General features: G+C 36.6%; 1 protein-coding gene across 3 annotated transcripts; it reads left to right on the top strand.

The window, feature by feature from the left end:
• Positions 1-42,982: 42,982 nt before the first annotated feature.
• On the top strand, positions 42,983-120,103 carry Map3k1 (mitogen-activated protein kinase kinase kinase 1). Of its 3 annotated transcripts, none has more exons than XM_078016350.1 (20): positions 42,983-43,230; positions 84,571-84,721; positions 87,756-87,956; positions 91,356-91,556; positions 91,928-92,044; positions 92,415-92,563; positions 100,127-100,248; positions 100,832-100,913; positions 101,026-101,209; positions 103,165-103,443; positions 105,381-105,502; positions 107,456-107,547; positions 107,832-108,021; positions 108,331-109,615; positions 109,976-110,128; positions 110,900-111,062; positions 112,464-112,595; positions 114,388-114,530; positions 115,183-115,314; positions 117,475-120,103. In XM_078016350.1, exons 2-20 carry the CDS (start codon positions 84,578-84,580, stop codon positions 117,622-117,624), a joined length of 4,041 nt encoding a protein of 1,346 aa, XP_077872476.1. In that variant the 5' UTR covers positions 42,983-43,230; positions 84,571-84,577; the 3' UTR covers positions 117,625-120,103. The 3 variants fall into 3 exon arrangements, 2 of the variants coding, with proteins under 2 accessions (XP_077872476.1, XP_021578133.3); XM_021722458.3 differs by lacking the exon at positions 42,983-43,230 and adding an exon at positions 44,080-44,617; XR_013423538.1 differs by lacking the exons at positions 42,983-43,230; positions 114,388-114,530 and adding an exon at positions 44,016-44,617 and having other exon boundaries at positions 117,475-117,610.
• The last annotated feature ends 24,076 nt before the right edge of the window (positions 120,104-144,179 follow it).

Genomic DNA, 144,179 nt, shown 5'->3' with positions numbered 1-144,179 from the left:
ATCCTTGTTACTTTAGTTCAGTCACCATAGAGAAGTAATCTCTTGGTCATGTGACTTAGACAATCACTTGCATGAAGAAAAGCAATCAAATAATATTTGATTATACATGATGCTATGGGCTCTGCTGGGAAGAGTTCTATTTTTGTTTTTAGATGTTCATGACAGTAGAGTATATTTTGACATGTTATATATGAAGTATGACTTATTCTAATTAGGATCTCATTCTTGTGGTTCTGCCCAGAACAATTCTTCTCTTCCCAGTGTTTATCTCGTCTCTTTCCGACTCCCCTCCCTTAAACTCCAGTCTGGTTCTATTCTGCTTCCTGCACTTACCTAAACACCATTCTCCCACTCGTTCTCCAGAACATTGTGAGAACTGCTGCATTCAGCCTGTACTCACTTCCTACTTCCCTGGATGGCTACTTGCCACTCATACTCATGTCCTTGGAGAAGTGGTCCCAAATCACAAAAGCATGCCTCCCCAGAATGCATGTCATGGTAGTAGAAATCAATTTTCCTATGGAGTTTAAGTCTGAGGATGAGGCTCTGACATTCTCCTCTTTCCCACATCTCAGCACTTAGTGTTAAGCACTCTTTCTTATTTTTAGGAGTCGTCTGTACTTGCTAATTAAGCATATCTTGAGCATCCATCCTGGATTCTCCATTGTTAAGACATGATGCTAAGAATATACACAAATCCAAATCAGCAATGAAATCAAATCCACTTCCCTGTAGTTGTACATAACTCCAGCTTACCATTCTAAAATCTCAAGTCTGAAGACTCACTAGCATTCAGTAACATCTAACACAGAAGGAAAAACTACTCGGAGGATCTTTCCAAAGACTAAGTGCAAGCACAGAAGTCACTAGACTCTGGGTTAGTCTTTAGTGTTGAACAAAGAAACAATGCTCTGAATATACATGGACTAATGGATAAAATGATCCCAATTAAAACTCCTCTCAAACAGATATCACCTTGACCTAAAGAGGAAAAAAAGAGGAAACTTTTCATATCTTTCTCTTTCATTAAATATAAATCTATATCCTATTCAAGGGTGAGATTATCATATTGCTTTTCTCTACAAATTACTCTCTAAACCTTATATAAACACAAATTCATGTTTATAAAACTCAGCCTTATTCTAGAATCAGCCATGGAAAAGGTAGACATGAGAACCCAGGGGAAAGACAATTTAGTGTACAGAGCACATCCTCTCAGAATCCTAGTATACATTAAAATGACAGAATAACCTTGATATGGAAATTAACAAAGACAGTGGATTCAAATAGAATACTACCAGAAAATATTCACTTATAAAGGGGTTCAACATGTAATAAAAGTAGTACTCAAATCAATGGAGAAAGTATGAATTAGTCAATAAAAGATCAGAATAGCTGGATATTTAGGAAAAACTATACCTTTATCAGATAAGAATGTATTTGACAGCAAGTAATAAAAAAACTAATAGTGGCATAAATAAATCGGGATATAATTGCTTATGTAATCATAAAAAGCAGTAGCTAGCTGTGGCTAGCTTGCTTAATGGAACCCTCAGGCATAGGTTGGCAAACCATGGTCCATGGGCCAATCACAATTTTGCACAACTTGCAAACTAGTCTTTATTTCAAATGGCTGAAAAAGAGCAAAGAATATTTTGGGACAAGTGAAAATTATATTAAATTCAAATGTCATTGCCCATGAATAAAGTTTTTTGGGATGTAACCATGTTCATTTGTTTACACTTCCTCAAAAGCTGGGGTTTTTTGCTATGATGCTAGAGTAGCAGTGACAGAGATCGTATAGGCTAGAGTCTAACACTTATTCTCTGATCCTTTACAGAAAAACTTGCCAACTTCTGCCCTAAGGTACACAAAGTCTTTCCAGATCTCCTCTTTGATATCTGAATTACATTGACTTAATAATGTAAAAAATTATTTCTACACGAGGAAACCCTCAGCTCCAAACCTTCCTGGAGACTAGGCAGAAGTCCACTCACTCATCTGGCCATGCCCAGATGCAAGACTCCATCTCACCACACCCAGAAATGAACCTCTAAAAGAAGAAATGTGTGAATAAGACCATGCATACAAAAGCTAGAAGATACAGAATATGTTTGATCTTTTTTATAGGAAAGATTAAGTGAATTAGAAACCCATAATCAACAAAAGCAATGATTAGCTAATTTATATACATCAAACCTTCATGTAGAAGAGATAAAGTTTAAGACAAAATGTGGCAAAGGTAATTTAGTATATTAAGAATTTTTATAAAACCAGAAAAAATATTTAATACAAAAAACTCAAGGAATTCAGATGGCCAATAAAAAATATTCATATTCTTATTTTGAAGATTCAAATTAAAACAATGAAATGATGTATTCCAATCAGAATTCTTTTCTCTGGGTAGGGAAAATGAAGACTGAAAGTTGAGGGAAATATAAATTGACAGTCCTTAGAAGTTCAGAAGTGTATCAGGACCAAGTCGCATCTCTGTCTACCAGTTTCCCCTTTAGAAATTATCCTTGTACATGAAGATATATATTCAGAGATAATTACAGCACCATAGTAGAATGTGACTTCACCCCTTGAGTGTCTACCATTAGGTAATCAGTTACGGAACTATTTAAACCCTATATAATACTGGTGTCTCTGAATATTTAATTCTGAAATGTACCAAATCCTTGCTAAGTAGCTACAGTATTGTTTTAAAGTTGTGTTTGAATGCAAAGCAAGTAGTTTTGAAGGGCACATGTCAGACCTCACAGTCATTATCCCAGGGTAGGACTGAATGTATACAGAAGACATTTCTTGTATACTTTACTATTTTTTTAAAATTTAAACCAAGTTTGCAAGGTGCAGTGGTTTCCACCTGTAATCCCAGCAGCTCAAGAGGCTGAAGCAGAAGCATCACAAGTTCAAAGCCAACCTCAGCAACTTAGTTAGATCCTGTCTCAAAAGGTATGAGGATGTGGTTCAGTAGTTAAGTACCGTGGGGTTCAATTCCTGGTATTAAAAAAAAAATTAAACTACTTCCATAAATTTGTCAGAACTTCAACTGCAATGTACTAAGAAAATTAGTAATCAACAAAAGTTAGTGGATCCTTACTTCAAAAAATCCACCACCCAACTGAGACAAAGCTCAGAATGGACAGGAAAGACCACACCTTCTCTGGTTCCAGACCTCTCTGCCTAAACACCAATTTACATGGATGAGTAGTAAGACAAGCTAACAATAAACATACCATTCTGTGTCTGAGTGTCTTAGTGTAAGACCATTGATGTGCTTCTCCTTTGTTTCTAAGGAGTGAAGACAGATCAAGTCATGTGACTAAGATGCAACGTGTCATCATGAACTTTCAGTTTCTCTTCTGCACCAATAGCTAGCAAGTAATTTGGGCACTGACATCCACATTGGAGTACTTCCCTGTGTCTCATTTTGTAGCTAGGTTTTAGAATCAAAAAACCAGAAGTCATGTGAGTACATGTTAAAATGGACAAGCATTTCTTTTAAAGAGCTTTCAAGTTCCTTCTCTTTTCCATGATCCTCGACAAGAAGGCTTGAAACTCAATGTACATTCACCTATTCTCCTTCAGAGGTGCTAAGACATTGATGGAGATCAAAAATAAAAGGTAACTCCGGCTGCTGCAGGGTAGGAAGAGAGCAACTATGCTGTGGCCCCATCCACCAATGTGTGGGGTGGCTTTCCGCGTTGGCTTCCACCTAGTGACAACAGCCAGAACCTACAAGACCATCATCCAGGTTCCTGCAGACAAGGTATTGGTAACCTACAGGGACACTACACGAGGTACCTCTAATCCACACTGTCCAAGAGGAAGACACACAGACAACATGAACAAGGGAAGAAAGTACCCAAAACAAACCAAGCTGATACAATAATAGATTCCATTGACAGCACAGTAAATGAAACATCAGAAAAGGAGTTCAGAATGCACATAATTAAAATGATCTGCAAAGCAAAGAACGAATCAAGAGAGTAAATACAATTGACTGATTCAACAAAGATACAAGAGAAAATACAGGTAATAAAAGATTATTTCAAGAAAGAGACTCTGGGGGAAAGAAACAAATCATTAAAATAAAGGAAACAATAAACCAAATAAAAAATTCAATAGAAAGCATCAACAACAGACTAGATCATTTGGGAGACAGAACCTCAGGCAATGAAGACAAAATATATAATCTTGAAAATAAAGTTGACCACACAGTGAAGACGGTGAGAAACCATGAACAGAGCCTTCAAGATTATGGGATAGCATGTAAAGACCAAATCTAAGAATTATCAGGATAGAGGAAGGCACAGAGATACAAATCAAAGGAATGCACAATCTCCTCAGTGAAATAATATCAGAAAATTTTCCAAAGAATGAATTGGAAAATCAAATACAAGAGGCTTATAGGACACAAATGTACAAAATTACAACAGATCTTCACCAAGGCACATTATAATGAAAATGCCTAGCATACAGAATAAGGATAGATTCTTAAAGCCCACAAGAGAGAGGAATCAGTTCACATAGGAGGAGACCAATTTGTATCTCAGATTTTTCAACTAAGACCTTCAAAGTCAGGAGATCATGAAACAACATATACCAAGCTCAGAGAGAAAATGGATGCCTAATCAAGAATCTTATATCCAGTAAAATTAAGCTTCAGATTTGATGACGAAATAAAAACATTCCATGGAAAAACAAAACTTTAGAGAATTTACAATGAGAAATCCTGCACTACAAAATCTTCTCAGCAAAATATACCATGAGGAGGAAATGAAAATCAGCAAAGGGAGGAACTACACTAAAGAAAAATCCAATCAAAGTAGAAACCAAGTCAAGTTAAAAAACAAAAATAAAGCAAAATGACCAGGAATACAAACCATGTCTCAATAATAACCCTGAATGTAAATGTCTTAAACTCATCAATTAAAAGATAGACTGACACATTGGATTTTTAAAAAAGACCCAACAATATGTTGCCTTCAAGAGACTCATCTCATAGGAAAAGACATCCACAGAGTGAAAGGATGGGGGGAAAAACATATCACTCACATGGGTCACATAAACAGGGGTTTCCATCCTAATATCAGTTAAAATGGACTTCAAACCAAAGTTAATCAGAAGAGATAAAGAAGGACATTTCATACTGCTTAAGGGAACCATACATCAAAAAGACATAACAATTGTAAATATCTATGCCCCAAACAATGGAGCATCTATGTATATCAAACATACCCTTCTCAACTTCAAGAAGCAAATTGATCACAACACAATAATTTGGGGTCACTTTAACACACCTCTCTCACAACAGGGTAGATCTTCCAAACAAAAACTAAAAGAAACTACAGAATTCAATAATACAATCAATGATTTAGACTTGACATATAAAGAGTATTTCATCCATCATCAAGCAAATACACCACCTTCTCAGCAGCACATGTATCCTTCTCTAAAACAGACCATATAATATGCCACAAAGCAACTTTCAGAAAATACAAAAAAAAATAGAGATACCACCCTGTATTCCTGTATTCTATCAGATCATAATGGAATAAAACTAAAAATCAATGATAGAATAAAAAATAGAAGCTCCTCCAACACCTGGAGACTAAATAATATGATATTGAAGCAATAGGCAAAAGACATCAGGAAGTAGACAAAAAAATTCTTAGAGGTAAATGATAACAGCGAAACAACATGTCAAAATTTCTGGGACACCATGAAGGCAATACTAATAGGAAAGTTCTTTGCATTGAGCCGATTCATTAAAAGAATAAAAAGTCAACAAATAAATGACCTAACATTACATCTCAAATCCCTAGAAAAAAAGAATAAATCAACACCAATAGTAGTAGAAGACAGGAAATAATTAAAATCAGAGCAGAAATCAATGAAATTGAAACAATTCAAAAAATTGACAAAAAAGTTGGTTCTTTGAAAAAATAAATAAAATTGGTAAACCCTTAGCCATGCTAACGAAGAGAAAAAACTCAAATAAAATTTGTGATGAAAAAGGAAAAATCATGACAGACACTATAGAATTACGGAAGATAGTTAGAAACTATTTTGAAAATTTATACTCCAATAAAATCGAAAATGTCAATACACTGACAAATTTCTAGAAACATATCAGGAGGACATATACAATTTAAACAGATCAATTTCAAGCAAGGAAATAGAAGACTCCATCAAAAACCTACCAACCAAGAAAAGACCAAGACCAGATGGATTCTCAGCCAAGTTCTGCAAGATCTTCAAAAAAGAATATCAACATTCCTCAAATTATTCATTGAAATAGAAAAGAAGGGTACCATTCCAAACTCATTCTATGAGGCTATCATCACCCTGATACCAAAACCAGACAGACAGATCAAGGAAAGAAAACTTTAGACCAATATCCCTAATAAACATAGATGTAAAAATTCAATAAAATCCTGGCCAATCTCATACAAAAACATTAAAAAGACAATGCACCATGATCAAGTGGGGTTCATCCCAGAACTGCAAGGTTGTTTCAACATATGGAAATGAATAAATGTAACACATCACATCAATAGACTTATTATAGATGCTGAAAAAGCATTTGATAAAATACAGTACATCTTCATGTTCAAAAACTAAAAAAACTAAGAACAGAATAGGGGGAAAGAGCATGAGAAGATGATCACCATTAAACAGGGACGAGAGGGGGGAGGGAAAGAGAGAGAAGGGAAATTTTATGGTAAAGGAAGGAGACCCTCATTGTTATACAAAATTACATATAAGAGGAAGTGAGGGGAAAGGGAAAAAAATAAGAGAAATGAATTACAGTAGATGGGGTAGAGAGAAGATGGGAGGGGATGGGAGGGGAGGGGAAGGGAGGGGAAGGGGGATAGTAGAGGATAGGAAAGGCAGCAGAATAAACAGACACTAGTATGGCAGTATGTAAAAAAGTGGATGTGTAACCAATGTGATTCTGCAATATGTATACGGGGTAAAAATGGGAGTTAATAATCTGCTGAATCAAATGTATGAAATATGATATGTCAAGAGCTTTGTAATGTTTTGAACAACTAATAATTAAACTAAAAAAACTAGGAATAGTAGGATCATACCTCAACATTGTAAAAGCTATCTATATTACACCCAAGGACAACATCATTCTAAATGTAGAAAAATTGGAAGCATTTCCTCTAAAAACTGGAAAAAGACAGGGATGCCCTCTTTCACCACTTCTATTTAATATAGTCCTTGAAATTCTAGCCAGAGCAATCAGACAAAAGAAATTAAAGGGATATGCACAGGAAAAGAATTCAGACTATCACTATTTGCGAGGACGTGATTCTATATTTAGAAGATCCAAGAAATTCCACCAGAAAACTTCTAGAATAAATGAATCAGCAAAATAGCAGGATATAAAATCAATGCCCATAAATTATTTCTATACATAAGTGATGAATCCTCTGAAAGAGAAATTAGGAAAACTTCCCCATTCAAAATAGCTTCAAAAAAAAAAAATACTTGGGAATCAATCTAACAAGAGATGAAAAACTTCTACAATAAAAACTACAGAACACTAAAAAAGGAAATTGAAAAAGACCTTAGAAGATGGAAAGAGCTCCCATGCTCTTGGATAGGTACCACCATTTCACCCATCAATCCCACTCCTCAGTCTATACCCAGAGGACTTAAAATCAGCATCCTATAGTGACATAGTCACACCAATGTTTATAGCAGCTGAGTTTACAATAGCTACACTGTGGAACCAACCTAGATGCCCATCAATAGATGAATGGATAAAGAAACCGTGGTATATATACACGATGGAATATTACTCAGCATTAAGAGAATAAAATTTTGGTATTTGCAGGTAAATGGATGGAGTTAGGGAATGTCATGCTAAGAGAAATAAGCCAATCCCAAAAAACTAAAGGCCAAATGTTTTCTCTGATTAGTGGGTGCTGATCTATGATGGGGGGGCATGGGAAAAATGGAGGAACTTTGGACTGGGAAAGGGGAGGGTGAAGAAGGATTATGGGGTGGGGGGTAGGAAAGATGGTAGAACGAGATGGACATCATTACCCTAGGTACATGGATGATTGCAGAATGTCGAAGAATGTGCATCTCTACACTGTGTACAACCAGAGAATTGAAATGTTGCACTCTGTATGATGAATTGAAATGCATTCTGCTGTCATGTACAACCAAGTAGAACAAATAAAAATAAAAAAGACCAACAATGATGTTAGTGGAGTTTTATTGAAGAGAGTAAATAAAGCTAATATCATTGAAGTCATCAGGCAGGAAGTGCCTTAAATAATGAAGGACTTAATCCTCCCATGAGTCCAAAGACCCCCCTCCACCAAAGATCAGTCTCAAGTGACATTCTCCACCCCCAGCAACATCCAGGCTCTGATCCGACTCTCACCAGGTAGTTGTGAAGGCCTTGGTGCCCTGAATCCATGCATAGCCTGTGACAGGACACTCCCTGGGACACAGCCTTCACTCACTGAAGAAGCCAGGCAAGCTAGGTCGGGAGGAAGGCCTAGGCCAGCTGTGGGCCAGCTCCAGGCCTGTGGTACAGAGCAGGACAATGGCAGAAGAGCCCAGAAGGATCTGAAACAGCCCCCTTTAACCAATACTGTTTTAGCTCCAACCCAAGAACACACCCACCTATTTTGGTTCCTCTTTTCCCACTTAAGTGTCCTCCATGATGCATGGCTCACTGAGGTAATCCAGGACAGAGCAATATTCAGATGTCTGGACAACTAATGGGCCCAGCGCTAGGAATAGGAATGTCTGAGAATAGCAGTACAAGGTTTCTGCCCATGTCAAAGAAAAGTGGCCAAGGCAGGGCGACTCCCATAATGCCATCCTTCTTCCTGGGCTTTGAAAAATAAAGAAGTCGAATCCCCTCACCCTCCGAAGAACTCTAGTTACTTCCAGTGTCAACCCCAGTCCCTCACTAGAGTCCTGAGATTTGAGTGGGTATGGGACCCACAAGAGCCTCCAGGGTATCTCAGGAGCAGCCACACTTTTCTATCAGGGATGTGTTCAGGAAGTGCACGCTCATCTTGTATTCATCATCCTGGACCATCAAGGAGAAAAGCCTCATCTTGATGGGACCACAGACTTGGAAGAGCCAGGAACAGGTAGGTGCCTCCTTCTGTGGAGGAAAAAAAAAAAAAAAAGAACAGGCGATGAGCATTATTAGAGCCAGAGCCTCATCCTTAGGAACATCAGTAGCTTTGACAGGGATAAATGGGAAAGGAGAAGGAGGGCATGGGAAGTCTCTAGATTAGGGCTACTTAAAAACGGTTGTTAGGAAATTGATGTCGTTTCTTATGGACAATGAGGATAGGGCATGAGGTCACCATGGGAGACAAAATTACATGAGTACTGGATTACGTGAGAGCCACTTTCATTGACTTCTTTGACACAAAAGGAGACAGGCCTAGAGAGTTGAGCATTTGTCCTTTCCCAAAATATCCCCAGAAGAGAACAAAGTTTCACATTTTACCTTGTAGCACTCAGAGCTGGGGTGATGGGGCTCACTGGTCAGAGCCAGGCAGGTCCCCTGACAGCGAGGGAAGCTGAAAGTCTTGGGTGCAACAATGCACTCACCCCAGAGAGCTCTGTGAAGGTTCACTTTGTGATCCTGCAGGTGACAGAGCTTTTCTGCTGGGAACTGAGCCTGGCCATGGTCTACCTGCCTGTGATGCTGGCCCAGAATCAGCTGTTCCCCATTAGGGATAAAGGGCTCCTGGATATGAGGCAGGTGAAACAGAGGTGGTTGTGCATGGAACAAGGATATGAACAGCAACACCACATCTCGCTTTTCTTGGGTTCTGGAACACTCATTCAGGCTGGCGTCTGCAATATCCGTGGATGAGGTCTTTCCCTCTGCCATGAGAGCAGGCACCACCTCCATCCAATACGTTAGTAAACAGTAGATCTCCAGTAACGATCCTCTCTCTGACCGATAGGATGGTAAGATAATGGGGAAAGAGCCCAGAAGGACTCTTTGAGGACTCCTTTGATGGTCCTTGAACTCTAGAATAAGGTCAGTGCCATGGGGAGCAATTGGCACCCAGGCCCATAGCTGTATTGAGGAAATCCCCAAGAAGTGAGCTGCCTCAAAATGGAGAAGCCAGTAACTGTGCAGGAACTGGATGCCTGTGGGGAAAGAAAAGGGGAAGCTTCAGGAGGCTGCTACTACAGATTCCCACAGAGAAAGCTTACTAAAAGCCTCTCTACCCATTTCTTGCTCCCTATCGACCAACCTTGCAGGACAGGGCAGTTACTTAGCAGATTCAGCTGTGTCCACCCATCTATAAAGCCAGCTCTTGATTCCACAGCAACTAGGAGTTAGTTTCCTCTACACGCATCACCCCACCACTGGAATTAAGTCTGAGAATGACAGCCCTAGGGCTGACGGCCATCCCGGTCACTATGACCCAAGACAAGGCACCTGCCCTCTCGTGCCTCCTAGTCCACTGTGGTTGCCCTGGTTACCAGTTGTGCATTCCATGCTTTAGAACATCCTTCTACTTAGAACATTAAATTCAAGGACAGACCTACCTATGAAAACTGCCAAGATGAGACGGAAACAGATTCCTCCCCTGCTAGACCAGTTGAGTATTCCTGCCCCTTGCTCTACCCCCAGGAGGCCCAAATGTCTGATAATTTACACTCAGATTCCTATTTGCCCTACAAAATGCTGGCAGGCAGCTCCTGAAACAATCTCTTGCCATTAGAGGACAAAGCTTCTTGTACTTACTTTTAGATGTAAGGGTAAAGCCACGTTGCCTGGCAGAAAAAATCTCTTTCACATGGGAAGGCAGAATCCTGTGGCAATCCAACGATTCCACCCAGCTAAAATGCATGCACCAAAGACCCAGAGTCAAAAGCCCAGTAACAAGCCACGAGCTACCCCTCCTGCTGCTACCACCCTCCATGGCGCCACCCTCAGATGCTGGTCTGCCCGCTTCATTGTCTTTAAATAACCAACTGCCCTTGTGTGGGCCCTATACTAATCCCTGCAGCCTAGGACTGATTATGCACCCATTTAACTCAGGTGAGAGAATCTGACACTCCTGAAACAACTTCATTACCTACTGGGCTTACAGTGTGAAGGTGCAAGCAGTGATAATGTAGAGGGTTTCTCTAATTAAACTTGTAAGCACAAAGACATAATTAGTAGATGGATAGATTTATGCAGAAGATGTGCACTAACAGAATATGTCAGTCCAAATGCTGGCCACAAAAACAGGTATGGATGTTTAAAAGTTACAAACACTCTAACCCAATTTTGTATCCTCCAGAGTAGCAATCTTAGCCAACATTAGAATCACCTCGCGTGTTCGTTAAAACAGAGATTGCTGGGCCCTGTTGCCAGAACTTCTGATGAGTCAGGGGGGTCTGAGAATTCACCTATCTAGCAGGTTCCCAGATGCTGCTGCCATTGATGCTGGTTCTGAGATCACACTTTGAGAACCACTGGCCCCATTATTTATATCATGGCCAGGATATAGAAAATGCTCAGTAAGTATATGTGGTTTCATTAATAAGAAATGAGCTGTTCCTGGTGTGCTTTGCAGCTCTAGAATTTTTTTTAAAAAAAATCATTCACATTAAAATAATGAAAGTCTGAAAATATCAACACAAGTACTCATAAGGAAAGTAGTATTCTGAATTCATGCTCCCAGCATTCTTTGGGTTTCATTTAAGGAGAGTAAATACAAAATCTTCAAAAAATTAAAAATGTCAAAGACATGAGAATTCTCTTCACATTTCACAACACTTACAAGTTATTATGAGTATATTACTTATATGTGCACATGAAGGTATAATATTTCAATTAAATAGATGCTATAAGGCATACTTCATTAACAATTTAGACTGTATTTAACAGTATTTGCTTTTTATTTATTTATTTATTTATTTATTTATTTATTTTGGTACTGGGGATTGAATCCAGGAGCACTTAACCATTGATCCATATCCACAGCCTGCTTTTTTTCCAGATTTTATTTTGAGATAGGGTCTTGCTAAGTTGCTTAAAGTGTCACCAAGTTGCTGAGGCTGGCTTTGAACTTGCAATCCTCCTGCCTCAGCCTCCTGAGTCTCTGGGATTACAGGGTGAACTACCACACCCGGCAATATTTGCTTTTCTTAAAAGACCAAATCACATTGTCTCACACACACAATCAAAAGAAGAGATATTTGAGGTTTATTTATTTTCAATTAAAATTCAGTGCATGTGTCCTAAATTATGTAAATAAGTTTATCACAAGTAATAATAATCAGTACATTCCATCTTCAGAAATGCTTCATCAACATGAGCTAATAAACTTACACAGCAAGCTCATGAGGTTGGCATAATTATGCTTCTTTTGTGGTTGGAGAAACTGAAGAAGAAGTTAATGAGTTCCAGACAGAACTCAGTCAGTTCCCAATGCGAGGTAGACTGTTGAGAAAATATCCTTGGATTTTTGTCTCTTAAAAATCAGAAGATGCCAAACCAAACCAAAGGTGAAAATAACTCAAATAAGAGAAATTATCTTTGGTAAAAGAAAGGGTACTTTTAAAGCTAAGGACAGAATTTTGAAAGTTAATAATTTGTAGGCACCCAGGGTCCCTGCTAATTACCACCAACTCCTCTGTATCATTTTTCTCGTGATTGAGAAGTCGATGATAACTCTCTCTTTTGAGCTATATTCTTTTCTTTTTGATGAGCAGGTTCTTATGGAACCCCAATTAAATTCGTAGTCAGCTTATGCAATTTCTAGCAAACATGCCTTTCCTCGTTGTTTACATAAATTAATCTTCATATTCTCAGCAAAGGGAAAAGAAGCAGCTTCCATCTGATCCCCCAGCCTTCTCTAAATTGCTTCAAAAGCTGTATCAAGTATGAATGTGTTAAGTAAAATCCTTCACCAGTTTGTAACTTGCTTTAAATAAAAACCTTCAATAATAATCTGGCATGAGGAGCTTGTTTTACTAATTTATAGCTAAGCAGCTGTTGTTTTGTTACCATCTTCAGCTTCTTTTACACAAAAAAAATCTTAAAATGAACCTGCAGACAGGAAAGTCCAGATTGCTTTCAATAGTAAATATTTCTATATATTTCTCTCAAAGGGCTTTGCAAGTTTCAGAAAAGTAAACACACACACACACATACACACACACACATACACACACACACAAATCATTTTGGAAAAAGATTACTGGGGAAAATGTTGGCTAATGATATGGTCAACTTATATAATTTATATTCTAAGGATTTTATATCTCATGTGTCACTGCCATGCTATAGGTGAGTGTGTGTGAAGAGAATATACTAGTAAAATACCAATTCCGTGAAGCCTATCACATGCCTCAAGAGGGAAAGGTAAGAGTGACTTCTTGATTCATTGACTCCAGAATACCTATATTCACACCATTCAATTCTGTCCATTGGATGTGGTAAGAATCAGAAGCAGATGAAAATATATCATTACTAATGTGTTCAGTGTCTTCCTGACACTTGGGATAATATATGTAAGGGTGATTTACAAAGATAAATTATAAATTGGAGTCCTTTCTGTGAACAGGGGTGTGATGTCCTTCTGTAATATAGGCATCTTTAAGTTGTTTTTTTTTTTTTTTGAGTGCCTTACCAATAAAAAACTTAGCTGCTCATTCACTAACAAACTATGTATGTATACTTCTCTAATAATATTAGATACATTATAAGACATACAAAAATAGAAATTGAAAAATTATTAAAAAAATAGTTTCTTGTATTTCTAGTATTTTCTTCCAGTTTCTAATGGATTATCTTTGAAGATCATTGTTCTACTGTAATATTAAGTTCATTATGAAAATAAAGGGTGATAATTATAATTAACATTTACATAGCATATGTAAACACTGCTAAATATTACTAATTCCAGTGCTTTACATATATTAAGTTGTTTAGTCTTGGTATCAGCCTTATGCAAGAGGTCTAATTATTATCCCCATTTCACAGATGATGAAATCAAGGCACAGACTGGTCACTTAATTTATTCATGGCCACACAATTACCAAGCAGTGAGGAAAGGATTTAAGCCCAGGTAGCCTGGGGCTAGACTCCAGCTAATCTGAAATTTGAACTTACACTAACTGGTAACATAGAGAGAAGGCCTCATACACATCAGCTTCCGTAACACAGCATGATGGCCTGTGTCTTACCATCTTATAATTATTGCTTTGAATATTTATCTCCCCTACTAATCTAAAAAGTCCTTGAGTACAAGGACTGGAGTATTTTTTTATTTACATTGCAGCATTGAGTATACTGCCTGTTGTCTAAATTGTTATTTAGGCATTTGTATTGTAATTGTTGTTATAGGCATTTGTTGAATGGATGGCTGGATGAAAGAAAAAGAGATTTCTTTTTAAAAGATAGATGGATGGATTTTATCCAAATTACTAGATATCCACTGAAATTTAAATGTACTTGATATAGGGATGGAAAGATTTTCCACTAATAAAAATATTCACAGACTTTCCTCTTTCTTCAGGTAAGAATACCATTCTATTTGTAAACCTTCTATTACCTAACCTTAGAAAAACCAAGAAAGGGGAAAGACAATAAGAATGTTGTTTATGGAAAGAATGTTTTTCAGGAGTTTCATTCATGTTTTCTTTCATGAAAAGAACCAAACAAGAAAAGAATCTGCCCTTGTGCTCTATAGAGTCAATAGGAAATTTATCATTACAAACTTAGCCTGGGTACCTGCAGGTTAAAATATACATATATGTATGTGTGCACGTGTGAATGAATGAATGATGAGCTTGCCTCTGTGAAGTGGAATCAGGTTTAATCCAGTCTTAATCCAACATATGTGGTTACATTTTCATTAGCAATATGCTTTGTCACAGAACAAACCACCAAACTGCAAGACTATTTGACATTCATGCTCAAACCAGGGAAGTCAATTTGTTTTCTTCCTTTTGAGTGACACAAGTCAGCACTGAGATACGATAGCCAATTTTGAAAAGTTTTCTATTTGAAGGTGGAAAATCTTCAAGGCACTTTAGAACACACAGTTTAAATGAAATATGTATATCCTTCACACTAACAACTTCTGTATATAGCTTAAGATACCAAAGCCTCTGAATCAAAACAGTGACTGTGGAATTGCTTTAATTCATCAAATTATGTACTTAATGTAATGTGATGAGTTCCATCTAAATACTATATAATTTTGTATGCTTTCATTGCTTTATATTCTTTCAAATTAAGATAGCATTATTGAACTCTCGACTTCTTTTGGTATAATTATATCTAGCTGTTTTTAATTAGAATGATTAGTATTGTTCTTTAGGGCTTTCTTTTAGCAATCAGTTCCCATTGTTCTATAACATTGCCTGCCAAATTCATTTCATCTGAGAGCGGTGCCTGTCTTGTCTTTATTTTCCTCTCTTCAGGATCATTGCCACCATGGGGTCCATTAATCATTACTGAATGTAAGTACAATTGAACTACTTAGCAAAGTTAGCATTTTCCAGGATGTTATTCATTTTGATAAGGAGAGAAGGGAGCAGAGCTCTGCTTCTTAAACTGTGGTTAAGCAGATCCTCTATGCAGCATCAACATCACTTGAGAGCATCTCAAAAATGCAGAATCTGGGAACTCTGGGACTTAAATGTGCATGTGAACCAACCATGAATGAAGATTCTGCTTCAGTAGGTCTGGATGGGACCGAAGATTCTGTAGTTCAGGGAGCTCCCAGGTTACACCTATTCAAATAGTCCTGAGACCACTCTGAACAGCAAGGACAAGGAAAAGAGCCCATGTGATGATGCATCTGCAAGGTCTCTTCTGCCTACAACTGAGATTTACTGGGAAAAGTCAGTAGTTGATGCAGAAGGGTTTGCCTAGCATATCATCTGTGACTAGACCTTGGCATTTCTGCTTAGTATCACTACTAAGTGAAGGTAGTGCTTCAATTATTTTCTGATAATGTTTACATTTGACCCTTGCAATGATTTTTGCATTCCATTGGTTAATATTATTAAAACCAGATAACTCTCATTTGAAATAGTTATTTTTAGGAGAGAGAGAAAAACAAAAACCGACAGAAGTAATTCTCAAGTAAAAAACAAACAGCTGGAGGCTGGGGTTGTGGTACAGTAGTAGAATGCTCACCTACCACGTGCGTAGGCCCTGGGTTCGATCCTCAGCACCACATCAAAAATAAAATAAAGGTATTGTGTCCAACTACAACTTAAAAAATAATATAAAAAGCAGACTTGTCTGTTAAAATGTTAAATTTTGCAATGTTTTAATATTAGTTAGATGTTTCACAAAATGAAGTATATCCCAGTCATCTCCAATTTTGTTAGCGCAAACTTTGGAAAATCATCTGATCTATAAATTAAGCTTAAAACTGAGTTTGTTCAAAACATGGATGCCAAAAGGTGCTAAAAAATATATTGCTTCCTCTATATAAATTGTTCTTAGAGTATAGTCCCCCGGGATAACGGCATCCCCTGGGAACTTGTTGGAGAAACAAATTCTCAGACCCCACTCAAGACATACAGAATCAAAAACTCAGGGCAGGTCCCAGAAATCTGTTTTCAAGAAGCCTTCAGGTGATTCTGATACAAACTAAAATGTGAAAAAAAAAACAGCTCTTTCTACAAAGTGAAATTATGATAATTCTCAGTCTTATTGCCCCAAATTTTTAAGGACTTTTCTATTCTGTTACATTAGTTCCATAAAGTTGTGTAGCACAAACAATTTTTCTTTCTATTTTGTTTTATTTTTTGAGACACAGTCTTACTAGATTGCTTACAGCCTCACTAAGTTGCTGAGCCTACGTTTGAACTTGTGCTCCTCCTGCCTCAGATCTCCTGAGCCACTGAGATTACAGATGTGCACTACCACAGCCAACACAAAAAAATTTCTAATAATATAAAAGCAACGTAAACTAATTCCTAGAATATAAAGGACTGAAATACTGAGGAATCTCATATTACAATACATAGACATGCTTAAAACAAAACTAAACTCCAAATAAATAATAGGAAATCTCAAGATGCAAGAAATGATATGGGAAATCACAGGCAAAACGTAAGCAAGAGTAGATGCTTGCTCCAGGGGTTGGGTTCTAATGCTCATATTGGATAAGAGATGTAGACTGGGCTCACATAAGGTGGAGAAATAAAACTACTATTTTATAAACCTGGGTCCCTCTCAGTAAAAAGAGCATTAGATAAATTCTTCCCTCTGCCCAAGAAAGGTGGTCTTTTCCTCAAGCTCTGAGTAGAAAGAAAGGATTCTCTGGCAGATTTCAATCCCTGATTGGATCGTGCATGAATGCAGAATCTAATTTAACACATTGCAGAATGCAGAGATCCCAAAGTGACATCCTGAAACTCCTGGGACCAGCAAAAGCAAACGTGAAACCTCTCTGCAGGGATATTTCCAACCCAATGTGTAGAAAACAGCACTGGGAAAACAGAAAAAAGAAGTGTGAAAAAATGTTTTTCAAACAAAGAAAAGTCTTCTTCAAAAGACCTTGTCTAATGAAATGACTAAAGAGTGTTCCTCAGAGCTTGGTGTGTGGTAGCTCACGTCTGTAATCCCAGTGACTCGGGGAGGCTGAGGCTGGAGAATCACAGGTTCAAAGCCAGCCTCAACAACTTAATGAAGTCCTAAGCAATTTAGTAAGACCCTGCTACTAAAATAAAAAATAAATCAAAAGAGCTGGGAATGTGTCTCAGTTTTTAAGTACCCCTGGGTTCAATCCCCAGTACCCCCACTCCCCAAAAAAGTCATTCCTCAGTGCAAAAGAAACAAAATAAATTGAATCCAGAAAGAATTTCTTACAACTTAATAACTGCACTGTAGTTCAGTGGTAGAGCCCTTGCCTACCACATGTGAGGCACTGGGTTCGATGCTCAGCACCATATAAAAATAATTAAATAAAATAAAGGTCTTGTGTCCATCTACAACTAAAAATATAAGAAATAAAATGAGTAAAATTAAAATAACCTGATTTATAAACGAACAAAAGATTGGAATAGACTTTTCTCCAAGGAAGACAAACCAGTGGCCAAAAACCACATAAAATGCTTAAATTAACATCATTAGTCATTAGAGAAATATAAGCCAAAATCAAAACATCCACTGGCTGCTATAATCAAAAAGACTGATAGCAATAAGTGTTGGTGAGGATGTGAAGAAATTGGAACCCTCATGCATTGCCTTTGGAATGTAAAATGATGCAGCTGTTTTGGAAAATACTTTGGCAATTCCTCAAAATGTTAAGCATAGAGTTACCACGTGACTCGGCAGTTTTTCTTCTAAATATATGTTTATGAGAGTTGAAAACACATTCACAAAAGAACTTTTCACAAATATTCATAGGAGCATAATAGTCCAAGGTGGTAACAACTCAATTGTCCAACTGATGAATGGATAAAACAAAATATGATAAATCCATACAATGAAATATTATTTGGCCATAAAATGCATTACTGATTCATGCTATAACATGGATGAACCTTAAAAACATGCTCAGTGAAAGACATAAGTCACTAGAATCACATATTATATGGTCATACTTATTTGAAATGTCCAGAAAAACTGAATCCATACAGAGATAAAGAAGGTCATTGCTTGTAGTAGAAAACAAGACTGTTAACATGTATAGGATTTTATATGGGATAATAAAAATAACTTAAAAGCAGACAGTGATATTGGCTGCACAACTCTGTGAACATACTAAAAAGCATTGAATTTGAATCTTAAATGGTGAATTTGGGTTGTGGTGTAGCTCAGTGATAGAGCACATACTTAGCATGCATGAAGCCATGTTGAATTCCCACCGAGAGAGAGAGAGAGAGAGAGAGAGAGAGAGAGAGAGAGAGAGAGAAGTTTATAATATATGAATTATATCTTTAAAAAGTTGTGATAAAATAAAACAAGAAAAAATAGAGAATACAGATAAGTAGAGCTTAGAGGGAAATGCATAAATTCAAATGTATATATTTGAAAATGAATGAATTTGTTTTCAACTCAAGAAACTAGAAAAAGGGTGGCAGAATAAACTCAAAGTTGAAGGAAGTAAATAATTTAGGAAGAACAAAATTAACAACAGAAACAAAAAGAGCTTATCAATAAAACCAAATTCTAGGTCTTTGAAAGTTCTTCGAAAAGACTAATAAAATAGACAAATCTGTTGTGATCAACTGAAAAAAAGCCCAAATCAAAAAAATGGGAATGTGAAAAAAGAACATTAGCTACAAATATCATAGAGATGTTTTAAATTTTAAGAGAAGTGTATGGTTTCCTTTAAGATAATAAATTTAACCATAATTCACAATAGATAAACTGTGGAACCAACCTAGATGCCCTTCAATAGATGAATGGATTTTAAAAATGTGGCATATATACACAATGGAATATTACTCAGCAAAAAAAGAGAATAAAATCATGGCATTTGCAGGTAAATGGATAGAGTTGGAGAATATCATGCTAAGTGAAGTTAGCCAATCCCAAAAAGCCAAATGCCAAATGTTTTCTCTGATAAAAGGAGTCTGATTCATAGTGAGGTAAGGAGGGGGAGCATGGGAGGGGTAGATGAATTCTAGATAGGGAAGGGGGTGGGAGGAAAGGGAGGGGGAAGGGAGTTATTAATGATGGTGGAATGTGATGGACATTATTATCCAAAGTACATGTATGAAGGCATGAATTGGTGTAAATATACTTTGTATACAACCAGAGATATGAAAAATTGTGCTGTATATGTATAATAAGAATTATAATGAATTCTGCTGTCATATATAAATAAAAAGTTAATTAAAAGATAATAAATTTAAACTCCTAACCACATAACAATTTCATAAGAAATAATATTTACTTTATGGAGGAAATTAAGCATATTCATATAAGACAAAAGTTAATATTTAAATATTTGGAGAAAATCTCTCTGTATATTTTCCTTTAGTAACTTTCCCTGTGGTAACCCTGAAAGTCTCCCTTCCTGCTCCTTAAAAGTGGGGTTTCTTGGTAGAGAGGATAGATATCTGAACTCCATGGGTCTCCTGTTCTCTGCAGGGTGGAGGTAACCTATCCAATTGCTCTAGCTGACATGAAGTAGCAAGGCTGAATGGCATGTCTGTTTCACCAGCCTAAACTCTCTCTAAATCTCAATGTCCTTCAAACTGAATAGGAACGAGTAAAATCAGCAAATCATGGTTTTGTAGAGCTAAATAAACATTCCCTAACCAATTTTATTAATAATAAAAGTGGTAGTTTAATCATCATTTATCCATCTCCTATATAGTAATTTGGGAGGGAAAAGGGAGATTATTTTATGTTCCCTTAAAGACCCAACACTACATAATAAATAATCTTGAATGATTACTATGTGCTATGCAGAATTCTAAATTCACTTTGTGAGTGAATTCTTCATTCTTCATTCCCCCTCAAAAAAAAAGTATTATTTTAGTCTCCATTGTACATGAGAAGATGAGGCATGCTAAGTAAATAAAGGTGTCCCCCATGTCATTAATGGAAAGACCCAATAAAATAAGGAGGTAAATTAATCTATAAATTCAACACAAACTCCAAATTATACATATTGATACATGGAGAAACAAGAGGAAAAAGTAAGCTATTGATAGAAAAATGAAGACACATTTCATTTGTCCTATTAGATATTAAACTTATTAAGATCAATCAGTGTGACAGATATATAGACCCACTGGAGAGATTAACAAATCTAAAAATAGAACCAGGATCTATGTGAACTTGGTGTGTTAGTCAGACAAATCAGTGGAAGAAAGGGTGTACTATTCTAATTAGCTATCCATAGGGAACAGTAAATAAGCCTTATTAAATTAGGAACAATAAATTAGGCTTCACCTCACAACATAACATATTTAAAGCTCTGCTGAGTATATATTAAAGTATAACAAATAAAAATCTAAAAATTTGACTGCATTAAAATGAAATGTCTAGGCAATGAGAGACAGCACACACAAAATTAAAAGATAAATCATTACTAAGAGAAGACGCATGCTGTGGAAAGTTCTTAGGATCTGTATCCCTAGGGTAGGTTTCTTAGACTCAACAACTTGAAGTCATATATGTTTCAGACAGGCAAAGCCTAAGAACAGGTAATTCACACAATAAACATGTGAAAAGGTTCTCATCAGTAATTAGGGAATTGCAAATGAAAACAACATGAAAGACCATTTCATATTTACAAGACGGTCAAAAAGTAAAAGTCTAAGAATATAAACAATTGAGGAGTATAGCTGAAGTCAGCATTCTTAGTGTAAATTGTCAAATTTGGCAATATCCAGTAAAACTGAAAATGTCTATGCCCTATAAACCAGCCATTCCTCTTCTAGGCAATGACCTAAGTCCCCTCCTCAACTTCATTGGAAAGGTATAAGAGAATCTTTCAACATGGAGAAACAATAGGAAAAAGTATCTTTGGGAAAAAAAAAGAGGTAATCACAATGTTTATTCATAAGTCAATGAATATATAAATTGATGTATATTTACACAGTGAAATGCTATAGAGCTTAAAGCATATGAGGTAGTTCTGCTTACATCAATATGATTACATCTCAAAATCAGTGTTTTAAAATAGATTTATACATACCACAAAACAATATTTAATTTTGTTAATCCCAATGGCATTCCTAATAGAAATAGAAAAAGCAGTCATGAAACTCATCTGGAAAAATAAGAGACCCAGAATAGCTAAAGCAATCCTTATCAGAAAGATAGAAGCAGGTGGCATCACTATACCAGATCTTAAACTATGCTACGGAGCAATAGTAACAAAAACAGAATGGTATTGGCACCAAAACAGACTTGTGGACCAATGGTACAGGATAAAGGATACAAAATCACAATTATCATATATTAGACAAAGGTGCCAAAAGCATGCATTGGAGAAAACATAGCCTCTTCAACAAATGGGGCTGGAAAAACTAGAAATCCATATGCAACAAAATGAAATTAAACCCCTATCTCTCACCATGCAGAAAACTCAACTCAAAATGGATCAAAGACTTCACAATAAAATCAGATACCCTGCGTCTAGTAGAAGAAAAAATAGGCCCTGATCTCCATCATGTGGGATTAGGCCCCAAGTTCCTTAATAAGACTCTTGTGGTGCATTAAAATCAAGAATCAATAAATGGGATGGACTCAAACTAAAAAGTTTCTTCTCAGCAAAAGAAACCATCTGTGAGGTAAATAGAGAGCCTACTTCTTCAGAGAAAATCTTTACCCCTCACATATCAGATAGAACACTAATCTCGAGGGTATATAAAGATCTCAAAAAGCTAAGCACCAAAAAAACAAATAACCCAATCAACAAATGGGCCAAGGACCTGAACAGACACTTCTCAGAAGATGATATGCAATCAATCAACAAATATATGAAAAAAAATGTTCATCATCATTAGCAATTAGAGAAATGCAAATCAAAACTACTCTAAGATTTCATCTCACTCCAGTCAGAATGGCAGCTATTAAGGAAACAAACAACAATAAATGTTGGCAAGGATGTGAGGAGAAAGGCACATTCATACATTGCTGGTGGGACTGCAAATTGGTGCAGCCAATCTAGAAAGCAGTATGGAAAATCCTTGGAAAACTGGGAATGGAACCACCTTTTGACCCAGCTATCCCAGTCCTTGGTCTATACTCAAAGCACTTTAAAACAGCATAATACAGGGGCAAAGTCACATCAATGTTTATAGCAGCACAATTCACTATAGCTAAACTATAGAGCCAAACTAGATGCCCTTCAGTAGATGAATGGATAACAAAAATGTGGTATATATACACAATGTAATATTACTCAGTAATAAAAGAGAATAAAATCATGGCATTTGCAGATAAATGGATGGAATTGGAGAATATCATGCTAAAGTGAAGTTATCCAATCCTCAAAAGCCAAATGCCAAATGTTTTCTCTGACATAAGGAGACTGATTCATAGTGGGGTTAGGAGGGGGAGCATGGGAGGATTAGATGAAGGGAAGGGAGGGAAAGGAGGAGGCATGGGGGTAGAAAAGATGGTGAAATTGTATGGACATCATTACCCTAAGTACATGTATGAAAACACGAATGGTGTGACTCTACATTGTGTACAACCAGAGATATGAAAAATTGTGCTCTATATGTGTAATATGAATTGTAATGCATCCTGCTGTCATATATAACAAGTAAGAATTTTTTAAAAATTTTAAATTACATTTTGTTTATGGATATCAATATGTGTAGTCAGAGCAAACAATGGGGACAAGAAGGATATACACCAGCCTCAGGATGGTAATGATCTTTGGAGATTAGGAAAGAGAGGTCTTCCTATCAGTTACATTTTATTTCTTCAAAAAAGTATTTGAAGTTAAGAGTGCAAAATATTACCACGTATTAAAAGTGGTTGGTATCTAACTATCTTAACCACTACCACCACTTTTTGTAATTTTATATGATTTAATAATTTAAAAAGCAAAACAAGTTTCACTTATTTCTGTGTTTCTACAATTTTTGATCCAAGTAAAATCATCAGTTAATTTACGTTTCCTTATGTACATACAAGAAGAGTATTCTTTAAAAACTAATAAAAATAGAAACCTTTCTCAACTTTCATTATGATACATAATGTCTATGAAATAATGAAGATGCTGTTAAACAGACAAAAAATGTACAAACAGAATTTTAGTTGATTACAGAGTAGGGTGAACATGAAAAATTTGTGTATCTTTTTCTGGAATAAAAAATAGTCTTAAAGACCCTAAGGAAAAAGTATAACAACAAAAAGACCTTAATTCCCATCTGTTTTCAGGTATAATAAACCACCTGAATAAAAACAAATGAGCCTGTTCAGTGCTTTGGTACTTTTTTAAGAGGACTTGTGTGACTTACTTAGATATTTCAAACGAGAAAACCAGCTTTGAGGACACATTATCGTTAGACCATGACTTGCCTGTCTTGTTTTGATTTGGCCCCCTTCCTTCACAGAGAGCCATTACACGGGCCATGGTCAAAGTGTATGGTGATGTTTCCAAATGCACATCATTGCTTTGGTTGAGTGTATTTTCTGCATCTTCTTGATTTGAGTCACGCCAAAAAGAAACTGGACCCATTAATGAGTCACTGCTGGTTTCCTTCTCTTTAAACTCTGGTAACCACTGATCAGCTTTCTATGTCTACAGATTTGCCTTTCCTGAACATTTCATATAAATGAAGTCATACAATACATAGTCTTTAGTGTCTGGTTTCTTTCACTTAGCTAAATGTGCTCAAGGTTCATCCACGTTATGTTATCAATCAGTATTCACTCCTTTTTATGGCCGAATGACACTTCATTGTAGGGATTTGCCATATTTTGCTTTATCCATTCATTCATTAGTTGGTATACATTTTGCCTTTAATCTGTTATGAGCAATGCTGCTATGAGCACTCATGTACGAGTTTTTGTGCAGACATGTGCTTTCAGTTCTTTTGGATCCATACCTAGAAGTAGAATTCCTGGGTCTTTAAACATTTTAAGGAATTACCAAACCATTTTTTCAAAGTGACTGCATGATTCATATTTCTCACCAGTAGATTCTCCATAATATTTCCAACACTATTATTATTTCTAACATTATTATCTCTTGTAAACTATTATAACCATCATAGTGGGTATTATAGTTTAGAAATGAGATGTCCCCCCAAAGCTCTTGGGTGACACAATGCAAGAAAGTTTAGAGGTGAATTGATTGGGTTATGAGAACTTTGACCTAATCAGAGTGTTAATTCATGAATAGGGATTAACTTTGTTGTAACTCTAGGCAGGTAGAGTGTGGCTGGAGGAGGTGAATCACTGGGGGCATGCCTTTTGGGTATATATTTTCCCCCTGGTCTGGAGTCAGTGTCTGTGTCTCTCTCTCTCTCTCTCTCTCTCTCTCTCTCTCTCTCTCTCTCTCCACCACCACCCCCCCCCCCCCCCCCGCCGACTGCCATGCCCCTGCACCATGCCCCTTTGCCTTGATGTTCTGCCTCAACTCAGGCACAGGGTAAAGGAGTCGGCCATTTATGAACCTTTGAAAACTGTGAGCACAAATAAACTTTTCCTCCTCTGAAGTTGTTCTTGTCAGGTCTTTTGATCACTGAGGGGGAAAAAGTCAATAGAACAGTGGGTATGCAGTGCTGTGTCCTTGTTCCTTCATCTGCATTTCCTTGGTGGTGAATGATGTTGGGCATCTTCTCATGAGCTCACTGCCCACTTCTTGTGCATGTTCTTTGGAGAAATGTCTACTTTAATACTCTGCCCATTTTAAAATTGAATATTTGTCTTTTCATTCTTGAGTTATAGGAATTTTTTATATATTCTAGATACTCTTCCTTTTTCAGGGTTGTGTTTCCAATTCCCTAATAGTACCTTTAAAACCCAAGAGTTTTTAATTTTAATGTAGTCTAATTAAGCATTTTTTTCTTTTGTTCCCCGTTCTTCTGGTGTCATATCCAGGAAATCATTGCCAAATCCAGCATCACACCATTTTTCCTCTGTGTTTTCTTCTAAGTTTTGCAGTTTTAGCTCCTACACTTAGGTCTTTGATCCATTTGGAGTTAATTTTTGTGTGTTTATGAAGGAGGGCTCCCACTTCATTCTTTTACATGGAGCTGACTAGTCATCCTAGAACCATCTGTGGAAAAAAAAAAAAATGCTATCCTCCTTCATTGCACTTTGGCACCCTTGTCAAAAGTCAATTGATTCTAAACATGAAAGTTTATTTCTGGATTCTAGATTCTGTCCTTGTGCCGCAACACACTGTCTTGATTACTGTTGCTTTGTCGTGAGATTTAAACGAGGACGTACAAAGCTTTCAGCTTTGCTCTTTCTCAAGGTTGTCTGGTGCATTTATTTTTTTATTTGTAACATGTTTCATTTTTTACAGATCCCAAGTGTTTTCTTCTCTGGTTGACATCATCACCAAGACCTCCTTCCTGGAGCTGATTGAGGCAACCCCCAGGAACAAAGGCCTGACTGTGACAGGGGAGGTTCTTCCTTCTTCCTCAAAGGCTACTCTTAGACCAGGTCTCTTGTCTCTGCCTTGTTTTGTTTTTTTAATTAATTTTTTTTCTTTTTGTGAGTTTTACTATTTTTATTAGTTCTTTTCAGTTATACATCAGAATATAGAAGCATGGAATATAATTTGCTCTCATTCAGTTCCCAGTACTTCTCCTTACCCTCCCCTGCACCCTCCCCCTGTTCTCTTCCCTCTACTCTACTGATCTTTCTGTTTTAGTTATAGGATTTTTTTTTTACGAATATACACGATGGTGAGATTCACTGTGGTATGTTCATACATGTTCATAGGAAAGTTAGGTCAGACTCATTCCACTGTCTTTCCCTATCCCATCCTTTCTCCCTTCCCTTTGTCTTCTCCACTGATCTTTCTTCTATTTTTTTTTTAATGCTTTCCCATCCCCCATTTTTGGTTAGCTTTCATGTATCAGAGAAAACATTCGCCCTTTACTTTTAGAACAATTGCTCTATCTCTGATTATTCCAGTTGAATTATTTAAACTGAAACGGAGTGAATGATTAATAATAAACTTTAAAAAATATTCTTAGGAAATATTTTTAAATTATGTGTATAAAAATATGTACATAGAGAGAAGCACAAATCTTAATGGTGCAGCTATGTACATATGTATATAGCAAATGATATTGTGAGAGATATATAAATGTATGCGTGTGTGTGTGTGTGTGTGTGCACATTTTTACTTTTCTCCACATTTCCACTCGTGACTCCTTTCCTAGCTGGCAAAAAGCAAAGTTGATTTCAGTCCCCCAGAGAGTGTAAATTTGAATTCAAACAAACAAAACAACATCCCTCCTCAGTCACTAGGCTCTCTCTGTCAACTATTTTAGTGTTCTGAGGAACACAGCTTCCCTAGTGCTACCACTCTGTGCCAACAACCCCGAGACTAGTGGCCAGCTGTCACCTGACACCATCTATGACTGTCAGTAAAAATTATGAAAGCAAGTCATGCATGGTGAGGGATTTTCCCTGGCATGAGAGGCTGAAATATTTTCCAAATGTTTAAATCGTCTAATATATATCGCAAGAAACTGTTTTGAAAAATTAGGAGGGAAAAAGACTTTCCAAAACACCAACAAGAGGCTGAAAAAAGTCATAAAAATAAAAATCACGATGTGTCCAAATAAGATAATATGCTATTTATGTTCATAATAAATACTCTGCTTTCTATCATTTTTGAATACCCTCTTAGTGTTTTGAAAATAAATCAAGGTACTCCGTTTTTACTTGTACCACATTGCTTTTTCTACATGCACACAATATAAACACTGACCAGATATTTAAATACCATGTATTAGAAAGGTGCTCATTACTAGCCTACCAGGGGAAACACCAGATCTCAGCACCATGCAACATTCAGCATTTCCAACTAGAGAAATTGGCAAAGAGTCTAAAGAAAGGTTTGATGGAGAGCTGGGGAGAACAGGAGCAGAGACTGTCCGAAGAAACTGGCTCTTCATGGAATAGCAATTTGCTACAGTTTGCAAGTTGAATGTCCCCAGTAGGCCCATGTGTTGAAAGCTTGGGGCTCCATGGTGGATGCCATTGGAAAGTGGCACAACCTAGTGAGAGGCCCTTAGGTCATTAAGGGTCCTTCAGTCAAGGGGAATGGTGGGACCCTCACTCTTTCCTCTTCTTCTTTTGCTTCCTGGCCATGAGGTGAGCAGTTTGTTCCACCATGCACTTTCCACCATTGCCATCTGGAAACCCCATCGGAGGTCTAAAAGCAATGGATCTGCCAAAATAAACCTTTTCTTTTTGTAATTTAACTACCTCAGGTATTTTGTTATAGTGATGAGAAACTGACATCGAAAATTGTTACTAGCAGAGAAGTAGTTTATAGAACAGACTAACACAAGTATATTCCATGTGGTCTCTGACAGCAGGTTCATTGTGGAACTTGAATTACAAAGCACCCCCTGATCTTCACATATGGACAATGAAGGGCAGGTACAGACATAGCCCACCTGGGAACTGTGAATGTGCACATGCACAGATGAAGTTGCTTCCTTGCTTGAGTCTTTGAAAGAGTCTTTGGAAGAAGACATTAATATCTGAAAGAAAATGTTATAATACAAAGATAATCTTGATGAATATATACTTCTGGGAACAAAGATGCTGCTATATATAGGGGCTAGAATAAACACTGAGCTTCTAAATGGTGACTTAGTCACCATTCCAAGGAGCACAACTACCTTAAGACATAGAAACCTAAAACAGAAACAACAATAACAGCAGCTAACCATAACTTCAGGGAAAACATTGATTGATTTTCATGGATTAACTATAAGTGGGAGTCACAATCAAAGAAACACTGTTTTTGCATTATCCAAACTACCCCTTAACTCTGGGAGTGGATGGGGATGGTGAGGATGGAGGGAGGAAAGGGGACTAAATCCTCTCCTGCTCTACTAGAAAGACAGTAGAGAATTCCTAGAAGGACATAATCAGGAAGTGACAGCACAACATGTTAAAAGATACTTACAGATAAGCATAAAAATAAGCAGATACAAGAGGTGACCTGGTTGCCTCCAAGGTCTGGAAATGTGAGAAGGGAAGCAGAGAACCACTGCTTTCCATGACAGCACTTGATGAAAGGTCCAGTGCTCAAACTATTTTTAATGGATAAAACTTTTTTAAAAAAGAAAAGGAAGAGGAAGAGAATATGGATCTGAAACATGAACTAGTAAGCTCTCACAATAACCCCAGAGCAACTGGACTGGGCCTGAAAAGAAGGGAAGGGAGAGAAATAGGAGGAAACAATTTCTTAATAAATATGGAAAAGACTCAGTGTGTGAATTGGAGGAAGACAGAGAGCTGAAATTCAAACCAGTTTCCTGGGAGAAGAAGATGTCATCAGAGAAAAATAAACTCACACTATGTCATTCATACTGTCCACCTCGTACAATTGGCATATTTCATATACCATGTTGTTTTTCTAATTGCGCAACTCAGGACTGTCATTTTCATTAAATGCTTCTTGCCTACCTCACTCATTTACCTATACCATAGATGCCTTTGTTTGAGGCCACTTTTGAACGTCCTCTTGGTTTTATGCAGCGAGGGATACAGTAGATTCTCTATAGACAGTCCATGCTTAATCGATAACTTCGTAGAAAACACAGGTGTGAATGTTGATAGCTAGAAAGTAAAGAGGAATTTGACTCACTTCTTAACCAAGATAAATTTATTTCTTCCTTTCTTTTCCATATATGTTTTACTTCATCTTCTTTTCTTATTGCACTGGGTGGGAAATTAGAAAATAGAATTGTAAGTAACAGTGAGGAGAGGGCGACATCCTTTTTTCTCCCAATCTTAGAGGTAAAATATCCAGTTTTTCACCATTAAGTTTATAGTTGGCTTTAGTTTTTCTGTAGATGTTGTTTATCAAGTTGAGGTAATTCCCCTTAATTCCTAGAGAGCTTAATTTCTGAGAGCTTTTATCATCTGTATCAATATGTGTTGCGTTTCATGGAATTCTGCTTTTTGCACCTATTGACATTATCATGATATGTTATTATTCAGAGTTTTGATATTCTAAATTACATTAATAAACCTTCCAACATTGAATCAAAAATAAATAATAAGTAAAATAAAATAAATAAATAAATTCAAACCTATAATTCCTAAAGTTACCTTATAAGTACTTTACGTGTGTTACTTTATGTTTTAGTCAGCTTTCTTGCTGCTGTGACTAAAGGATCTGAACAGAACAACTGTAGAGAAGGAAAAGTTTATTTGAGGGCTCATGGTTTTGGAGGTCTTGTTCCACAGAAGGCTGGCTCCATTCCTCTGGGCCCCAGGTGAGGCTGAACATCATGGTGGGAGAGGGTTGCAGAAGGAGGCAACTCACATCACAATGATCAGAAAGCAGAGAGAGAAGCTCCACTCTCTGATACAAATATATACCCAAAGCCATGCCCTAATTCCTACCTCCTCCAGCCACACCCTGTGACTTCAATTAATCCCATCAGAGATTAACTCACCGATTAGGCTAAGGCCATATAACCCAATCATTTCTCCTCCAAACCTTCTTGCATTGTCTCAAGTGAGCTTTCAGGGGACACCTCACATCCAAACCATGACATTTTATAGAGAAGTATTATAACTAACGCTTTTGTAATACTTTCTGGATTCCAGATTTGTTTTACATAATTTAAGTCATTCATTCTTCACACTGAATCCATAAAGTAGATACTGAGGAAACCAGTGCACAGAGAGAATAAGTGAGGTTTTCAAGGTTGCACAGCCAGTAAGTTGCAGAGTCATGATTCAAATACGGCAGTTTGACTCCAAAGTTTGTACTCACATATACACTATCTGCTCATACAAACATGGGTTGATACCATTATGTAGACTGGGAATTAAAGAATAGCAGAGCATGTCATAAAGTACAGTGTGATTCACAGAGACAATAAGAAAGGATTAGAGAAGAGAGAGGTGATTATGAATGAAATGGCTGGGAAAGAATTTCTTAAGTAGAAGGGATATGAGTATCCCAGAGATCAGTTTGTTGCGACTCAATTTATCAAATGGTCAATTTACCAAATGAAATATTTACTGAAATTTGCTAGAAAATTTATCTGCAGTCCTGTCACTGTAAGAGATAATCACATGGCTAGGAGCAGAAAGGAGCAGAGCTATCTAAACTGTGAGATTGGTAGCCAAAATTTATTGACACTTGACAAGCCTAACACATCTCTAGCTATAGGACTATACAGCAAAGCTTAAATGTGGGGAAAGTATCCATAAATGATTCTGCAAGTGGATTATTTATGAGCTTGATTTTTGGTAAAATGGTTTGTGGCAAATTCACCATCAATGAATTGACACTTGTTGTGTGGCCCTGCTTCAATATCTAGAACTGGAACGTACAAACATTTGGTTTAGTCATACAGTCCTCAACCCATAGATCTTGAGTCTTTTTTCACCATAATATGCAGTAAGGAATATACTTTATCACATAATACACACACACACACACACACACACACACAAAATTCACATTGTCCCTACTTCAGGCATTTCATTCTGATATTTCCTACTTTATTTCTTTTCCCCTTATTTTAAAATAATGGTTACAACACACTAACACCATTTCTTTTGTTTTGTTTTCTTTCTTTTTTTTTTTTCCTCAGCACTGAATATTGAATCCAGGGCCTTATAAATGTCAGGCAAGTGCTCTGCCACTAAACCACATCCCCAATCCAACACCATTTCCTAATCATTCATTGGTTCTGACCTGCAATTTGGAAAACCTTGTAACAAATGAATATGCCAATTCCCCTGATCTGATCATTACATATTATATACATGTACTAAAATATCACACTGTACCCCCATAGATAAGTACAATTATGTACCAATTAAAAATTATAAAAATATATTTAAAAAAACTAAACCTTATAACAAAACATGTTCAAGCTTGATTATATAGTAGAAGGTTAACATTTCTGAACTGAACTGAACAAATACAGTAAATGCCATTTGGATGAAAATACTGGTTGCAATTCTACTATGACGTTCAGGGATACAGTTCTCCACTGCAGTGAACCAGTGCTGTCCCAGATCCAGCCATGGGGAAATTGTCCAGCTCCAAATCTGGGGCAACCACTGTGGCCTGGTGAGGTGCTGAGGATGCAGCTAAGGAGCTGGAGGAATGTGCCTCCATCACAAGACAGCCCCCTAACTGTCCCCTTCCCTTTCTTCTGCTGAACCTGCCTGTCTCACTTTCCATGGTAGGCCTTGCTATCTGCTCCTAGGAATTGCTCTTTTCCTTGTTCCACTAATAAACCTGAGGCCATCTTTTATATATATACACATTATATATATTTATGTTGATGGACCTTTATTTTGTTTATTTATTTATATGTGGTACTGAGAATCAAACCCAGTACTTCACTCCTGCCAGGAAAGCTCTCTACCACTGAGCCACAACTCCAGCCCACCTAATGCCATCTTAAGCTTTCCATTGCCTATGCTGTTCTAGAATTGAGTCACCAATCCTTCAAGGCCCCTCAATGGGATGTCATACTGACGGGAAGGTGGTAAAACAGGGTAAAAACTTACTGCTGAATTTGCCTGATTCCTTCTTTCCCCTTACGGCTGAAGGGAAAGACAGAATTGCGCTCAGATTCTGTGATAGTGTTTCAAATGCAGTAAAGCTGATTCATCACTGTCTCAAGAAAAACCAGACTTGGGGTATACTGACAGGACTTTCAGATCATCTGGCTAAAGCCATTATTTTATGTTATTTCTAATTCAGTGACATGGAAGTATCAACGGAGAAATGATAAAAATCCATGCCAAGTGCTACTGTGGAAAGTCTCCCCATTTTACCATGCATTTAAACAAATTGGATACAGATGATACTTCAAGTACAAAACATTGCAGGCCTATTCTGCCCTTTTGAGTTCAGGTAAATTTATAATTACCTGGTAAAAGGAAGCACACCAGAGGAGCAATGACTTTCATCACGGATTTCTTTAAAGTTAAGAGCTGAGAAACAAAGAGATTTTAGTCTGCACTTGTTCTCCAATGACAAGACGCTGTTTTTTCTTCCCCCCTAGATACCAGGGATTGAACCCAAGGGCACTCAACTATTGAGCCATATCCCCAGCCCTTTTTGGTATTTTATTTAGAGACAGGTTCTCACTAAGTTGCTGAGGGTCTCGATAAGTTGCTGAGGCTAGTTTTTGTACTCACAATCCTCCAGCTTCAGCATCCAGAGCCACTGGTATTATGGGTGTGCGCTACTACGCCCCGCTAAGATACTGATTATTTTATGATCTTTTCCCCCCTTATTTGTCAGTTTTGATCCTCTTCATGTGTCCCTCTCCAATGGACTTGTACTGGCCCCACTGGATGCAAGTAGCAAAAATTAGCATCAAAGATGAAGACTTAGTAAAGCCCCACCTGTTTTCAGGTATTCTTCTGACATTCCATCCTTTGCAGCCAGAGATTTCCACATTGGAGTCAGCCCAACACGTAATTTAAAAAGAAAGTTTGATTAACATTCCTTAGGTTACAAGGACTTTATAAAGCAAAGTGCTTTCTTGGCATCTTTGTTAGTATTTTTTTTTTCCTTCTGAAGGCATACAAGTGTCTTTAAAGAAGGAAAAAGGGCAGAACTTTGGAACTGACTAAATGAAAAGGTGAATGTGAAGTACTCCACTTGCAAAGCTGGGAAAATGTAAAAGTGAAAATATTACATCAGTGTTTGTGTGTCCTGAATACTTGCCACACATATTCGTTAATCCTGGTGAAATGGGTACAAACCTATATTGAAAGTCCAGCCCCACATTAGGCATGATGCTAATGAGGAGATGGCAGGCAAGGTCCCCATTTGAGTAACTCAGCGTCATTCAAAGAAATCTTGTAACTTTTGGCACCTATTAAACTTCTAGCCCCAGTAAAATGCTGGGAAATTGTGTGCTGCTGCTCACCAGAAGTCCGACTGAGGAAATATGAATGATTACTACACTATCACTACTCAAAAAAAAAAAAAAAGAACTTTAACTGCATGGTACCCGATAAACATTTGATAAATATTTGCTGACTGATTAAGAGGTGCCTGATTATTATGCAAAGGATACATTTATTTTTTTCCTGAAAGCAGCAATGTACAGTGGCAAGAATTTGAATTAGAAGCTTTTTTTTTTTTTTTTTTTTTTTTGACTCAGGGGCATTTGGCCACTGAGCCACATCCCCAGCCCTATTTTGTATTTTATTTAGAGACAGGGTCTGAATTCCTTAGTGCCTTGCTTTTGCTGAGGCTGGCTTTGAAATCATGATCCTCCTGTCTCAGCTTCCCAAGCCTCTGGGATTATAGGTGTGAGCCACTGCTCCTGGCCCCCTGAGTGTTTTGAGACAAGATGTAATACAATCCTCTTTATGACTCCATTTCCAAGTTTGTAAAATGGAAAGAACTTTGTCTACCCCAAAGAGGAGCTGTAGGGGAATTCAATGGACTGGCGATCTGTAAAAGGCCCAACACATGGAAGACCTTTAGCAAATGTTAGTTGAATCAAATGCTTAATGAGCCCGGCGGGGTGAGGCACTTCTGTAATCTCAGTGGCTTGGGAGGCTGATGCAGGAGGATCCCAAATTCAAAGCCAGCCTCAGCAAAAGCGAGGCACTAAGAAATTCACTGAGACCCTGTCTCTAAATAAAATAACAAAATAGGGCTGGGATGTGGCTCAGTGGTTGAGCCCCCCTGAGTTCAATCCCTAGTACCCTCCCCGCCAAAATCCTTAATTATTCATTTTCAGGAAAGAGTTTGTCCCTAATACTCATCTTTCTACCAATAATTGTGATATACATTTATTTTTGTTCTCTGGATTATCTAGTTGTCCTTCTCCCTTAAAAACAATCAACTTGTTTGGCAAAATACAAAAGCAAACAAAAATAAAAGGAACATTAAATATTTCAGTGACAACAAAAATGATTAAAATCTTCTTGGAAAAGTTAATACACTCACAGAGCAATCCATGCTCTGTCAGGGGGGCATTGAATCAAAAGCGACTTCCCTGTCACCTACCCTAACAGTATTATCATTGTTGATTACATTAATATGAAAAGTTATGACAGATGCTGAGTTACTTCCCTTCAAATAAAATGAAAATAGCATCCAGGGAAAAAGGAAGAGATACTAGAGAAGGGGCCAGGAATCTGCTGAATTAAAGGGGCCACTCTAAACAGATGCTCAGCCACTCAAGAGACTGACAGCTCCAGAATGTGACAGGCCAGACAGTCTGGGAGCTGCCTCTTCCCTTCTGCCAGAGCAGATGATGATCAGCAACTGACACATGAATAGAAGAGTTGGGCCTGTACCTGGTACTGCAGCGATGAGCTCTTGTTCCAGCCAAAAAGCCTGCAGAGCAGTTGGAGAATAGAAAAATGCAAATGTCCTGGAACTTCTCAGCCGTTCATTTGGAACCTAAGAACCAGGAGATAATTGACCGTTTCAGGAAGATCAGGAATTACCCTTAGGAAAAGATGGCAATGTAAAAATTATTTCAGGAGGTTTAGATTTCTAAAGGTATTCAAATGAAATTTTTGCCCCTGAACATTTTAATATTTGAAAATAAAATTTTTAAACTTCCTCAAATTAGTTTCAGCTTATTTTTGGCAATACCCTATTTCTAAAGAAGGAAGTGAATCTTTAAAACAAAATTTTCAGAAGCTCTGAGATACCAAAAGTGATTTAAAACAACCCGAAACAATAATTTCCATGATCTTACTCTGTACCCACCAATGTCCATTTTACCTTGAGGTGAGTTGGCATTGCAATGTTTTCACATGTTAATGAAGAATGACATCACTTGAGGATTTTATGTCACTGTATTTGGTAATAAAGAAGATAGTGGTAATTTTCCAAGGATTTTGAGTCCTTCTCACAGAAAAGTTATCCTTAATTTACTTTTCCCCCCTCTCAGACTGGGATAGGTTAGGACTTGACTTATAGTTCACAAAATTGAGAAAAACAAATACTTCCGTGTACACTTCCACACATTGCCATGTGGTGCTGCAGTGTGACCCCGCAGATTCTATCCACTAAATCACCTGAAGCCACAAGTGCATCCCACAATTGAACTCTATGCGAGGGGGTGGGCTCTCTGCCAAGTGCACCTATGTGTTAGTCATTGAAGCAATGTTGTATTTAGTTTTGCATCTTTTTTGTTGTTGTTGTTGTAATTTAATTAGGGATGAAAGTCAATGATAGGCATCTCCTCAGGAAATGCAGACTGGTACTAAAAACTCAGTCTAAAAATCAAGATAATTTTCTCATCTCATAAATTGGATTTTTCCCCCCCAATATGGTTTTTGGATTTAGCACCTCCCATCTTCTCAACCTATCTGTACTTCCCCTCTGGCTATGGCCTCATGCTATCTGTGGCCTGAGAGTGCTTCAATCCAGTGCTCTATCTTTATCTCTCACTTCTGCCCCAGGAAAAGGATGCCTGTGGTCACCTGATCAGCTTTTGCACAGGTGCAAACCTGGAAATGTGGAAGATTAACATCTCCTGGCACAGTGTTTGTCCAATGAGGGTTGTTGCTGGTGGGAGTGTTATTCTACCTTGCCCATTCCTCAGGTAAACAATTGCCAGGCACAATCAACACAGCCCTTTGAAGGTTCCCAAGGGATCAAGCCCTGTCCATCCTCAACAGAGGAAACCAGTGAGAGAGGACTCCCCTGGACTGGCTTCCCCCTCCCTAGTCCTGTTCTTCTGTCTCAGGCTCTGCTTTTTACAGGAATATAGTGAACTCCTACCAATGGTGGCTGTTTCTTCTTGACCTCAGCAACCTCCAACATTCTCTGCCTTTTTAACTGTTGTCAATCCGATAATAAATAAATCAATCTCACTGTTTTAAGGTACATGCGTATGAGTCAGTAAAACATTCAATCCACCTTTAAAAAACACAATCAAGCATCAGTAATTTCTCCTAAAAATCAAAATCATAGAAAAACACTTTGTTGCTTCTTTTGCCTCCCCAGATAAAGCATTATTTTTTTCTTGTTACCTAGCAAGGATGAAGGCAAGGATATAGGCTGACCAGAAGTCTTTTCTACTGTCTGATAGCCCTCAAAATGTTAAAGCAAGATAAACAAATAACGGCTATATCATGTGAATTTTTGCCTTTGTCTGTATGTTATAGGCTTTCATAAAACTAGAAAGCTGGAACGGGTATTAAATGCCATCTAGTTCACTTTCCTCACTTTGAAAATGAAACATGGGGGCCAGTAAAGGGAAGTAACTGATGATTCACTCGACATGACTCCAACAGTGGTGGCCCCAAAGGGGGACTCTCAACTTTTTGGTGCTTTTCCTACTAAATACTTTTGCCCTTTCTTTATAAATGATCATTTGGTTTTCTAAAGCATCCTCATTCACAGTGCCTGGTGAAAACCCAGTATCAGTCACCTTTCTGTTGCTGTGACCAAAAAACTGAGATAATAAGTTTAATAAAGAAAACTTTTGTTGGCTCACAACTTCAGAGATTTTAGTCCTTGGTCACTTGGCTCCGTTAGTTTGGGCCTGTGGAGACCCAGTGCATCACGGCAGGAGCATGTGGAGAGAAGGCCAGTTTACCTCATGGCGGCAAGGATGCAAAGAGACAGGAAGAGGAAAGGTCCAGGGACCCAATATTCCTTTCACAGGCACCCTCCCAATGATCTAACTTCCTTCCAGAATGCCACATTTCCTAAAGCTTCCATCACCTCCCAATAGTGCCACAGACTAGTGACAAAGCCTCAACACATAGGACTTTAGGAGACATTCAAGATCCAAATAATTGCAAACTCCATTTACCATTGAAATAAAGTTTTTAAAAAAGTTATAATTTAGCTGGGCATGATGGCAAACATCTAAAATCTAGCTAGTTGGGAGGCTGAGGCAAGAGTTTTAGGCCAACGTGAGAAACGCAGCAAGAACATTATCTAAATAAATGTTTTCATTTCACCACAAAAGCACCATAAAGGACTACTTTTAAAGAAAAAATAAACAGAGAAGTTACATCTTTTTAAGCGACTTTGTAACGGTGAGCTCCTGAGAGTTTTGTGCAGTTTGTTATTAGAAGACTGGGATCCTTAGCATATATGGCTCTTCCATGGGGACATAAAACATGAGATCAACACGTGTCTAAATATTTAACAAAACAGAATGAACGGCTGCTAATGCAAAATCAAAACCAATAAACAAAGAGTGTCAGATATCTTAAGATTTTGAAAAGCCTATATTTACAAGGAAAAGGGGGCCTGAAAATCTGTAGCTTACAAGACTACGTTCCAGGATTAAATGTGTCTCTTTGGAAATATTAGGGAGTCCCTTAAATCTTCACATGTATACTTTTTATTGATGACAAAATTCTACCTAGTGAAAATTAAATGTCATTGGAGGTGATTCATGTATTTGAAGCAAGTGAGTTTTAAATGCATAATTTTAACTCCTACTACAGTTAATTAACCTGTAAGTATTCCTTAAGCATAAGGAGGAGATAGTATTTTAAAGTTCCTACTAACTGTTCTGTACCTTCAATAATTTCAACCTTCTTTATTGTCATCCCCTGTCTTTCTTTCAGTTCCCACAAATGTAGAGCTTGGAACAGGATTCTAGTTGATTTGGGAGGTGATAGAAATATTGACAAGGGAATAAGGAAGTAAGACAGGGAAACCAGCCAATAAAGTTGTGTTTTCAAACTGGCTTTCACTATGAGAAAAAGTTTAATCCTGTTGGAAAAAAAAAAAATCTAGAAACCACTGTAGAACACACCCCTGAATTATCTCACCCAAAGGGCAAGAGAGCTGGCATGTTCATCAATGTTTAACAACCAGCTCTGGTAGAGGGTAGAACTCTGATTTGTAGCATTTGTTTCTATGGTGTAAAAACTCTCCTTGTTGCCAATTTCTTTTTTTCTTAATTTCTTTTTTTGAATTTATTTATTTACTCTAATTTGTTATACATAACAGAAGAATGCATTTCAATTCATAGTACAAATATAGAGCACAATTTTTCATGTCTGGTTATTCACAAAATAGAGTCACACCATTCATGTCTTCATACATGTACTTAGGGTAATGATGTCCATTTCATAACACCATCTTTCCTATCCCCAAGCCCCCTCCATTTTCCTCATTCCCCTTTGTCCTATCTAAAATTTCTCCAATCCTCCCATGCTCCCCACCCCATCCCCATCATGGATGTGTATTAAGAATTGTAATGCAAATAATAATAATAAATAATAATAATAATAATACCTTTGATTAAGTAGAGGGAAGTGAAAAGAGAGGAAGGCAGGGGATGGGGATAAGAAAAATAGTAGAATGAAACAGACATTATTACTGTATATATGTATGTGACTGTATGACCAATGTGATTCTACAATATGTATACTCAGAAAAATGAGAAATTATATCCCATCTATGTATGATGCATCGAAGTATATAAGTGTATCCCGGGTTGCCAATTTCAAGCTACTAGTGTGACATCGCTGAAGTTGGAGTTAGGAAGAAGCATGAACTCTGGGTTCCCATACTTCCATGCAAATCATGTCTAGTTGCTGTTCCTGTCAAGTCACTCCATCACTGCCTCAGGCTGCACAGGATCCGATGGTGGGAGCACCCAGTTTCACCCTGTCATTTAGTAAACAAAGTAAGCATCAATAGCTAGAAAGATATGGGTGCTTCCATATCCGGTATGTGTATAACAAACTAGTGGTGAAGACAAGGGAAAGGGTAAGGCTTCACAGGTGACTACCACATCCATATGTTAATGACAACTAAAGTATATACAGCCAAAGGTCACATCACTAATCACGAAAGAGCCGAGATTCAAACACTAGGCCAGGCTGATACCAAAACCCTCCTGTCTTTATGTCATACTGCTTTTCCTATAGAAAGCTTTAAGTTTCACAATGCATTAGAGAACAAAGAAAATTATATTGTATTATTTAGAGTAGATTAAACTGCTATACCAAATAGATCTAAACATGCTCAAGACAATAGAATTTTACTCCTGGGAAGAAACTGATGTTGTCTGGGGGGCTGGGGGTTGGGGTGGGGGGCTGTCCTCCATCCACACCTTCCAGGGACCCTTTTATTCCCTTGCCCTGCAATCCCCTGGGCCATTGTAGTCACTTGTATCCAGCTGTGCCATTTCTTTTAAATTGGCAGCTCTCATACCTAGCTGCAAGGCATGCTGGAACACATAGTTCCTAGCTAGGCAGAGGCTCCCCAGTACATTTGCATGGTAATGGATGGAGAGAGGAGGGAATTTTATGGGCAGCTGTCTCTACATTTTTCTACTATTTTTTGTATAATTGATCTTAAGACCTATAGTAATTCAAAGGTAAATTTTTCTGCTTGGTCTACAAAAACAATTTTTTTTTCAAATAGAAAAGTTAGTGCAACTTAGAACTTTTATTTCAAAACAAACAAACAAACAAAAAAAACAAAGTGTAGTATTCCTCTCCCTTTCTCCATTCAAGGGGGTATACTGGTGAAGACCCTCATGGTATAATTTTCACTTCAGATGTTTAAGGCTTTAGGGAATAAAAGCTGCATTGAGACAAGAACTCTGAAAGATTTGGTGAATATTTTTATGTTCACTAAGAAAGTAAGAACTAACTATAGAAAAACAACAAAGATTCTAAATTTGTTAGTAATAATAAACATATATTGCAGCTTTGAAGTTATAAGAACAGAATAGAACCCATTCTAAGTTGAAATCTTGTCGCTGCTGCTCCCCAACTGCATACTCTTGGTTCAGTTATTTAACCTCCCTGGGCTTCAGTTTCTTTGTCTGTAAAATGGAGATGATGATAGTGTCTACTGCATAGGGTTATTATGTAGATCAAATAATTCAATATTCATGAAGTGGTTATCACTGTCCTGGCACATAATCAAGATTCAATACAGTTTTATAATTATTTTAATAGTAATTTTTAGCAGCCTATTCAGTCTAGAGACTTCGAGGATTCTCTTCTTACAACCTTTCAGATTTGTTTTATATGCTGCATGTGGTATACACCTAGAGACATTTTTTTTTCTTTTTTTCTATGGGCTTCCATTCCAAATGTTCAATGCCATTTGGTTTTATCAACCTTAACACCACCTTGACCCAAATCCACTTCTCAAGTTTCCACCTCCTGCCTTCCTCCAACAATAATCTTCACAGAGGCCTTTGAAGCATGGTGAAGTGGAGGCTAGTTGAGAGACTTGCTACTATAATATCACCTACAGTGCCCTTATAGGAGGCCAATTACCACACAGATGACAAGATTTCCTGATTTAAAACATCTGGGAACACTGGGAAGTGTGGTATCTAGGAAAAGGATAGAGAAATCAAGTTCTAGTCCCCATCTCTCCTGCACGTGTTACACAATAAATATCTACAAGTCCGAGAGGACAGCTTTTGGCCTATTCTCAAGGTTATACTCTTTTTGAGAGAGAGAAAGAGAATTTTAATATTTATTTTTTAGTTTTTGGCGGACACAACATCTTTGTGGTGCTGAGGATCGAACCCGGAGGGGCCAGGCCAGCGCGCTACCGCTTGAGCCACATCCCCAGCCCTCAAGATTATACTCTTAAGTTTCTATGTCCACCTAAGGCAAATCTCACAAACATAGCTATGATATGAATATATTCACATACTGATGGATCTGAAATTCTGTGAGTCAGCCCAATAAATAACCACTATTAAAATTGTAGATGAGAATGTTTTGAATAAATGAAGAAAAACAAAAAAAATAGCTCCCAGGAGGAAAAAAATTTCTTGCACATACATAGTAGGTGCTGATAAATATATAATGAATGAGGTACAAGTTGAAATAATTCTGCCAGTGCATACATTTTTTTTTCATTTTAATGCCTGTGATATTTATGTACAGCCAAAAAATTGTCAAATGTTTAACTGGATACTCCAAATGAACTTGACTTAGGAACTGAAGTGTGACTTAGGTGATTCCCAGAAGCACTGTGAGGGAGCAGTCATCTGTAAAGCACGGTGTAAATTTACTGAAATTGTCATAGTGTATGGGAAATCACTGCAAAGTTTATATCTGGGTGAGAATAAAGAGCTTGGAAATGGTAATTGGAATTTTTGGTCTAGTGGCAACCTTGTAAGAAAGATGTGTCCTTTATGTCATTAAAAAAATCAAATTAAGGCTTAAGAGTCAACAGTAGCTTGGTATTTGACATATGCGTCTGTGCAGTGATATAAAGCAGGATTCAAGCAGCACCAAAACCATAGCAAGTGGTTTAATCATGCTTAAGACTCAGAAAGTTGGGCAGGAATCCATGCAGTCAAATACTCTTCAAAAAAAGACTTTCTAAGAATGGTGGAAGGAGATGGACTTCATTACCCTATGTACATGTATGATTACATGAACAATGTGACTCTGCATCGTGTACAGCCAGAGAAATGGAAAGTTGTGCTCCATTTGTGTACAATGAGTTGAAATGTATTCTGCTGTCATGTATAACTAATTAGAACAAATAAAAAAAATTTAAGAAGTTTCAATCATCCTACAGATAGAGGTAACCTCTTGCTGGAATCCCATTTTTACTCTGCTCCTTTGCTTAAACAAAATTGGTCAGAAGTTAGAACCATTTTCAAAGGTTAAATCTTACTTTTCTCACTTAATTATCTAAGTGAGAAAAAATGTAAATAATTTTTGGATCTAAATAAAAAATGAGGAAAGTTTATCCATTTCAGTTCAGGACTTGGTGGGTGGGGCAATCAGGGAAGACCTAGGAAATAGCTTCTGTTTGGTATGGGTGATATGCTTGACTATCTTTAAAAAGCATATAATTATAATCTAAACATAGAGCTAAAAAAATTAACAGATTTATCTAAACTTTCAAAATTTGTATCCTTGGATGTAATGATCTAAAACTATCTTATGGCAGATGTCAGAGCAATATTCAAAACATTTAACTAATATGAAATCAGGACCCTTTTAAGAATCCCTCTATGTCACCTTCCTTTTCAGTTAACGTTATGTCTGAGAAGGGGGCTTTCATTTAATCTATTTTCGAGAAGTCAAAATAATTATTTTGTAGATTGCTCAAGCTTTTGTCTAGATACATCATGATTGACAAAGATAGCTCTCCCCTTTCTCTACGTAGAAACGCCTCCTGCCCCCTGTCTTAATTAATGTTTCATAAAATAAATCTAGAGACATTGCTCCCAGGTTCTGGGAGATTTCCCAACTTAGACCAAAAGTGTAGAGGAAAAGAAGAGACGGGGAAATAAACGCGATACAGAAGGTCTACTCGGTTGAAAAAAAAGTCAAAAATCATTAACATGTAAATGTTGCTTTCACTTCCCAAAGCACCTTCTCGCAGAGTCTCTCCTGGTCTGCAAAGGTTTCCAACGCCACGTTCCACAACCCGGGCATTGCAGGGGTGGGGACTGGGGAACCCAGCCCGTCACCTGACTGCCGGAAAGAAGGACGTGCAGCCAGAAGCATCGGATTCGGGGAGGGCCAAGACCTGACCGAAGATGACATGAAAGCTCTTCCTGGCACAGCGTTGGTTCTTACCCCAAACGTGCGCTCTGTGGTTCTGTATATGCCTGCCGAAGACAAAAATAAAGATCTGCAGGGACCCCCGCTCCTCCCTGTCTCTCTAGCCGGTGGGTGTTTGTGCGGTGGCGGTGGTGCGCGCGGGGGTGGGGGTGGGGGTGCTGTCCCAAATCACAGTTTCAGGATGTGAAGTAAGAATGAGAAACCTTAAAGTTTTGCGATTTGTAGCACGAGGGGGTGGGGATGGGACAAAAGAGCTGGAATGCTTTCTTCAAAACAACACAACTTTATTTACTTTTGGTCCGCAACAGCACGTCTGGTAAACGCTGGCTTCTGCTTTGCAGCAAGCTACAATCCTGGGCGCCACCTGCGCGTCGGGCGCGGGCGGGCTAGGGGTGGAAGGCTGGTCGGCGCCCGGACCCCAGACATCCACTGCAAAGAGCAGTGCGAATGACAGACTGCAAACCCTCCGGCCTGCGTCCCCTTCAAGCACCATAAATCCAAGTTCGAACTAAGTATTTCGTTCAGAACCTGCAACTCCCGTTGGGCGCGCTTCATCGAACCCCCCCCACGCCCCCAAGCTGGGCCGAGATTGCAGCAAAGGGGAAGAGGTGCAAAGCTACCACCAAGCCCCAGCCTCTCGCCCGTGTGGCCAGGACTACCTGGCGGCTCAGCGGTTGCAGTGCGCCCATCCTATCCCAGAGCGCCGAGCGCGGGCTCTCGGAGCCCACCGTGCTCGCCCTTGCGGAATCGGGCGCACTGACCACTCCCTCCCTTCCACCTGCGGCCACCGCCTCCCCGGGCGCACTCTCCGCCTCCGCCTCGTCGCTGGCCCGCAACCGCGCGCCCGCCCGCGGGTCCTCCAGGCCGGCGCTGGCGGGCCGCGCTCACGCAGATAGCGCAGGCGGTCCTACGCCGGCGGCGCAGCGCCCGCCCGTCCGCCCGCCCCCTGCGCTCTCCCCGCCCCCTCCCTCCCTCGCAGGGGCCGAGCGAATGTAGCCCGCGAGAGAAAATGGCGGCGGCGGCGGGGAATCGCGCCTCGTCGTCTGGATTCCCGGGCGCCGGGGCGACGAGCCCCGAGTCAGGCGGCGGCGGAGGGGCTCTCAAGGCGAGCAGCGCTCCCGTGGCAGCCGCAGGGCTGCTGCGGGAGACCGGCAGCGGGGGCCGCGAGCGGGCTGACTGGCGGCGGCGGCAGCTGCGCAAAGTGCGGAGTGTGGAGCTGGACCAGCTGCCCGAGTCACCACTCTTCCTCACCGCCTCTCCGCCGTCCTCCTCCACTTCCCCGTCGCCGGAGCCCGCGGACGCGGCTGCGGGTGGAAGCAGTTTCCAGCCTGTGGCGGTGCCGCAGCCCCACGGACCCACGAGCCGCGGCGGCGGCGCCCACCCTCTGGAACCAGCGGCCGCGCCGGACAGCGGCGCCCCGAACCCCGTGGGGGCCGAGCCCGGGGAGAAACCGGCGCCTGCCGCCGAGCCGCCTCCTGCAGCGGCCCCCGCCGGGTAAGCCAGCGCGGCCGAGGTGCGGCGGGTCCTGGGCGGGCGGAGGGCAATGAATGAATCCCGGGCATCGCGCACGGAGTCCCGGGGCTCGGCGTTGCGGGACTCGGCACCACTCGCCGGGACCTGCGCCCACAGGCACCTCGGAGCCCTCCAGGGTCGGCTGGCGTCCGGGTCCCAGCCGGGGGACTGGACGAGGACGTGCCGGAGAGTTTGTTATTGTTTGCAGACATGTGACAGGCGTGCGAGCCGCGCTGCGGGGACCCGTTGGGGAAAGGTGTGGGGCCCCAGCTGGCTTTGTGGGTTTCCGGGGATCGGGGCTCCCCGAGCTGAACCAAGGGTGGGTACCAGCCCAGCGGCGGCGCCCGGGGCGGGTGTCCCCGAGGGACTGGGGAGCGAGGCCCGAGCTGCGCGGGCGGAGGTCGGAAAGGGGCGGGGTGGACTGGGAAGCCCAAGGTCGGGTGGGGGGCACGGAGGGCCAAGAAGGCGGAGGTCCCCGGCTGTGACAGGCAGAGCCCTTGGGCCCGTAGGAGCTTGAGTGCCCGGGCAGGAACCGGGACCGGACCCGGGCGCAGGCGGCGCGCCTCGAGTGCCGGCCGCGGGGGCTCCGGGTGTATCGCGGGGTAACGCCTGTCAAAGCGGCACCGGCTGACCGCTGCAGACTCGGCGGGGCTTGCGGTCTTCTAGGACGTGTGGTTTTTCGAACTGTGACCCCCAACAGCTCCTTGTGTTCTTGGGAATTCATACTGCATCACTAAGACTCCAGTGACTTCTGTTTCGAGTTCTAATTTGGCTTTTGAAGTTTGCATTTGGCGAAGTGGTGTAGGAGCCAGGACCGGATGTGTCAGCCATTCAGTTTCAAAGCGGTGGTGACTGCTCCCCGCAGCCCCTGCGGCGTGGCTGGGAACCGCAGCGCCGGTGCGGTGCTGCCTGCTTGGTGCAGCTGCACCGGCCGCCGCCGAATTCCAGGGGTCACGGTGCCGTGGGCTTCGGCTTAGATAGGTCTTGTGGTGCACGTGAATTAGGAAATGTGTAAGGTAATTTGGCTCCTCGGCCTCACACTGTTTTGGCTATTGGAAATTTTTCTGTTAAAAGAAGTTCTTTTAAGTGTGACAGCTATAATCTTTTTTTTTTTTTTTAAACAACTGATAGTAATTGCAAAAGCACAAAGTGTTGATGGGCGTTTAGAGTTGCTGGAAATATTTTCGTAACAGTCACTCGCTGCTCTATAGAATTCCCTGACATTTATTAAGGGAGTAAAGTGTGTCTACTGTGAGATGCGTCAGACAGTAGGTTTTGGTTAATTATTTTAAATGCTTTGATTCTTTTTTGTGCACTTATATGTTGGTTTAAAAACATGGGCCGTTTATTACTTGGAAGTCTTCCCCTACCAAAAAATAAATAAAATCTAAAAAATATGCTTAGCACTGTACCATGGCGATATTACAATGAAAGGAGGTTTGTGACTGGTACAGTTTTCTGTATGCAATGGTACACATAACTTAGTCTTACAAGAAGAAATGTTGCTCCACGGTGTCTTATTTCTGTGCAGATCAGATTAAAACTCAATCAGAATAATTCTTAGAAGGCAATTGTTACTACATTTTGGATTTTTTAAAAAACTGACCCCAAATTTGAGAAATTAATTTTATTTATTTTTTGGATATAATAAATAATTTGTGAGATTCAAAGACTAAGTAATCCATGCTTAATTTTTGTTTCCTTTCTTTAAGGGGGGATTTTAATTGTACAGTATATTAAATAATGGATTAGTAAGCATAATATTTTTTCAAACAAGTTATTTTATTAACCAGAATGCTCTTGGTTCATCCCAAATGTCATATGCAAAGATTTCATTTGTAACAAAATTTTGATCCCTATCTTTTGAAATGTAGTGATTATTTTTTTCAGTTTTCTTGACAGTGGGGTTGAAATTCATTTGAATCTATTGGTGTAAAAAATTATATTATGGAGAAAAATACTTGTACTATAATATTTCCATGTGTTTTATTTATATTGTCAGATTATTTACCACTTAAAGTCTTAGAAAAAGCTAATTGTAAGCAGTACTATAAGATCTCAGTTGAATTGTGCATTTTCCTCTTTTTGACAGTAGTTACATTCATACTTTCAAGAGGAAAATCTAAAACTGAAATTTTAAATATTTTTGTTTCAACAGTAGTAGAGGTCTGAAGACTTCTACAGAACTACTGAGTTTTTTAAAAAGAGAGCTTTGTGATTTTTACTTAAGAATTTCCTTCAGTTTATAATTTTGGATGTAGAAATTGGAAGTATAGGAAATACATTTACAAATGATAAATTATATAAGAAATATCCATTAAAATCAAAGATTTTATGTCTATCCCTCTTCAGGGTAACTGAAATCAGTGAAAGTTTAGTGCCTGTAAGTGGCGCCCAAGGGTTTGGGATTTTTCCTTATATTACAGAATTAGGGGCTTTTTCTTCCTATTTACTGTCTTTGAAGAAAAATTACAGTGTTACTCTCCATTGAACAGGCTATTGTGAGTTTGGTAGATATAATTACTCCATCCTATTTTTGTAACTTAAAAAACCAAACTATCAATTTGCTGGCCCATGAAAGAACAAGATATGCTGTACTTGTTAGTGTTAGTTTTTGCTTAAAACTAAGAATATTTCATAGGCTGCTGTTATATCCTCGTATAGCCCTCAGTTTCACTTCCTTTTAGAAGTTGTTGAAATGAAAATACAATTTAGTGACCTGTTACTAGAGAGGACATGTAAGAGTTAGCTAAAAATAAGTCTTTTTAAAAATTAAGTTGGTGGTTTTTTAAATAAAATAATAGAAATAGTCACATAAGATAATTTTATATGATTTTGTGTTGTAGTTATAAATTGTCTCCAAATTCCATTAAAAATCAGGTAAAAAATGGATTCTTCAAAGATTAACCTTATTAAATATAATGCTGGAAGAGAAATATCAGAGCTAGAATTGTTGCCAACTTTTGTTTTCTTTTCATATCTGATCTTGGCAAGAGTGACTGGTTAACCAACATTCCTTAATATATGATTTCCAATACACTATAATAACTCCATTTTGTTAGATAGGAAAAACAGGAAGTAACCCTGTTCATTGATATTCTTTCAAGTCTTCTGTAGCACCTCAAGCAAAATATGTTGCATGTTTTAGAAATGGTCACTGACTTGTCAACTTGAAGATTTCAAAATGTGGGAAGAAAGGAGTGTTCTTTTGGTTTCACCAAGAGCAAAAAAAAAAAAAAAAAAAAAAAACTAGCTACAGCTTGCCTAGGCTGAGTCTGCTAATCAGTCCTTGACACTGGCTATGTGCATTCCAAAGGAAGAAGTGATAGGGTGGCAAGTAGTGGGGAATGGATTTCCCCTAGTTATAATATGGGGCAGTCAGAAGTGCTCTGAGTTAGAAAGCACTACTTTTGCATTCTGTATCCCACTCATTTTCTTGGGTTGAGGGATATCTCTTGCTATGGAACGCAGTGGCAAATATGGCATGGAAAAGCAGTAGTCTCCAGAGTCTGCTTAAGAACTCCATCATGTGAATTATACCTCTAGCCATGGAATGCTTTGCTTGTATAAGATATACCATGTATATTCCTTAGACTTAGTTATTTCCTTAGTTCTGGCCTCCTCTTTTAAGTCTAAAGTGAGAGAGCTACTTTAAAAAATAAATGGGAGCTGGAAATGAGGCTCCCCGTTATAGTGTTTGCCTATCATCAGCAAGGCCCTGGGTTGGATCTCCAGCATCCTTCCCAAAAGTTAAGTAATTGCACAGAATATTAATATGATGAAATGTGCAGTATTAGGAATAAGCCAAAGTTGTCTTTAAGAAATAATTTTAAAACATTTTTATTTTTTTTAATTGAAGCACAAGAACATTTTAATCATGAAAGAAATCAGAACCAGAATTAAAAGGTTTATTGCAATGCAGTGAGATTAATCAGGTACTCTTAAAATTACAAAAATATCAAGATTGTACTTGTGGCTTATAACATGTTAATTGAGCATATAGATAGGTGTAGATAGCTTTTATATATCACTTTCCTTGCCTTTTATGTTGGGTAAGATACACACACACACAAAGAAACACACACACACACACACTTTTTTTTTCTTATTTAATCATCTTATTTAATCTTAATATAATCATCACTGCAGCCCTCTAAGGCATTGTAATTTCTCTTTTCAGGAGGTTGAAACTCATTAGGGATGGTAAAGCTCCATGATCATACAACTAGAAGTCAGAGCTAGGATGCAACCCCAAGTCAGTCTGACTCTGTAATCCATTGCTTTTCATTACTATGTGCTTCTTCCGTCTTCTTTTTCAAATTAACTGAAGGTTTTAAGAAGACAGTTGTTTTGCAGGAGTTCTGATAGACCACTAGCTTGGTCTCTACTCAGTGCTGCATTCATCTGCTAATACTTACATGAGGAATATCTTTCTTAAACCTGCCTTGTACACCTAATACAAGTAAGTAATATTCAGGATCCCCCAACATGCTAGGAAAAGAGGATAAATGATTAGTGTTCAATGTTTCTTAGATTTATTGATATTTGCTATATTAAATTATATGTGAAAGGAAATAAAGAATATGGACTGTCATTCATTCATCTTGATAACTACACAGGGTGAGAAACTTCCAGTATTGCTGGATCCTGCTCTTTGTTACTGTATGAGATTTCATTCATTCAACCTTTTTGAACCTTTGCAGATAATTGGTAGTAGAGGAGAGGGTCAGTAGTACATAGCCTCTGTTTTGTTTAGTAGATGAGGATATGGAGGGGCACCCATATTTGTGCTTTGAGTCTCATCTACAACATTCCATACCATATTCCTGTGGCCAAACATTGTTACCTTCTTAATTTTCTGAGGAATGAATTGGCCTTAGTAGTTGTGAGGGGTAGGTTTGTCTTATCTTTTGCTTATACATTCAGCCTGCTAGTTTTTGCCTGTTTTCTTTTGGTGTCCCCCCCCCCTTAGGACAGACATGCTTTAGTTTAGGATCACAGATATGGAAAAACAAATCTAGATACAGATTAGTTTAAAACTATTTTTCTACCTCCTCTTAAGAGTAATATAGATGGAGCTGCAAGTCCAGACATGATATTTTTTTTCTTTTGCAAGAGAAAATTAAAATGAGGGCATGAGGAGCAAGAAATTCAGTATCTGCCAACACTGGTTTTAAAATTCAGTCTTTATTATTAATAACAGCAACTCTGCTCCTTAAGAAAACTACGTAGGGAAATGTAAAATATGCTCTAGGGCATAAGAGATCAAGAAGATATCCTTGTTTTCATCTGCCTATGGCATGTCACTGTTGATTTAGGTATGTTTGGTATGGAAGGGAGTTCTATATTATTAGTGACTGACTCCTTTGCAATGCCAGGCTGGTTAGTTTGATGTAATAGATTGAGATGTACAATGCTAAGGAGAATCATTAAGACCCACTAAGTATATATTTCTGAAAGTACACTTCTGTCACCTGGGAATTATTAATGTGGCCATTAAACCTCTTAAAGACTGGAGGAAGTTCTTGGAGTTATATGGTACAACACACACATTTCTATCATTAGTGTATTAACTAAGTTTATCACATGCAAGCAGGATGATGATGGGTATATATGGAGTGAGGAGAGTGTGGATACTGGGCTTTGTGTGGATGCGCTGTTCTTGACAAGTAGATATTATCATTACTTTTCTGTGTTGCCTAAATAATCATTTAACTGATATGTTATCAAATAATCTTCTAACTAGTCTTACAGCATTCTGAATACCAAATATCAGTTGTTAACAGACTAGGAATTCTATCTTCCTTTTTGTATCATCTCCCAGCATGAGTTTTTATGTTTTATACATTGCTTAGTATTTAGTTGCAGTAATTGATATTTAATAAGCAGTCATCGATCATTATGACCAATTCAATATAATATAAAATTTAAGTAATTAGTGTGCTTCAATGACTTAAGTATAGTTATAAAAAATTGGAGCCACATTCAAGCTGTCAAATAATTGATAAAATTGAGTTCCTCTGTTTGAAACAGTGTTACTTATGTTAATGAGTAAGCCTTCCTGATTTTCTTCTTAACCTTGGCAGTTCTTCCTTGGTGGCCCATCTTCATCCCCTGGAACATTAATGTTAAAAGACCCTTAGGGTATTCCTAGGCCTTCTATCATTCTGTGTCCTCCATACTAACTGAGATTCATTAATGCCCTTTGATCGGTTATTGGCCATTCACAAGTGATTTCAGAGGTTATTTTCCCAGTTACGATCTCTCTGAAACTTAAGATCTACACCTAACTATCTGCATGATACTCCACACTCCTATGTCCAAGTCCAGATTCACAGTCTTCACTAAACCTTCTGCTAACATGCTCTCTGTTCATTAAATGGCAGAATCAGAATCTAGGAGTCATCCTGGACCCTCATGCTCCCCTTCTTAGGTGCTGGTGATTTGAGCTGCCATCACATCCCAGTCTCAGCATCCATTATCTAGTTTGGACTGATGTCACAACCCCCCTCACACACTGCTACATTATAGCCCTTTTCCCTCCCAGTCTGCTCTCTGGATTATGTGGCTAGAGATGTAATCAGATCTAACTTACTCCCTCCAGAAAAGTGAAATGAATTCAATTAAATTTTAAAACTTTTCAAATGCTTTCCATTTTGATAAAGACAAAATGAATCCTTAACTCACCTTACCAGGACTCTTATTTGCCTTTCCAGGTCTGGATCTGTCTCACACATGCCCTTGTTCTTCCCAGACCTGACTTCTTTCATTTCCTCAAGTTTAGCATACTGCCTCCTTTGCATGCCCCCTCTGCCAGCAACTCTCTTCCCATTCCCCATGTCAGCTCTTCTTTGTTAAGACATTAGCCCATTCACAGAATACCTAGTCTGGCTTTATGGTACAGCATCCCTACTGTCAATATTGAGATTTATACTTTATTTTCTCAACCGGCTGAACAACCTTCTTCCCCAGAAGATAGCAAGACCTGGGTGTACAGGGCCTTTGACTGGTTAGGGACTCAACACCTAGCAAAATGCCTGCCACAAAATGAATATTTGGTAAATATTTATTGAATAAAAGGAGAAAGATAATGCCATAGCATGCCCAAACTAGTGGGGTCATCTGTTCTTCCTTTTTGGTCAGACATAGTTTAGGACCTAGGTAAGAAGAGGTTAAAACGGCAAAATCTTAGACTATTGGTGTTTCCAAATTATTGGTTTGTGATAGACTCATTGGGAGATACTCCGACTTGTAGATATGCCTGGTACCTCAAGCCTCAAGGACAGCTAAATAAGGTTTACAGCAAATAGCTATATGTATGATAATTTTATAAGTTAGAAGCATGTGCTATGCATATGTAATTCTCCTATACTTTCTAGGGATTCAAGAATGTTTTTCCAGGAATAGCATTGTGCATAAAAATGTTATGCATTGACATAACTGTTTGTTTTTCCAGGTTCTCAGAAAGTAACCTAAAGTTAAATACCACTTTTAGGATTCTTGTCTTGAAAACTCTAATCTCATCCAGAATTGACTAATTTGATAAGTCAGACTCAGATAATAGAAGTTCACATTTGCGTTAAAGAAAAGATTTGTTAGACAACTACTATACAGTGTTTCAGGAGCTAAGAACCCATGTAACAGAAAACTTAGTAGTGGTAACTAAACCCAGCAGCCTCCCTTATCTAGAACACAGGTTAGCACTAAGGGGAAAAAAAAATGTCTCTGAGTAGCCAAAGGTTCTGAAACAAAATCTGTGCTTTGAAGTCCTTTGATTTTACATTCAGAAGAGTGTCCAGGACATTTGCTGGCTGTTGACACTTATCTAAGATGTTGTCCTTGCAGTTTTGTTCATTTAGTGTTCCTAACACACAACTTTGAACAGCAGGAGGGATGGCAGTGTGAGCTCAGCCAGAGGCAGGCAGGTTCCCTTATGGCAGCAGGGTTGGCTGACCTCACAGACACGGGAGGAAGGCAGAAGAGGATTTTAAAACAGTGCATTCGGGGGCCACCTGGTGTTGGGACAGCTAGGTCCACCTGGATAGCCTCTAAAATTCTATATTATTAAATCATAGCACTCACTATTCAACATTACTTTTTGAACATAACTTTCCTAACTTGTAAAATAAGTGTGATCAAGACTACATGATTATTTTCATTTGTCAGAGCTACTGTAGCTCATTATTAAAAAGTTATCTTGTTTCTATAGTCTCAGTGAATTAAAGTCGAAAAGTTATAATTTCTATTAAGGAAAATGATCCTTGAAGTGGTAAACCTCTAAATTATCTGAGTTGTAGTTCTTTGGCCCTGATATACTAAATTAAGAGGCATACTTTAAAATTACATAAAATTAGGTGCTGCTTATTAGAAATGTCTTGTGGATTATCTGTATGGAAAACTTCTTTGCTTTGTTTGTTGGCCTATGTTATTTTATACCCTACAGGTTATTTGAAATTAATAAGTATTAAGACACACCAATGTATTCTGACCTTTTTCCTAGTTAGATTTCAAGGAGTAAGTTTCCAACTCTGTAGCATTGACCAAATTATATAATTACTGGAAGCTTTTTCATTGAAATGAGATGGTTTCACAAACATTCTTAATGTCTACATGTTCTAAAATGATATTTGTGTCATCAAACAGCACATCATAATTTCTTGCATTTTCCCCCCTAAAATATCTTAATTGGCTATAGCTATTATCAATTTCCTGAACTTCCATTAGTGCTCTTAATTTATTTTTATTGAACCTTAGATTTGAAAAAGGTGCAACAGATTGATGTAAATATCAATATCCCTGAAAACATTTTAAAAATTTTAATCTAAATTTATTTTGAATTTTGTAAGTATATTTTATGCATTCTGGTACAAAGCATCTTCATACCATTATACTGTATTATAACAAGATTATGATGTTATATCTGGCATCTCAAGGCCTTGATGGTATTTAAGATTTATAGAATTTAATTTCAATAACATCATTGAACAGTTCTTTTGAAAGCAATGGAACAATTTTTTTAAAAAATGATGTCTTCATTATTTAATAAATAGAAGCATACTATGTGTATTACTGTACAATGTGCCTTTTTTCTTAACAGTATGTTGTAAGTTATCTTTCTGAACAGAGAGCTGTCAATTTAAGGACTGTGTAGTATTTCATCAACAATATCTCAATTAGCCAGTTTCCTGTTTTTAGACATTTATATTATTTGCTTTTAGGTTCTTATGTTAAGCTTTAGTGACTTCTTTTATATGTAATATTTATATAGTTGGGCCTTTTGTCCTGGACAATAAATATTCAGAAATGGAATTCTGAAACGGGTGTGCATATTTAAAATTTTGATACTATAACCAGTTTGCCTTGTAAAACATTGTGCTAGTTTACACTTACCTCATAGTACATGAGAATGCCCATCGCCCAACATTCTTGCCAATATTGTGTATTATTGGTTTTCTATTTTTGCCAATCTGGTGAATGAAAGATGGCTTCTCACATTTCTTAGCTTTTCTTGTCACTGTATATTTTGTACTTATTTACAATTTCATGCTTCTTTTGTGTACTTCTTTCTTTTATATATATATTTTTTGTTGATGTAGATGGACACAGTACCTTTATTTCATTTACTTATTTTTATGTGGTACTGAGGATTGAACCCAGTGCCTCACACATACTAGGCAAGCACTCTGCCACTGAGTTACAACCTCAGCCTCTTTCTTTCTTTTTTCTTTCTTTCTTTTTCTTTCTTTCTTTCTTTCTTTCTTTTCTTTTCTTTTCTTTTCTTTCTTTCTTTCTTTTTCTTTCTTCTTTTGTTGTTGTTGGTACTAAGGATTGAACTCAGAGGTTCTTTACTACCGAGCCTCATCTATAGCTATTTATTTATTTATTTATTTATTTATTTATTTATTTATTTATTTATTTATTTATTTATTTATCTATCTATCTGAGACTGGACCTCACTTACTTTCTGAGGAAGGCCTCAAACTTGTGGTTCTCCTGCCTCAGTCTCCCAAGTCACTGGGATTGCAAGTATGCACCACTGCGCCTGGCATTTATTTTGGTTTCAAACATGGAAGTGAATTGATATTTTTCTTATTGATTTGTAAGCACTCTTTGTGTATTGTAATATTAGCCCTGACATTTGTTGCAGCTGTTTTCCTCTATTTTTAAGTTATGACTTTGATTATTATTATTTGTCCATTGAGAAGCTTTAATTTTTTTTTCAAATTCCAGTTGTTTTTCTTTGATAACTTCTGTGTTTAGAGCACATACAAATGCCTTTCAGAGAGGCAGTGCTGTGTAGTAAGAGTCTAAGCACCTGAATGCTAGTCAGAGTTTCACTCCTATCAAGCATTGTAACTGACCAGTTTCTTATACAAGTATTAACTTGTGACTATTAGCTATATAATTATTAGCTATTATTATTCCCTATTGTAAAATTTCTAATAGTATTTTTATGAGTTAAAATATTTTAATCTCATATCCATCTGAAGCTTAAAGGTTGATTTTAGGGATCTAACTTTATTTTCTTCAAATGATTGGCCAGGTGCCCCAACACTGTTTATTGAGTTAAAAAAAAATTCCCTTTATCATGTAGTAAAATTTTTGCATACTTGGAAATTCTCAAACACATGTATTTCAGACCTTTTTTTGCTCTAAAAGTTTATATTCTTAAATAACAAAATTTCAAGTTTTATAGAAAGAGTAAAAGAAACCTAGTCATTTACCAGAAAGGAAAGGGTCTATAAGAAGATTATCAATTATATCTTTGCTGACTCATCCTTATTAATATTTTGGTCCCTAAAATATCTTTGCCTTCAATGATAGAACTGTATGACCAACTGTCACCTGCATAGTTCCTCCCAGGAGGGACAGCTGTGCCAGGCACTTTGGCTATGGTGTATGCGTACTGAACCCCAGTTCTCCCAGCCTCTCCATCCTTGTATTCAGAGCTTCTTGTCCTTTTGGTGGGTGAACACTGCTGCCATCTCCCTGGTTGGTCTGCTGTTAGTCCCCTGACTCCTACCTCTCACCCTGCACTCAGTCACCCATTCTGTCTCACTTCTCTCTAACCCTATGTCAACCCACTTTTCTCTACATCCATGCTGCTCACCCAGGGTCTGGACAGTCAGCCTTTTCTTCATCCTCAGGATGAATTTGAGACTTAATTATGTCACTTAGAAGTCCCTGGGGGTAGGCCTTTCCCACTCCTCGGCACCTCCTTCCAGGTCACCCTCTCCTGTCATTCCATACTGCTCGTGTTTGTGTCCCCCGGCTGGCCTTGCTTCCCTCACAGGGTGCCGAATGCTCCTTCCCTTATCCAGTGTACTCATTCTGCCTCCTCTGTGAATTATTGGTTTTTGTTTATTTGTTTTATTGGCATCTTACTAAAAGCAAAGGTGGCTATAGGTAGAAATCAGCACTATACTGCCGAACTCTACTGTTTCTCAATATTTGAGTTAGATTTGGCACCTGTTAAACATTTACTTTTTCCTTTATCATCATAGATGTAGTCATGACTTTCTGAGCAATAGTATTTTCAAAGAGGTGTATATAAAGCACATAGTATTGTAAAATGAATCAAAATTTCCGATTAATTTGTATTAAAATTTCAAAGGAGAAGTCTCAGGGAAAAAAATGTTGATGCTTAGCAAAGGTTGTCCTCTAGAATAATCCAAGGCCTTCACAGGTCAAACAACAGATAAGCTCAAATGCTTGAAGCAGAGAGCTTTACTAGGGCATGGGCATGTCCATCACAAAATTTATATCAGCTGCTGGACCTCTGTAGGCAAAGGTCCCAGCAAGCTGATGGATTGTAGGTAAGCAAGCATGTCATGAGAGGCCCTTAGAATCCCCTTTGGTCTAGTCTTTGGGTGTTTCTAGAAAAATAAAAGGGCAAAGTAGTAAGCATGCCAGAGTGAGTGCCCATCATCAGTGCTGCCACCAATCCTGATGAGGGGGCACATATGCCAAAGAAACTTAGTGAATGCTGGGACCCAGTGGGGAGGAAGTCTCCACCTGCTGTCGCTTGGCCTACAGGGGAGTTTACCTGGTGACAAGGGTGGTTCTGGCCTTTGTCAGCTGAGCATGGGGGAGATGCTGGGGTATTTGAGGTGGAATGCCTAGAGCTAAAGAATGCAGAGGAGTGAAATAGGCAAAAGGAGCTCACAGGGGTTTCCTGGCTTGGGGATAGGTGGAAACCCCGTAGGCCCAGAAATTAGTTATAGGACCATATTCAGGGTGGCAAGTATAGTTCAGGTAACCCCATCTGGGTGGAGACAGGGTGCAGACAGGGCCCAAAGACCAAGATGGGGACAAGAGTCAGGGCTTTAGCCAAATAGAACCAGGCAGAGCTCTCTGCCTCATTATTGTTCTGTTTTCCAATCGTTAGATCTCAATGCTTAGGACAAAATAAAAAGCCTTTGTAGCTGGACAGGTAACCACAGTGCACTAGGAAGTGGGTCAGGAGGCCCAAAAGAGGAGCTGCACCAGACCTAGACAAGAACAGTTTGAAGTCATACTTCTGGGAGCTGTGGCTCTTCTACTCCAAGCTGTTCCCCATGATCTCCAAGATTTGCAGATTAGGAAATATTCTCGTGCACAATGAATTTCATCTACTCTTCTGAATGTGGTTTTGGAACTGTGCATTTTCATTTCATATAGTACTACATAGAGATTCAGAAGGTCAGCCTGAGGAGTCTTACTTACTAGGTACTTACTGACACTGGATTCTGGGAAAGTCACTTCATTTCTTTGAATCTGAAATTTCTCATCTCTAAAATGGGGTTAGTGGTGGTAATTAGATGATATAATGAAACATGGTTCTTTTTCTAAGTTTTTTATTAATGTATATTCATTGTACATGTTAATGGGATTCAGTATTTCTTTTCATATATATACGTAGTGACTGTGAAGACACGCTACAGTACTTTGACTATACCAGAGAGGATGAGGGTGCTCAAGGTTACCTTGCTAGTCACTATTAGTGTAGCAAAGGCAGGTTGTATAGGTTGTGCAACTTCTTTAAAGCAATTATTTTTTCCCTATCATTTTGAAAGAATTTACTAAGAAAAAAATGGAAAACTGAAACATTTAAAATTCTGTGATAGGGGTAAAACATCTAACCAGTAGTAGATAGATCAGGATTCTCATCACTTTGTGACCTAAGGCAGGTCTCCTGGGTTTTGTTTTCTTATCTCTGAAAATAAATAGATTGGCTTACATAATTTTAGTTCCCTTCAAGTTCTTGTAACTTTCCAAAAATTTAATTTAAAATTATTTCTTATGACTAAATTTATCTGTAATTATTGAAACAACAGATAGTTCTTTGAACTTATCAACTCTTGGGATTTTAAACCTGGATACCAGCAACCATGAAAAGAAATACAAATGAAAAGCATTGAAGGCTCAGAAAAATAGAAAACATATATATATTAAATGACATTAAATAAAACAAAAAAAATAACTATGCTGGAAGAATATTGTTTTGCAAAGTGAGAAAATAAATTAGGGCAAAGCAGTAGCATGTTTGTGTTTAGAAGATCTTAATTACTAAGTTGAGGGGGGCAGTTTTGAAAAATCTACTTTTTGGCAGATATACTGTTACAAGCTATTTTTTTAATCTCAGTTTTAATTACAGAAAGAAAGGATATTCATCAGGTATACTCTCTAACAAGCAAAACAGTCCTTTATTTCCTATGTTTATAAAGGTCTCTTCATAAATGTGTGTGTGTGTGTGTGTGTCTCTCTCTTTCTCTCTCTCTTTCTCTCTCTCTCTCTCTCTCTCTCTCTCTCTCTCTATATATATATATATACATACACACACACACACACACACACACACACACACACACTTTTTTAAACCTTTAAAATGCATTATTCAGTGATACTTTGTTTCATTGTTTCCTCATTGTGAAGTCTCAGAAAAATAGAAAATGTATATTTTAAATGACATTAAGTTAAAAAATATGCTGGAAGAATATTATTTTAAATTTAATTATATTTTGGGGGCCCTTTTCACAAATTTGGACAGAGTTGGCAGTTACTGGAAATTACAGATTTCACTATGGATCATTTTATTTTTTGTGGTACTGAGGATTGAATCCAGGGACACTCTCTTACTGAGCTATACTCCCCGCCCTTTTTTAAAAATTTTGAGACAAAGTCTCACTAAATTACCCAAACTGGCCTTGAATTTATGATCCTCCTGCCTGAGGCTATTCAGTAGCTGAGATTATAGGCATGCACCACCAAACCCTACTTTAATTTTCTTTTTAATCTAATAACTTTAGTTTCGAGTTCTAGAAAAATTATGACTTTCAAGTAGATTGAGTAGAATAAGACCCTTTGACTGGTTTAATCATTGTGATTGTACCAGCTTGAAACATTTCCTCACACATCCTCTTGCCCAGTGCTCTTCTTCATACACAGAACTGAAGCTGCTCATAATTCATTGCTAAACGCAGGGACATCAGCAGTAATTACTTTTTGTCTTAGATTCCTGGTAGAGAAGAATACTTAACCCTTCCTGCTTTTGTCACAGCCCATGGCAGCAGTTCCCTAGTTTTTAGTGTTTGAAACTGTTATTCAGATATTTATTTGGGGCACTTACCACGTACTATACCAGCTCATGGATGCCAGATAAGGCTGGGATAAGGAATAGAGCAGTCTTTGATGTCAGTTGCTTTAGCAACATTCTCAATTCTGCTGTTACTGGTCCTGATAATTGGCTATAGGTGTTGTCACCAATAGTTAAGACTGTCATCTGCACAGTGCAAACTGAAATTATTCTGCAGTTTTTAAGTGGATAGTAGAACATTCCCTCCACTGCAAGAGGATTTGCTAGGAGAGTTTTAAATAGTGCCCAAGACACATGAGAACAAAGCCTTCCCTTTTTGGGCTCAGGTCCAGAAAGGCAGTTTGGGCATCAAAGAGAAAAGGTTATGCTTAAGAACTTGCTTTCTCTTCTCCTTCTTACTTCCTGGACCAAGTTTTTTTTTGATAAGATATAAAACCATTAGTGTCTGAAGTCAGCTTATCTCTGAATCCAGCCACTTGCTAAGAAGAATGTTCAGAATTTCTTTGTGCAATATAATCTGTATTCTTGTTCAAGGGTCTCCAGAATAAAGAATATCAGAGATTTTAATTTCTAAAAACAAGTTAATAGAAAATTCTTATCTAAGTAGAGATTATGTTTGTCCACACTTGACCCAAAATGAAGTTTTGTGAGTTCTTATTATTGTTGTTTATTTTGGCAGATTTTCTGTTTCCTGTTTCTCCTTCTTTCAGCACATATATCACATTTGAGCCCCCCCCCCCCCGCAACACACACACTATACATGCTCAAGTTTTGCTCAAGAATTTCCTTTTCACTCCTTCCTGCCATGCTGTTCTGAGTGATGCTATTGCAGGATCTGTGAGCTGTTCTCGCTGAATTCTTTCCTACAATAGGGTTTTGGAGTGCCAGTGCACCCAGTCTGCCTGTGTTTCCTCAGTGCATTGTTAAAAATAAACCTTGTTTTATAAGTCACTTAATGGAGCATTGATAGGGTCTGCATTTGTAATCAAATGTTACCTATCTGTTTGAAATTACCTATACTATACTTTTACTCCTAAGCAGTTCTTATGCTGTTGGGTCATTTTTACCCCAACTATTTCATTTTGTGTATATTTAGAGCACATGAGCTACATTTTTTATTAGCCAGAGAGTTTTGAAACCAGTCATACAAAAAAATAAAAAATATCCATAAAAGATAGGTAATTTGAAGCTGTCATTGATTGATATTTTAATGTCTAATCTTGGATTGATTTTTTTAATGTTCTAGGGGAGAGTACATTAAAAAGGCATTGATAAAAAGCATTGATAACAGCACTTATATGCTTTGTAAAAAGTTTCTGATTAATGAATGTAGTATACTTAAAATGTTGATTCATTCTTTCGTCTAGGCTTAGGCAGTCACATGTGTCAAATCTTTTAAAATAATTTTTTCTTTAAAATATTATAATGTGTTGGAAATTTAGTTATTTTGGCATTGCAGCTCTGTCTTCCAGGTTTGTTCCTATGAAAATTACGTATTTTTTTAGGATCAGGTGTGTACATTTGACTATAGTCACTGCAGAGGCCTGACAGGCATCATTGGTTCCTGCATTGTCACATGGTTCCCGTCTGGGTCAGTAAGGGTGACAGTACTGTCTGTGCTCTTAGCTACTGTGGTTTTCATGTTCTCTCCCACAGCCCAGTAACATTTTGGAGTCTTTTAACTCTGGGAAGTGAAAGCCTCACGAGTTTTCACACTGGGATCCTCAGCAGCAGAGGGAAGTGCTACTTACTGTATTAGAGCCAAGGCCAGGTGGACTCCCAGGCCTGGATAGTTGAGATGCCTCCAGTGATTGTTCTTCCTGAACAAGACTTGCTCAAAAGGATATTGAGCTATTCTCCTCACGGGAGCAGAGAAGCAGCCAACTTTTTTAGGAGACCTGAGCAGGAACAAGACAGAGAACAGAAAGTAGGGAAGGGCAGGCAAGTTGGGAAGGTTTTGTAGTTGACTCACTCTGGAGCCAGTAAACTACAAAATCTAGTCAGGCCTCTTCCTGGGAGGGTAGACTCTGAGAGAACATGAAGGCCCATAAAAGATCTAGCTCTAAATTTTTTTACCCCTTGACTTTAACAGTATTTTCCTGTTGGTTCATTTTGTAATTCAGGTTTAGTCACACTAGCTACCAGGTGGGCATTTAGTTTACCGTTTCAAAGATTGGTAGCATGTTAACATCTGCATTTAATGAATGACACTCAGAAACACTGTTTCTTTTAGAACTTTAAATGTTTTTTAAAAAAAAAACCATTTGAACATTCTGGCTTATTTCACAGTATCTTCTATTTCTTGTGTAATACTAATGCAGAAACCAAAAACATGAATACTGTGAGAATTCTTTGACCTCCTATGGAGCTCAAAGAAACTTTACTTTATATGAAGGTAAGATGATGTAAATGGTATTTTGAAAACCAAAATTATTCTGATATTAAATCCCAGTTGCTTTTACTGCTTTTGTTTTTTAAAAAGCCTAATCAAATTGCAATTCAAATTCAAGAGACTAGACCTTCCTTTTGGATGTATTTGATTTTCTGTTACCCCTTTTACCTGGTGGAGAAGGAATGGTCAGGTATCTTTAGTTGAAAGATACTTAACCTGCTCTCTTGTTGCTTAAGCATTAGCATTGGCTCAGGCTCATGAGGCCTGACTCCATTACTGTTTTACCACCTTTGCAGAATATTGAGTGAAGTTACCCAAATCTATTTTGAATTTGACTAGCCTCCTCTGTAAACGGGAAATAATTACACCTTTTGTAATTCAGAACTTAGTATGTGAAATGAGATGATGGATGAGCATTTTAAAATCAAAAAGGACAGCCTCCTGACTGTGTAATGCAGGTGGCATTAAAGAGTGGCAGCTATCTTCAGGGGGATTCCTACTTCAGTGCAGAGGTGAGTCAGAGACTAACCATGCCTAGTACATCCTACTTCTTCCTTCTCCTGCTGTACTTGTCTTATGTGAAATAACAGTGAAGTTGACTTTCTCTGTGCTTGGTACACTGAATGCATTTTACGGATTATCTCATTTAAGCTTTACATCATCTTTGTGAAGTAAATGTGATATGTGTTCCCAATTTACAGGTCAGAAAGCAGAGAATCTGAGAGGTGAGATAACTTGGCAAGACATCAAAGCAACTGGTGGTCAGTGAAGCCTGTGTGTTAACTCCTGCAGTTAGTCTCCCACTCTGCACTCTAAACCTTTAGAAACATTTTTAATGCATTATTTTACTTTTACTTTTTTTCCCCTTGATTCTGAGGATTGAACCCCAAAGTGCTCTATCACTGACCTATATCCCCACCCTTTTTTATTTTTTGAGACAGAGTCTCACTAAGATGCCCCGGCTGGCCTTGAACTTGTGATCTTCCTGCCTCAGACTCCTGAGTAGCTGGAATTATAGGCAATGTCACCAGACTCAGCTACTTTTTTTAATATTTATTTTTTAGTTATAGTTGGACACAATATCTTTATTTTATTTTTATTTGGTGCTGAGGATCGAACCCAGTGCCTCACAGATGGTAGGCCAGCACTCTACCTCTGATCCACAAGCCCAGCCCTTTTTTTTTTAAATAATGAAATAAGTTTGAGTTGCATTAGAACACAAGATTCATGATCTTGTCTTGAAAATTATTAATTTCCTTTACTTAACTTTTATCCATTCTTCCTCATACAGTATATGATGAAATAAAAAACATATCTAGCGATGACTTTTTAAGGTACCTGTTTATATCTTCCAAAAACATAGGAAGCATCAGCAAGACATTTTAACATTTTTTGTTATTATGTAAAATTTTTAAAAAATAAGGCAAGTTGTAAACACAAATAAATTTAGATTTCAGCATGTTTACTGTGCCAAGCTGAAGACCAGGATCCAGACTACAAATATGGTTAAATTTCATTAACCACATATTTTTGCCAGCTGAATGGGAGAAGGGTGTATACATGCATTAAAAAAGTAACTGCTAACACTTATGGAACACTTTACCCTTTACCAAATGCTTGTCCAGACTTTGACTCACCTAGCATCCTTCCTGTTTCATGGTTGTTGGGAATAGTTCAGAAGGTTATGTGGTAAGGGAGAGTGTGACAACTGCTGACCTGCTACTGTATGCCATATATAGTTCCTCTCCTGCCATCTCTCAGCTCCCACCTGAGTGTCCTGGACAAACTCTCTGGAAGCTTCCTTTGCTTCCTTGGACATTTTGAAATTTCTTTCTTTCCATTTAGCTGTAGCTAGTAGAGCTCTTTATTAAAGTGTCATGGAGGCCAGGGAGACTAGCTGATTTTCATTTCCAGTATTTTAAATTTAAGTTTATTTCTGACTTAAGCAGCACTGAAGTAGTATTTTAATAATTGGTGAAGACTGTTTACTAATTTGAGTAGTAGAGACAGTGGTATCTAACACCAGTATCTACTATATAATGTTATGCCTAAATGGGCTTAAATTCATTTATTCTTGTATTGAGGTTTGTTCTCTACTAGGACTGCCTGCTTATCAAGCGTGAGACCTTTATTTTATGTTCAGCAGGCATCTACTTTGATAATTAAAAGAGCTTAGTGGCTCTGGGAGAATTCAGTAATCTGCCTTCCCAACACACAAAGGAGATTACCTTTGAGTTTAAGTATAAAAAGGGCACTCAGGTAAAACTGAAGTGTCCTTCAAGGCAAGATAAATATCTTTGCCCAGAACTATGTCTCTGACATTGCATCATATTGTTTTCTTCAATGATAATAGTAATGTGTTCGCCATCCCATAAATCTTATAAATGAACTGCTTATAGAAACTCACACTATGGGGCTGGGGTTGTAGCTCAGTGGTCGAGTACTCACCTAGCACGTGCGAGGCTCTAGATTTGATCCTCAGCACCACATAAAAATAAATAAATAAAATAAAGGCATTGTGTCCAACTACACCTAATATATATATATATATATAAAAGAAACACTATCACTTCAATTCAATGTGTGTTAATTGACATACTTTTATTATATGTTTGTACTGTGCTGGGAACTGAGTTGGTCCCAAGTAAAAGCTGGAGTTGGGGAGGTCACACGAGTTTAGTTCTTGTGATCTCTACCTAGTTATTGATTACTTACAGCTAGTTTAATGAGAAACCCTTGGGGAGAACTCAGGTATAGTGTAGGCTCTACCTGGATTGGATTTTATTCTTGTGGGTGCTGCATATGAAGATATCTTGATGAATGAAAATAATTAGTTTAAAGTAGAATATGCTTAATTTTACATCAATAGTAATTTCACCTTCAGGATTGTTTCATGGCTTCTAATGTACTTATCTCTAATGAACCTTTGCTTAGTTGAACTATGGATTGCTCAGAATCTGGCACAAGGGTCGAGAAGCACATGGATGGTTTCTGTTGGCAGTCATAATTCCTTGATAGGTTGGCCCAGACTTGTTCCATACCATTGAAAGGGCAGCAGGGAAATGTTAGCTCAGGTTCCTCCAAAAGATCCAGTATTTCCTGGAAGATAGGGGAGAGGATCCCACAGAGAGGCCTGAGATAATTGCCAAGCAGGAGACATAGACAAGGTGGGCCAACAGTTTTTCCCCAAGGAGCCACCTGTCAGCAGTAGCAGTGCCACTGGATGAGGGGTACAAAGGGTGTGGTGACTGTCTCAAGACAGAGTAGTTGAGTGGAGTAACCAGAGTGGGTGGGATGAAAGGTAGGTGCAGAAGCACAGGGTCCTCCGGAGAAGCCTGGAAGAAGAGGGAGAAAGAATTAGAAGCCCAATAGTTCGCAAAGACAAAGTATTTAGGGGGTTGTTTGGTTGTTTATTCTTAAAACAGGAAGAGCTAAAGAGATGGAGCAAAGAGAACAGGAAGTTTTATGTGTTGTTAAAGTAGTCAGCATTCTTTTCTGAAACACATTTCTCGAGAGGGAGGATCAGAGGGGGGTTGATAGATGGTTAGTAGGAAGCCAGTCTGATGAAAAGATTGCCATGATTCTGAGACCTGAAGTATGTACAGAGAAGTTTTCTCATTGTTTAAATTAACTGTTATAGTTTATGGTGTAACTCAACAAATTTATTAAGAATTGGCTATGCTCCGGGCTCTAGGAATATAGCAGTGATGAAATGCAAAAATCTTTACTAGAGATTGTGTTCTAACAAAAAATTATTGTAAGTATTGCATAGTTTCTGTTTGCATAATTTTTTCCCCCTGTTCTGTGAACTTGGCTTGGGTATTTGAAGTGAATACTTCCCTTAAAGTGACCATCTCTAACCCAGTTTGTTTAGTCATTTAATTGTCCCTTTTAGTTACCTCATAGAGATACTGCCGCTCTCCACGTTTTACCTTGGTCAGCTTAGACTTTGGTGTTGAAACATGGGTGTGGCAACATACCTGGGGATGGGGTTGATCCAAGAGTACTTCCTTAGCAATAATAATATCAAAGTTTTAAAATAATTGCCTTTTAGAAAAATAATTTAGGATCTATTTATTTTTTATTTTTTATTTTTAAAGAGAGAGTGAGAGAGGAGGGAGGGGGAGAGAGAGAGAGAGAGAGAGAGAGAGAGAGAGAGAGAGAGAGAGAGTTTTTAATATTTTATTTTTTTAGTTCTTGGCGGACACAACATCTTTGTTTGTATGTGGTGCTGAGGATTGAACCCGGGCCGCACGCATGCCAGGCGAGCGCGCTACCGCTTGAGCCATATCCCCAGCCCATTTAGGATTTATTTAGAAATAACCCTGTAGATGACTATTTATTCTCTTGCATACTGATAGGCTTCCTTGGAAGGATAGCCATAGAGGCATGGCTAATGTGCATGTGTGCAGTTTATCTTATAATGCTTACTTGGAATAGTGAACAAAATTGATTCAGGTCTCATGGTTTATCTTAATTTATTTGTATTTTTTAACATAAAACCTTCCCTGTGTACCCCTTTGCAAATCTTGGAGTGAAAAATCAACACTCTAGAGATAGAAGCTCTCTATCTTTCATGCTTACACTGTGGTTTCAAATGCATCCTGCCAGCTGTGTCCTCCAAAATAGGAGAATCCAGGTATGAGGAATCTGAATTCTGGATTCTGACAGTCCCCCTTTCCCCGACACATGAAGCACTGGCCCTCCGAATTAGTTCCCTTTCTTTCTCCCAGGTTGCTTCCCTAGTTAGATGTAATCTCATGGCTTCTGCCTCTCCCTTTCCAGGCAAAGTCTTTGGGGGTTTTCTTCAAGGCTTTGTATTCCCACTTAACCACAAGAAAATCAACAGTCATTAACAAAATTACAGATATGGGTATGTTCCAAAGCTATGGGAAAGTTTTTCACTGAAATATAAATGATCTAGACTCTTGGTGCTTAGCTTCTTTTACTAACCATGTCTTAGTGTTTTCCTGGGAAAGGAATCTCATTTTCCCTAAGACTGGTGTCAAAGCTTTTCTCTCTTCTTTCGGTGCCCGCAGGATTAATGGCACATGTTTGGTTTATACAGAGGCCTCAGTGAAACTTGTTTATGACTTGGAGACCTTTCTGGTTTTTGGAGGCTTCTGTTGGAAATGCATGACTTCCTTACAGCCTTCCATGAACAAATACCGAGCATCTGAGAGTCAGTTCTGCTGGAGTGAAAGATGAGTAAGACAAACCTTGCCTTCAAGTAAAAACATAGCCCAAAGGGAAAGCTCATTTCACTCAATTTATTCAGCATCTCTCTATTGATACCTCCCTTATGCCAAGCTTTCTGCTAGGGCAAGAGACGTAAGGTTGAGACCTCTTTACATCCTCAAGATCTCACAGTCGAGAGGGTGCTGGTTGCTGTTTGCTGAATGAGAACTGAGGAAAATTCCCTTCACTATGTTAGAGGGTTGTGGGGGAGGCCTGTGGAGGAGGCACCAGGGACAGGTTCTCCCAATTAGCACTGACCCTTCAGCTTGTGTAATAAGGTGGGACCTATGGGCTATTAAGACCAAGGGTAGTGCCCAAAGAAAATCAAGCAAATTGTGGAGCTGTATTTTTCGCTTCTTGTGTGTGCTAGGTAAACTCACATTTTATTAGCTATCAGTTTGTTTTCATGTTTCATTTTTAATGTTTTAAGGTTTGTAACTTTGATTCACTGTCAGCCAGAATGGTAGTGAATGAATCCGTTTTTCTCAGTAAAAGGAATATTCATGTACATGCTTACGAAAACAAGTTGTTCTCATGTTTTAAACAGGAGTAATACAAGTTCTATATTACAAATGTAGTTCTTTGTCCCATTTCCATTCAGATTGTTCTTTTGTATCTGAAATCATTAAAAGTACAAAATGGTTATGATGACAGGCTTTTGAAGCATAAGATGTTATAAGTCAAAACCTGCCATTGTAAAGTAGATGCAATTTGGTTCTACTAAATTGTTGTTTTTACTATAATGAAAAGAAATTGGCATATTTATGAGCAACTCCAGGGGCCCACTGCAAAGAGGAAGACATTATTTGAGAAGGCTGATTCATACTTTATTTAGGACAGGAGATAGGAGTTAATGTGCCTTCTCTTTCAAGTGAATAGTGGGCAGATATCTCTGCTATTAGTAATTGCCTAAGGGACATTTCTAAAGTAAGAGTGCCACCTACTGAATATTTTTTTCTTCCCTCATTTTTGATTCCTAGAATCTTCTGTTTCACTTTGAATTCTTAGTTTCTCTAACTGGGTACTAAAATTAACTCCAGTAGGTTGCTTGTGCCAACAGTGAGACCATCTTCCAGTGAATTAAATAGGGTGGGTAGGTCTCTCGAGGGAGTTTATGCTTCCAAAAACAGGTGTAGAAACAAAACCTAAATGTTAGCCTGATTTAGTACTTGGCAAGTTTCAAAACCTTCCTATCATTTTAATGTACTCCCTGGCTCAAACATTTTTTTGTTTGTTGTATCTTAAGCTGGCCATATGAACACAGTAAGTGGGAGTAGGTTAGCAAATGGCCAGGAGGACATGAACTAGTCCAAGGAGTACTTGAAGAGGATTGAGGAACATATGACATTGGCCAGGATCTACTGGAGAGACCTCAGTTTCCTGGGGGATAATATTAGTTCAGATATTGTTTGATCCAATTGCAAATCCAAATACTTACTTCAGAATGATCTATATGATGCTTTTTTTTTTCTTAGCAATAATATATTATCTCATCAGTGAAAAGTTGAGAACATAAACACTAGCAAACACATCAGTATCAGAATTAAAGTATGTTATTTTAAAATTTTACATTGCCATTGTTTGCAGTATATTGGCACATTTTTGGTGATGTGGCTTAATTTATTGCAATTTATTAACTTATCAGTCATCTCCTGCTTGTTTACTTGTTTTTTGAACTATGCAAGTATAAAATGATTTTTTAAGGAAGATATCCTGTATGCTAAATTGATTTATACTTGCTGATATATTCAGATTATTATTCATGGGCTATATTCTATAGCCTGATTTTTAAAAACAAAGTATAATGTATTAGAATTCATTCCACATAAAATGTTTATGTTTTTAAGACAAATATGACAAGCTTATGTCCTGAACACTAGATCTTATTAACCAAAGGTTAGTCACTTTTTTCCCCTCAGTTTAAAAGACAACTTGCAGTGACATCTACTCATGTTAATTAAGTAATGAGTGTTAAGTGACTAAATAGAAAATGTTTTCTGTAAGCTTTTATAGGTTTTAATAATACAGAAGCAAAAATATTTTGCAATAATTGTGTTTTGGATTAGCACTCAGAAGGCTACTATTACTCTTACTAACATTGTATCCCAGCTTTTTTCCTTTAAAAAAAATGCAAACCATAATTTCTGTGACTTGACACAGATTAAGCGTTTCTTATTGTTATTCCAGATCATAAGCAAAGTGGGCTGTGTGGCTATGGTAAGCCCTGGCCCCAGGAGTTATTTTCAGACATTAGCACAACTGAACCAAGAATCTGTCAGAGGGTGGACATGCTTCCTTTCTCATTTTAGGCCACTACTTTATTTCTTCTGACTCGTCACTTTAATATGGAAAACGGTTATGTATCTTTTTTTTTTTTTTTTTTTTTTTTAAAGAGAGAGATGAGAGAAAGAGAGAGACAGAGAGAATCTTTAATATTTATTTTTTAGTTTTCGGCAGACACAACATCTTTGTTTGTATGTGGTGCTGAGGATCGAACCCGGGCCGCACGCATGCCTGGCGAGCACGCTACCACTTGAGCCATATCCCCAGCCCCGGTTATGTATCTTAAGGAAAATAAATTTGTGGCATGTTGTTGTTTTGTAGTACTGGGGATTGAACCCAGGGGGGTTCTACCACTGAGCTATATCTCCAACCCTTTTTATTTTTATCTTCAGACAGGGTATGACTAAGTTACTGAGGCTGGTCTCAAACTTGCCATCCTCCCACTGCAGCCTCCAGAGAACCTGGGATTTCAGGCATGCACCACCGAGCCCAGCTGTAGCACATTTATTAAAAGAGAGACAGACAGACAGACTAAAAGAGTTAATATTTTCAGTGTAAGACAACCTTTTAAGTCCTACTTTCTTAAATGTTCCCTTAGTTATTTGGTCTTTCTGAGAGAGCTTTGATAGTCTTTTATATAAATATTTCTCATCCCATATAGTAATTAAGTTTGGATTGCTTTCATAATAGTGAATATTAGTACTAAATCTAAAAGTTTATATAGCAGTATTTCATAGCCTGAGTTATCACAAAGGGTCTGTAGATTACATAGCTACCGTGTAGATGGTAGCAATATTGTGAATAAAGCATTTTCACATTTGAAAATGTTGGGAGCCACTGGAATAGAGGAGTGGCAAAGAATGTTTTATACAAAAATATAAAAATAAAAAAGTGAAGTACTCTCCAGATTTAACAGTTGAAGGGAGTTTGTGGTTCCCATTAAGCTTTATATTTTTTATACTCTATCTTTAGAGCAAGGATACAGCATCTGTATATTGGTGGTAATGTATGAATCATAATGTTCAGACTGACCAATCTGTTTCCTCCCTTGGTGGCCAAGAGACAGTCTATACAACAGTCTTCACATTCCATACATCTCTAGTTGATAGTTACTTTCCAAAACCAGAAAAAAATAGTTATGTTTTATTGCTTTCATCTGTTTTTCAAATAACAAATAGCATTAGAAGAAGAAACAGCACAGTATAGGGTACAAGGACAGGACCTTGAAGCTGGAGACACCTGGTTTTGAAACCCAGGACTTAGTGTGGCTATTTAATTAAGCTACTTAATCTTTCTGTAAGAGTTTATCCTTGCAGTGAAGATGAAGAGTGTCGCTTTGTGTCCTTGGTGAGACCTAGAGCCACTGTAGGACAGCACCTAGCATAGGAGGTATTCCACAAAGGGGATCTTTAACCATAATAAGAGTTGTCATTACATTTGTAGTATCCTTTCCATTTACTTGACACTGCTGTTACGTTCATCCAAGTTCATTCATTTTAAAACTTGGGTAAGAACTACATCCAAAGGGCTTATAACAGGTCATAGCCCCTTGTGAGTGAGTCACAAGGTATTAACTATTATTAGCCCATTTTACATAATAAGTTAATGGGAGCAAATATGAAAGTTAACTTTCTTCTAAGTACTTTGCACATAAACTCGTTTACGTGTAATAGCCACTTTATATGATAGGTACTGTTATCCACATTTAACAGTCAGGAAGTTGAGGCACAGAGAAGTTAAATAACTTATCCTAAGTCAACACAGCTAGTAATATCAAACTTTGAATTTAAATTCAGGCAGTCTAGCTCCAGAGCTCATGTCCCTGATCACTAGGCCACATTTTTTGGTTATATATGTGGTGTGACTTATTACCTTTGCTGCCCCATCCTAGGAATGTGTCTTTCAAAAGGTATATGATCTCTGTTGACTAAGAAGCTCTTTTGGTTTTGTTGTGTGTACAACCTAAATTTCCTCATGGACTCTAGCCTTAAAATGAGGTCATTTTGATGGAAGCTACCCAGATTTTCCTGGTCTGGGTGATATGCCCCATCAGCACCTGTTGCAAGCAGTCTCCCCATTCCCCCAGCAATCCCCCTACCCCTGCCCACACACAAACTGCTTCCTCAAGTCCCCAGTGTCGGGTCTTACTCTGCTGGTGAATAGCTGTGTTCAGTTGCCTGTCGCCTTCTCTTGAGCAGCACTGCGTCCTCGGCCATAGCCATCGCTTCTTCTGATTGCACTGGTCTTGCTGCCTCTGCCAGGTACTGATGCTGATTTTGTCAGATCAGTCACTGCCCGTGACTCTGCTATCAGTGCTGAAGATGTGTGAATGTCCTGCTGTACCAGAGACCTAGGGTCTTAGGGTCATTTGCAATGAAATTAGAGTCATTCTCCACTCCCTTTTAAAATTTTATGGTCTGGGGTTTTCTTGTAGCCATCTAGAGATTTTTGCAGAAAATCATTCATCAAGGTTTGGGGTTTTTTTGGTTTTTGTTTTTATTTGTCTATAGACCATTTATTTATTTATCTATTTATATGCAGTGTTTAGAATTGAACCCAGTGCCTCACACATGCCAGGCAAATGCTGACCACTGAGCCACAACCCCAGCCCTCATCAAGTTTTTTTTGCTCACAGCTTCTTTGTCTTTGTGCAAGACCTGAGTCTTGGCAAGAGAGGAAGTAGACTGGGCCAGGCAGGGGTAAATCTTTGTGACAAATTCTGGCCTCAGTCAAATTCCAGTGTCTGGCACCTACTTCATTTAGGTAGATTCAAGACAGGAGACTACCTGTCTTGCTGACTTACTCTAAAATAATCTTTTCTCCCAATATTTTGCATTTTTGAGTCTTGCAATGATGGCATACTGAATTTTGTGATACTTAAGAAGTCTTAAATTAAGACTGCTGGTGTTAGTTTCTTTGGATTTTTCTTCTTAGAAATATTAACTTATTGGAGTCAGAGAGTCTGCAGAGAAGATCCACTACAGATTTGTTTGCAGTGTGTTCTCTAGCAAAGGTATCCTGCTGAAAAAGGACTTCCATGCCACACAAATGTGACTCATGATGCACATAGATCTTTATTAGAGACTCTGAGGTGTCCCACAATAAATAAACCCAGCTGCATTTTAGCTAGTGTTTTTTAATATGCAGATTCTTAAGAGATTTCATAGTGTAGAATATTATATTTGCCAAACTTATCTTCCACCTAGAATATCTTCTTTTAGCCATCACCAGTACCATGCCTGTCAGCCCTGTTTTTTACACATATTCAGGACTTACCTCCCTTGTGGATCTTTCCATACCTCCCCTAGAGAAAATTAGCAATGGTGTGTTCCTATTGTGGTTATCTGTGGTATTTTAAATACTGTCATAGAAACCATGGCTTATCTTTTCTTACTTCTGTTAGAATAAGCCTTCTGGAGGGTTAGGAGCCCTGTCTTATTTATCTTTTTGTTTATTTTCTTGCCCAGTGCAAGGCTTATACATGCTTGGTGTGCCAGCATTCATTGGATGGAGTAGTTTACTAGCATTAAAAACATAGAGAAGAAGAACTGCATTTGTCAGGAAGTTATTTTTTCTCATTCTGAGCAGCCCAGCTAACATACCTTTCCACCAGCCAGAAGGAAGTAGTATAGTACTAACTGTTCCACAGAGTTTTGAAAGAAGTCATTCTGCTAGCAAAAGCTGTTAAGAGAACTTGATTTCTAATTCAGTGATATCCCCTCTTTCTCATTAATTATTATTTGGAGGCCAGTTAAACCAAGTAAAGGGTTTTATTAACAGAAAATACTCCCTCAACTGTTACATATTTAAACCACTTTGCTTAATAGCTGGGAGAAAAGTGTGTAATAGACAACTTTCCCCTGTTAGTAGCCTTTTTATTTGACCTCTTAGAAGAATGCTCAAACTAGACTTCACATTTCTTCAAAGAAAATTGATATGGTAAAAAGGTTTTCACACACATTTGGAGAAAATTCCAAGAAAAAAAACATACACCAGAGCACTGACTTGGTTATCTTTTCGATGCAAACCAAAATGTTAAAAGAGCAGCCATCTTTTCTGTCAGCTGCCTACACTGTGCCACGTGCACTGTGCCAGGGTTCCAGGATAAAGAGCAGAACGTGAAACATGACAGGTCGCCTGGCTAAGAACTGCCCTGTGGTAGTAGTAGCAGTATTGGGAGTTCCAGTCTACTTCTCTAGTGGAGTGTGAGCTCTCATTAGGTGTGTTCATCATTGTCATGTAGACATTCCCAGCCCTCTATTTGTCAAGTCGCACAAAAGGGGAATTCTTGAAAGGAAGTACACATTTAGCCAAATACTGTGGAAAAAAAAAAAATGAGCATCCTTTTCCTTACTTACTGATGTTTGTTCAACAATTAAGGAAGAGGATGCTCACAACATCCATTTTTTTTCTCCCAAAGATTTCTAAAGATTCTTTGTCAGCTATCAAGTACACAGCAAAGGAAGAAATAAACAGTGAAATTTTTAGCAATGAGTATCAAAAAAGTACAGGTTTCTATGGGCTTTTGTTGAAAAAGAACAAATGGGAAATTAGACCATATTGATCTCAAATGCTCTCAAAAGACATTGGCTCTCAGACAATTGATTGTATTAAAACCAACAGATTTTCTGAGTTCCTGGGTGAGAAGATGTGAATAGAAGATGTAGTGTAGAAGTGATTACTTTGATGAGTGAGAAAAATATTTTTGAAAAAATATTTATTTAAGAAGTAAATATTCCAGAGACAGACTTTTACAGTTCATTTCTTTTGTCTATCACAGATAGTGGAAGAACATGTTTTTCTGTCTCTAAGATTTTCATATGTTTCATGAGATGACAAATCTTAAAAAATTGCCACTCATTTCTGTACAATTCTGACCATTTTTATAGTTCCTACTTGTCTGTATAATATTACCAACAGAAATTTTATTAGTTCACAGTTTCTGACAAGTCATCAATTTTGATTGAACTTGCATCCATAGGCTTCTATAGAATTGAGAAAATTCCACTTTAACTATTTTTTTTTCTTTTGTCCCCATACAGAAGAGGTGTTAACCTGAAAAGATATCTGCCCTCACCTCTTGCTTTTTCTGCTCAGCTGATTTAAAAAAATAATAACAATCTTAACTGATCTCAAATTTCTAGTCTTCCAGGATCTTCATTTCATTACCAAACTAACTTAATTATTCAAGTTAGTAAACTTGATTATTCTTTCTTAATTTTCCTTGAAATTCTTACTAATTTTACCAGTCATCTTCTATTCTTAACTGTCTGGGTAGCTATATCACACACACACACACACACACCCCTAATTTCAGATGTATATTTGGCTTTTCACTATTATCTTTTCCTCCTGGCAAGTCTTAACTTCTGTTTCATTTTGACATTTGTTCAACCTGTGAGTACATATGATTGTTCTCAAGACTTGACAGTATACATAGTTGTCTGAATTTGTTGCTTTTTGTATTCATCTATTAATACATTTAGAAGGAAGAATTATCCTTTTTTCTAGATTTGGATAGAACATTCCAGTTCCATTGTTCAGTGATGTCATCAGTTGTACACATCAGATTTGTTGTGACACATTAATAACTTGAATGATAGTTTTTAATAGAATCTTCAGTTACATTTCTGAGGGACATGGGTATACCAAGGAAACACTTTAGCCAAACTTTTGCATTCCTGCTTATTTTCTTTCTGTAAAGAGATGATTTAGAAAATATTTTTGAATTGTATCATTTTTTATTCATCTGGTTTTGAGCTCAGGGAGTACAGCCCTTTTAGTGTGATAACATTTACTTGTGTATAACTATGTCCACACTGAAGTCTAGCCTTGGTGTTGTAATAAATATATCTGTAACATTGGAGGGTATTGAAATAGACCAAAATGTTTGCTAATTTTACAGATTTACTTTTGCTGCAAGGGAATTTTCAAAATCCTTTTTAAATATTCCTATGAATATTTGTGATCAAGAAAGATACTTTTTATTATTTAAAAGGTATAGATACATACCTTTATTTTATTTATTTATTTTTATGTAGTACTGAGGATCAAACCCAGTGCCTCACGTGCGCTAAGCAACTGCTCTATCACTGAGCCACAAACTCACCTTTAAGAAAGATACGTTTTAATCATAAAATATTCTTGAGTAGCTTTCAAAATGCAATCCCTTAGACAAACTAAAGTCTTTTTCTAAATAACATGCCCTCTACTCATCATAATAGTTCCCTGGTTTGTAGTTGGCAACATTTTATGTGCATATTATTTTGTAGTTTTAATAGTGTGTGAAGTTTGTATCAGAGTTTGAATTTTACCAGTAATAATGTACTTAGCAATCCCTTGGAGTTTATTCAGTACTCTGTAGAATGTCAGTTGCTTTAAATATATTCATACATTTCTAATTCAAGAACACATGGTATAGAATAACTATACAGTTAAAATACAGATTTACTTGCTTCTAAAGGGAGACTTGGGCAGACTTACACACATTACTTACTAATTTAGAAGTTGGAAAACCTTTTGAATATCCTCCTCATTCTCTTTGAATTTGTTTACATGATCCCAAAGGCACTGTTGGTGGTAGAAGTTACAGGTTGTTAAGGGCTATGTGTGTCCATTATGTATGTTAGTGCCTTGATCTTTGTTGATTAAGAGTGATAGCAGCTACTGGCACCTGTTGCTCTGAGTGCTAGGTTGATAGCTGCAGGACAGGACAGGAAAAGGCCATGCTCTCAAAGCACTATCCTTTCCTCATCTAGGTTGCCTAGTGAATGGGTTTTTGCAGTGTGATTGTCCATTATTTTGGTTTTAGTTAATTTCATACATAGTCTTTACATTCCTATACCATGTTTTACTTTCCAGAAATCCTGTAATTCTTAGTGTGGATTACTTTAAAACTCAAATGGGGTGATATTTTAATAGAAACTAATCTATGACTTCAGATAAATGAATTTATAGTACATGTATGGAAATTTAGAATGTTTTATAAATGTAAATCAATCAAAATCATTGAGATGTGGGGCTGGGGATATAGCTCAGTTGATAGAGTGCTTGCCTTGCATACACAAGGTCCTTGGTTCAATCCCCATCACCATCAAAAAAAAAGAAAAAAGGAAAAAAATACATACATATATATCACTGAGGTGATATGAAACTGATTATGTTTGTTGTTTATAATTATGTTCTTTGTTATTTCTCTTCCATATTTTTGACATTTTATCGTTAATTAGAACAGGAGAATTTTGAGAGAGTACTCTGTACCCCTCAAAGGACTAAACAGAGAGGTTTGTAAGCATTGCTAAGAAATGGTGTCCCTCATAAAGATTTCTGGTGTAGAGTAAAGACGTTATAAAACTGATTATATTGTGCTATATCCACATTAAGAATTTAATAGTTCTTTGTTGTGCTGAGAGGACGTTTATTCTATACAGGGGAAAGTAGGTCTGTTTCTCATAAATAAATAGGAGTTGTGCCATCTTTAGCTCTCAAGGTCAAGCATCACTGAGTAACCTGGAATAAAATATTTTGGGAACTAATGAGCCAGTTTTTATATACTGTTATTTATTATGCAAACTTATCAGTGTTGTAAGTGTTGCATATTTTAAAGATGGCAGTGGTTTTATCCTTCTTGCTCAGAAGGAGGAAAAAGCCAACAACCAATGGTAGCGCATCTCTGCAGAAACTGTCTTACTAGAAAACAGAATTGTCTCAGTGTATTGAGATACAGAGTTTTACTTTTGTTTTCCTGTTTGCCTAGGTCAACAGATTTCAAACACTTGTAAATACTCATTTTTTGTCCTGTAGATGAAAGAGACTGCAAAGGCACTCAGATCTGAGTTTAAATTCTGTATTTTTTACATAAACGGTTTATCACCTGGAGCATGTAACTTAATTTCCCTTGTCTTTTCTCATCTGTGCGATGGGATAGTAAGAGTCTTGTCTAGTGAGAATTGACTGAGCTAACCCTGTGTGTGGTAGTTGGTTGCCGGCCCTTTTGGCTTGTCATGCTGTTCCCATCGTTACCTGAGTCGTTCTTCCTTTTTTACCTTTTTTACTTTTTACCTGGAAACTTATATGAAAGGTGTCATGGTGGGCTGGTAACTGGAACTTAGTTCCTCCCTTGTTGTCCTCTCTCCTGGGTAACAAAGCTTGGAAGTTTGGTAGTATATGAGTTCCTGCTGGTAGGAGGACTTCTCAGGTGGCTCTCAGTTGTGCCTGCCCCAAGTAATCCAGTAAATCCTTGAGATTCTTTGGCAATCCCAAGAATCAAAAATTTTCTCTGTGTAGAGTTACCCAGATTCAAGACTGTAAGGGAAATCTTTATTTATGCTGAGGTTAAATTCTATTAATGTCCAGAATGGTTTTATTTGATCACTATAGTCTTAGTTGCTCCTATTATAACAGAGAATTTTTTTTAATAATGAACATAATTAATGTGCTTCTTTAATTTGGGTATTAAATTGTCACATTGTAAAACCTTTCAAAGCTTGTTTGTGTGATTATCAATAGAGATCAGCATAGATGTCTAATTTTTTTCCCATTTTTAAAAATCTTTAAATTTTTTTAATTTGTTATATATAACAACAGAATACATTACAATTCATATTACAAATATAGAGCACAATTTTTCATATCTCTGGTTGTACACAAAGTAGAGTCACATCCTTTGTGTCTTCATACATGTACTTAGAATAATGATAACCATCAAATTCCACCGTCTTTCCTACCCCTATGCCCCTTCCTTTCCCCTCCTTTCCCTTTGCCCCTATCTAGAGTTTATCTAATCTTCTCCTTCCCCTTTCCCCCACCCCCCACCGCAGCATTATGAATCAGCATCCTTAAATCAGAAATATTTCAGCATTTGGTTTTTTGGGATTGACTAATTTCATTTAGCATTATATTCTCCAACTCCATCCATTTACCTGCAAATCCCATGATTTTATTCTCTTTTAATGCTGAATAATATTCCATTGTGTGTATATATATACACCACATTTTCTTTATCCATTCATCTACTGAAGGACATCTAGGTTGGTTCCACAGTTTAGCTATTGTGAATTGTGCTGTAATAAACATTGATGTGGCTATGTCCCTATAGTATGCTGTTTTTAAGTCCTTTGGGTACAGACAGACCAAGGAGTGGGATAGCTGGGTCAAAAGGTGGTTCCATTCCCTGTTTTCCAAGAATTCTCCAAGGATTTTCCACTGATGCACATTCTTGGACCAGCCAACTGCAGACTGTGGGATGGGTTCACATATACAAAGCAAGATGCCCTCAGTATTAGAAGGGAGATGGCAGTCCCACCAGCAACGTATGAGTGTGCCTTTTCCCCCACATCCTCACCAACACTTGTTGTTGTTTATATTCTTGATAGCTGCCATTCTGACTGGAGTGAGATGAAATCTTAGAGTAGTTTTGATTTGTATTGCTAGAGATGTTGAACATTTTTTCATATATTTGTTGATTGATTGTATATCATCATCTGAGAAATGTCTGTTCAATTCCTTGGCTCATTTATTGATGGGGTTATTTTTTTGGGGGGGTTTTTTTTTTTTTTTTTTGGTGTTAAGATTTTTGAGTTCTTTATATATTCTGTATTCTGGAGCTTAGTGCTGTATCTGATGTGCGTGTGGTAAGAATCTGTTCCCAATTAGTAGACTCTCTGTTCACCTCACTGATTGTTTCTTTTGCTGAGAAGAAGCTTTTTAGTTTGGATCCATCCCATTTATTGATTCTTGATCTTTATTCTTGTGCTATAGGAGTCTTATTAAGTTGGACCTAATCTGATATAATGGAGATTTGGGCTGACTTTTTCTTCTATTAGATGCAAGTATCTCTGATTTAATTCCTAGGTCCTTGATCCACTTTGAATTGAGTTTTGTGCATGGTGAGATATAGGGGCTTAATTTTCTGCTAAAGTTTTAATAACAAATCAGACTTGACAGTGACCAGTCGTAGCAATGATGAGCACATGCTTTCGGGTCATACCTATAGGGATTTGAATCCTGGTACTGCTACCCACTTACCAGCTGTCTGACCTAGCTTTTCCAAGCCACAGATGGTAATGACCTCATAGGACTGTTGAGAAGATGAAGAAAGTTTATACATGTAAAGTACCTAGTACCTTGTCTAGCATGTAACTTTTAACCCTTTCTGCTATGCTACAATCTGGCAGTTATTTCTCCGTTTCACTAGATGTTTCCTTGCTAAAGGTGAACCACTTAAGAAATATCTTTCTTAAAAAAAATTACAGGGCACTTGGTAGGATTCCATTTTCAAGGGTTAGTGGCTTCTTTGTGCCAGGCATTGTATAGAACTAGTATTTTAGGCTCTTTGGGGTAGTACAGAACAGACATATGTTAGGGTGTATTTCTCTCCAAAGTAAAGAATCCACAGAGCATTTCCTCCTTGCAGCATGTGCGAATGGCCCCTGGAACCTAGGCATTCATTGCCCAGGGTGGTTACATGTAGCACTAGTTGTCTATTTGCATGGGAAGGTACCCAGGAACAACTCCTAGTTTTACTTTTATTGCCTTTCCATTGCTAACTATATCTTCTGACAAAGATTTCTCTTCACCCTATTTCTGTCTCATTCTTTTACTTACTCTCTGGCTCTTTTCCTCTTTATTGTCATTCTTCCTGCAGTAACTCTTACCATGTATCTTACTTTTAAATTCCCAAAGAGAGAAGATCTGAAATATACAATACGGGGCTGGGGATGTGGCTCAAGCGGTAGCGCGCTTGCCTGGCATGCGTGTGGCCCGGGTTCGATCCTCAGCACCACATACGAACAAAGATGTTGTGTCCGCCGAAAACTAAAAAATAAATATTAAAATTCTCTCTCTCTCTCTCTTAAAAAAAATAAATAAAATATACAATACGATTTAGTATAGAGGGTCTTTCCACTGACGCACATTTTTGGACCAGCCAACTGCAGACTGTGGGAAGGGTTCATATGTACAAAGCAAGATGCCCTCAGTATTAGAAGGGAGGTGACTGTGCTGGGTAGGACCTTTGGCTTCCCAGAAAGGGGCAGTGTATTGAATACCTTTTTTTGGTCTGTACAGGAACATTTGGCACTGATGATAAAAAAAAAAAAAAGAATAAGATACAGCCTGTCTTATAAGATCTCCCAATGTGATGAGGGAGACAGATACTTAAAACATATACTTTATTTTAATACTCTATTACAGTTAATCTTTAACATGCTGGGAAGGAGTAGCTAGTCACCATAGAACAGTGACAGGAAGTTCTTTACTGAAGGCATATGAGGCGGCAAAGGGTATTCCTGACAAGGGGGGAAGTTTTTACCTGCGAAGACAGGTGTGAAATGCCTTGGTGAACTTAAGAAGAATTGTAGTGCTACAAGAACAGGGCAGTGGTTGGTATTTAAGGCACTCCAGGAAAAGGGTCTCGTTGATGGTACTGTGAGATTAGTAAGATGATTAGACTCAGACCTAGAAGAAAACGATCTTATAGAAGAGAGGGGAGACCTACAGGTGAAACAATACAGTCAACAATGGTGGTACCACACTGGTCAGATAAAAAGAGGATCAACTGGCTCTCCTGAGAAAGGGCAATGGAAGCACCCCATTTTTAGCAGGTGAAGTCTGTAGGTCTAGAAAGGGTCTAGGATTACACATCCAACCTCAAGATGGAAAGGTCCTCGAAAATCTAGGTCAGTCATAAATTCATTCTGAGGAATGTTCAGAAACAAACAAAAAGCAAGAAACATCATGTTTCCTAAGTGAACAAGAATTCTGAAGATCAAGCCTGATCTTGAAAGTTTCTCATATTTATCTGGCTAAAACTTTGTTTCTATACTTTTAAATCTTAAAAGGCAGTTTCTCAAAACACATTTTTGCTTTGCAAATACTATCTATTATTTAAAAGTAAGAAATATATAAGCTGTTTTAGTTGAAATAACAGATGTGTTTCTAGATAATAACTATGGCAGAAATAACTCCCTAAAACATGTTTCCCTACCACAAGTTAGAGGTGGCTCTCATCTCTTAGTGACTTTGCAGTTATCTATTAGTTTGGTTTAAAAACGTGTTTATTTTCTGCTGTAGTTGTGATAATAATTGAACGGCAATTCATTGCCATGTACATACATACAAACACACTGACACCTGATAAAAATAAAAACCACGTCTATGTGATCTGTGAAGGTTATATTAGGATTATGAGAAAACAATACAAGCATGTAGAAAAACTTGTTTTTTCTTTCCACATTTTGATTTTTATTTTTTTCAGAGACAAACTTAGTAGGAATGATTCCTTTCTGGCATGTTTGATTCTGAGAATCCCAATGGTTGTAAAATATAAGGGGAAAAAAATATCTGTTAATTGCAACATTTGCTCTGAATGTTAAGAGCCATTCAGAATTTAGATGTTAAAATATGAAAAGATACATATTTTAGAATTAATGCTATATAATCATTATGAAAAGACTAGAAAGAACACTTTGGTGTATATTTGCAGAGTAACTTATAAACAACAAAAAATCCTCATCTGAATAAAATCTAATTTGCAGATTTAGTCATAATTAAATAAAGAACCATAAAAAGATAAGTAACATGAATAGTCATTAGGTTTTAAAGGTTTCCTTAGGACTGCTAAAAATATTAATAAATAATCAATGTTTATGTTAGTGCCTATATGTTAATGCCAACATGCTTAGATATTGGCTATATAGATGAATAAAACATCTGGACCCTGCCCTCATGGAGCTTATACTTGGTGAGGGGTGGGGGGATGCTTTGCAAATTGCACTGAGCACTTTAAAGAAAAAGTACATGGGCTGTGAATGAATAGAACTGGGAATTCCTAATTGAGACTAGGAAGGTCTCTGAAGACGTTGAGAAAAAAAAATCTAAATGGAATGGGTAAAAATTAACTAGGTGAGAAGTAGGCAGAGTGAGAAAAAGCTCTGCAGAAGCCCTGAACAGGAAGAATCCTAGGGTTCTTGAGACAGTGAAAGAAGCAGGAGAGTGGGGTATATGCCGGGGACACAGGAGTTGAGGTGAGGCCATGGTGCTGAGCCTCAGAGGGCATTTCATACCTTTTGGATTTTAGTCTAACCACAGGGGAAATCTGCCAGAGGATTTTAATGGGTAAGTGAGCTTAGAGTCTCTGTGGATTGAACAGGAGTAAGAATTCAGGAGAAGTCCCCTTAGAAATAGGTTGCTAGTTCAGACCAGATATGGCAGCTCCACCTGGAGGAGTAAAAGTGAAAGATACATATTCTTGAAAATAATTTAAGAAGTATTATCAAAAGTTTTCATTTGTACACATTTTGACCCAGCAATTCCATTTCCAGGCATTTATTGTAAAGAAAAAAATCTCTTGTGCAAAAAATTAGCTGCTAGAATGCAATCCCTATTGTTTAGTATTTTTAAACAAGTGGGGGAGAAAAATAAATCATTGCAGACTCTTAAGGAGACCATACCGTCCAGTCCTCTATGCATCTGGATGGGTGCCAGGAAGAGAGGCGCTAAAAATGCAGAACCTTCCTCTCCCCAGCTGGGGGGAAAAATAGAATTAATGTGAAGAGACCCTCTTGAAACAAATTTGGAAGAGGGGAAACATGTAGTCTTAGAGGGAAGAAGATAAGCACCTTTGTCTGGAAGCATAAGAGTTTCTGGCATAAAAATGCACAGCATTTATACCCTGGGACTGAGTTTATTTTTTTGTTTGTTTGTTTGTTTTTGTTTTGAGAACTAGGCTGGGAACCTAAGGGTACCTCAACACATTGTTACTGAAAAGGGAACATTTTTGGTTTTTATACTGGGGACTTGCAAGTAAATTTGGGTAGGCAGTCAGATTACAAAACCTGAGCTTCCCTCAATGAAAGTATTGATTGGGATGAATTTTGGGCAAACTGTTTCTACCCCATCTCCCCATGTATCCCCTGTGTTCTTTTTCCTATCTCTCCCTTCCTCATTCTCCCTCTTTCCTCTCCCATCTTCTTCCCTTCCCTCCCGTTTCTCTCTTTCCTTATCCCTTCCTCTTAGCTCTCTCCTACATATACCTGTAACATTAATATGACATAACCAGAACATGAAAAGAACCAGATAATTCTAAGCAAATGAGATAATCTTTCTTTACAAAAGACAAAAATGACCTTTTCCCCATCTCATGTTCATTTATGCTATATCACAGTTTTTCTGTGTGACAGAAATATTTTACTATATGGTCTTAATGTCTGTTTGCAAGATTCAACTCAAATGTTATGTCCTCTTTGTTTTCCTAAAAATATCTAGACCAGTCTCTTAACAGTTAAAAACATGTTGGTTCCCACTCCCCCACAATGTCAGTGCTTCCTTCATTAAAACCAGATAAGCATTTCCTTTTTAGTGCCTATTTATTTTGTTTTAATTCTATGTTTTTGCTTGTTCTTTGAAGATATTACTTCAAAGTTGTGATTAACTGAAAAATTCCTAAAGGAGTTTGAATTTGACATTTTAGTAAGCTTAAGGTTATCATCTTTGGTATTTCCATATTTTCCTTTTCCTGTTGGTAGCAAAAAAAAATCAGTATTTTCTAGCTTTATAGACTTTACAAAAGTTATTGAAGGTAGCATCATATTTGAAAAATTGTTACTTCTCCCAGAATACAGTACTTTAACTGTTTCCTTATGAACCAGGTTGTTAAATCTTTGCATGTTGTGTTTGTGTGTGTATGAATATGCATGCACATGAATATGAATATCTTTTTTTGCTGAGAATGACACTTTATCTCTGATGTTTTGTGGAATCAGTTCTCAAAGTTCCTAGCATAGAAGTTATTCTGGTACCTCCATATTATTTTATGAAGTAAAGATCAAAATATTTGTAGTAGGTAATTTTTACTCTTTAGGTATGAAGTACCCAAGTGTTTTTTTTGTTTTGTTTTGTTTTTTTTGGTTAGGAAAATACAAATTTAATAATATAGCCTTTGAAACATTATATTAGGATCATAGAAGATCTAATTAAGTTCCTTTTTAAATATTTATTTAGTTCATTTCAGAACTAAATCCATGAGAATATGGTAGTTAAGATACCCGTCCTTAAAAAGAAACAATAAATAAATAACAAAAATAGAAAATAAAAAATATACCCTTCTAAATTCTTTTCTACCTTATACATGACTGTGTTAAGGTGGTAGAATTAGAAGCAGTGCAGTCTTCATGAATGTGTTTGTTAATGTTTAATGCTTAGGATCCATTTGGGTAACTACCTGGAGCATCATTAAATTCATGTTATCAGACAACATTCAACACTCTCCACACAGCAGTATTTGTAGTATAATTTATAATATTTTCATTCCTTGCTTAAATCATTTAGGGCTTGTAGTAGTTGTCTTTTGGTTACATGTTCATTGGAACATTGAAACAGAACTGTACTGTCTTAGAAATTATTTTTCCAGTATAAAGAGTCTCCTTTTCATTTCTCCCTCCATTTTAGTCGTGAGATGGAGAGTAAGGAAACTCTCAAAGGCTTGCACAAGATGGACGATCGCCCAGAGGAACGAATGATCAGGGAGAAACTGAAGGCCACCTGTATGCCAGCCTGGAAACACGAATGGTTGGAAAGGAGAAACAGGAGAGGTCCTGTGGTGAGTGACTGGGGATTACCTGCTCTAAAGCATAGGAGGAAATGGAAAATTAAGCGTAAATAGATCCCCTTGTAAGTTTTCATCTTCTTATTTTAAATGCAGTAATTTTGTTTGCTTGATATTCTGGCCTCTTGAAACAAACCATAATTAAAGCTATGCTAATTGAGAAACTGTTGTAGGAACTTAACTGTTTGGTGGAGGGCTAAATGATTAAAGCAACACTGCCCTCTAATGTCAGTATCTAAAAAAATCTTGGAGCAGTTTTTCCAATATATTTTGGATGCTTTATCTTTAAAATAGGATGCAAGGATCTTAATTCCAGAAGTCTTCTAAGAAAGCAGAAAAACTAAATAGATACAAGGAGTTTAAGATTAAAGATGAATGAAAACTTTATGGGGTTTGATAAAAGATAACCTAGATTCATAGATTGGGAAAGTTAGAGATACTCTATTCAAAGTATGAAGACAGCATTATGAAATACAGTTCTTTATTCTTATAAAGGAAGAAATAGATTCTAATTGTTACAGTGTCCTAGCACCAATCTATACCAACAAGTTTTTATGTTTTTTCTTTATAAACAAAGACTGCAGCATAAGATTCATCTAAACTACACCCCTATGAAATATCTAGCCTTACTTTCATTCCACATACCTGTTTAAATTAAACATAAAAGTAAAAATGTAGTCCTTCAGTCTCACTAGCCACATTTCAAATGCTCAGTAACCACATGTGCCTGGCAGCTGCCATTGGGGCAGTGTAGTTACAGAGCATTTCTATCATCTCAATGCTGCTAGAGGTCTAGCGCTAATCAGAGTTAGATATCTCAGTAGCCCCGAAGGCTTTGGACACCCCTTATCACTGAGTGTCAGCTGTTACTTGTATTCTACCCACTGCTTCTAATTCTGTCTCATGGACTTACACAGAATAAATCTGTTTGTCCTTTACCTGCAAACTTTTTTGGCTACCTTGATATTCACGAGTTCTTTCCTTTCCAGCTAAACCTAGTACATTTCTTGCATTTCTTCCTCATTCGAGATATAGATGGAAACCCCTCACCATTTTATTATTCTTGTCAGAGGATAAAAAAAATCAAGGCCTTGCCTTAGTAGAATGTTCTATTGAAACATCTTATAGAAAGTGGCAGTTAGAGAAGGAGATTTCTGCTCAGTATAAAGAACTTTTGAATAATTAAAGCCCTGTGAAGTTAGAATGTGCTGTTTTCTGAGCTCTTTGAGCTAGAGGTATTTGAGTCTAACGCTTCTGAGAAAACCACAGAGCAGAAATTATAACTTTTTAAAGAGGAGCCAACCATCTATCTTTTGTTATGAATGAATTAACATTTTCTAGTTTTCCAAAACCAAAATTTTTTTTCGCACTGTCCACTTTCCAGCAAATACTTAAATACCTTGTCTATGTATGTAGAACAGGAGTGAAGAGGGCAGAGGTGTGTAGAATAAGACACCTAACATATTGTCCCTAAGCTTAATTACCCCATCCTGCATTTTATGGTTTATAGATTTCAAATTATCCTTAAAAAGTTAACTGTCTACTTGATTTTGTTTATTTTTATTGTTTTATGTAAGTTACTTTATATTCTTCTTGAAACCTAAGTAAGGCATAAATATTTCCAAATGGGAAACCAAGGCTTATACACAATAACTAAAATATCACATGCATGAAATACCACAAAGTACTTTGTGACTAGGTGCTAATGAGTGGGGTGTGCAAAGAGCACTAAGGACTCAGGAAAGAGAATGTCAAGCTGTAAAGTTAAAGGACATTCCACAAAAGGTAGGATCTTAACCATGCCTTTAAAATGGATGAGTTTCAGCTTTAAAGAAGAATGAAATTATGGCATTTGCCAGTGAATGGATGGAGTTGGAGAATATCATGCTAAGCAAAATAAGGCAATCCCAAAAAACCAAAGACCTAATGTTTTCTCTAATATGCAGATGCTAATTCACAATAAGGGTGGCAGGGTTGGAAGGCGAGTTAGATTAGGTAGAGGAGAGTGAAGGTGGGGGTGGGGGGAGATATGGGGATAGGAGGGATAGTAGAATGAAACAGACGTTATTACTTTATGTATATCTATATGACTGCATGACCAGTGTGATTCTATAACATGTGCAATCAGAAAAATGAGAAATTGTACTCCATCTATATATGGTATATCAAAGTCCATAAATGCATTCTACTGTCATGTATGGCTAAGTAAAACAAATAAAAATATATTTTTTTAAATGGATGAGTTTTCTTCACATGATGGTATGCTTCCTGGGACACTGCATGTTGGAGATGAGGATTTGGAGAGTGAGTGGAGCACAGAGTGAGGGAAGGTTAGGCAAGGTTAATGGAATAATGACTGACTGTGAAGTAGTAGGAAGACCAGAAAGTTTGGCCTTTTGTTTATGGCTAGATTCAATCTGAGAGCTTTAAAATTAAAAAAAAAAAAAAAAAGTATTTTAAACTGAATTTCTCCTTGAGAGATTCTTTAAGCTTCTGGCTTCTTTTGGTTTTCTGAGATATGTGTCTAAACTATTATGAAATGTAATTGTTTAAAAAAAAATGAAGAGCAAGGTAGTTTATATTCATCAGTCAGATTATTTGATTACTTAAAATCATGCTGAGTTTTTCAGACCCTACATTTTTTCAAAATAAATGAAAAGATCTTCATTTATTTAGTAAATTAACTATAGAAGTTATAAGTGTTTATTTTTCACATTTGTTGGCTAACTTTTGATTATTGATTTCAAATATTAAATGAGTTTGGGCATATAATAATAGTACCATTTCTGAAATGTTGTACAAAAACATTTTAACTAATAAGAAACCATACATGACTGACTTTTATATATAAGTAAAAATGTCTTTAACATTTATGGTTTAAATTTTTTTAAAAAAGTAATACCAAATAAAATTTGGTGTACTTTATGGTACATTTATATAATCTGATTAACTTCCTAGTCTGTGATATTCAAGTTCATTTATCATTTGTGTTTTTGAGTAACCAAAATATTGAATACTTTTTATTTAGGTGGTAAAACCAATCCCTATTAAAGGAGATGGATCTGAAATAAATAACGTGGCAGCTGAATCTCAAGGAGAGGTCCTGGCAAGTGCTGCTTCACCAGCTCCTAAAGGCCGTCGGAGCCCATCTCCTGGTAGCTCCCCATCTGGTCGCACAGTGAAATCAGAGTCTCCAGGAGTAAGGAGAAAAAGAGTTTCCCCAGTGCCTGTAAGTTAACGTTTTGACAAATATATTAGTTTCTATCATTTCTAGACTCATTTATAATACAGAAAATATTGCCGAGCATTCTGTTAAAATTTCAAAGTATGATCTAGATACTCATGTTGGGAGTGGGGGTGGTGTCCTGAGACCTCTTCTGAAGATCCATTAGGTCAAACTAATTTTTTAATAAAATATGTTTTTTGCATCTTTCACTGCACTGGTAATTGTGGTGGGTAAAACTTCTGGTGACTTCACCTGAATTAAGGCTATGACAACAGAATTTTTCTTTTTTATTGCTATATGTTGGCCATTAAAAGAAACAAATAGCCACTTTTACTTAGGAATGCCTTTGACAGAGAAATAGAAATTAATTTTATTAGGTCCCAACTCTTATTAAATACACACCTTTTAAATATTCTGTGATGAAATGAGAAGCTTTCATAAAGCACTTCTCCTCCATGCCAAAATATAGTAGTTGTCTCAAGGAAAAACATTCATGTGATTTTTAGAGTCACAAAGTGAACTAGAAGTTGTATTTTTATGAAATATTATTATTTGAAAAAATGACTGGCCAACAAACTATGATTATTCAGACTTGGGTATTTGGCAGATATTTTTCTGCCAAGCAAATTGAGACAAACTCTTCACCAGTGACAAAATTTAAGATTTTAAAGCAAAAATTAGAATTTTAGAAAAGTCATAGTCACCACTGTGAACTTAACAGTTCCCAGAACTTAAGATTTCTATAATGAGGTAGGTGACACCAGATGTGATTTTTTAAAAAAAATATTGTAATGAAATGTGAGTGTTTGGAAGATCTGCATGACTCAGTGAACTCCAGATGAGTATTATATGGTATAAAACAATGATTTCATAGGATCCATATAAAGTATAAAATAGGTCATCTGGATTTTAACCAGTAGGGAAACATTGTTGGTGTGGTTTCATATTTCACATTACAGCTACTTTTAAGAAACTACTTTTGAGCCTTGGTGTACTATGCATAATTATTTGAAAAGTCTATCAGAATATTCCTTTCTTTTATGTCTACATAACTGTGTGAGGTCGGTTTTCTTTCCTACACTTACCCTGGCCAACACGTTATATGTCAGCAGATTGAATGAAGAAGTAACTGAGAATCCAACTGTTTTTATGTTAAGCCAGTCATGGAAGAGATTTGCAAAAAAAAAAAAAAAAAAAAAAAAGCAGGTGTGCCCTTCATGACAGAGACTTCCAGTAATGGGATGGATGGATGTTAAACTTTCTAAAACTTTGAAGCCAATGAGTGAATGGAAAAATGGTTAGAGAGTGACCAAAAGGAGGAGCTTTGGTTTTCCTCAGATCTCAAGTTGTGAAAGAACATAGATCCTTTTTAAAAAAAAAAAGTACATTTTCATTATTAACACAATAACTATCTTTTAGTAATTCCCAAATTTTGCATATTGGGCACAGCTCAGCAGAGGTGGCTTTCTGCTCCCTATGGCATCTGCTGAAGCTGGACTAGCTAAGGGTGCTTCTCCATTCACATGCATGGCTTCTGCTGGAAGACTAGAGTAGTTGGCACTAGACTATTGGCATTTCTTTGTCATAGCAGGGTAGCTGGATTGCAACAGTGTTTCAGGAGGGCAAACTGCAACATGCAAGCTCTTCTTAGCCTCCACTCTATCATGTTGGACTGCCTGATTGCCCAAAGCTAGCTACCTGCCCAAACCTAGTATCCATGTGTTAGGGTTTACACAGGCTGTAAATAGTGGGAGGTGTGGTTCGTGGGGGTCATGGTGGTAAAACTATATAGAAATATAAACAGAATTGCATCCCACATCTCCCCCAACCCCCAAAACAGTCCCACTCTTAAAACAGGAGGCTGTTGGTCTGGAGCTGTTTTTGTACCTGGAAACCAGACTGACTATTGGCCAATCACAGCCAGCCAGCCAGCCATTGGTTATATAACTAGGGACCACCAGATAAGGCAAATGCCTCCCTGTGGCCATCCAGCAATTACTTTGTGTTCAGCCTATAGAAGCTGATTTTTTACTTCATGCTGCTAAGGTAAAGCTCTCTGACTCTCTTCTAGTTTTGAGTACTGCCTGATTCATGAAACATTCTTTGCCCAAATAATCTGTTAGATTTATTTAGTCTAAAGTTTTCCTTTGAACAGCAGACTCTGCCCAGCCTTAGGCAATTGCTAATCTGTTTTCTGTCTATATATTTCCCTCTTCTGAACACTTCATATAATGGAACCATATATTGTATGTGGTCTTCTGTGAAAGAAGTTAGTCACAGTCAAGTTTTATCCATGTTCTATTACATGCATCAATATTACATTAATTTTCAATTGCAGAATAATATTCTTTTTATGCATATATAGTATGTTTTGTTGACCCATTCATCAATTGAGCTATTTTCACCTTTTGGCTATTATGAAAAATGCTGCTGTGAACATTCATTAACAAGTTTTTGTGGGGGCATATGTTTTCATTTCTCTTGGGTTATTCCTAGCAGTGAAATTGCTGAGTAACATGTTTAACATTTTGAGGAACTGCTTATAGTTTCCCAAAGCGACTACACACAGTATTCTGGTTGCTCTGTGCTCTTGCCAACATTTATTATTTTTAACTATTCAGCTGTGCATCAAAACAACCAGTATTTTTACTGCGTAGTGATGGAAAAAACAAGTTGTAGGAAAATCAGTGAAGTATAGTAAGAGCAGTATGTTACTCCACAGGAAAGTTTTTGTCAGCCTCCACCGAGGTTTATTTACTTACTTATTTACTTATTTTAATTTTTCTTGGTACTGGGAATTGAACCTAGGAGCACTGAGACAAAGTCTTGCCAAGTTGCTGTGACTAGCCTCAAACTTGTGATCCCCCTGCGTCAGCCTCTCCAGTCGCTGGGATTCCAGTGAGATGTTTTAATCAAGGAAGAGTATCTATAGAATGTATAGTAGGAGGAGTTCCAGGTCAGTGTTTGTAAGTTCCAAATCACTGAAGAGCATTTAATAAAGCCTTAAATAGAAGGCAGGAAGTTGGATGTTTAATTTTTACCCCTAGATATAGTCATTTTGCCTGCTTCTGGAGTTTACTTTTTATGCTTTTATTTTAGTTTATATAATACTTTCAAGCATACTTTTCAAATGTTTACAGAGTAATTTGTAAAGTTGACCTGTGGTTCTCACTCAGCCAGAGTTATCACCAGTTGTAAGGATGACTGAGATTACCGAATTTCACCTGAGATGAGTATGTCAGGACAGCATTTTGCCTGACTTTGCTTCATCACACATTGAAGCTTTTTTTTTTTTTTTTTAGAATATAATCTACCATATGGGTGTCTAGTAGACTTTTTTTTTGACTATTAACTTCTTGTTGAGAAGTAAGAAACCTAGAAAACAAAAACACTGTCATAAAGTTTCAGAGCGGCAGAATCACACCACCTCGAAGAGCCCCTTCCCCGGATGGCTTCTCACCGTACAGCCCTGAGGAAACAAACCGCCGTGTGAACAAAGTGATGCGGGCCAGACTGTACTTACTGCAGCAAATAGGACCCAACTCTTTCCTGATCGGAGGAGACAGCCCCGACAACAAGTACCGAGTGTTTATTGGGCCACAGGTAGTATTTGTCACCATCTTATATTGTATTAGCATCTGGTACTAATTCACATTTACATACTATCTTAAATTGAGATCAGTTAATCCCCTTGAGTAAAGTGAGTTTAAAATGTATTTGGGAGCTAATAATGTTTTTCTTAAATGTATTTATGAGATTTTTACTATGAGTCAATATCTTAAATAAATTTGATCTTTTTTAATAAGTTCACTGAAATAAGAGATTAATTTGTAGAAATATTTGTAGACTTGTCTTACAGGTAAAGATAATGAAAAACATTAATATGTATTTTCTATAAACATTTTAAAAATATTAAGAAAGTGATAAACCACAGATTTATTAACCCATCAGTTTTAATTCTTTTAATTCTTCAGAACTGCAGCTGTGGGCGTGGAACATTTTGTATTCATCTATTATTTGTTATGCTCCGGGTGTTTCAACTAGAACCCTCAGATCCAATGTTATGGAGAAAAACTTTAAAAAATTTTGAGGTAATTTTTTTATAAATGCTTTGGAATTTTTAAAATTGTGAACAAATTTATATATTTCCGAAAGTTTTCTGTGAGCTCCAAATTTAAATAAACAGTGATCATTTTGAAGGTGCAAAGGTATGTAAGAAGTATTTGGTACTGATAGTTTTCTTGAGATCTCTTGAGTGATAAATTTTTTCTTCTAAAATGAATAAAACAGTGAACACTGAATATTTTTCTAAGTAAACTGTGTTCTTAATTTTGAAGCTCTTAAACCGGCTTTATGAAAAACATATGTAAATAAAAGATGAATAATATTTCAACCACTAGAACTTTTCATATGTATAATTATGGCACAAATATCTTTATTACTGTCTTTTTCCAATGTTAGGTTGAGAGTTTGTTCCAGAAATATCACAGTAGGCGTAGCTCAAGAATCAAAGCTCCATCTCGTAACACCATCCAGAAGTTTGTTTCACGCATGTCAAATTCTCATACATTGTCATCATCTAGTACTTCTACATCTAGTTCAGAAAACAGGTTAGTACATTTTAAGGAATTAAGCATTAATTTAATTTTTTAATTAGAGGTGATTTTTTATATCTATTTGTTAAATTGCTCAAAAATGATTTAATTTTTAAATCTTGGTTTTCATGTTAAAATCAGGGGAAATAAATATTAAGTCATTTGAGGATATTTTATTCTAAAATCTAGAGTGCTGGAAATAGTACATTCATATAAGAAATGTCCATTTCATGAGAAAAATTATGTGGCAGATGTAAAATACTAAGTGGCTACTGTCTGTCAGTCATACTCTGTGCCAGAGCATCTGATATATTGTCTCATTCTAACCACCATGTCATTAGGTAGCCACATGTTACCACTGTTTTATAGATGATGAAGCTGAGTACTGTGTAATTAGAAGGAAATGTCTGTAGTTTTTTGATAGTTTATTTACATTTCCAAAATCACTTTCAACTAGAGGATTTTTTAGTGTTTCTTAAAATTTATTTATTTATTTTACTTTTTTTGGTATGGTACTAGGTATTGAATCCAGGGGTGCTTTAACACTGAGATACACCTACTATCCTTGTTATTTTTTGAGACAGGAACTCAGTAGTTGGTGAGGCTGATCTCAAACTTGAGATTCTCCTGCCTGAGTGCCCCAGGTTGCTGAGATTACAGGAAGGTGCCACTGCACCCAGCTTTAGGATTTTAAATTATATAACATTGTTATTTAATTAATAGCTATTTAATTAATTCATAGCTATTTCCAGATAATTCTCTCAAACTCTTTTACCTTTGAGAATGTAAATATATTCCAGTTAAATAGACTTATCAGTTGTAATAAAGAAGTTCAGCTGTTAATCAGAGTTTTTACTTGACATCTACAGTGCTTTTCCAACTTTCCATGACCTAGTTGCTGATAAGATGAATTTATAAGCCTTAAAGGATCAGAGAGGTAGCCCAAAATGACAAATGTAAAATTCTTTTTTTAAGTCTCTAGTATCATCATAATTCAAGTGAATTTTTTTCTATTCTATGATATATCTTTACCGGTGTTAATGGGGAAAATGAGATATTTAAATTATTACAGAAACCTCCTCTTTGTTCCCGGGGCACTGGTCTAAGTGATTAAGTCCCATATTCATCCCATCATCCTTTTAAGTATTGTAACTATCTCAGAATTTGTGAAGAAGGGGAAAGTGATGACAACATGACAAGGGCTCAGTGAAGACGAGAGAAATATTTTTTATCTGTGGAAAATATAAATATTTGAATTTGCTTAATTTTAAATGAATTGATTGTAGAATCCTAGATTTTTTCAAGTTGTTTAGGGCATTGAAATTTTCTAGGCCTAATAATGACTAAATCCTGAAGAGGTCATGAAGCTCACTTGATTAAGAGCATAGTCAGGGTATCTTGGCTCTTAGTTCAGAGCTCTTTCCCTCACATCTTATCTCTTCTAAATAGAATGGAAAGAGAGAGAGAGAGAGAGAGAGAGAAAGAGAGCGCTTTATTTCTGTAGCTTTCTGACCCAAACTTATTCAAATTTTTCCTTTCTCCTTTGAATTGGCATTTCCATAACTTTTAACTTTGAAGAAAAGTAACAAATACTTAATTGAACAAGCAAGCCAAAATTAAAAGAGAAAGTTTCTCTGTAACATGGAAAAAAAGATGCCTTGAAAATATGGATTGACCATAATTTGGGGATTCTGTTGATTTATTTTAAATTTGTTTATTTGTGAGGAGAAACTACAAACATATAGTCATGATATACTTAGTTTTTTCCCCCACACAATCATGTTTTTATATATAAAAACTAAACAAAAGGGAATTTATCTGCAGATCTAATTACATTAAAAATTTAAATTATATTTCAGAAATAATAAAAATCAGAACTAGAACAAATTGAAAATATTTGCAAAATCTAACAAAATCTTATCCATAAATAAATAAATAAATCTGCAAAGAGGAATCTAGAATCTCAGTGCATACATAAATGGACAAAGGGAATGAAAAGGATGTTCACAAAATAATTTGAAGGGGATAACAAACATATTTGGTCAACCTAATAATTAAACAAACAAAACATCATTTTAAGAAAAGGTAATAGTTTTTTATTTACAGAATTAGTGAAGACTTTTATAATGAAACAAGTCTGTTCTTAGAAGGATGTGCTTCATGTATGTAAAATGGTTTTGTTCCCTTTCTGGGAAAAGGTAATGTGTCTTTTTAAAATGTTTTGATTCTTTAATTCAGTTAAATGGTTTAATGGTTAAAGTGTGTCCACATTATGAATATGTTAAGGGGGTGGGGTTGTGGCTTAGTAGTAGAGTGTTTGTTTGCCTAGCATCTGTGAGGCACTGGGTTCTATTCTCAGCACCACATATAAATAAATAAAGGTCCATTGATAATTAAAAAATATTTTTTTAAAAAATGAATATGTCATGCAACCATTAAAATTGTACTTTTAAAGAATATTGAATGGCATGGAAACATGTTTATAACTGAAAGCACATTCAGGTTATACCACTGTAGTATGCACAAACCCAGTTTTTTAATATATGAAAAGTATTACAAGTACATAAAAATTGTAATGGTTATTACAGTTTAACTTTTTTTTTTTTTTTTTTTTTACTTTAAATGTTTACTTTGTGAGCCATTGGGTTTCTTGTCGTAGCTACTCAGCTCTGCCCTTGTAGCCTGGAAATAACCATAGATAATCTATAAATGAATGAGTGTGATGCATTCAAGTAAACTTCATTTACCAGAGCCGACCACCACCTGATTTGTTGACTTGCAGTTGGCTGCTCACTGCTCTATATTCATGTGATCTTCTGAAAAAACTACCAAAATGAAAATAATCTGAAATGTCAAAACAGTGGGCACAAAGATGTTCCTAGTGATTTCTTATAACAACCCAGATGTCAACAACAAATGGATAAACAGTTATCTAGTCAGTGGAAAATTATAACACCTTAAAAATTATGCACACACATATAGTGGAAGCAACCCAAATATTCATTAAGTGATGGATGAAAAATGAAATTCAAAACATTTATACAATGAAATATTATCCAGCCTTAAAAAGGAAGTAAATTCTGATATATGCTACAATATGAATGAATCTTGAGGACATTATGCTAAGTGACATAAGCCAGACACACAAAAAAACAAATACCATATTATTCCAGTTATATGAGGTGCTTAGTCAAAATAATAAAAATAAAAAGTAGAATAGGGGTTGCTAGAGGCTGGGCAGAGATGGGACTTGTTTAATGGGATGTAGTTTCAGTTTTGCAAGATGAAAAGAATCCTGGATAGTGGTGATGGATGCCCAGCATGAATGTACACTGAATTGTACTTTTTAAAAATATTTTTAGTTGTAGATGGACACAATAGTCATATTTTATTTATTTATTTTAATGTGATGCTAAGGCAAGCACTTTTCCACTGAGCTACAATCCCTGGCCTGAATTATACTCTTTTTTTTTTTTTTTAAGAGAGAGAGAATTCGTTTTAATATTTATTTTTTTTAGTTTTCGGTGGACACAACATCTTTTATTTTATTTTTACCTGGTGCTGAGGATTGAACCCAGTGCCCCACGCATGGCTGGCGAGCGCACTGCCGCTTGAGCCACATCCCCAGCCCCCTGAATTGTACTCTTAAAAATGGTTTGGATGAAAATAAAATGTTTAATATGGCAAATTTTAGATAATATATATTTTTTACCACAACAAAAAAGCAAAGAAGAATGTTATAAAGAACTTAATGTTTAATAACAAGTAAAATGTTATAATAAAATTTTTGTAAATATGAAATAGTATATGTATACAGATAAGAGATGAATGATATGTACATTGGAAACTTTGAAAATGATGGGTAGAAAATATGCTGAAATGATACATATGTGGTCAGAAAAGCATTTAAATTACAAATTGCACTTGCAATTTGATTTAAATTATGCAACTTTATTTTTGCTCTTGAATACGCCCATTTTGGTGTAATTATTTGAAAAGTTGGTTGACCTTGCATCATTTTTGCCCCTAATATTTTTATTATACATTGTTACATAAATTATTCTTAAAACAGTGCTACTTATTGTTTATCTTTAATACATTGCATATTTTGATAGCTTTTCCACCTTCAGATAAATCAGGAGGGAGAAAGGCTAGTCATTGTGACTTCACCTCAGGAATTACACTTTGTGACTTTTCTGGCCTGTTTGTTCAGCTTATTGGGAAATTTTTTGTAACTGATTATTTTGCTATTGGTCACTAAGACCTACTTTTTAGGAATCGTAGCCTTAGACATTAGAAGTACACTATTGGGCCCAGGGGAAAATGAAAACCTGAGCTTAGCACAGAACCTAGTTTTTAGAGGTAGGTAGATTATGAAACATTCTTCTAAAGTAAAAGTTTAATGATAGGTCTGCCACAGATTGGTTTTATAACTAATTTAACATCCTAAATTCTTATATTTATGTAATAATGAAGTATTGTTGATTTTAAAAGCTGTTTATCACTTCACAAAGGTTCATAGTGAAATGTTGAGAGCCAAGGCCCAGTCAGAATGAGCCTGGCATTTGCCAGAGGGAATGTTTGAAAGACGGCAGCGAACCATTGAGATGATGATTTGAGTTAAGGTGTATATAACTGCTGTGATGCTGGTTCTCGTGCTACTTTGGAGTTCTCTCGGGAATTCCTGGAAAGTTCGTGTTGGTTGGGGAAGTGCCGGAGGAGGGATTTCCAATGGGTGGTATTCCTGGAAGGCCCGTGTGGGTGGCATTGGCAGGACTGCGGATAATAGGAGTTTCTGTTTTGAACCTACAAGTGCCTCGTGGCTGCTCCGTTATTTTGTGCCCAGCCACACTGCGGCAGTGAAACCTTTATAAAAATAAGAAAACACGGGCTGGGGATGTGGCTCAAGCGGTAGTGCGCTCGCCTGGCATGCGTGCGACCTGGGTTCCATCCTCAGCACCACATACCAACAAAGATGTGTCTGCCGAGAACTAAGAAATAAATATTAAAAATTCTCTCTCTCTCTCTCTCTCTCTCTCTCTCTCTCTCTCTCTCTCTCTCTCTCTCTCCCTCCCTCTCTCTCCCTCTCTCTCCCCCCTCTCCTCTCTCACTTTCTCTAAAAAAAAAAAAAAAAAAAATAAGAAAACAAAATCTTTCTCTCCAGACTAACTGCACACAACGTAACTATTGTTAAGCTTTGTACAACTTTTTTAAATTATATAACACAAGGAAATAAATTCTTCCTTTTATTCAGTGTGAGAGAAACAGGTGCATGTGCACACACACTATTTCCCTCTCTCTTTTTTTTTTTAAACAAATACAAAGTCATGCCATATATTTTGGTCTGCATCTTGCTTTTATTTTCTTTTTATTTTAAATATCATTTTCCCAAGTAACTCCTGGAATGTTCCTCAGTAGCAGAGCACTTGTCTGGCATGTATAAGGTCCCAGGTTTTTCCTAGCCCCACCACAAAAAAAAAAAAAAAAAAAAATAGTACACACTCCTTTTTTTATGTTGTTGATACACCATAATTTAATTTATCATTACCTTAATTGATTGATATTAAGTATACCAGTAATTATTTGTCTACTAAGTGCAACAAATTTTTCTATTTTTCTGCTCACATGCTTAAATTATTTCTGTAAGACAGCATCCTAGAAAATAGAACTTTTAGATCATGAATATATACATTTGAATATATTAAGTCGTATACATTTGAATATATTAAGGATTAATAACAAAATTACCTTTCAGAAATTTTATTTTTTATTCCTACCACCAGTGTATATGACAACCTGTTTACCTATGTCATTGTCAGGGGCCAAATGTTACCAATCTATTTAATTTTTACCAATCCAAAAAATAATAAAATAATATATGGTTTCGTTAACATGCATTTTGTACTTCTCTTTTCATGCTTATATTGGCTATTGGTATTTTTTATTTTAATTGCCTTTTATCTTTGTTCATTTTACTATTGAGTTATTAGTATTTTTCTTACTGATTTCCTAAAAGCACTTCATATATTAGGAATATTCAAATAAATATAACATAATTGCCCATTTTATGTTGCAATTTTGACATATTTGGCCATAAACATTCTGTACATGCTAGAATTTTGTCATGTTAACTTTTTCTTCACCCTATAATATATTGTGCATTATTTTTAAAAATTTATTTATTATAATTTGTATACATGACAGCAGAATGCATTTCAATTCATAGTATACATGTAGAGCACAATTTTTCCCGTCTCTGGTTATTCATAGATTCACATCATTCGTGTCTTCATATGTGTACTTAGGGTAATGATGTTCATCTCATTCCATGTCTTTCCTATCCCCAAGCCCCTCCCTTCCCCTCCGTCCAAGCATTTTTTTTTTTTTTTTAATGGATCTCTTTGTTCCTTTTGAAAGATTTATAGTGTCTGGTTGAGCATAATTTTTTTAACTTCTTTTTGATGTCCATTTGACTGTTTTCATTTTTTCATTATGTTAAATAATATTGCAGTGAATATTCTCACACATATCTCTATTTTTGTTTCATCGTTTCTTAGAAGTCTAGATGAAAGGTTATGTACGTTTAAAATGCAACATGTGTCTAGATCTAGTTCTAAGCAAGCTGATACCATGTAGTTTTATTTGTAAAATAAACAAAAATCTTTCTCTTGAGACCAACTGCACACAACGTTAACTATTGTTAAGCTTTGTACAACTTTTTTAAATTATATAACACAAGGAAATAAATTCTTCCTTTTATTCAGTGTGAGAGAAACAGGTGCACGTGTGCACACACACTATTTCCCTCTCTTTTTTTTTTTTAACAAATACAAAGTCATGCATATATTTTGATCTGCATCTTGCTTTTACTTTTATTTTATTTTAAATATCATTTTGTCAAACCTTATAGCAGTTTGTTTATTCAAAAAGCACCGTAGCCACATTTTAGGGATACATTGCGATTTTTTAATATTTATTTTTTAGTTGTAGTTTATTTTATTTATTTATTTTTGTGGTGCTGAGGATCAAACCCAGGGCCTCGGGCTGGGGATGTGGCTCAAGCGGTAGCGCGCTCGCCTGGCATGTGTGCGGCCCGGGTTCGATCCTCAGCACCACATACCAACAAAGATATTGTGTCCGCCGAGAACTAAAAAATAAATATTAAAAATAAAATTCTCTCTCCCCTCTCTCTCTCTCTCTCTCTCTCTCTCAAAAAAAAAAAATTTAAAAAAAAAAAAAAAACCCAGGGCCTCACACCTGCTAGGCAAGCACTCTACTGCTGAACCACAACCCCAGCCCACAAGTGCTGTTTTTCAGATCGCAGCTCATGTGTATTTGTGGCAAGGACAAATTAACTCACACTTACAATCTGTAAATACACATATATGGAATCTGATTTGAAATTTGTCTAAGCTAATAGGAGAAATAATTATCCCTGAAATACTTAATAGAAGATGCTCTTAATTATTTCTAATAATGTGTTTGTATTTTAAAGAAGCATAATTCTAATTAGCATATTGCATTAATTCTGTCTTATATTCTTTTGTACTTAGTACTTTTGCTCCTCCTTCCTTATAGCATAAAGGATGAAGAAGAGCAAATGTGTCCTATTTGCTTGTTGGGCATGCTTGACGAAGAAAGTCTTACAGTGTGTGAAGATGGCTGCCGGAACAAGCTGCACCACCACTGCATGTCCATCTGTAGGTTACTCCTTTATCTCTGTGCTTACTCAACACAGTTGCTCTCCAGCTAACCATTTTATTTGGAATTGTATGATGAGTTGTGGGGAAATTAGTGAGAATGGGGGGGGGAAAGTGTTCCGAGGCCATATGTAAAGTTTTCAACAAATTAGAGTTTAGGATCTGTTAGAATTGATCTGTCTGAGCAATGACATCCAATATCATGTGATACAGGTGGAAGTAGAAGGAGTGCAGAGTTCCCACCTGGAAGGTGTACATGAAAGAAGGTCTGGGGAAGCTTTACAGAAAGGGGGGAACATCAAAGCAAGGCCTGGAATTACCCAACCTTGTAATCAAGTGGGGCAGAACATTTTGAACAATAGTGAGAAAAGTACATGTTGTCTTGACTAATAAAATAGCATTTGCAAAGGCATCAGAATAATTAAACTGCTATGCTTGCCTGCTTTCAGATACTCCAATAATTGTTGGTGGTTCCTTCCATAGAAATTCTGTACTGTTATGAACAGTTATGACATATAAATACATATAAATACTTAATACATTTACATTTTTGTAAGTATTCTGTATTTATTTATTTTTTTAGGGGCAGAAGAATGTAGAAGAAATAGAGAACCTTTAATATGTCCCCTTTGTAGGTCTAAGTGGAGATCCCACGATTTCTACAGGTAGTAATTTTGAATTAATGATTTGCATATGATAAATAAAAGTAAAAATATTATCAAAGTGATCTGTTAATCTGTTAATATTTTTTAGCAAACTTTGTATTTTTCATTTTAGCCATGAGTTGTCAAGTCCCGTGGATTCCCCTTCTTCCCTGCGTGCTGCACAACAGCAAACCACACAGCAGCAGCCTTTGGCTGGATCACAAAGAAGGAATCAAGAGAGCAATTTTAACCTTACTCATTATGGAACTCAGCAGATCCCTCCTGCTTATAAGGATTTAGCTGAGCCATGGATTCAGGTAAATAGTTCTTCATTCTTCATTTCTCAAAGAAGATTTGCAGATCAATTAATGTGTTTGTCCCCTTTCTTTACCCTTTTATAACTTATCAAATATTTTGCTTGCCTTCATTATGACTCAGTCCATTGAGAATTTTACTTTTACTTTGGTATTAATACAGCTACAATTAAAAATTTCTTTCTAGGTTCAGATTTTGTATCTGGGAAACATCTCATCCTGAACTAACAGATAAAAAGTCTACCCAAGAGTAGAAACTGAAACTCTTCAGTGCTAGCTTTTTTCAGTGTTTAATCCTCATTTCTGCCAAAGTTTTCTTATTTGCTACCATTGAAACTCAATTTCTCCTTAGATCCTACCAGCATATAAAAATGGGTGCTTGCTTAGTGGATGAATAAGAAAAATTTGTGGTAATTACTTTGTAATAAGCATTTTATTTATAAGGACAGTTTTCATTCTTTTACCTTCTCTTATGATTGTTTCTTCATCCTCAGTAAATAAGGTTTTTGGTTGCTTGGTCTTTCATGATTTTCTTGATTGTTGAGTGCTTAGTCTGCTATTTTGGAAAAAAATGTAGGGCCCAAAACCAGTGTCTTCAGTAAACAATAATGAAGTAAATATATAATTTTTATAATTTGTTAAATTCTGTTGAATACTGTTAAGTTTGTGAACAGATGTATTAACTCATTAAGCTTTTACATCATTAGGACTTGTTTCCCTTTTCTTTTTATGACCATTATAGTTCTGCAGCTTTGCAATTCTCTTTTCTAAGCATGTTAGCAACCTATTATCTAATAAAATCCACAAAATTAATAAGACATCTCAATTCTTTTATCTAGTTCACTAATGATATTTAATACAGATCTTGACCTGCTCCTTCAGGATCCCATAAAGAAATCTCATGTTGATTCTAAGCTATTAGATGCTGTTCTTTCAAGGCCATAGTCTAGTTTATTTTGCTTAAGATTTGGTTTGGTCTAGGTTATATATTCTAGTTATTTTGTTTTGTTTTGTGTTGTTTTAAGAATGTTATAGGCTGAGTTAAAACTTAAGACAGTGGTATTCTACTTAAGAGTGCCAGAAGTTTATATTCTTTTTGGTTTATTCTCATTTAGGTCCCTTTTTTAAAGGACACATACAAATAAGTATGTCATGGTCTGCTTTTCCCAAAATTGTGTTTTCATCTCTAATATGTAGAAATTTTTCACACAATAAATTATCTTAGTTGTTAAGCTTATTTTTAGCCAATTGGTTAATAATTTCAATGCCATTTACCTTTTTCCTTTTTTAGGGATTCTTTATTCTGCAGCTTTGGAGGCATGGTAGTGAGGACTGTAGCAACATTCATAATTCTGAGTGCATCATTACTGATTTAAACACAAGCATTCTTTCTATAGTTGTTTGGTTTTTTCTCTCCATTCATCATAGTTCCTGTTTTGCCTAGACCCACACATTTTTTCAACCATTTTGTATAAGACAAATTCAAATAAATTATTTTGACTTACTACAGTCATCTATAAGAGAAGTACTCTGTTTTGAAACCTTCACTCTAGTGCCTTTCTTGACTTGGCTTTTTTAAAAATCTTGCTCCAGTTGTTTCTTTGTAAACTACCTTAATATGAATATAAAGTTGGAATTCTTCACAATTTTTTTAGTGTGGGCTTTTTGTTTTTGTTAAACATGAAGGGTACAGGCCTAAAAATACAAGTATATCCATCTAATTCATGGAGTTTACTCATCATTTTCCTTGAACTAATAGGTGTTAATGACTTAATAATTACCTTGACTCAAGTGTAAAATTCCTCCTTAGGATTTCTAAGTAACTAGGCATATTGAAATTGAGTAGTATAATGAAGATTAAAAAAATGAATGTTTTTTCTTTAATAATCAAAAAATTATGTTTAACTCAACACATTGGATTTATTAGTTTTTCTTCACATTGTGTTTGTTTGATATAGGTGTTTGGAATGGAACTCGTTGGCTGCTTATTTTCTAGAAACTGGAATGTAAGAGAGATGGCCCTCAGGCGTCTTTCCCATGATGTTAGTGGGGCCCTGCTGTTGGCCAATGGGGAGAGCACTGGAAATTCTGGGGGCAGTGGTGGAAGCAGCCCAAATGCTGGAGCCACTAGCGGGTCTTCCCAGGCCAGCATCTCAGGAGATGTGGTGGAGGCCTGCTGCAGCGTCTTATCAATGGTCTGTGCTGACCCTGTCTACAAAGTGTACGTTGCTGCTTTAGTAAGTAGTTTTATTCCACAACATATCATTATGGTTTTTCTTCCTTTCATAAATACTCTTTTAAAGATATAATAAAATGACTGTCTTTTTGTCTATAGCTGGTCCTCATTTTTGAATGTGTATCTGCTTTCCTAAGTCAATCTGTCTGTGTCTCTGGAAGGAAAAGGCAGGGGGATTGGGAGGCAGGTACAGTAAAAGTATTTTACCTGATTTAATTTTGGAAAATCCAAATTCTACTCTTACTTCATAATCCCAGGAATTTATAATTTTTCATTTATCTGTCATTTGAATTTTATTGGTTTTAATCTGTTAAAGTTTTGTTTATATGCTGCTTATTCCCCCCAAATAACGATGTCTTGCTGCTCGTGTTTTCCTCAGTGGTTGCCTCACCCATAACCAATTAAAAATGTTTTGTGGGATTGAAAAGTGATCAAAGTTACTTTGATTTTTTTTTTATGTTGTCAATACACATTAAGAAAAATATCTTTCCTTTGCATTTACTAGGGATTCTTCATGTTTTACTTAAATTGCATATTAATCTTTATCAAATAATATGTTTGTCAAGTGGCATTCCTTCCATTAAGGCACTGAAAATTCTATTTATGTTATTTTATTATATTTATATATTATGTATTTCAAGTATTTTGCAAATGCGTTTAATGAGCGAGCCCTTGGATTTGAGCCCCAACACTGCAAAATAAATAAATAAAATATAATGAGCAAATTTATTCATTTTTTTTAATCTTACGTTGTTATAATTGTTTTATATTTTCAACACAAATAAATAATATTTGAATGGTTAAGGTTTAAGTCATCAAACTTATAGCTATCACTAAAGAAAAAACATTATAGAAAAATTATATATTTTTATAATTGATCTTTTGGAGATTAATTCTTCAAGGAGAATTTATTTATGATAAACATTTTGCTTGACTTTTTATAAATATTATATGGAAATTCAGGAAGCTTTTCACAGAAGAGGGTTCCATGACATAGACACCAAGCTGTTTTTCTGGTTTAACCTGTTAAACAGTTGTCTTTCGTGAGAGCAATAAAGAGGTAATTTTACAGACAAAAACTTTAAGTGTATATTTCTTAGACCATTGTTTCTCAACCTCAGCACTGTTGCCATTGGCCACATAATTGTTTGTGAGGAATGGGAAGCACCAGGGATGCTTTCCTGTGTACTATTAGGATGTCCAGCAGCATCCATAGCCTAGATATAGATATAGTTGCAAACCCACCTCACCCCTCTACCCCCTCAGACCCCTAGTGATGACAAGCAAGACTGTCTCTGGGCATTGGCAAATGTGCAGTGGGGTTCAAAATTGCCTCCAGTTCAGAATCATTGTTGTAGAATAGTTCTTAACTAGTATATTTTTAAAACTCAGCCTCTAAGCTACCTCTCATAGTCTTTTTCTTCCTTGCATTACCACTTGTGCCTAATAAATCTTCTTGAGAAGTAATACAGTATGATGTTTGGGGTCAGAATTGAGTAACTTCATCATTTATCATACTAACTGGAATACTAATGTATTGATTAAATTGGGTCTAGAGTAAGATATAGAGACCTGTTTCACAATCTATTTTCCCATTTGCTAGCAGTATGACTTTAGTAAAATTATTTAACTTCTTTTAAACTTAACCTCTCTTAAACTTTAGTTTGCTCACCTATAAAATAATGAAAAAATCTTAACTGTTAGATTTGGAGTGATGTTATGTAGAAGAATCCTAACCATGATGCCTAGCACATTGTGAGAATGTTGAATATATGATACCTATCATTGTTTCTTAAACACCATTTTAATTAACACCACTTTGAGTTATGATTCATTTCTGTCATGATTTATTTGGTAGTTCACATTGTCTCAGATTAGGCCATTGTCTCTGATGCTTTTTAAATGTAGTTAAACTGACCTTCAGGTTTTTTTCCCTAGAAAACTTTGAGAGCCATGCTGGTATATACTCCTTGCCACAGTTTGGCAGAGAGAATCAAACTTCAGAGACTTCTCCGGCCAGTTGTAGACACCATCCTAGTCAAGTGTGCAGATGCCAATAGGTAAGACCTTATTGATGAACCACTTCAAACCACTGTATGAAAAGTTTCTCACACCACTTCAAACCATTGTGTATTAAAAGCTTCAAACTGGGCGGGGTGGCACATGCCTGTAATCCCAGTGGCTTGGGAGCCGAGACAGGATAGCAAATTCAAGATTAACCTCAGCAACTTAGAAAGGCCCTAAGCAACTTAGTGAGAACCTGAAATAAGAAACTAAAATAAAAAGGGTCAGGGATGTGGCTCAGAGATCAAGCGCCCCTGGGTTCAATCCCTGGTACCAAAAAGCAAACCAAAAAAAAAGTTTTTAGCACAAGCCTCACACCTCATAGAATATTTGGTGCATATTTGTTAAGTGAGTCTTTGAATATTGTTTTCTAATGTAAGATTTGAAATTAAAATTTAGAAACTTAGAAGACTCTTAAGGTCTAGGGAAAGGATCTAATAACAAGTAAAAGCTAGCATAAAAAACTGCATGACCTGCACAAATTGTATTGTGATTGCTTCTCTTAAAGAACTTCATAATCTGAAGTCCAGTGATAAGAACAAGAGCAGACACATATATATATAAGTGTAATCTCATTTTAGAGAAAGAGTTACACAGGATAGGCACCAGTGACATCATTATACTTACTAATGCCCCCTTTTCATAATCAAAAAAGAACCTCTTCCATTATTTTCATTGTAATGGAATTTTACTTTATTTATGATGGTTTAGTTTTTGTGATTTTATGTTCTCCTGCAATATCTTTAAAAATTGACAGGAAATGAGAATAATACTAACTGGAGAGAAAAATATGAAGTTGAAAATTGTGAAGTTTGGTACAGTAAAAATGGGTATAAGCCATGCTTTTTTCAGACCAATGGTTCTCTTTGTTTTCCCCTTTTATAAAATGGTAGGAAAAATCACTTTCATTTAATAAATATAGCTATGGTACATGACTGTTTGGAACTGCTCATCTTTACATCCCAGCAGATCTTGAATTGCAAGAAGTGTTCAGTCTCCCTTATTTTGCTTTTCTTGTTGCACCCAGATCTCTTTGTCAATTCAATATTTGTCTTCCTGCCCAAATTATCTGAGTTAGTTTACAGAGGGTCTCAAAAACTAGGTACCTAGGGCTAGGGATGTAATTCAGTGGTAGAGTGTTTATCTATAATACACAAGGCCCTGGGTTCAATCCCCATTACACACACACACACACACACACAAAAGAAGTACCTAGCTGTGCCTAGATTCTTATTCCACGGAGTCTGTGTTTTGTCTCCATTGTTTTCTCACATAAGCCTCCAAATTGAAAGTATTAGAGGTTTTCTACTTGCTTGGGGAAATACCTGGAAAACATTGGCAAATTAACAAATAACTTGAAAATGCATAGGAAAAATCATGTGAGTCTTCAATATTAGAATAGGTAATTTTCTGAGAATGTGGGTGTTTTGTGTTATTTGTTGTTCACTTTCTGAAATTCTAAAGTCAGGTTGTTCACTTGGTGGATTGGAATAATTGAAAACATAAGAAATACTATAAAGGGATCTTATGATATTTGGGTTTTGTGATATTCTCAATCTGGAGAACATAAGGGTTTTGGATAGCAAGGTTTTGTTTTTAATTTTAAAAATTCTTAATGAAAGTTCAAAGATTAAAAAAGTCATAATTTGTATTCATTTTTATTTTAAAAAGATAGTATATGAAAGTAAACCTTTTATCTGATTTTTAAATAAGTACTTGCTTTCTAAGAGCCAGTACTGAAGATTCTATGCTTAATGTATGTGATAAATTTATGAATTAGACCTACTAATAATTATTATTACTTGGAGTAGTATTGTTAATGTGATTTTAGTGGTGGAAAAGTAAACACTCCAGAAAACATTATTTTTCTGCTTTATCACAAGGCTTTATATTACTACTCTGATATTGATATATATTTTGAATTTATATTGCTTTCCTTTCATTTTTAGCCGTACAAGTCAGCTGTCCATATCAACACTCTTGGAATTGTGTAAAGGCCAAGCAGGAGAGCTGGCAGTTGGTAGAGAAATACTTAAAGCGGGTAATAACTTTATTACTTAATTTTATTACTTAAAATTAATACAGCATGTTTTATCATTTTCCTTAACCTAGTTAGTCTCTGCTGGGTCCATTACAGGATTTTGAAGTCATTATGTAAATTGATTCACCCAGCTAAGGTTAGAAATATGAGTTTATCAAGGAGAAATTCTTAAAACTAATATAATCAAGGGTATTCTCATTGGCCTTACACCATTCAATCATATTTTGTTTTAGACTTTCATATCACTCTTTTTAAGTCATTTTATTTTTACTTTCCTTTTGTAGGATCCATTGGTATTGGTGGTGTTGATTATGTCTTAAATTGTATTCTTGGAAACCAAACTGAATCGAACAACTGGCAGGAACTCCTGGGCCGTCTTTGTCTTATTGATAGACTGTTATTGGAATTTCCTGCTGAATTTTATCCTCATATTGTCAGTACTGATGTTTCACAAGTTGAGCCTGTTGAAATCAGGTGATTTTTTTTCCTCTGCAAATATATGACTTTCCTCTTCATACTTACCCCACATTCTCTCCAAGAATGGTATAGTTTAGATTTATGAAAAGCTCAGAAATTTAAAAGCATAGATAAGTTACTTGTACCCTAATATTTGCCTGGCATAGAATCCTAAAGTCTAAGCTATTTAATTAAAAAGTTAAAGATCTCTCATACAAAATTGTTTTTGAAGTTTACAATCTATAAATTACCTTTTTTAACATTCCATACCTTTATAGTCATTAAACTTGTCTAGTAATTGAATGTGTTTGTTTTGTTTCCTTTCAGGTATAAGAAGCTGCTGTCCCTCTTAACCTTTGCCTTGCAGTCCATTGATAATTCCCACTCAATGGTTGGTAAACTCTCTCGAAGGATATATTTGAGTTCTGCAAGAATGGTTACCGCAGTACCCCATGTGTTTTCAAAACTGTTAGAAATGCTGAATGTTTCCAGTTCTACTCACTTCACCAGGATGCGTCGTCGTTTGATGGCTATTGCTGATGAGGTGGAAATTGCTGAGGCCATCCAGCTGGGCATAGAAGACACCTTGGATGGTCGACAGGACAGCTTTTTGCAAGCATCTGCCTCTAATAGCTATCCAGAAACCACAGAGAACAGTTGCCTTGAGCGCACAGTACATTTAGAGAAAACTGGAAAAGGATTATGTGCTACAAAATTGAGTGCCAGTTCAGAGGACATTTCTGACAGACTGGCCAGCATTTCAGTAGGACTTCACAGTTCCACTACAACAATGGAGCAACCAAAGCCAATGGTTCAAACAAAAGGCAGGCCCCACAGTCAATGTTTGAACTCCTCTCCTTTGTCTCATCATTCCCAATTAATGTTCCCAGGCTCATCGACCCCTTCTTCATCAGCCCCATCTGTACCAGCTGGCTCTGTAACAGATGCCTCCAAGCATAGACCTCAGGGTTTTATTCCCTGCAAAATACCTTCTGCATCTCCTCAAACACAACGCAAGTTTTCTCTACAATTCCAGAGAAACTGTTCTGAAAACAAAGACTCAGATAAACTTTCTCCAATCTTTACTCAGTCAAGACCCTTACCCTCCAGTAACATACACAGGCCAAAGCCATCTCGACCCACCCCTGGTAATACAAGTAAACAGGGAGATGTTTCAAAAAATAGCATGACACTTGATCTAAACAGTACTTCCAAATGTGATGACAGCTTTGGCAGTAGCAGCAATAGTAGTAATGCTGTTATACCCAGTGACGAGACAGTGTTCACACCAGTAGAGGAGAAATGCAGATTAGATGTCAATACAGAACTCAATTCCAGTATTGAAGACCTTCTTGAGGCATCTATGCCCTCAAGTGACACAACAGTCACTTTTAAGTCAGAAGTTGCTGTCCTCTCTCCTGAAAAGTCTGAAAGTGATGATACCTACAAAGATGATGTGAATCATAATCAAAAGTGCAAAGAAAAAATGGAAGCTGAAGAAGAAGAAGCTTTAGCAATTGCCATGGCAATGTCAGCGTCTCAGGATGCCCTCCCCATGGTTCCTCAACTACAGGTTGAAAATGGAGAAGATATTATCATTATTCAACAGGATGTAAGTATCATCTTTAAGAAGTTAGAGTTTCCTTAGGGCATGCTAAAATATAATTCAGAAATGCTGTTTTTATCATTGCAAACAGGTTGTTCACATACTGTTTTTAAGTATACATTAATAATGTCCGTATCATTTAAAGAGCAATAGTTCTGGCCTATTTCAGAGACATTTCTGGTTGATTCTGTAATGGTAATCACTTCTGCAATAAACATTGGTTGCTAGCATTGTCTGTTCAGAAATGAATTTTATAGGTGATTTGGGAAACCAGACTAAACAAGAATGATATTTTGCCAGGTTAATTTTATACAATCTTGCTCTTTTAACTTAACAGTAAAAAGATTACTTTCATTTAATATGTAGACACCAGAGACTCTACCAGGACATACCAAAGCAAAACAACCTTACAGAGAAGACACTGAATGGCTGAAAGGTCAGCAGATAGGCCTTGGAGCATTTTCTTCTTGTTATCAGGCACAAGATGTGGGTACTGGAACTTTAATGGCTGTTAAACAGGTAAATATCTAGTGAGCACATAAGTGAAATTATTCAAATTATAAAATGAACCATGGACAAGTGAATAGAATAAAGGACATATGTAATCATGCATTTATATACTTTAGCAATTTAAGCTTTGAGAAATCTTTTTTAAAATAGATGTTACGAAAGCACTACAGACTCATGAATTCTTTATTAGAAGTTGAAGCCTGGTTATTGTAAGATATAATAGCAAGATGGGCCTTATGGATGTTTTGTTTTGGTTTTTAATTTGTTTTTGCCTGTTATGATTATTAGAAGTATGATTTTAATACTCTTCAGCAGTATACTAGTGTAATACTGCCTTGCTTTCTGTGGGTTGCTTTTCAAATGAGCATACTTATCAAGATGTGAAAATAATAAAGCTTTCATTTTTAAATCATATCGATTGTTCTCCCTGATCAAGCTTTTCTCATCTTAACGTTGTCTTCAAACAATCAGTATCTTGACTGTATCCTAGTTTGGTTTTTGGTTTTGGTTTGGTTTTAAGAGTATTTTTTGGTTTTGGTTTTGGTTTTGGTTTCATTTTTCTGATATTTCATTGCTGCTTATGCTACATTCTTATTTTCTAAAACAGTTTGACTTGGCTAGTTTTGTTTTTTTTTTTAAATAAAGTACACTGCACTCGTGAGTATAAATGCCATCTGCTATTAATGTAAAAGCTAATTTGGATTTGTTCATTTTAGATCAGGTTGTTGGAACTAAAGAGAAACACCAGAATTCATATCTTTGTAAACATGTTTGAAACAGGTGACATATGTCAGAAACACATCTTCTGAACAAGAAGAAGTTGTTGAAGCATTAAGAGAAGAGATAAGAATGATGAGCCATCTGAATCATCCGAACATCATTAGGATGTTAGGAGCCACATGTGAGAAGAGCAATTACAATCTCTTTATCGAATGGATGGCAGGTAGGTTCATGTATTAAATTATGAGTAATAATGCATAGACTTACATTTCTGTTCTTTAGGGAAAACAGTGTAATGAACACTTATTTTTTTAAATAGATTGAGTTTCTAAAAGCAAACCAATTCTAACATACTAACATAAATTATAACTATTTTGTTTTATCTTTTTTTTTAAAATATAATAAAATACTACCTCTACCTTTAAATTTTTATCAGTGTTTTTAAGTGATTATATAGTATTGGTTTATAAGAATCATCTCTTTTTTTTTAATTTGGTTTGTGATCCATATTTTTCTGGGTGGCCATCATTAATTAAACAGATTTAAGAAGTATTTTCACATAATATAGAAATCAAGTTATATTTTTTAAAAATTAGTACAGGTAAACTCGTTCAACCTTGTCATCTTGAACAAAGATTGAATTTTATTTTCTCTTATACGGACTATACAGTAAAATAAGTGATTAAAGATGTGGTGAATAGATTGTGTTGATTTTTTAGATTTGCTTATCTCTGATGTACTTTTTAGGTTAAACATATAATTATTTCACTGTCTTATGCTTTCTTTATATAAATTTTGGAGTTGTCTTAATCTATAAACAGAATTAAAAATAATATGTAGATATTTTAGACTATTATCTAAGAATAAAGACATTACATTTTCATTTTAATTCATTATTTTTATGTTATGTATTTTAATTTATTCTAATGTTTCTACATTGCAAGTTATGTACTTATGTGGCTACTTATATGTCCACCGCGTTTATGGCAGCATAAATATTTTTGAACATATTGAAATACATAATATTTGATAGATTTATAATATTTTAGACAAGAATCTTAGAATTTTTTTTTAATTTTGAAGAACAATAATATTGTAAATACTTCCAAATGAAGTCATTGAGTTTGTGACTTGCCCCAGGTCAGAGTTAGTAAATGGTAGGATATGACTGGGCCTTTGGCTTCTCCTTCTGGTCTCTTTACCTTCTGCTAAATAACATGTTAGCATTGCTTACTTAAGTTGGTAATAAAGGCATTTGTATATTTTGATTGAGAAGATAGAGGAGTGAACTGTATGTTTCAGAAGTGGTACCATTCAAAATTAACTTCTAAAGCTTTCTGAAATCTTGGGCTTCCAGTAAACTAGCTTCATGAGGATTCCATAAAAATTGAACTAAGAGATATTTAAGATGATCTAGGAAGTCAGTTTCACCTTGGTTTTTTGTTTTGGTTTGTTTTGTTGTTTGTTTTGTCAGTTTCATTTCTGATAGTAAGATATGAATTGAACATTTCAGTTGAGAATATCAGTTCTTGCCTTGCAAGCTAAAGAAACCAAAGTGTAATAGACAATTTTAATTCTGGCCTAAGTTTTTGATAATCATTACTGTTTTGTGTTTGTGTTACAGGAGGATCTGTGGCTCATCTGCTGAGTAAATATGGAGCCTTCAAGGAATCAGTAGTCATTAACTACACTGAACAGTTACTTCGTGGCCTTTCTTACCTCCATGAAAACCAGATCATTCACAGAGATGTCAAAGGTAAGAATTCTTTTATTTTCCACTAAGAAAATAAATGTCATTTTAAAATTTGGACATTTGTTGATGGTTTCTAACCTAAGTTTCTAACTATGGGATTGTTTCTCTGAAAAACTCAAATTTCTAGAATACTAGAACTTAAAGGAGCTTTAAGATCATTTAATCTGCAGTGCTCATTTTATAGAAATGTCAGTACTAGAAAGGCTGTCTCCTGATCACTTAGCTTGTTGGCTTCATATTGTGCTGCCTCCCAGGAAGTTTCTTTTCTTGGTTTTATTTGTTTTATTTAAAGTAATTGGTATATCATAAACTTCTGTTAAGAAAAACTCAGATCTTTTGTGATTTAGTTCATTTTTATAAAGGACAACTTTGGTATTTCATAATGAGGCTCTTTAGTACTTCACATAGCCTATCTACTGAAGGAGTGTTATAAGGTTAGTTTTTAGGAATAAGATCAGAAACTTTGCAACTGATTAAAAAAATACCTAGGGGAAATACTCTAATGTGTAGGCATAGATAGCACTTCCTCAGTAAGACTCATGTAGCTCAGGAAATAATAACAAGACTTAGTACGTGGGATAGCATCAGATTTAAAAGCTTTTTGTACAGCAAAGGAAACAACACTCTGAAGAGAGAACCTACAGCATGGGGAAAAGTCCTTGTCAGGTACTCTTCCAATAGATTAATATCTAGTAAGACCTCAAAAAACACCAAAACCTCCAAATAACTCATTCACTAAATGGGAAAGTGAATTTAAAAACAAAAACCAAAAAAAAAACTCCTCAAAAGAAGAAATACAAATGGCTTACAGTTATCTGAAAAAATATTTTGACATTTTTAGCCTTCAGGGAAATATAAATCAAAACTACACTGAGATTTCATCTCACTCCAGTTAGAATGGTAGCTATTAAAATACAGATAACAAATGCTGGTGAGGATGCAATGAAAAAGGAATTCATACACCTTGGTGGGAATATATAGCCACTATGGAAATCAGTATGGAGAATCCTCAAGAGAGTACGAGCGGAACCACCATATGACCCAGGTATTCCACTCATCAGTATTTATCCAAAAGAATTAAAGTGTACAGAGATATATGCATACCCATGTTTATGGCAACACAGTTCACAATAACCAAGTTATGGAATCAGCCTACATGTCATCAGCAGATGAATGGATAAAGAAAATGTGGCGTGTGTGTATGTACACTAGGAAGTTTTGCTCAGCCAGAAAGAAGAATGAAATTAGGTCATTTGCAAGAAAATGGGTGGAACTGGGGAGCATTACGTTAAGCGAAATAAACCAAACGTGGAAAGACAAGTGTCATGTGTTTTCTCTCATATGCTGAAACTAAAGGAAAAAAAGTTTAAAAAAAAAAAAAGATTAATTTTTTATTAAGCTAGAATTATGAAATGAGCATAAATTTAAATTGATCTAGACCAGTATGTTTCCACAAAACTTTGTCTTACAATGTAAATTATACTAAAATTTGAATTTTGGAGAAAGATTTTGTTGGAAATCATTATACTAAAGGTTTTTGAAAGGTTCACCAAGTCTCTGCCCTTTATCTTTGTATGCCTTAATTGTTTTTTTTCCAGATTTTCTTTCTGAGGTTTTAGATTTTATTTACACTGGAGAGATCTGTGTGTAAATAAAGTGAAGGGAGAAGAGAGGATCTTTCTCTTAACCTCTGACATACAGTCCGTTCCTTTCTTTTTTCTTAGTACTGGGTTTTTTAAATCAGTCCTTACTTTTGTTTTTAACATACAAGGTCATTTCCTGTTTCTCTTGACAGGTGCCAATTTGCTAATCGACAGCACAGGTCAGAGGCTCAGAATTGCAGATTTTGGAGCTGCAGCCAGGTTGGCTTCAAAAGGAACTGGTGCAGGAGAGTTTCAGGGACAGTTATTGGGGACAATTGCATTCATGGCACCTGAGGTGAGAAGTAGCTTTGTGATGAAAGGTCTATGTGACAGCATTATACCACATTACTTCACAGTGGTATCTAGTATATGCTTAGAACTCCAGGGCCCTTAAAAAAAGATTTTAACAATATCTACATTTCAGACCCTTATTTCAATTTTTCCTTCTACGTCTTGAAAAAAATGACAAAACATTTTTAATAGATTTGCTTAAAGGCAAAGTACTGTGGGTTAGTTTATAGTAGTTGTTTTGTAGCAAACCCAAAGTATCCATAATAGAAATATTTTAAAATTATCTATTCCCAGGGGACATGAGCCCAGAGGCAGGCCTTGTCAGTAGTAGACGTTTACTATAGAGCATTGCTCCACTGAACTCGGCCTCTTAAGAACTGTGTGCACAGTTCTTCATGTTCATAGGCAGTGATTTTTTGTTGCCTACTTGCCCCATCATTTACTAAGATCATGGGGGGCTGCTTTGGAATTCTGTGATGTTTATTTTTGTGCTACATAGGATATTAAGCTTATTAATGACATATCAGGCAGGCCAGGAAATTGTTATTTATTTATTTTTTGCTCTGAAGTAAGCTTAGAATTTAGAATCCAGAACTACAAAATTGTTTTCTCTTTTTTAAATGAATCGTTACCAAATTAACTCTGCTTTATTTTAGGTCCTGAGAGGTCAGCAGTATGGTAGGAGCTGTGATGTATGGAGTGTTGGCTGTGCTATTATAGAAATGGCTTGTGCAAAACCACCTTGGAATGCGGAAAAACACTCCAATCACCTTGCTTTGATATTTAAGGTAATTGTGAGATAAAAATTACTTCTTTATGACTTAAATTCTCATGGGTTCTTCCTGTCAACCTAACATAAAGACATATCTCCCTTGAAATAAATGTGTATATATATATATATATATATCTCCAGAAATTTAGATAGTGTTGTCACTTTAAACTACTTTTATGTGGCATTTACAGCCATTTCCAGTGTTCCAGGTTGTTATGGTCTGTAAAGTCTCTTACAAACACTGAATCACTGTCCCCAGGCAAAATATGCACATATACCTGTCACTTTAAAAACTTGAAGCTCTTCATGTATTTTGCACAATTAGAATTTTTTTAAAAAAATCTAATTTACTGTTTTCTTTATTTAAAAACTTTACATCAATTATCAAATCCTATTTACCTTTTTTTCAATTCCCAAATTCCCAACGTAGACTAGTATACTGGTTGAGATTTTTACCTTTTGAGTAGACAAGTGATAGACCTTGAAATCATACAGACCTGGTTTCAAACTCTGACTTTCAATGCCAATGTGACCATAAGAAAATAACTTTTTGTGTCTACCATTTTTTTTCTTCTTTGTCAAATGGATACAATAATAGGACTTATTTCATGGGACTAGTATGAAGATAAACAGAAGTACCTCTGGGACTTAGTCAACCACTTGGCCCACAGTCACCCCCTCACCTTCCATAATTTCCTTCAGTTCTCCCCACCCCTAGTCACCTCTCTAACAGTCTTTTTCTGGAGTTCTCTCTCACTTTCCCTTTGTTCTTTTATGCTTCCTTTGTCCCCTCTCTGTTGTGGTTCAGATGCTGAATCTCATTAAGGCCCACAGCCAGTGCTGCACCCCCTGCCTGGGTGTTTCTTTACACCTCTGCCCACATCTGCTCCTTCTCCAGACTCCCAGAGCACTTTTGTATATGTCTGTTTCTGATCCTTCCTTTGTTGATATTGTGGTTATTTATGTTCCCATCTTATCTTTTTCAAACTGACGCTCCTTGAGTCTGTTCATGTCTGATTCATTTTTTCCCTTCCAGAGTCTTATACAGAAGTTACTCAATAAAATACTCATGGCTAGGATCAGTGTGAAGTTTGCCATTATTTTTAGAGCTTTGTTAAAATCCCAGAAACAAATGGAAATGAGTTTCAGATTGGCACAGTTCAATATTATAACAGATTTCATTGCATTCTTCCTCACAGGTAGAGTTTAAAGAGAATTTTACTGTGACATTTTCAGTTTCCATAACTCCCAGTAAATACTTTGAGATCTATGAAAGCCACAAATAGGTATTTTTTCAAATACTTTTATACCCTCTTTATGCTAGTTTAAGTTGCTATAGCACCTTTTTTTTTTTTTAGAGAGTGATTTGGCAATAGCTGCCCAAATTTTAAATGCCCTTATTCTTTGATTCAACTCTGCCCATTGTTAGGAATCCATTCTTAAATATATCCATAGGAAATTGCCAGGTTCAGGATTATCCATTGCACAATTAATTGTAGAATCTAAAACCTGAACTAATGGAAGTGCCCGACACTAAGAAATTATACACACAATGTAAAACTGTACAAATTTTGAGAGTAAGGTCAAGTTGGTGGTGTTGATTTACAAAGTGCTATGAGATATAGTAATAAGTGAAAAGAGCAGAATGTATAAAGTGTTCCCTTTTTGTAGGAATTTTATAAAGAAAATCTAAGGTATGAAAATATTGACTTTTTTACTTCATGAAGAAAATACGAGAAACAGGTGAATGGTTACATTTGGAAATAGGGAGAATGGATGTCATTTTTTGTTTTATATTTTTTGTTTTCTGGTGTTTAAGGTGTATACATATCAGTCAAGTATATCTTGGTATAAGATCATAGACTTTTTAGAATTTTTTTTATATCTGTATTTTTTAATCCAAAGCATTCACTTACTAGGGTGGGAAAAGGGAAAGTTTTCTTATGATTAGAAGTAGGTAGGTTTAAATTATTTAGATTCATTCTTAACCTATTTATCAAAAAGTTAGTTCTTCATGGTGTTTAATACTAAGAATTAAGGTGTGTCCAAATTGAAGATAAAAATTAATGCAGTGGACAATCATGTATAGATAGAGGTTTTGAAATTCATGCACATGTTTTCTATATCCAAAGTGCACTTGTGGAAAATTTCAACACTATTGCTTTTTTTCTTACAGATTGCTAGTGCAACTACTGCCCCATCAATCCCTTCACATCTGTCTCCTGGCTTACGTGATGTGGCTCTTCGTTGTTTAGAACTTCAACCTCAGGACAGACCTCCATCAAGAGAGCTACTGAAGCATCCAGTCTTCCGTACAACATGGTAGCCAATTTATACAAATAAAAACTGTAATAGAGACAGGATGCTCAACAAGAAAAAAAACTTTCGTGGGAAACCACGTCGATATTCTACTGGCCTTCATGCCACTGTACAGCTATGAATGAGGCCAGTGGGGAACCCTTACCTAAGTATGTGATTGACAAATCATGATCTGTACCTAAGCTCAATATGCAAAAGTCCACAAATTGTGCAGAAACTGTAAACCGTGCCTATCAACGAACTGGCCCTAGGTGAACAGGAAAGCAATGACGTTTGCATGACTAAACAGAAGCATAATTTTATTTTTTTGGAGCACTTTTTCAGCAATATTAGCAGCTGAGGGGCTCAGGATCTATTTTAATGTTTCAATTATTCTTCCATTTCATATAGTGATCACAAGCAGGGGGTTCTACAATTCCGTTCCTTTTTTTTCTTTTTTTTTGGTCACTGGCTATAAAAATCAGTATCTGCCTCTTTTAGGTCAGAGTATGGTATGAGTAGCAGTAAATACATAATTTTTTAAAGTTGATATCTTCTTGACCCACAATTGACTTTTTTTTTTTTTTTTTTTAATGCCTGGGCAATTGTGGTTCATGTGCATTTTACTGTTGGCCCATTCATTTCGTTTTTGGAAATTATGGTTCTGTATTTTCATTTCACCTTCATTTTTCTTTAATATTCAGGGAAAGGTGATCTTTTCAAACCAGAAAAAAAAAAAACAGGAAAAAAAATAGAACTAGGTGTGAATTAGAATTTATTAAATATCTTGTTATTGCAAGAGTTTTTAACTACAGATTGAAAATTTTTTAATTGGAATATAATAAAGTACTGCCTATATTGAGTCAGTCACTACTTTTACTGTGCAGGTGAAATATAAATTAACAAAATCAACTGTTCATCTTACAATCAAGAACAGGATTACCTTCAAATTTATTTGAATTTTTTTTAGTGTTTCGGTTTCTTTTGCTAAATGGTAGGAAACTTCACACCATTTAAGACTTACTCTTTATATAACAATCCATCATTCATCATTACCATTGATTATAAAATGTAACTGCTATATTCCTTCCACCATGCATCGTCTCTTTAAACTAGGCATAGCTGATAAAGAAAAATTAACCTAATTACTCAACTATTAATCAGTAATTTTTTAAAAAATAAATTTGCTTTGAACTTAGAAAAAGTGTTCAGAAAAAAAAAGTGAAATTGAATTTCATTTACGTAATAATTCCTTGAATTTTGTGCAGTTATTTAATGGTTTTAATCTGGAGTTAAATTCAGATGCATGGAATTCTGAAGGAAAATGGTAGCTCTCTTATCCTTTCATGTATGTGAGTCTTTTAAATCATGTACTGATTAACTATTAAATACAACTTTGAGATGTTAAGTTTTAACTCTTCAGAAGCCAGTGTGAAATAGAATTGGTTAATCTCAAAGACTCAGGATAAACTAAATAAGCTATATAGAGTACATTTAGAATGTACAACACAAATTGGAAGTAAAAGAAGTTACAAGATAAGTTTACAGGGATATATTGCTATAATTTTTAAAAGGCAGTTTTTTTTAATGTGATTGTGTTTCTTAGTGAAATTTACATTCCTTTGTTTTGGAAGATTGGCAATATTTGAAGAGTTAAAAAATAGTACAGAAATGTGAAGTTTGGTAGCTCTAAATGTGTTGTACTTTGCTTTTTTTATTTTGTTTTTGTTTTTGGTTTTTTTGACTACTTAGAATTTTCACAATTCTAATAAGATTGTTTCCAAGTCTCTCATGTGCAAGCTTTAAAGGACGCACTCTTGCCATTTTATGTACTGGAAGATCATCGGTCAGATTAATACTGTGTCTGACAGAAATGTAAACTGTATAAACTGAGGAACCTCAGCTAATCAGTATTACTTTGTAGATCACCATGCCCACCACATTTCAAACTCAAACTGTTTCTAGATGTCAATCCACTGTGTTTGAGTTTGTTTGCAGTTCCCTCAGCTTGCTGGTAATTGTGGTGTTTTGTTTTTTGTTTTGTTTTCAATGCAAATGTGATGTAATATTCTATTTTCTTTGGATCAAAGCTGGACTGAAAATTGTATTGTGTAATTATTTTTGTGTTCTTAATGTTATTTGGTACACAAATTGTAAATAACGTCTACTGCTGTTTATTCCAGTTTCTACTACCTCAGGTGTCCTATAGATTTTTCTTCTACCAAAGTTCACTTTCACAACGAAATTATATTTGCTGTGTGACTATGATTCCTAAGACTTCCAGGGCTTAAGGGCTAACTTCTATTAGCACCTTACTATGTAAACAAATGTTACAAAAAAAAAAAAAAATCTCTGGGTTAAGAAAATTTGGCTTAAATGTATCCTTTGTTATTTTAAATATATCAAGATATTTTAATTAAAATTTTTACCCCATTGAACCAATTTTATAGTATTTGTACCTATTTTGGTGTTTTGTCTTTATAGTAAATAAAATTTTTTGAACAAAAGTTAATTTGTTACTTTTGAGGTTTTTTTAAAAATAATTTCATACTCATAAAAACGTTGCAAGAACAACACAAACAGTTGCTATGTACCCTTCACCCAAAGACCCTAGTCAGATTTCTCTAGCTGCCCAATTATGTCCTTTATAGCCAGAGGATCCAAGCCAGGATTACCTGTTGCTCTTACTGTCATATTTCTTCAGTTTTAGAAACATAGAACTGGTCATGTGTTCTTCTTTGACCTTCATGGACCTAGTATTTTTAATAATTATAGGTTATTGGTTTTAGAAGCCCCTCAATTTGACTTTGGTGCTACCTCATAATGAGACTCAGAGCGTGCAGGCTTGGCTCTACCATCAGAGGAGACGCTGTGCTCTTCTCAGCTCACCACAGCAGGACGCAAACAAGGTTCACAGTTCACCAGTGATAGATACTGCCACTGTGGAGTTACTATTTCTCTTTATAATTAATACTCACCTAAATATTAAGTATTGGGGCTGGGGATGTGGCTCAAGCGGTAGTGCGCTCGCCCGGCACGCGTGCGGCCCGGGTTCGATCCTCAGCACCACATACCAACAAAGATGTTGTGTCCACCGAGAACTAGAAAATAAATATTTAAAAAATTCTCTCTCTCTATCTCTCTTCTCTCTCACTCTCTCTTTAAAAAATAAATAAATAAATAAATATTAAGTATTACATAAATAGCCTATTTCTGGTCCATTGCTAGCTCCTGGCTCTTATTACTCAGATGGTTGCCAAATGGCATTATTTTCTCTTTGTTCCTTATATGGTATTAGTTGCCATTTTGCCATTAAGAAGAACTTTCTCTTCTATTTATTCATTGTACGTCATGAATTTACTCAATTTGTAACAGATTTGACTAGTAGGAGCTTCTGAGAGCTACTGCTTTGTCCTTGGCAAGTCACCATTATTCTTTGGACACCTCCATTACTTCCAGTGCCATCTTATGTGTCATCTGCTTTGGTTCTTGGATCAGCCATTTTGTCCAAAAAACTCGATTCCTTTGATGGAAAATGATACCTGAAAACCCAAATCTACATAATGTATACATTTATAGAACATTACATGGCACTCCAATAATATGTACAATTTTATCTTTTATGTATTAGTTTTAAAACAATTACCTCAAAAGAAGGAAGGAGCCTCAGTGTGTGGCACACACCTGTAATCCCAGTGGCTTGTGAGGCTGAGACAGGGGGATCCATCACAAGTTCAAAGCCAGCCTCAGCAACTTAGCAAAGCCCTGTCTCAAAAAATAAAAAGGGCTAGGGATATGACTCAGTGGTCACAGAAGAGAGTAAAGGGAATCAGAGTAAAGGACAAATGGAATAGAAAAAAATTGAAAAATGTCAGACCTAAATCCAACTGTCAGTTACACTAAATGTGAATAAATTAAATATTCATGTAAAAAGCAAAAAATAAAAACCAAGATCTGAGTGCTAGCTCATTGCTACTGGGTATCAGTACTCCTGGGCCCTCTTCATAGAACTATAATATATACATGAATATACACAGTTTTATACACACAAATGCAAAATAGTATATATAAACCTACATGCACACAGCCACATGCAAACCATGAGTTCACACCAATCTTATGATTTGATCAAACACTAAAAGGGTTTATTCAAGCAGTCTCTCTTTCCAAATTTACAACTCTCAGAGAAACCTGGCACCAATTCTTTTTCTTGTTTTGTTTTGTTTTTGTTTGTTTTGGGTGTGTGTGTTTTCATTTTTGTTTTGTTTTTTATTTTGATAACTGGGAATTGAACCAGGGGTTGTTAACCATTGAGCCACATCCCCAGCTCTTCTTCTTTTTTATTTTGAGACAGGGTCTCGCTGAGTTGCTTAGGGCCTCACAAAGTTGCTGAGGCTGGCCTCAAATTTATAATCAACCTGCCTCAGCCTCCGGAGCCACTGGGATTACAAGCATGTACCACCATGCCCAGCTTCCATTTATTCTTAATATACTTGGCTATTCACTCAGTTACTCCTTGTCTTTCTCTCCCATGTAATTAATCTCTATTATCCACCCTACTTGTCTTTCTGTGTGGACTGTCCTCACTTCAACCTGACTAGGGCTTTTTTTCTAATAGACTTTATTTTTTATTGTTCTTCAATTATCTGTACATGTGTATCTCTATTTTAACTGATAAAGGTAAATTGTATACACTTATGGGATACTATAAAATTTTTTTTATTTATTCTTTTTAAATATACATGACCTTAGAATTTTGGCATACATACATGGAGTAAAAATTCCCATTCTTGTAGTTGAACGTGATATGGAGTTACACTGGTTGTATATTCATATATGAACATAAGAAAATCATGTCTGACTCATTCTACTGTCTTTACTATTCCCACCCCTCCTCCCTTCCCTTTATTCTTCTGTGTCTGATCCAATGAACTTCTAGTCTCCCCCTGCCATTATGTGTTAGCATCAGCATATCAGAGAAAACATTCAGTCTTTGATTTGGGGAGACTGACTTATTTCACTTAGCATGACAGTCTCCAGTTCCATCCATTTACTGCCAAATGCCGTAATTTCACTTTTCTTTAGGGATGAATAATATTCTGTTATGTATATGTACCACATTTCTTTATCCACTATATGATGTTTTGATACTTGTTTACATTGTGTGATGTTCAAATCAATAAAATATCTCTTCAAACATTTCTTTATGGTTAAGTCATTCAAAATCTTATTGAGTTACATACACACATGCACACACACACACACACAGTTATCTATAGCACACTAGGACTTCTTACTCTTATCTATAACTTAGTACTGATGATCAGCTCTTTTCTAACCTTCTGTCTGTATTCTCCTCAGCCTTTGGTAACCATCTTTCTACTCTCAGTTTCTAAGGGATGAGCTTTTTAGGTTCCAGATGTGAGAGAGATCAGGTAGTACATCTCTTCTGTGTCTGACTTATTCCTATAATGATCTCCTTATCCATCCACGTTGTCCCAAATAACAGGATTTAATTTTTCATGTCAGAATACTATTTCACTGTGTATGTGTACCTCGTTTATCCATTTTAGTTGATGGACACTGAGGTTGTTTCCGATTTTTAGCTGTTGAGAATAGTGCTGCAATAAACATGAATGTGCAGATGTGTCTTTGATTTCATTTCCTTTACATAGTTACCTAGGAGTAGGATTGCTAGATCCTAGTTGAATAGACTTTATTTTTTAAAAACAGGTTCAAAGCAAAATTGGGTAAAAGGTACAGATAACCTTTATAACCTTTCCAGATAGCCTTATATATAACACCTGTGTTCACACACAGCTTCCCCCACTCTCAACAAAATGCTTTTTGACAAAATAAGGAAAGCATTTTTTAAAAAAACTTCAGTGAAAATAATACCTCTTTTTAACATCTATATGATGTGATGTTATATACATTCACATAAATGCTCAACTACTTCTAGGTGTCATAAACTTAACCGATTATGCTCTATAGCTACTTTTAAATCGTGTATAAGAAAGCATAAAAAGTGTTAAGCTATGGAAAAGAGGAATATAAATTTCTTCACCAGCTACTATCTGTCAGACATAATTTGAAGCACAAAGATTATACTCTATTTTACAAATGAGGAAAAGAGAATATCAATCATTTTATAATTCAAGGTATACCAAGTAACTCACTTTGGTCAACCCCATGGTTTTAGCCTCAGATGGTGTCTTCTATGTGAGTGTTGCTGTTTTCTACTTTTTATTATTTTTATTTCTGCTCTGTAGTCATTTCTCACATAATCAAACTAGATGATCCACCTTGCAAGATATCATTGAGTTCAGAAGCCATTTGTGTCCCTATATTTGTTTTTCAGTTTCTGTAAAATTCAATTTAAAACATATATCTTGTTTGTTTATTATTTCTCTATTTCTTTCTTTATTTTGGCTCTAGGGATTGAGCCTAGGGGTGATTTATCACTGAGCTACATCCCCAGCCCTTTTTATGTTTTTATTTTGAAACAGAGTCTTAGTTGCTTAGGGTCTTTTTAGTTGCTGAAGCTGGTCTCAAACCTGCAATCCTCCTGCCTCAGCCTCCTGAGTCACTGAGATTAGAGGTATGTGCCACAATGCCCAGCTAAAATATACATCTTAGAATTTACAACATGTTAGAACTTCATAAACTTGCAGGATACAAAATCAACATACAAAAATCAGTAGGGTTGCTAGTATGAATTAACTGAAATAGAAATCAAGAAAACAGTCCCATTTATAATAGTTACCAAAAAAAATCTAGGAATAAGTTTAACTAAAGAGGTGAAAGATTTCTACAATGAAAACTATAAAACCTTAATGAAAGAAATTGAAGAGGACACACATATACACACAGGGGTAATACATCCCATACTCATGGATTGAAAGTCTCAATTTGTTAAAATGTCCATACTATCCAAAGCAATCTACAGATCCAATGCAATCCCTGTTATTAATACCAATGACATTCTTCAAAGAACTAGAAAAAACAATCCTTAAATTTTTATGGGATCACAAAACACTCTGTTTGGTCAAAGCCAATCTTGAACAACAACAAAAAATAAAGTCAGTGGCATTACACTACCTGACTTCAAATATACTACAAAACTATAGTAATCAAAATAGCGTGGTATTGGTATTAAAAGATACACAGAGGGCTGGGGTTGTAGAGTGCTTGCCTCACACATGTGAGGCCATGGATTCGATCCTGAGCACCACATAAAAATAAATAAATAAACAAAAATAATATTAAGTTCACCTACAACTAAAAAAATATTTTTAAAAAATACACAGAGGGATGTGTGACCGATGTGATTCTGCAATCTGTATACAGGGTAAAAATGGGAGTTCATAACCCACTTGAATCAAATGTATGAAATATGATATGTCAAGAGCTTTGTAATGTTTTGAACAACCTATAATAAAAAAAGAATAAGGAAGGAAAAGAGAATTAAAAAAAAAATACACAGAGACCAGTGGAACAGAATAAAAAGCAAAGAAATAAATCACACACCTTATAGTCAACTGATTTTCAACTAACATGCTAAGAACACATTAGAGAAAGATTAGTCTTTTCAATAAATAGTGCTGGAAAAATTGGGTATCCACATGCAGAGGAATAAAACTAGATGTCTCTCAACAGTTACAAAAATCAATTCAAAATGAATGAAGGTTTAAATGTAAGACATGAATATATAAAACTATTAGAGAAAAACAGGGGAGCCAGGCCCAATTACACACATCTATAATCCCAGCAACTTGGGAGACTGAGGCAGGAAGATCACGAGCTGAAGGCCAGAAACAGCAACTCTAAAACGGACTGAAGATGTTGTTCAGTGATAAAGTGTCCCTGGGTTCAATCCCCAGTACCAAAAATAAATAAATAAAAATTCTAGTAAAAAAACAAATAAAGTTGTTTTAAAAGAAATAAGGAGAGGGCTGGGGATATAGCTCAGTTGGTAGAGTGCTTGCCTCACGTGCACAAAGCCCGGGGTTCAATCCCGAGTACCACAAAAAAAAAAAAAAAGAAAGAAAAGAAAGAAGGAGAGAGAAAACAAAACACAGGGGAAAGATTTGAGGACATTAAACTTGGGCAAGAATTTTGGGAAGACCCCAAAAGCAGATAACAAGAGCAAAAATAAACAAATGGAAGTACATCAAACTAAAAAGTTCTGCACAGCAAAGAAAATAATGATTAGAGTGAAGACAGCCTGCAGAATGAGGTATATTTTCAAACTACACATCTGACAAGGGGTTAATATACAGAATGTATTAGAAAGATCAAAAACTCCATAGCAAAAAAAATTAATTTAATTTAATTTAAAAATGGGCAATGAGGGCTGGAGTTGTGGCTCAGTGGTAGAGCACTTGCCAAGCATGCGTGAGACACCGGGTTTGATCCCAGCAGCACATAAAAATAAACAAAGGTATTGTGTCCACCTACAACTTAAAAAATTGTTTTAAAAAAATGGGCAATGAACCTAAATATACACTTTTCAAAAGATATACAAATGGCCAACACGTATATGAAAAAACACTCAGCAGCACTAATACTCAGGGAAATGCAAAACAATTAAATGTCACCTCACTCATTAAAAGTGGCTATTATCACTCAGGAGGCTAGGCAAGAGGATCACAAATTAGAGACCACCCCAAGCAACTTAGGGAGACACTGTCTCAAAATAAAAATATGAAAAGTCCTGGGGATGTACTTAGTGGTCAAGCACACTTAGGTTCAATTCTCAGTACCAAAAACATCAATGGGTACTAAGTTACAATTAGGAATAAGAAGTTCAGGAGTGTTATTGTACAATACAAGAATTACAGAAACAATTATATCCTGTATATTTCAAAAACCAGAACAAAGGATTCTGAACGCTTCCTCATAAAGAAATGATAAATATTTTTTTAAAGAGAGAGAGGAGAGAGAGAGATAGAGAGAGAGAATTTTTAATATTTATTTTTTAGTTCTCGGCGGACACAACATCTTTGTTGGTATGTGGTGCTGAGGATCGAACCCGGGCCGCACACATGCCAGGTGAGCGCGCTACGGCTTGAGCCACATCCCCAGCCCAAGAAATGATAAATATTTGAGGAAATAAGTATGTTTGACTTGATTAGAGCATTACATGATGCATACATTTATTAAAATATCACAGGAGAAGAGCCATCTTGGCACTGCAGCATGATGGAGCCTACGGAAACTTGAAATCCAGATTCCTGAGATCGCATTTTGCAAGGAAAACACAGGTTAGAGAGGTAGGAGAGAGCCAAGTTCTCCCCAGCTCCGTAAGCCCAGAGGCTCTATAGGGACTGACAGGACTGGTTACAGTGGACAGAAGTTTAGAAGAGGGTATGAAGGAATTTTGTCCTCGCCCAACCAGTGGGTCCACTGTCCCCCTTCCGGGGGCATCCAGGCAGCACTCACTGGGTCCCTGCACCAGCCTGGGCCCTGACTTCCTCCCCGAGCCCAAGTCGGGCTTTTACTGGTCTGTAAGTCCCACCAGGTCCAGTATCAGTCTGGCATCCAATACGGCCCTCTGGCTCCCCAGTCCTCAGTCTCATAATTCCTTCCTGGCCCCTGACCTGGCCCATGGCTCACAGCTTCTGGGCCAGTCCACAGGTTACAGGGCCTGGCCTTGATCTGTCATGCAAAACAGATGGGTTCTGGGGGTGGCTGGGCCCCAAATTGCCCCATGGCTGCTTAGCTGCAGGACCACCAAGTGAAGTGCACAGCTTTGTCAGGGATCGTAGGTCCCAGGACCTTCTGCAGGTCCTGGCATCCAACCACAAGTTCTGTCACTAGGCCTTGATCTGCCCTTCATAGAGCAGCTGGACCCCCCACATGGCCAGGGGCCCAACTTGCACCACACCTGCTTAGCAGACTAACTTGCCCGGTCCAGCACACAGCTTGTGGCCCCCCCTTACAGGTACATTGATTTATTGTCAGAAAAGCTGATAACCCCACCTAACTGCTGAGAAGGGAAGCTGAGAAACTATTGAACACCAGTGGAAACAATTGTTTAACTTTTCAGTAAGATCCTTTTTTTTTCCTCTTTTGTTGTTTTTTTTCCTCACATTTCTACCATTTTTTAAAGCAATTCTTTTTCATGCACCCGCTTATTGAGACTGGGACATGAATAGTATATTTCATATTTTTCACTCTTTTATACATTTACTTTCTAATTATAATTTTTTAAAATTTTTACTTTATATATCTATTTTGTCTGTCTTATATCTGTGTCCCTTGGTTCTCTGTCTTTTCTCCTGCTAACAATCAACCTTGATTATTCCCTCTTTCACTCTTCCTATAATTTTTACTTCTATCTTCTCTCCTCCTTCCTCATAAACATTACATTTTACACCACACCTATTCTCTTTGTCCACCAACAGCATTATAAACCTTTTTGCAAACTTACTGTTTTTATTATAGATAACAACTGAACACATCATTTCTGTTTATTGCAACAAAACTGTAGATGTCGTAGTAGGGACTATTTGGTTTAATGCTATATATTGTTTACATTGGTTGCTTTAAAGGAAAGGTACTGGAAACCTCAGGGACACTATAAGTCTATAATGTAGACTACAGGATAGAAAGTGTATTGCCTGAGATCCACATTACTAGATGGGTATACACAAAAAACAGTGTGAAGAAAAAAAAAACAGGAAAAAAATTGCTTCAAACAAACCAAGATCCACCAACAATAGAATCCAATGATACCACAGTGGAAGAAATGTCAGAGAAGGAGTTTAGAATGTACATAGTTAAACTGATCCATGAGGTAAAGGAAAATGTAAGGAGTTAAATCAGAGATAAAATTCAGGAGGTAAAAGATGACTTCAATAAAGAGATAGAGATTCTGAAAAGAAACCAAGGAGAAATCCTCAAAATGAAGGAATCAAATATAAAAACCAAACTAAAAATTAAATAGAAAGCATCACCAAAAGACTAGACCACTTGGAAGACAGAACTCAGGCAATGAAGACAAAATATATTATCTTGCAAATAAAGTTGACCACACAGAAAAGATGGTAAGAAACTATAACAGAACTTCCAAGAAATATGGCACAACATAAAAAGACCAAATTTAAGATTTATCAAGATAGTTGAAGGCATAGAGATATAAACCAAAGGAATACACAATCTTTTCAAAGAAATAATATCAAAAAATTTCCCGATCCTAAAGAACAAAATAGAAAATCAAATACAAGAGGCTTACAGGACCCCAAATATACAAAATTACAACAGGCCCACACCAATTCACATTACAATGAAAATGCCTAACATACAGAATAAGGATAGAATTTTAAAGGCTGCCAGAGAAAAATAACAGGTAACATTTAGAGGGAAACCAATCCAGATTTCAGCTGATCTCTCAACCCAGACAGACCATCAAAGATAGGTGGTCTTGGAATAATATATACCAAATGTTAAAGAAATTGGATGCCAGCCAAGAATAATATACCCAGCAAAATTAAGCTAAACATTTGAAAATGAAATAAAAACTTTCCATAACAAACAAAAATTAAGATAATTCACAACTAGAAAGCCTGCACTACAGAACATTCTCCACAAAATATTTCATGAAGATGAAAGGAAAATAAAAGTGAAAACCAGCAAAGGGAAAAAACTTCACTAAAGGAATAATCAATCAAAGGAGAAAGTAATTCAATTAAAAAACAGAAATAAACCAAAATAATCAGGAATACAAATCATATCTCAATAATAAACTTGAATGTTAATGGCCTAAACTCATAAACCAAAAGACATAGACTGGCAGATTGGATTAAAAAACAAGACCCAACAAAAGCTGTCTCCAAAAGACTCACCTCATAAGGCAAAGATATTAACAGACTGGAAGGTAAAAGGATCACTCACATGGATCACATAAACAAGCAGGGGTTTCTATCCTTATATCAGATAAAGTGGACTTCAAGCCAAAGTTGATCAGTAGAGATAAATAAGGACATTTCATGCTGCTTAAGGAAATTATACATCAAGAAAACCTAACAATCATAAACATTTATGCCCCAAACAATGGGGCATCTATGTAAATCAAACATTCCCTTCTTAATTTCAAGAACCAAAAGATCACAACACAATAATACTGGGGGACTTCAATACATCTCTCTCACTAGTGAATAGACCCTCCAAACAAAAACAAAGAAACTGTAGAACTAAAAAATAGAATCAATAATTTAGACTTAACAGATGTATATAGAATATTTTATCCATCAACAAGCAAGTACACTTCTCTAAAATAGACCATATCTTATACCACAAAGCAACTCTTAGAAAATACAAAAAAATAGGGATACTGCCCTGCATTTTATAAGATCATAATTAAACGAAATTAGAAATCAATAATAAAATAAAAAATAGAAGCTACTTTAATACTTGGAGACTAAATAATATGTTATTGAATGACAAATGGATAGTAAAAGAAATCAGGGGTGAAATAAAAGAAATACTTAAAGGTAAAAGAGAATAGCAATACAACATATCAAAATCTCTGGGACACAATAAAAGCAGTGCTAAGAGGAAAGTTCATTGCATTGAGCTCTTTCATTAAAAGAACAGAAAGTCCACCAATAAACAACCTAACATTACATCTCAAAGCCCTAGAAAAAGCAGATCAAATCAAAATCAAAAGCAATAGAAGACAGGAAATAATTAAAATCAGAGCTGAAATCAATGAAATTGAAAGAAAAGAAGCAATGCAAAAAACTGACAAAACAAAAAGTTGTTTCTTAGAAAAAAAAAATAAAATTGATAAACTCTTAGCACACTAATGAAGAGCAAGAGAGAAAATTTTCAAATTACTAAAATTTTTATGAAAAAGGAAATATGATAAGCACTACTGAAATACAAAAGATTACCAGAAACTATTTTAAAAATTTATACTCTAATAAAATAGAAAATCTTGAAGACATTAGCAAATTTCTAGAGACATATGACCTACCCAAACTGAATCAGGAGAATATACATGATTTAAATAGATCAATTTCAAACAATGAAATAGATAGAAGATGCCATCAAAAGCCTACCAATTAAGAAAAGCCCAGAACCAGATGGATTCTCAGCCAAGTTCTACAAGACCTTCAAAGAAGAATTAACATAATGCTCCTCAAATTATTTCATGAAATAGAAAAAGAGGGAACCCTTCCAAACTCATTCTATGAAGCTTGTTGTGGTTTGGATGTGATGTGTCTTCCAAAAGCTCACAACTGAAACAATGCAAGAAGATTTGGAGGAGAAATGATTGGATCACAGCCTTGACCTAATCAGTGGATTTATCCCTGATGGGATTAACTCAGTAGTAAATTGAGGGGGGCGGTGTATCGAGAGGAAATGTTTCATTTGGGGTGTGGCTATGGGTTTTACATTTTGTATCTGGAGAGTGGAGTCTCTCTCTTTGCTTTCTGATCATCATATGAGTTGCTTTCCTCTGCCAAACTCTGCCATGATGTTCAGCCTCATATTGAGCCTTCGAGGAACAGAGCCAGTTTCTATGGACTAAAACCTCTGAAACCATGAGCCTTTAAAGAAACTTTTCTTCCTTTACAAAAAAAAAAATTCAGCCAAGTAACAAGTGACAATTGTTCTGGTTGGGTCCTTCAGTCACAGCAGTGAAAAAGCTGACTAAAACAAAGCTAGTATCACCCTGATACCAAAATCAGATAAAGACACATCAAGGAAAGAAATCTTCAGACCAATATCCCTGATGAACATAGATGCAAAATTTCTCAATAAAATTCTGGCAAATTGCATACAAAAATACATTAAAAAGACAGTGCACCACAATCAAGTGGAGTTCATCTCAGGGATGCAAGGTTGGTTTAACATAAGGAAATCAATAAATGTAATTTGTCCCATCAATAGACTTAAAGACAAGAATCACATGATCATCTCAATTGATGCAGAAAAAGCATTTGACAAGATACAGCACCCCTTCATGCTCAAAACACTAGAAAAACTAAAGATAGAAAAACTAGGGATACTAGGAGCATATCTCAATGTTATAAAAGCTATATATGCTTGGGGGCTGGGTTTCTGATTCAGCAGTACAGTGCTTGCTTTGCACATTTGAGGCACTGGGTTTGATCTTCAGCACCACATAAAAATAAATAAACAAAATAAAGATATTGTGTCCATCTGCAAGTAAAAAAAAAAAAATTAAAGCTGTATATGCTAGGGCTGGGGGTTGTGACTAAATGGTAGAGCGCTTGCCTGGCATGTGTGAGGCACTGGGTTCAATTCTCAGCCACCACAAATATAAATAAAATAAAGGTCCATTGACAACTAAAAAATATTTTTTAAAAACTATACATGCTAAACCCAAACCAACATCGTTCTAAGTGAGGGAAAACAAAGCATTCCTTCTAAAAACTGAAACAAAACAAGGATGCCTTCTTTCACCTCTTTTATTGAACATTGTCCTTGAAACTCTAGTGAGAGCAATTAGAAGAAAGAAATTAAAAGGATACGAATAGAAAAAAGAAGAACTAAAACTATCATTATTTGCTGACTACATGATTCCATATCTAGAAGATTCCAAAAATTCCACCAGAAAACTTCTAGAACTAAGAAACAAATTCAGCCAAATAACAGGATATAAAATTAACAACCATAAATCAAATGTGTTCCTATACATCAGTGATGAATCCATTGCAAGAGAAATTAGAAAAATTTCTAATTATAAATTAGAAAAAGACTATTCATAATAGTCTTAAAAATAAAATATTTGGGAATCAATCTAACAAGAGGTGAAAGACCTCTACAATGAAAGCTACAGAAGATTAAAGAAAGAAATAGAAGAAGACCTTAGAAGATGAAAAGACCTTCCAAGCTCTTGGATAGGCAGAATTACATTGTCAAAATGGCCATAGTACCAAAAGTGTTGTACAGATTTAATGCAATCTCTATTAAAATCCCAACTTACAAATCAACATGATTTTTGAACAGAAAAGAATGAAGACATCTAATTTTAGTTTATTCCCCTGGTTTAATCAGATCAAAGATCAGTAATTTCAAAAGCCACAACATTAGGTAAGATAGGATTCAAGTCTCAGATGATGAATGTCAAGAATGATTCCAGGGGAGTAGAATAGAAGAACCAACATTGTATATGGTTATGAAAGGGTAAAGTTTCTAAGCTGGAAAGCTTGAATGTAAAAGATTAGGTATTATTAAACTCCTCTGTTACACCCAGATTCCTGAGATAGTTAAGACAACACCCTACTGGCCATTTAGCCTAGGGCCCTGTGCAGTTTACCAATCAGTATGAATGTGTACCCTGCTTAGGAGTGACCAATCACCCCCGCCCGGACGGTTCCCACCAATGAATGTGCTAATCACGTCTTAGAGTTGTTGTTCAATTTTCCCGCGCCTCATGATGATTTGTTCTGATGTATGCAAAGCCTCCCGCCCTCCCCAAAAGTGTACTTAAGCTCTGTTTGAACCTCTGCTCGGGGCTCCGGCTGCTCTCCCTTCTTGAGTGAGCACGGGGCCCCAGTGCGCTGGAATGGATCCCCAATAAATCCCCTTTTGCCAATTGCATGGAGCCAGTCTCTTGTGTGGTCTCTTTCTCCGACGTTCCGCCGGACCCTTACAGTTAGTGTAAAAAGAAAATGTGGATGTGGAGATTGTTGTGCATGACTTACTTAACTGAAAAGCTTGTCTATGCGTGAACATGAAGAGAAGCAACTAAAGGGTGCATGGACCCAGAAAAAACACTCACATATTTAGCATGCCTTAAAAGGTTCTTCTCATGGTCTGGCATCTACTCAACTCTGGCCTCCTGACCTGTCACCCTCTCCTGACTAGAATACCTAACAGCCATGCTATTTCTTAGTATAGGCATCAATATGGAAAAGGACAAACCCCAAAAGAATGTGACCAAGAGAGAAGGAATGAGGAAGCCACTGTCTTTCCCAATGACAAGACAGGCCCAGGGGAGGAGATATCCATCAAGTTTGCAATGACAGTTTCTGGGAAGAGGCCAAAGCATTGATCCCACCCTAAGCAAATTCTTTCCCAGATACTGACACCACACCCTCCATCTGACCCAGTAAAGACAGACCAAACTGACAAGCTCATTGAGTCACTTCTCAGTTTAACCTATAAGTCTAACTACCCACCTTTGGCTAGTGGCTAATTTTCCACCAGGAAAATGGGTCCATTGGAGGCATTACTCCATTCCTGAACAAAAGCTGTGCTGAGCTGATATGTGAATTTTCATCCAGCCTGGTCCTTTTGTGATAACAAGCATGGTCTCTCTTGCCGTCACATGCCTATACCAGGACTCCTGTCTCTCTTATCACCTGACTCCTTCCTACTTGTTCTTCAAGATTCACTCTTAATTCCTCTAGGAACTAACTCAACCCTACTCAATGTGAGTTGATCTCCTGTAATGCCTTTGTATCCGTGGGTCAACTGATTTGGTCCTTTCTCCACTGCACCATAATGTTGGGGCTACTTGTTTCTTACTCATGAAGCTGTGACTTTTGCAGCTATAGAAACAGTATCTTACTTATTTCTGCACCCTCTTTGACTAATACAGAGACTGAAACATATTAAGGTTAGTTGAACTACATGGTAAGAAGAAACCATCCACTAAAAATAGTAGTTGATTTCTAATACCAATAAAATATCTCTAGCTTAAATAACTGAAAAGATTTCTAACTGTATACTTTTAGTGGGACATAGTCAAAGTATAAAAATTGAAAAGACAAATTTGGCTTTGGTGATGGTATAATTTTGAAAGCATTTTGTGTGTAGTAGAATAGAGTGAATAAGTAATTATTTTGGCATTTTGTATATAGTAAAATAGAGTGAATAAGTAAGTATACAGATGTTTTTGGGATACAGGTTTTCTCTGCGGAAGAGTAGGAAATACAAATATGAATGTGAGAAGGTAAAGAAGAATCATATGGTATTTTAATTTTCAAATGAAGATGGACTGATGAATTTCAAAATATAGTTCCTGGAAACAATGCACACACCTATTTCTTAGAAACTGGCTTCTAAGTAATAAGAAATAGGGCTCCTTATCTAAATAACTGTTCCAGGTCTGAAGCAGTAAAATATGAAGTAAGCCTGGTATATTTTGTTGTTCTAAAAACACAAGGTACTCAAAAATTAATGGGAACATGTCAAAAGAACACAGCTTGATAAGACTTGTACACAACAATTTGGCGCAATTTGATTCTCAAGTAGAATAATACTAACATGCTGACTAAAAAAGACCTATGGGACAGAGATTCAAGATGGTGGATTAGAGGAAGGCTGCACTTCCAGTTACTCCATGTCTCAGGATTCAAGCAGCAGGAGTACTCTTCTCAAAAATATGGGTAAAAGGGAAATTTACTGAAATCCAAGATCAGATTATCAAAATCTCATAAGAGATTCAGAAATTTGGGTGCACTGAACAAAGAACAAGAAACAATACTTTGGAGCCAAGCAGATTGTTACAGCGACACTGGTTCGCTGCAAAGGCGTGGGATAATCCAAACAGAGAAACACAATGGACAAATTGGGCATGGAAAATTCTGTGGATCAAAAAAGCAGCCTGAACTTAGCTGATCCAGATGCTACTTGGCCACCTGGTGTCTTTCAGTGCTCTGTGTTTCTCAACTGGTGAATGCAGAGCTGAAGTGGGGACCATCTTGAGGAGGCCATGCAGCAGCTTTCTGCTGCAGGAGCCCGGGAGATCATAGCTAACTGTCTTGGCAAGTGACTACCATACTGTCCTGGCAATCAACTACCATCTGGCCTACAGTGTACCTAGAAGAATGTGAGTGAAACAGGCCCAGAGAAGATTATTCTTGAGAAGAATCCAAGTTAGAAATACAGAGGAAAGTAGAATTCACTTTCCCTTTGAGTCTAGCAGTTCACATATGAAGGTCAGAAATCTGAACAGGCAAGTGTGAATACACTCAGGGACTAAACCTGGGAGGGCCATATTTGTGGGCAGCACAGTGTATGGAGGGTTGGCTTCCCTGCTCTGCAAGCAGAATTCCTGAGAGATTACTAAAATCCATATTCCCAGTAGAGATCAACTTCTGCCTGACCTAAGGTTGTATTGCTCCAATTTTTTTAGAACAAATACCACCCAACAGAGTCCCTAAGGCCTGATTAGACCTCAGCTGCTGGAACTCCATTCTTAAAAATCAGCAGCAGCCCCACCCTGGGAATGCATCCATCTGGTCTGTCCAAACAAAATCTCCAATCAACAACACCCATTCTGTTCTACCTTATACTGGTGAGAAGGTGAGAGATATTTCAACCAGTTACAGTTTCAGATCACTCCAGTTAGCAGCTTGGTGAGCAAACACAAAGAGATGAAGGAATTAACCACCCCAACCCTTGTGCACACATGTGAGCTGCTTTCTCTCTCTTTCCGCCCAAGACAAGCTCCTCCCCGCCAAAAATGGAAAAGATAATTAGGCATAGACAGTGAACATTCTCCTCCTTGACAGTTTTGACCACTTCGCTGGAGATGATGCTTTCATTTTTATTTAAGAATCTTTTTGGGGGCTGGGGATGTGGCTCAAGCGTAGCGTACTCTCCTGGCATGCGTGCGGCCCAGGTTCAATCCTCAGCACCACATACCAACAAAGATGTTGTGTCCGCCGAGAACTAAAAAATAAATATTAAAAATTCTCTCTGTAAAAAAAAAAGAATCTTTTTTTCTTTAATTTTTATTTTTAGTGTCTTGCTCTGCTGATTGTTTGTGTATATATATGACACATATATATATATTTCTTTTTTCATGTTTAGCATTTTTTAAATAATAATTTTCCCTGACTTTTCAGAGTTAGGGTTTTTTGTTTATGTCGGTATTATTTTGTTTCTGTTTGTTTCTCTTTTCTTCTTGGCTAACAGTCAATTTCTCTTTCTCTCTCTTTACTTTGTTTTTTCTACTTTTCTCTACTTTCTTTATGGCCATCACCTCCTACATTTCTTCTGCCTTGTCACTGCTCATATATTGAACATTCTAAACTTTCTTTTACCTTCCTATCACATTTGTTTGTTTTTGCTGTTGGCAATTGCTGACCCCACCACTTCTGTTTTTGTGGTAATTAGTGTTGATGTCATAGTAGGAACTATTTATTTTAATGCTATATATTGTTGGCACCCTAGGCTGCGGCCATGTACTATACAACTCTATAATGCACACTACAGTCCTACTAGATTTGTGTACTTATTATAATTATGTTCCAGTAGATGGCAGTAGAGTGGCAGAGGAAGAGGGGCTTTTGCTAACTCACACAAGAGCTAGCAGAAAACTCCCCCCACCCACTTTTGATGCAATCTTAGGTCATTTGCAGCACAAAGTAACTTAAAAATACTTTGGTCTAATTTGACTAAAATTTACAATTATAATTCGCAGAACTGGCATTAACTTCAACATCAGATAAAATGCCTTTTCACCTACTTTCCTTCTCGAAATTTTGAATTGCACTGTGTTGTTCTAGAACAAATTTTCTTTTTTTTATCTGCAGATCACATTACACTTGTAAAAATTATTGGTCTAGGGGTGTAACTCAATGGTAGAGCACATGTGTAGCATGTATAAGACCCTGTATTTCAGTCTTCAACACCAAAAAAAGAAGTCTTTCTAGAAATTATCAAGGGTCCCTAGAGAATTTTTGTTTATACGGCTCTTATCTATTGATATTCACTGTTAGCATAAAAAAATGATAGATTTAAAAAATATTTACTTATTAATTATAAATAATACTGAAAATGTATTACATATTAAAATGGATAACATATCTTTATGAAAACAGCTACATTCATCCCACCAAAATAATGACATTTTCTTATATTTTCAAATCTGCTTAATTTCTGTGTTAATATTAAGACAGTTGGATTCTCATATCTGCTTTTGTGTTATCATGCAACCTCTGAAAAATCATATTTTACCTTTGTGAAAGAATAAGAGGAAAAAGAAACAATTTCTTGGTATTATTATAAAAGTAATTTTGACCTTGTAGACTCCAGAAAAGATCCTAGGGACCTCTAGTGTCCTTAGGCCACATTCTGAGAACTACTGGCTACTGCTTATTCCTTCCATTCCACATCTCTTCTACTTATTTCTCATTGAAACATTCTCTAACTCCATTCACACTAAAAATATTGATAATTAATATTTAATTTTTCTAAACTATGTTTTCCCATTTAAACTATAATATTTTGAAGCCACATGTAGGCACACAGTTGTCAGTGAATAATTTTTTGCCAGTTATGTCAACCCTATTAGACAATACACAGCTATTCAAATAGCCTGCAGAATATCCACCATCTCTAAACATCATCTCTTCTCAAACATAATTGTGAAATTCAAGTCCTGTCCCTACTCTGCCTGTTTCCCTGCCTCCCAACACACACATACCAACTTGCTTTTTTATTTTTGGTACTGGGATTGAACCTAGGTGCACTAACCATCAAGCTACATCCCCAGTTCTTTTTTTATTTTTGAGACAAGATCTTGCTAAGTTGCTAAGACTGATTTTGAACTTCCAATCCTCTTGTGTCTGCTTCCTGAGATGCTGGAATTACAGGTGTGTGCCACCACATGCAGCAACTTTTTTTAATTTAAAATTTTTTTTACCATGTTCAATTTGACATAATCATAAAAGCAGGAAATATAGTTGACTCCACTTCAGGCCCCAGCATTTCCCCTTTCTTTTCCCTTCTCTCTCCCTTTGTTTCCCTTCCTCTAATCTTTTGGTTTTCCTTCTATTTAACTATAATTATTTTTTTAAATTAGTGCTTTATAGATATACATAAAGTTGAAATTCCCTGTGGTATATTCATATGTGTACATAGCAGTTTGGTCAATTTCATTTCATGGTTCCTCTTCCCATGGCTCCTCTACCCCGCTTAATCATCTTCTCCTCTTCCACTGATTTCCCTTCTCTTATCATGAGACACGCTCCCTGCCTTTTTCCTCCTTATTTTGATCTAGCTTCTGCATGTGAGAGAAAATATTTGACATTTGACTTTTTAAGTCTGGCTAATTTCATTAAGCATGATGTTCTCCAGTTCCATCCATTCATTAGTAAATGCCATAATTTCATTCTCCTTTATGTCTGAATAAAACTCCATTGTGTATATATACTACATTTCTTTATCCATTCATCTGTTGATAGGCACGTGGCTGATTCCATAACCTGTCTATTGTGAGTCACACTGCTATAAACATTAACGTGGCTGTATCTCTATGATAAGGTAATTTTATCTCCTTGGATAATTACCAAGGAGTGGGATAACTGTGTAATATGGTGGTTCCATTCCTGGTTTTTGGAGGAATCTCTATTCTGCTTTCCAGAGTGCTTATATTAATTTGCAGTCCCACCAATAATGCATGAGTGTACTGTTTCTCCAGCATCCTGACCAGAATTCATTTATTTGTGTTCTTGACAATTGCCATTTTGACTGGAATGAAATGGAATTTCAATGTAGTTTGATTTGTATTTTCATAATTTCTGAGGATGTTAAGCACTTTTTCCCATATTTCTTGGCCATTTGTATTTTTATTTTTAGAAGTGTCCGTTTAGTTCTTTTACCCATAATTGGGTTATCTGGAGCTTCTCTGGAATAAGATTTTTGAGTTGTTTATATATTCTAATAGTAATTACTTGTTGGAGGAGCAGCTGGCAAAGATTTTCTCCCATCCGGTATGAGGTTTCTCTCATCATTTGATGCCATCCCACTTATTCTTAGTTTTATGTCTTGCACTTTAGGAAGTTTATAAAGGAAGTCACGTGCCAGAACGAAAATGTTGGCATTTTCGAAATGTTGCTAAATCTGTTTTGCGAAGCTTCTGGTCTAATTTCTAGGTCATTGATCCACTATGAGTTGAAATTTGTGCAGGATGAAAGTTAGGGATCTAGTATTGTTCTTCCACATATGAATTTCCAGTTTTCCCAGCACTATTTGTTTAAAAAGGCTCCTTTTCTCAGAATATGTATTTGAAACCTTTATCAAATATCAGATGATTGTATCTATGTGGATTTGTCTTGACCATTCCATTGGTCTTCATGTCTGTTTTGGCAGTAATACCTTGCTGTTATTGTTACTAAAGTAAAATTTGAGATCTGCTGCAGTCTGTCTGGGCACAAAATAACCAAGCCACCACACAAGCCTTGTAGATTCAAACAGCAACTCTTTATTCTCGAACTCTCACCGGCACTCTGCATGCACGTTCTGGGGAAAATCCACACCTTCACCGGGCTCTGCATCCCAAAATACTCTGAGTCCCGTGAGAACTCAACGGGAACTCAAGGAGCGGGCCCCTGATGCAGCAGGATACGCCCTATTCCCAGCAGGATCCACCTTAAACCCGGATACGCCCTAATCCCTGAGCAAGGTCACCTTTCATACAATGTCACTGCAAATGACCTGGGTCCAAGGCTAGCCCATTTCCACAATGGAGAGTCCTCCCTCTAAGCAACATTGGGTAGGTTGACAAGGAAATTGCCATGCGTCATTCCTACTTGGCTATGGCTCTCAGCATCTCCCCCCTTCTGATTAATTAAACAACAAGCAATGTAGCTTAGAGACCATGCCTGTTAGGTTGTCCAATTCAACATATGGTTCTTACCCATCATTGGATGAACTGACCTCTAGGCGTCAGCCTCCTGTCTTAGGTTGATACCACTGCAATTGGATCATACCCGTCACTGACTACCCAGCATATAGCCATAGTTGTGGATAGGCCTATGCAGCAGTGGGGGGGAGTGAGGTTCTTTGCCTCACCTCTGTTGGCCCCCAAATTTGGCCTTGGTGCCAGTGTGGGGGTGAGGTTCTTTGCCTCACCTCTGTTGGCCCCCAAATTTAGAGCATCACTAGTAGAAGGGAGGAGGATACAGAAATGCCACGACATCAAGCCAATTGACGGCTCCTTTGGAAAAATTCCATCACTGGTGACACCATCAGCAAAGATATGCCAGCACTACCACAATTCGCAGCACCAAACGATAGTTCACAATGCATACAAGTGATACATAGTCCAGGCAAGTTCTGCAAGCAGTTCAAAGCAGAGGAGTCTATCAATATGTCCATTTCCTCCCAAAGTAAATCAACTCTTTGATTGAGCATTACTTGTTGAGTTATTCATTGATGCATCAGTTTATACAGTTTACTGTGGTAGCTATCATAGAAGCTGTGGTTTGGTTTTATCTTTGTCTTCACCGGCACTGGGATGAAGATAGGAATTTTGGCAATGATGCTAAAAAGAAATTATGTAACATTCCAACAGGTACTAAGAAAACAATTTTCTGAACAATTTACATTATCCTGAGCAGAATTATTAAATATAATGAAAAGGAAAGGTGAAAGTAAACAAACAGATCTGTTAACCTCCTTTAAAAACAATCCTTAACAGATGTTTACCTAATTTAAATTAAACCATTTAAATCACGTGAATAAAAAAAAAATTCGGATCCATTTATTCATGAGTGCTCCTCATATATGAAATATGGACATACGCACAAACAAACATACAACACAAAACACAAGAGTGCACACAAACGTACAACACATAAGACAATAGTAAAGGCCTTGTAGCTTTACACAGGTAAAATCTCCATTGCAATGTTTAAAAACTCCACAGTAAAAAATAAAACTGATCAGAAAAACATTAACTTAGGTCTGTATGAGCTCAAAAATAAAATATAACTTTATGATGTGGGAAAAGGCAATAATAAAATAGATATTGAAAAAAGCATCCTGGTTAATCACTGTCTCAGATGTAAGAATAGCCAAGCTGGAGCTCTGGATATCAGCTGTTATGGATTTGAGTCAAATCATCTTCTTTTCGGTATGTAGAAATTGCTTTGGTTAGTCTCTCTGGAATCCAAATCGGCTGTTGTTCTCCCTGTGGAAACACACAAACAGAACCCCGACTCCAGACAATCACTGGGTCAGGACCTTTCCATTGTCCTGTTAGAATATCTTTCCAAAGTACCTTAGGCTTATGTACATTTTTTGGATACATATGTCTTTCCGCAGCACTAAGTCCTGATGAATCCAAATTTAAAAAGTTTAGAGTAAAAAGGGTTATTTTAAGTTTTTCTTTGGGGGATACATACCCCTTTCCAATTCCCTCTTTTTGCTTTAATAAGTACGTCTTAATACTTTGATGAGCTCTTTCAACTATGCCTTGTCCGGGTGGATTGTATGGGATTCCTGTTATATGAGTAATGCCAAATGATGAGCAAAATTGGTTTAAAGAGGTAGAGGTATAGCCAGGACCATAATCTGTTTTTAACTGTTTTGGAACAGTTAAAATTTTGCCCACAGTGGCAAAATTTTGTAAGCAATGATCTATAACATCTTTAGTTTTTTCTCCAGCATGAAAGGAGCCCACAAAAATCCAGAAGAAGTATCAACTGTAACATGCAAATATTTTAATTTTCCAAATTCTGGCAAGTGTGCGACATCCATCTGCCAAATATGCTTAGGTATCAGTCCTCTACGATTGACTCCAAGATTGACTTGTGGTAAAAACGTCACACAATTTTGACATTGTTTTATTATATGTCTGGCTTGTTCCTTAGTTATTTTAAAATGCTTTTGTAAAGTATTAGCATTAACATGGAACCGTTTATGAAAATTTGTAGCTTCTTCTAGTGTAGAGAAAATATGTATGTCATGTGTAGTTTTATCTGCTAAATCATTGCCCAAACTAAGGGCTCCAGGAAATCCTGTATGTGCCCTGATATGTCCTATAAAGAATGGATCTTTTCTGTCCCAGATTAGACTTTGTATAGTGTAAAACAAAGATAAAACAGTAGAGGAAGGAGAAATCCTACCAGCATCTTCGAGGGATACTATAGCATTAACTATATACTGACTCTCAGAAAATAAATTAAATACAGAATCTTTAAACATCACAAAAGCTTGTAATACTGCATTAAGCTCTACCTTTTGAGCTGATTGTTTGGGTACTAAAAATGTAAAAGTTTGATCAGGGGTAACTACTGCTGCTGTACCATTATTTGACCCATCAATGAATATATTTGGAGCATTCATGATAGGGGTTTTTCTTGTCATTTTTGGAAAAACTACAGGATGCAAAGACCAAAAAGACAACAGAGAATTAGATGGTAAGTGGTTATCAAATGAAACATTAGATTTACACATCATTATTGCCCAAGTATTTAACTCATTAGCTAACTCATCAATTTGATCCATAGTATATGGAGTAATAATTTTATTGGGAGAAATTCCAAATACTCCCTTCACTGCTTTTATTCCTTTGAGTATTAATTGTCCTACAGCCTCAGGATACCTAGTAAGAATAGTGTTAGGAGAATAAGATAAATGTATCCACAATAATGGACCTTCTTGCCAAAATACTCCTGTAGGAATATTTTTTGTTGGTAGTACAATAAATAATAAAGGCAAGCTTATATCAATTCTATCCAAATGCATATTTTCCATATATGTTTCAATAATTTTTAATGCCTTTCTTGCTTTAGGAGTTAACATGCGGGGTGAATTTGGATCTGATGGACCTTTTAGGATATCAAATAAAGGTCCCAACTCTCCTGTTGGTTTGCCTAGAGAAGGCCTTATCCAATTTATGTCTCCGAATAACTTTTGAACGTCATTAAGTGATTTGAATTGATCTACTCGTATTTGAATTTTTGGTGGACGGACCATGGTTGAGGATAATAGAACTCCTAAATAATTAATTGGAAAATTTAATTGTACTTTATCTATTGCTATCTCTAGATTATAATTTTTTAATAAGTTTGTAAGTGTGGCATAACATTCCAGCAATGTGTTTTTATGTTTGTGTGCTAATAATACATCATCCATATAGTGAAATATTTGTATTTCAGGATTTTGATTTCTAAGTGGCTGGATTGCTTTGTTAACATAGATTTGACACAAAGTTGGACTGTTAGCCATCCCTTGAGGGAGTACTTTCCATTCATATCTCTGATCAGGACCTTCATGATTTAGTGCAGGGATAGTAAATACAAAACGTGGACTATCCTCGGGATGAATTGGAATTGAAAAAAAAATCTTTAATATCTATAGCTAAAACATGCCAGGTTTTTGGCAAAGCAGACAATTGAGAAATCCCTGATTGAGCAGGTCCCATAATAACCATCTCATTATTAATGGCGCTTAAATCTTGCAATAATCTCCATTTACCAGATTTCTTTTTAATGACAAAAATGGGAGTATTATGGAGAGATATGGAAGGTTGTATATGTCCTTCCACTAATTGTTGTTTGACCAGATCATGGGCTACTTGTATCTTTTCTTTAGTCAGGGGCCACTGAGAAACCCATACTGGTCTTTCTGATTTCCAAGTAATTTTGATTGTCCCAGTGGCCCCTTCTGAAAACCCAATCCATGTCTATTTATTCCTTGATCTATTTGAATTGGTGCTGCTATACCTTGTTCTTGTTCTCCTAATCTTTTTTCTTTCCTTAAACCTTGTCTAGCCCTAGTAGTGGGTGCATTAGTATTGATGTTATTTGTTAACGTCAAACCTAATTGATCTAGGACATCTCGTTCTCATAAATTTATAGG

The sequence above is a fragment of the Ictidomys tridecemlineatus genome, chromosome 1 (genome assembly GCF_052094955.1).
Source record: "Ictidomys tridecemlineatus isolate mIctTri1 chromosome 1, mIctTri1.hap1, whole genome shotgun sequence".
Taxonomy (NCBI): Eukaryota; Metazoa; Chordata; class Mammalia; order Rodentia; family Sciuridae; genus Ictidomys; species Ictidomys tridecemlineatus.
Note: the sequence above shows the minus strand (reverse complement) of the source record. Positions and strands in the feature narration are given on the sequence as shown.

Excerpts from the sequence above, each read along its gene's own strand:
- Map3k1 (XM_021722458.3), top strand. The coding sequence starts at position 44,133 with ATGGCGGCGGCGGCGGGGAATCGCGCCTCGTCGTCTGGATTCCCGGGC. Across the intron at positions 109,616-109,975 it reads TTATCATTATTCAACAGGAT|ACACCAGAGACTCTACCAGG; the intron begins GTAAGTATCATC and ends TTTAATATGTAG. Across the intron at positions 115,315-117,474 it reads ACCTTGCTTTGATATTTAAG|ATTGCTAGTGCAACTACTGC; the intron begins GTAATTGTGAGA and ends TTTTTCTTACAG.